Here is a 116,827-nt window from a genome sequence, read left to right on the forward strand (position 1 = left end):
AGTGCAAAATCATATTTACTCTGTATCACCAGCACAGTATTGAAACAAGACTCTGAAAAGCTGAACAGCAAAGTTGAGTTATAACATGCAAAGTAATTTTCATTTGCATGTTATTTATTTTGTACTTTTCCCATTATTATCATCCTTTACTTTGCTGTAATAATATTTTAGATAAACTAAAATTAGTGACATGTTAATTGCTATTGTCCATTTTGATGGACATTAATGCTTTAAGGTTCAAACCCTAACTTAATTTAGCCCAGTAGCAGCTCTTTCCAGCTAAACTAAGCCAACAAGGCTGCCATGTAGATTTAATAGCAGGTACTATATACCAGTGAAGTAAGGCAAAGCATCACTTGAAGTCTATCAAAATTGTCTGTCTATGTGATCTCTAATCTACAAAACATCCAATGTACCAAGCAGCTGTAAAAGCACTGGGACTGCTTTAGTTTTTGAATTAGAGTAGTGAAATATTAAAGCTATATCAGATGTCCTCATTGCTACTGAAAGGCCACTTGACCAGAGGCAGCAGCCAGCAAGCCTTTGTTACCTGCAGAGGAGATAGTGCCATGTTAGCTACTGAAATGAGAGCTCTTTGCATAAATGCAAAAATTCTGTCCATATGTAGTTTTGACCACTCAAAGTATCATCCACAAAGCCACTTATGACAGTTATGTAAAGTAGCTGGAGATGTGTTTGTTGCTCATCCTATAAAGAACCAAGGCTTTGGCTACTTTTGCCCCTGCTGGACTCTGTCAGAGAATCTAATTTACATCTAACATGGTTTGAGACTCTTCCACAGAACAGCAAAAATGCTAAAATCAGATGTAACATATGTTTGCCAAAATGTTGAAGGTAATTAAAACTACAGTAATTTCTTAGAATACAAAATTCTTCCAGAATACACACAGCCATGTACGTGCAGCATGAGGATGTTACCTCAGCATTGTCTCTAATACTCTGGACATTTGGTAAAGAGTGAAAAATTAGGGCATGAGTGGGTTGATGTGCAGTAATCTTTGTATGGGCAGGCCCTTTTAGCTCCTCCCTTTTTGTTTCCAGTTCAGTTTACCTTTGCTCTGTGATAGCGGAGTTTTCTCTCATCTGCTCTCTGAAGAGTTCTTGTGACATAACTGCATTAAATGGTGGAGGAACTCCCTGAACTTCTTTTGGACTGAGGTCTGAATGACTCCTGTATCTGGTACCCAACAGGAGGGATAGAAGCAAATTACTGTAATAAACCACTTAGTGAACAATGAAAATAGACAATACAGCCTAAATTCCTATTCTAAATAATTTGTAAAACAGACGTTTCTGGAGCTCTTCCTCAGGGCTGGAGCATGAGAGAAAAATCTCACTATAGAAGAGTCTTCAACAAAAAGTATCTCCCAGTGAAACTCATGTTGGCTTGCAGGCCTCAGAAAAGAGATGATATTGGGGCAGCAGAGGGATGGGTGATGAGCCCTCTCTGGTGACCAGTGACAGCACACAAGGAAATGGAGTGAAGCGCTGCCAGGGGAGGTTTAGACTGGGCATCAGGAAAATGTTCCTCACTAGAGGTTCACCACAGGTGGTTTTCTACTGGAATGCCCAGCTCCCCAGGGGAGAGGTGAAGCCTGTCAGAGTTCAAGAAGTGTCTGGACAACACTCTTAGCCATATAGCCAAGTTCTAGGTAATCTTGTGAGAGGCAGGGAATTGGATTTGATTATCTTTATGCATCCCTTCCAACTTCAGAATAACATCAAATATCTTGATATTCTATGATTCTATAGGATGTGTTTTTGCCTTACCAGGTTCCTAAGTAGATTCAGTACATGTTTTGTTAAATATATTGTCATCTTATATTTTGGAATTAAACTATTTGCCTTATTTTTATGTACATGTGAAATACATTATCATAGCTGATTATTTTACTATTAAACAATGTAAAGTTAATATGACAAGAAGCATTGTGTTTGTAGTGATATTTTTGTTGAGGTGACTAAGGTTAATAAATTTGGTTTAAATTTAGGCATCATAATTCTCTGCTAAAAAGTATTCTGATAGTGCAGAGAAGCTGTAATGAGAATTTTGAACTAGCATTTTGCGAACAGAGAAGTTTACGGTTTGACTGTAAATTACAAACTAAAAAATCTACTCTGTAATTTCCTGGGAGTAAGCCAGCTGCAATGTAATGTAACAGGACTAATATAACTGGAGTGACTGCATTTAACTTATTGTCAAAATCGATTTTAGAAATGAGATGAGAGTCCTGTGACCTCTCTTCTTAAAAAAAAAATAGAAAAAAAAGAGAAAAATATTGCATATTTTTGTTAAAGTCACAGAAAGAACCAAGAAAGAGTTTACTCTGAGCACCATCTGTATATGTCTATTCTTTCAGCCTTACAATCTTGCTTTAGATTTCACTTCCCTGTCTTTCTTTCTTGTTTAGTGAGCAGAAAGATGCCTGTACTTCTCAGTGCAATTCCTCCATCTTGCTTTGGGGTACAATGAGTTGCATTTCAGGTGTCTATCCCTTGTCACTGACACAGGAAGTAGCCCAAAGGACTATCTTAGAATGGATAATGCTAGCTAAAAGCAATCCTGCCTGTACTTTACAACAGTGTAAGTGGGAGGAGAATTGATGGTCACTGATTATAATAGAACTATATGTTTCTAGAGTATTATATCAGATATTTTTATATTTTGTATGCATAATCTTGGTGACATACCTCAAATTATATCTAGTTTATACCCCTGTAAATCAATCTAACTGATTTACTCCCAATCAAATTTCTCAGACAAGAAGTAAATACAACTGCATATTTCAAATGGGATTTCAGCTGTTTATCCTCAAAAAAGATGGTCACAATTTGAGAAACTCATAAAAGTAATGACATATTTTTACCTATGACATATTGTACATTAGTAAGATATTAACAAACATCATTAATATCAGAATCAGAACTATTTCAATATAAATGTGACAGGTTGTAAAACAAGATTTACCTTTTGGCTCTGCTTTTAAATTGTTGTATGTTACCTTCAAAGCCAGTTTTGATTTTCTCAGCTTCTCTTGAGGCTATGGTAATAAATAATAGTATCAAAGAGAAAAGCAAATTATCAAGCAACTGAAAAGAATTTAAAATGCCATCAGTAGATGAAAGGGTTGATGGTATGGGTGATAAAGGCTAAAAACTAAAAACCACTTTTGTCTTTGATGGATTATGGTGAAAGATAGAGTCTCTCTGGAAAGAAGTAGCAGCAGGAATCACACTCTTCAGGTGGTGGAAGAAAGATGAGTATTTGGAGTTTTGAAATGCACGTGTATACAGAGCCAGAAGTGCACACAATTACTAGGGGCCATTTGTGTGAGGGGCAGGGAAGCTGTAGAGGAAGGGCTCTGAACTTTGTGATAAAGCAAGAGTCCTTCCACCAGAGCATGGCTATCACAGCTTTCTATCACAGAGAAGCAGTCAGTCAAGCTTATAGCAAAGGTTCCATAAATGGTTTCTTCTATACTGTCTGCAAATACAGCAGTAATTTGAAATTGATACAGATGGGAAGATTCATAGCAGCAGTTTCCCAGGCTCTAATTTTCTTCAAAGGAATATGAATAAGGTGGAAAGGATATTGGAGGTCTGATTTTTCAAAGATACTGATAACTGGCATGTTGATTGTGATTTTTCAAAAAATTAGCATGTTGAAATGATGTGTCATAGAGACAAATCTGTGACCTGGTTGAAAGGGGATGCAAAACTATGGCTCTGAAGAAAGCATTAAATTATGGGCCCATGTCCTGTGTTTAGTGGTGTTAATACTCTTGTACTGAAAGCAGAAAAGACAACAGGTGCAAATGCTGTTGGTTGCAACAATTTATTGTGCTTGCAGCCAGCATGACACAAATCAACAGAAGACCTAGTGCTGGAACAAGCTGAAGCACACATTGTCCTAGATCGTGTTCCTAGTAGATCGTTTTCCTTCCTGTCTGAGCTCATTAATTTTAGATCACTAACATTGTTGGCGTCCCAACCCCAAACTTTACGGGTGCAATATACATTATTAGGATATCTGAAATAGTATGCGATTCTCCCTTGAGGATTCAACAAGTTCCTGAAATTGTAGTACGTGGGGTTGGGCAAAACAGAAGAGCTGCAAAAACCTCCCTTTATAAAAGGGCATGCTGGAGAAGCTCAGCACAATTTTTACACCTCTCTGTAAACAGAGCTGTGGACAGTTGCCTGGTTCATTAAGATAAGTAAGTAGCCTGATGTTATTTTGGGCTGGGATTTATTTAAAATATTAAAGGACAGACCTAACAATTTGTCTTTATTCCCTTTCCTCCTCCCCCATCCTGGCCATTATACCTGGCATTGTGCTTTGACCCACCTGCCCTTGACCTTTCTATTCCACTGCTAATGCCCCTCCCAACAGCCTGTAGCCAGGACAATCCATGGCAAAAGATCAACTGGTCCTAACATTTTTTTGGTTTAAAGTAGGTTTGTTCCTTTTTCCTTATGAAGCATTTTTGTATGAAAGGATACCATATGGCTCTAGGTTAACAAATCCTTTATAGAAATACTGCTTCCTTTCCTGCTTAAATGAGTAAAGGTTCCCTATCAACATTCACAAAGGATTTCCCTATATACTGAGCAATGTATAAAAAGCTAAAGTGATTTTGGCCACCTTCCAGGCATTAGGAGAAATTTAATACTTGGTAGCTTCTAAATGGAAAGAATTAAAATTAGCATCCCACTTCCTTCTCATATATTGGGAGATTTTTCTTATGCACTGATTATTGGCTAAAGGTTACTGTTCTCATCTCTATGTAGTAAAGTTTCCTTCTACTGCAGCCACCCACCCTAACTAAAGGGCATGAGACTTTTTTATTTTTGAGATCAAATGGATTTAATTCTTTTTCTCATTTTGACAAATCACTTTCATTTTGGTTCTAAGTTTTCTGCAATGACCTAGCTTTGCATAACTTAGGAAAAAGTTGCAACATTCTCGTTTACACTCAAAATTCAAAATGGTCTTGCTGCTGAAAGTGCCTACTGAACATCTCCATCATTTCAAATGATTGTGAAGCACTTGTGTTGCATTGTCCATTGAAGGGTTAATTTGCAAATTTGAATACTGATATTTGAATGCTGATAATCTATTTCTATGGTATTAAGACAATTCTGCCCTCAATATAGAGGTTAGTATAACAATGACGATACATTTCAATTTCCAGTGTAATACCATGTTGATTTTTACCACTCTTAGCATTTCTTTGTTGTTTAGGTGGATTTTTAAATTACATCTTGACCAGTTTGCAAATCTAATATTTGTAGGTGAACAGTTTTATAATTTATAATTCAGCACTGTAATAAATCTTTAGATGGTATTATTAGCTAACCTTATAAAGAATGTTCCTGTTATTGAAAAGGCCTCTTAAATGCAAGCATTTTCTTCTTGGCTTTCAGTTGAGAATTGAATTTAATTTGAAAATGATAGAGAGCTTATGGAAGCTGCTATTTTCTAGTATATGGAGGATGGTATTTTTTAGTATATGGAATATACATTTTTTTCCATCTGAATTGCTGACATACCCATTACTGTATGCCAAATGTTTTTAATTTCTACAGGTCTGTAATGGATATCTGAATATCTGTGTGATGTATGCTTCCAAAGTCTAATGAGGATCTGTCTGGTGGGCATACTCCACCTGGCATTTCCAAAGCTACTTTGCAAGTCAGAGAACAACATGCATCTAGAATATTTTATGAAGTGATTATTTTGAATTGATAATTTAAAGAAATAACACAAAGAGCCAAAGAGAATTCATTATTGTTGATGAGTTTAGAGATGTAGGATGAAATCTGATCAGACTGGTTTGGGCTGTAAAGCAAGAGACTCCCTGGATAGAAACACTGGGTCTGGCCTGGGGGAAGCAGAACAACCTTTCTTCTCTAATAATGGAAGACATAACCTGGAAAGCAAGCTTCTGGGCCTGTGTTTTTCTGGAGGACTAAAAACTAGCGTGGTTAGCATTTTGTGAGTAAGGCTATATGTATAAGGTTATATGAGGCTGAATTTCTGAGCTTAATTAAGTTGAAATGAAAACATTATTGCTTGCTTTAACAAGAACAGGATTCAGTATAATATTAAAAATAATTAACTATGCAAAATGTAATTAACAACGAATTCTAATTAGTTACCTGTGGAAATTGTGCCTTTATTGTCACAGTTTTTCTTTTTTTCCCCACTCCTCTGTACTCTGAATTGCTTTTCCAACACCACCTCTGCAACTGGGCTGTGTCAGCTGTGCAATATACTGTGATTCACACAACACTTTTCACAAAGAAAATTTGTCACAGGAGAAGAACTTGTTAAAATTTTGACGGTAAGCAATATTTGTCATTTTAAACTGGAATAATAAAAGATGGGGAGGGGTTAACCTAATTCTATTTAATGGAGAAACAACACAGCTTCCACACTAGAACTTACATGACTGCCCAGTAAAAGTAGGAGTGAAATCACCTTGGAAGTGCTGAAGAATGTAAAGGATATAGGTTGGGAGGGAGATCCATTAGAGGAATGGATGAGAAGTAGCAGGGCTGTTACTGCTGAAAATGAGAAAGGAGGAGAAAGCCATGCACACAGATGGAAGATCTTGTTTCATTGTTCTGAGGAGGTGTGAGGAAAGACAAGATACCAATTGCAAGAGGCTTGGGTTTCTGAACGTGGAATCTGCTTCCTTTGGCTATTCTTTTCCTTAAGTAAATAATATTTATTCAGTAATGAAAATGGTTAGTGGAAAGTGCTATTGTGACTGTTTAGAAATACTAGTGAATATGGAAAGGGGGAGAATCCTCTTGTGTCCTTACTGTCCTGTTTTTCCCCTGCAGAAAGCACTGGTATGGCATAATAATATGTATTGACCAATTTGAACTGATGGCATTCTTTGCAAATAACACAGTAGAGGAATAATGGGCCTTACCATGAGCTTTTACTTGTATAAAACGGAAATTTAGGCTAACTGCTCAGTTCAGAGAGTATTAAAATAATAAAGGCTAATTGTAGAAATTTCTCACTTTCTTTGGAAAAGCCTCCATCTTTCAGAAATAAGTCAGGGAATTCTTTGAGACTTGTTTTAAGCCCAAAGTGGACTGGATTTTGTGTTTTGTGTATAATAATACACAAAGGCTTCCAAACTCAGTGGGACAGCTCAATACAAATGGCTCTTGACAAAAAAAATTAGAAACAAAACAGGCATTGTCTTGCAGTGAGCAGCTAGGCACTGCTCACAGAGATGGTTTTGTGTCCCATTCACATGCATAACACTTCTTGATATTCACTAATGAGACACAAAAATGCCCCACATTCTCTTGCTCTTATAAGTAGAATGGATTCCCTAGAGCGTACACATTAAAAATAATTATTAATTAGCAAAGATTTCATGCTGACACTGAGAGGACCTGCAGGTAGGAACAGATACTGTTTTTATGTAAACATATACGTGCTTATTTTTGTCCCTTTTACATTAAAAAAAAAGCTCTCACCATTTGTTCATTGGCTCTTACAGTTTTAGTACTGTAAGAGCCAATTAGTATTAGCATTTAGTTACTTGAGACTGCAATTGCCTCAATTTTTGAGACTGATCTTATCAATACTTATGAACTCATTTTCACAAATGAAATAGAAAGAAACATGGCGCTGTCCAGATTGTCCAAAGATACTTCTCTTTCTTCTGCCTATTCTCCTTCAGATTCTTGCAATATATTTACTTTATTCAATTAATGTCCCTCCCTACCTCCCTAGGCTGGCCTGACAGTGTTACAAATTGGAGGTGAGTGTACTAACTGCATGGAGGTGACAGTACCTTCATGCTACCAACTCTACCTTCTTCAGCCTTACGTGGTTTTCACAGCATCACCATCCAATTTTTCCTCTACATCCTGCATATCTACAGCACCTTGCCTCTTGTAAAAGATGGTGTGGCTCTTCTACCACATTCACAACAAAAGAGAGGCCTCCTGCCCACAGCCTAAAATTTTTAAAATACTCTGTATTGTTTGTAGGTGTTCCAAGAGGGGGACCAGAAAATGTGACCCCTTGGTTTTAGTGTGCCTTTCATTTTGATGTATTTAATTTTTGCTTTGATCTATAATAAGTATAGAATCTAGAATATACCTAAAAGTGGATACAAATAAATGAGTGACTGTGTATGAGCATGGAAACTAGATTTTTCCATGTCCAACAATTTCTCTGGAGCAAGTAAGAAAGATGGGCACAGATTTTGACAGACTTGTAGTGAATGTGGAGAGCTGACGTTCCTCCCATCTCACTAGCTCTCTGCCCTGCAGCTCCAGAGGATGTTGGTGTCTCTAAGGCAAGGCCATCGCAGAATCACGGAATGGTTTGGGCTGGAACAGATCTTAAAGATCATCTCACTCTAAACCCCTTGCCATGGACAGGGACACCTTCCACTAGACCAGGTTGCTCTGAACCCCATCCAACCTAGCCTTGAACACTTCCAGTGATGGGGCATCCACAGCTTTTCTGGGCAACATGTGCTAGTGCCTCAATACCTTCACAGGGAAAAATTTCTTCCTAATATCTAACTGGGGTGTGCATTTGAAAATCCATCAGATCCACTTAATGATTATCTCGAGTGTAAAGCAGGTTGCTTGAGCAAGCTGCAGCCCTAAGAATGATGCCTGGAGAGCTGATTTGCAGGATCATATAACCCTGCTTTAAGATGGAAATATGCATCAGGAGAATGAAGCACAAGGTTGGGAGTGGTAACATTTCAACAGTTTCTCTTGAACTTCCCTTCTGAAATGTGTCAGACCTTCATTACCTTGGTCAGTCTGAAGTGATACAGCTCGCCATTGTTACGTAAATAACATCAGAATAACAGCTATTGGTGGACTTAATACTGCAAAGCTCTGTAAAAAGACAAATTTCAGGTTCCTGAAACTTCAAGATTTCTGATAATTTGAAAAATAAAATTATTTTTAAAAACGTTATCAAATAAATTATTCATGTAGTTGTACCAGACATACTTTCTCTCTGGAAAATGTGGTGGGTGTATTTTTTTTTATAATTGAGAATGCCATTTGATATTGCCCCATGCTATTACAGTGCATTTCAAATGGAAAAAAAATGTTCATCAGAAGTGAAATCTAAATCTGGAAATACAAAGTAATCCATAAATTCTTCATAAGTATCTCTAGCTTTGAATTTCCATGGTTACTGCACCCAAATACGATTTTTGTTGAAGTGAATATGTACCTGCTAATCAGACCAGTGATTCAAATCTAACAACTTGGATGGTTGAGTACTTTTCAAGTTCTTTACACCAGGAGTTTCAGCAAAGGTTATTGCCATTTTTCATTTAATAGAAGTAAGAAAACTTCTGGACATCAATGTAGACTGTCTAAAGATGATCATCTTGAAAAGCCAAACCAGAACTAGCAGTGAATGTTTGCATATGCAAATTATCTTATTTAGATATGACTTGCAAATCATTTAAACAAGCAGTAGGCACAATCAGTGGGCACTGTGGTTTCAAGCAAGTTTTCATAATTCCTTTTAGATTGGACACCATACATAAAATATAGGATCATAAAATATTCTGAGTGGGAAGGCACCCACATGCATCGAGTCCAACTCCTGGCCCTGCACAGGACACCCCCAAAGGTCACACCCTGTGCCTGACAGTGCTGTCCAAATGCTTCTTGAGCTCTGTCAGGCTTGGTGCTGTGACCACTGCCCTGGAGAGCCTGTTCCAGTGCCCAACCACCCTCTGGGTGAAAATCACTTTCTTAATACCCAACATAAACCTGCCCTGGCAACTTCAGGCCATTTCCTTGTGTCTTGTTGCTAGCCAACACAAAGAACTGTGTTCTCTCCCTCCTCTTCCCTCATGAGGAAGGTGCAGACTGCGATGAGATCTCCCCTCAGTCTCCTCCTGGCAAGAAGAGATGGAGTGACTTCAGGGCCTACTCATACATCTTCCCCTCAAGGCCCCTCACCACCACTGTGTCCCTCTGGACACTCTCTAAGAGCTTTATATCTTTTCTATATTGCAGTGCCCACAACCGCACACAATATTCAAGGTGAGGCTGTCCCAGCTCAGAGCAGGGCAGGACAATCCCGTCCCTTGCCCAGCTGGTGATGCTGTGCCTGATGCACCCCAGGACAAGGTTGGCCCTCCTGCTGCCAGGGCACTGCTGGTTCATGTTCAAGTTGCCATCCACCAAGACCCCCAGATCTGCTGCTCTCCAGCATCTTGTTCCCCAGTTGGGATGCACATCCAGGGATGCCCCATCTCAGGTGTAGAATCTGGCCCTCACCCTTGTTGAAATTCATTGCCCAGCCCTCCGATTTGTCAAGATCTCTCTGCAAAGTGTCTCTGTCTTTGAGGGAGTCAACAACTCCTTCCAATTTAGTATCACTGGCAAACTTACTTAGTATCCAAAGTCATGTATGAAGATATTGAAGAGCACTGGCCCTAAAATGGAGCCCTGCCAAACTCCACCAGTGACAGATCACCAGCACGATGTAACCCCACTTACTATAACCCTTTGTGTGTGACCCATGAGCCAGTTGCTCATCCATTGCATGTGTTTATCCAGCTGAATGATGCACAGGCACGGCAATGACAGTGATGGGCCTGTAGTTACCAGGGCCATCCCTCTCGCCCTTCTTGAAAATCGGGACAACACTGATGGATGCCAACACCTTCAAAAGCATTTTCACAGGGGATCTTGCTAACTAGTTCCCTGAGCACTCTGAAGTCTGCTCTCCTCATATCCAGAGGTAAAGTTTAGATAGCACTTCTCCTCCTGCAAACAGACAATTTAAACTGGGTTGTTTTGGGATTGCTGTGGCCAAGACAGCCACCAATCACCATATCAGTCATGACACCACCCAATTAACATGATACCCACCCAATTAATAAAAAGTCAAGGAGGGCCCCTTTCCTAGTCAGCTGCCTTAATATTTGTATCAAGAAGTTATTGTCTGGGGGTTTTAGGAAGCTTCTGGACCTGTTTGTACCAGCTGTGTGGTATTATCTGTTACGATCTGGCAGGCTGAAGTCCCCCATAAAGACAAGGATGGTTGATTTAGAGGTATCCCTTAGTTCCTTAAAGAATAATTCATCAGTGTTGCCATCCTGGGTGGGTGACGTATATTAGACTCCCATGACAACATCCGCTTTGTTTGTCCCTCAGTCTTTACATTTCAAAGCAGTTTTTATCCCTATCTAATTATTTTTATCCCTATCCTAATTATGTCAATATGACTATTTTCTTACATTTTGAGTCTGACAGGTAAGACAAGAGTAAAGCATCCTGGTGCACTAACACCAGGCATTTAGGAAGGTTTTTCAAAGGAAACTACTTTTGGTTTTGAAAGCTCATATTTTAAAATTTCTGTTAGTAACTTGAGGAAATTGAGTATTTCTATATAAATTTTGAGGCATTTCAGAAATTTTGTAGAGTATTTTACTTCAAGTGCCTACTATATCTTGATCCAGGATAGGTCTGAGATAAATGGCAGTCTAATCAGTTAGGTCATGGTTGCATTTTTTACTTTGAAAATGAAACCCGGAGAATCAAAGTCCCTGTTTTATTACAATGCTTCTTACATAATAACAACTAAATGTTGTGTACCTTTGCCTAAATGCCAGCAAATGGTCTCAGTTCTGTTAGCATTTCATTGACATTCAGTCTGTGGCTTCATGTTGGCCAAAGCCAATAATAGTCCCATCTGCCAAGTCTTGCTCTACATTCCTAATTCCTTAGCTGCCAGGGAACAGGAGTCTGAGTATTGTGAGAAACTTGACTTTTGGTTAATTTGAATTTCAAACTACTAATATACATCCCCAACAAACTTATGCTGAAGGATGATTATTTGCCTCAGAGCACTTTCTCCCTTGAGCGATCAGTCAACATTTGCCTCCAGACTCCTGTCATTGCCTGCCATTAGCAAGCTCACACGTTATTCCCCAGCATCCTTATTTCTTCATGTGTAGTGGCATCACTTTACTGTTCCCAGCCTCTGTTGCTTCCCTGGTTACAGAATATGCAGAGGAGGCAGAGTTACTGATGTCTGCTTTGCACTGGTCTTTACTTACAAGACCAGCAATGGGCAGAAACTGATGCACAGGAGGGTCCACCTGAATATGAGGTTCTTTACTGTGTGGATGACCTTGCACTGGAACAGATTGTGCAGAGGGGTTGTGGAGTCCCACTCATTGGAGATATCCTGGAAGCATCAGGACACAGAATCAGAGTCACAGGGTTGGCAAAGGCTTTGGAGGTCATCCAGTCCAACACCTCTGCCAAGCAGGGTCACCTAGCGCAGGTTACACAGCAACGCAGCAAGGTGAGTTCTGAATGTCTCCAGAGACACACGATCCTGTGCGGCGTGCTCAGGCTTGAGCAGGGAAGCTGGACCAGACGCCCCAGTGTGGTCCCTTCCAACCTTACCCACTCTGCCATTCTGTTTGCCTCCGAGCTACTCATTACTAACCTTGCTCGTCTGAAACATTTAAAAGCTACTGTTTTTTAGCAATCAACAATACAGTTTGCGGATGGCCCCTCAATGCCCTAAAGAACATTTTTTTTTATTTTTTTTTAATCTCCGCATGCCGGCTGTGAGGATGCTGCGCTCCCCGTTAGCGGCTCCGCCCGCCGCGGCCCGCGCCGCTCCCCGCCCGCTGCGGGACAGGATGTCCCGCCTCCCGCCCTCTCCCGATTGGCAGGGAGCTCCCATGGCGTGCGGGGGCCGAGCTTTCCCCGGCCCCAGTAGCGGAGGAGCGAGGGAGGGATCGGCGAGCGGCTCCGCCGGCGGAGGGGTGGGGGGTGGGCGGGCGAGGGAAGGAGGGGCGAGGATTACCCGGGGCCGAGCGGGCGGCGGTGGAGCGAGGGCAGGAGCCGCCGCCGTCGCTGCCGCGGCTGCCCGGTGAGTGTGCGAGCCCCGGCAGCGCCGTGGGCTCGGGGGCAGCGGGGAGGCGGGGGCGGGAGCGCCGTGGAGCGGCGGTGGGCGGGCAGGCGGCGGGGGGAGCGCGGCCTCCGCTGCGCATCCCGGGAGCCCCGCGGGAGGGGAGGCAGGGCAGGGGCGGCCCCCGCGCCCTGTGCGGAGCCCCCTGCCCGGGCGGGGCTCTGCCTCCGCCCCGCGCCCCCCGCGCCGGGTGAGAGCCGCGGCTGGCGGCCTCAGGGGCGGTGACGGCGGGACGTGAGCGCGGGGGTGGGATGCTCCCGGGAGAGGGGGAGCCCCGGGCTGGGCCGCCGCCGGGAGGAGGGGGTGCGAGTGACCCTGATAATCGCTTTATGTTGGCCTGCGGCTTGCGTAATCTGCGATCAATTATTTATTTCATGCACCACTTACGGGGCTGAGGGGCAGCGTTAAGGCCTTTGGTGTGGCTCGGTGCAGCAGAAGGGAGGCTTCCTTCCCGCGGGTGTGATAGGGAAGGGATGTGGGGGCTTTTTTATAGGTTTAGGTAGTATTCCTAATGCGTGTTCCTCTCCCCGTGCGAATTCAGGGGATGTGAACCAGCGAGCTTCTTCTTCATGATACATTTTTAAAGATCAAGTGGAAGCCGTCCTAGTCTGAACAAAAATAACCTTCTGTGGTTTACTTCATGTGCTAGATTGTCTTTTTAATATTTTTTTTTCCACCGCTCATTCTGTGGCAGGTTGGGCTGCTCAGCCAGCCTGGAGAGAAGGCTGAAGAAGGAAACATGTCTTCTGATTCTTTTTGTCTGTCTGCTCAAGCAAGGTTTGACTCCAAATGGTTGAAGACAGACTTGCAGGTAAGGAGTTTGATGGTCATATTGCATTGTAACCTTTCAGGTGCCCATCAAGGATGCTTTTAGTCCGAAAAGCTGGCAAGTAGAAGACTGCAGCTCTTGAGATAGTGTATAGGTTTTCCCAAGTATGCTGATTTATAAGTGGTGTAGAAACACTAAGTTATTTTGAGCTGCAAATAGATCTGCATTTTCAGTCCAGTCCCTTCTGCTTAGAAAAAAGCTGGGCTACATATGTATGTTATCTTTGCTGAGTGCCAAAGCCCATAACAGAGTATGTGGCATTTCTGCTAGAACTATAAATTCTTATTTAAGCTGTTGCTAAATGTCTTGCCTGCATATGAGCTAGCATTTTCAATGCACAGGAGAACTGAAGTGGAAGGCGATGGCAATGTAATTTATATTTTGAAGAATACAAATTAGATTTTGCTGTAGTTGTTTGCATTATGAGTTGATGGTTCCTTTAAATTTTGTCCTTTTTGAAGGGAGTTAATTTTTTGTCAAAGGTACAACGTTGAAATGGAAGTGATCTTCATTGAAATATGTCAGTATTTGGTGAAAGTTTTCTTCTAGCTTAGATTTCTTCATTTAGCAAAGTTGTGTGATACAGAGAGGATATTAACGTGTTTTCCCAATTCAGGTTTTACAGTTAAATGGAAAATATAGAGAAATAGAGTAGTTTGGGTCAGTAATATTTGTTTTAGATGAAATGAGTAACTAGATTAAGTCCTTGTCTCTTCACCCTTCTTTAACCAGATGTTGCATATAGATCCCTTACTTTGAATAACCTTTCCAAGTTTCAATACAAAACTGAAATTCTTTTTGGGATGGGCCAGCCAGTGTAATTCTTTTGTTACTGTTAATGATAGTGCTGCTGAAAAACTCTTAAAAATTCCTTCTTTGTTACTTTATCCCAGATTATCTGCTGATGGTCTACATGCTTGAGTTGAGTTGTTCTTATGGTTAGACACGGATTTTTCCCCATGCAGTTGTGATTCAAAAACAGCCTTTCTCCAGTATTTTACATCAAACAAGATAAATTGGAATCAGAAGTGACAGATATAGCCTAAGAGGTTCCATTATTCAGTAGATCTTGAATGTAAATGCTGTGGATTGACAGGGCTTGCTCTTGATTTGGCTAGATTAATTCTGTTTTCATCTTTTGTTCCTACCAAAGTAAAAGTTTTAATTTAAAGCCAGATGTTTTCTCTAATGTAGTAAGTAAAGGTGCTACACAGCATTTTGGAGAAAAGCATGTTAATAAATATAGAAATTTTTTTTGTTTTCAGAAGGGTGGCTTTTAGATTACAAGTATATTGCTTCAATGGTTGTTGAATACAGGAAAATTTATCTGAAAAAGTGGCAACCTTTGTTTATTACACCTGCTGACTATGCATTTTTTTCTTCTGTATTACGTGAGATGAAAAATGTGACTGTGCATGTGATTTATCAGATTTTTCCTTTTTTGTACTGCCTTTTTTCTACATTCCTTTTTCTTCCTATTTATTTAAACTTTTGGTAGGATGGTTTCAGTTGTCATCCAAAGTTTTAAGGGTTGTTTTCAGTTGTGTGTGTAAATGCAACAAAATATTTGGGATTTATGAGACTGTAGTTTAGTTAATGTGTTACAGAATTCCTTTTAATAATAACAGTCTTCATTTGCAGCATGTTTCTATGAATAAATGCTCTTACACAAATTCTTTATGAGTAATAACAAGTTAGACTCTAGTAGCCAGAGTACTCCTTTTTCTTCTCTTCCAATCAAGCTGTAGTCAAAATAATGAGAATAAAGAAATAAGAGAACAGTAATGATTTGTGATGTGCTGGAGGCAAACATCACTTCTCTGGAATCTGAAGACAAGCCAGGTCTCCTGGGTATAATATCATTTTCTTATTAGGTTACCTGTTTTTGGTATTACACAGGTCCTCATCACAGAACTCTTAATTGGATGTGTGTGTTCAGTATTTTGAAAAATTGAGCAGGTGAATCTTGAGTAGCATCTTTTAGTGTATTAAATGACAGATGTCTTCTGTAAAAGAAAGGGTGTTTTGGCTCTGGAGAATTTTTCTACTACATGAAGGATTATTTTGACCACTGGTTGACAAGCATGATCTAGCTGTGTGTGGTTATTTTTTTAATAGGTATAATTCTGTGTGTTAATCCTTTAAGTTCTATGTGTACTGAATATGTAGATTTCTTACTGTGCATGTTTTTACTGGCTCAGCTGTAGAAGAGCCCTGTTGGTGTTCAAGAGACTGTCGGCAGGAATTGGAAAGGTGAACACAGCACTATGAGAGGGTGAAGAAGACACACTGAATTTATGTAAAGGGATTAGGATGACTACAAATTGTTTGGAATTGGACCCTGGAACTCTTCACTTTGCAGCTACATTTTTAACTTCTCAGTGTACAGTATTTCAAGAATGAGTAGGTGACAGTCCTTGAAGAAACGGAATTATTCTGGGGAATTACCTTAGGAGAAATACAGAGCCAGATTAGTTTTTAAAATAAATTGTGCTGCTGCAAAATTTGGGATGTGTAGCTAGGATTGGAATTAAAATGGTTTCATTTGGTGGCCTAGTAGTCTCTAAAGTACTTTTTATTTACTTTTTTCCTTTTGTCAGAGAGTTTGTTCTTTAGACTTGATAACTGGCAGTTACTGTAGATTAAGCCAATGAAATCTCTCTGAAAATGATCGTGTTCTTTTTTGTTTTAGCTCAAGAAGATGTTACATGAATAATATAATACACAATGTTCTAGTACTATTGGCATTAATAAGTATTATATTTTGGTATTAATACAATAAGAAAAGAATGACACGTGGATTGGAGCCTGGCTTGTGTTTAATCACCTGTGCATGTCACCGTTACAGCTGGTGTCCAGGCCAAATTTAAATGTCCTTACTCAGTTTGGGGATGTCACTGCTGTGAGACAAAAGCAGTGTGATGTAGCATGTTAGTACTGCTCTTAAGTGAATAGCAAAGGCATAAGTCCTTTTGTAGTGGCAGTGAGCCTCTGGCCTGCAAGCTTACCTGACGTGGTGTGAAATGTTAATGGAACTGTATCTTCACGATATTTTTTGCTTACATTAATTTTTCTGAAACTGAACAGTACTATTTTAGGAAGCTAAAGTGCTCTACAAAGATGCAAATGCAACCTGTAACTGCTCCATGTCTTTTTACAAGCATTGTAGTTATTTGTATGATTTACGGCTGCTAGCGTAATTTTGAAATGCTCAGAAACATTTATTTTACTTAAAAAAAATCTAAATTTCCTGGTGGAGCAAATAAGATACTCTGCTATCTGAAAAAACAAACTGTTACAACAGCTGAAAAATCGAGGTAGTTCAGCTGAATATGAGAATATCAGTATACAGTATGTAGTATGTTCTCCTATGACGTGTCAGTAGGTTGTGTGTAACACAACCATTAATAAAATAGTCCTATGAAGCTATAAAATAGGTGGATTTTAGTGCAGGCCACTTTTTCATGTGTTATTCTTAATACAGTTACTTGAAAAGTTAGTGGATTATTTCAGTTTCTAAGCTATTTATTTAGATTTGAATTAATACATTGAAAACACCTACCTACTGATAACTATTACTTGTAGAAACCATCACATTTATAGCAAACACTGTGTGTAATGGGAGATTGTGTTTCAGTGACTCTTCCTAAGGAAGACATCATTTTTTATAGAAAGGGAAGATTAAAATTGTTTACTTAAACCTAGGTACCTAGTTTGTGGAATCAAACTGTGCTTAAAATAAGTCTGATTAAATAGATGTACTGTACAACTAAATTAGAATCTTATGCAGAGACCTTTAATTAGTGATGGATGAATAACTAAAAACTAGAATTGCTGTGAGCTAATGGGATGCATGTGTGTGTTCAAATGGAGTTTAATTAGGCTGCTTATTCTGGATCCTGTGGAGAGCTGTTGTGCTTAATAGCAGGAATTAGAGGGAACAACTTTCATTTTCCTGTAGTATAGATAAAAACTTTAGGCAACAGTCAAGGTGCAGGAACTTTCTGCAAGAGGAATATGAGGCATTCCCATCAGTTTTCATTGAGTTCATGGTTGGCAGACTATTTCTGTCATTATCTTTTGCTACAGAGATGAAAATGAGGGTTTTTTTTAAAATGAAATAGCCACCTTTAAGAGTTGCATTGGTTAGAAATCTTTTTACCCTTACTTCAAAGTTACATTTGTAATTTTGATTTTCTTGAAAATCCCACTCTTCCAACATTTAGATCAGTGTCTTCACTTGTGAGAACATTATGTGAAGAAATGAAGTCTTGGCTATTAAAAGCAAGAAGTTGGTGAAAGTTCCCTTCTCTGTCTTTTGGTTTCCTGTTAATCTTTTTCTTTGTTTTGGTTTTCTGATCAAAAAAATGAAGGGCTTTTTTGGAAGTTCTTGCTTTGTGAACTGCAAATGAGAACTCCTTTGTATTTTAAGGAAGCGAACTTTGTGATAGCAATTTTTAGAAGTTATTTAAAAAATGAAGTAATGCTGTCTCTCTAAAATAAGTGATTTCCAGATGGAGGAACAGACACTATATGTGGTGTGATAGGTTAGAGAAATTATATTTAACACACAGCTTCAAATATTTGGGTTCAGACAGAGCTATTCTTCAGATGCATAGTTTCTAGGTTTGAAGGAATTGCATAATTTTTCTTTGTGTGTGACTATGAACTGGTAACATTTTCAGCAAGTGGAAGACCAGCACCCTGCTATTATGAGGACATTTCTAGTTTAACCTCAAATATTTTGAAGTAATGTGAAGCTGGTGAACTTTTCTGACTTTGCTCTCTGAGCTTTTGAGCCCTGTGTTTAGGTCTAGTGATGTTGCACTGTGCTCTGCATAGGTGTGATAAGCAGCTGTGCTTTCAGGGCATGCTTCGTTCAGCAGGGAAGGAAGGAAGCTAGGACAAAATACTAAGACAACAATTGAAAAGGAAACACAAATTGAATGGATTCAAAAAAGCAAAAAACAAAAGAGAGACTTAGGAAAGGACTTATTGTTCTGTGATTTTTTTCGCTACTACTGGGCTGAAAATGTTTTTCGCTTCAGTATTTTTTCTAACAAGAAAAGTTTTTTCATGTAGTCTTTAAAATACAGGCAGTGGCTAATGTAAAAATAACTGAATAGAAGAACAGATTCTCCGCTACCCTTGGCAATTCTGAGGTGAAGATTATTTAAGTAGCTTATATTTTAAATCCATATTGATGTTCTGTGGTTATGAAGTCAGTTTCTTAAATTTCCAGTGCAGTTATATAATCAGGAATTCTACCTGAGTCAGTGCTCATCTTTTTGTGTCATTTTATTTTCCTGACTTCCTTTTCCTTGAGTTGAAGTTAACTTTTATGAAGGCTTCTATGCTTTCTGCAGGGAAGTTTATGAAACCGCATTGAGAACATAATCTAATATACTACATAGAGTTTGTCTAATTAAAATAGCTGATTTCAAAACAAAATCAGAGCTGCTGATTATTCTTAAAATAACTTAGTGAAAGCAAAATTGTAGCAGTGCTTTGAGAATTCTCAGGAGCTTACCCAGTTATGGTTGCAAGATTTAATTTTTCTGGAATGGAAGGAAATGTTAACACCAGTGTCTTATTGTCTTGAGTTGATGGGAATGGACAGGAATTTCACAGCCAGCCCTGTTGGAGGTTGGCAGCAGCATATGTCAGCAACCAAACTAGATACCCCTTGAACTTAATCAGATGTTCTACCAGACAGAATAAATTACAGTTCTACTGCAGAGATAAGATTAACAAAAGATTAGAGTAGAGGCAACCTAGTTTACAGAAGAAATTCACTTTGAAGTCTCCTTAGGCCCTTGTGTTTTGAGTTTGGGATAAGTGAGCAAGGCTGAGCCTTGGGTCTGCGTGGGAAGTGTGGATTTGTTGAGATAGATGGCTTTCAAGTGCAGGGATCAAGACATGGTCTGGAGATGAGAAAGTGTGACAAATGATGGAAGAGGCTTGGGGTTTCTGAAGGTGACATGCGTAGGAGATGGGGGTTGAGAAGAGGTCAGTAGATGTCATGGGAAAGGACAAGGGGGATTTTTAGCACAGGGAGTGAGTAGGAGGATTAAGAACATGGGCCAAAGTTCAAGGCTGTGGATAGTAGTAATGGAGTATAGAGCTGCTGTTGTCCTGGTCTTTGGAAGGAAGCATGTAAGTGGTAGGGCAAGCAGGGCCTGGAGGGGGAGATTTACAGAGGATACAGTGCTGGTACGGTTGTCAGTTGCAAAAGTTCAGTGAAAACTTCATTATTCCTAATTTGTTAACTTATTAAGTTCATCCCTTTAAGCATTTACAAATGAAGTTACTAAATTATTAGAGGGAAAGATGCTCATATGAGTCAAACAGTGTAGTGAGAGAGATTTTACAAAGTGCAAGTAGCTGCTCTTGTGTTTGGAACTCCAGTACATCAGGAACAATGAAGACACCAAGTGTGTTTTTCTTCTCTTGCACTGTACCACCAATTGCCTTGTGAATATTCTTGACATAATTTAGAGGAAGAAATACTTTTTTTCTTTTCTTTGCTTCCCTTCCCCTTCCCCTTCCCCTTCCCCTTCCCCTTCCCCTTCCCCTTCCCCTTCCCCTTCCCCTTCCCCTTCCCCTTCCCCTTCCCCTTCCCCTTCCCCTTCCCCTTCCCCTTCCCCTTCCCCTTCCCCTTCCCCTTCCCCTTCCCCTTCCCCTTCCCCTTCCCCTTCCCCTTCCCCTTCCCCTTCCCCTTCCCCTTCCCCTTCCCCTTCCCCTTCCCCTTCCCCTTCCCCTTCCCCTTCCCCTTCCCCTTCCCCTTCCCCTTCCCCTTCCCCTTCCCCTTCCCCTTCCCCTTCCCCTTCCCCTTCCCCTTCCCCTTCCCCTTCCCCTTCCCCTTCCCCTTCCCCTTCCCCTTCCCCTTCCCCTTCCCTTTTTTGAAAGCAGAAGCCAGAGAAATCTTTTCAGATTTGTTCTGAACAAAGTTTCAGTTCTCTAGTTTGAACACTGAGATGTGTTGATAGAGTCTTTATGAATGACTGAATGTGAGAGGTATCTGTGGGAGCAAAGGAAGAAAGTCATAAAGTACTGTAGGAAGAAAAAATACAGGATTGGGCAGTTAAAGCAGACACTTGACTTTTCTACTACACAGTTGAGTGTTATCTTCAGCTGCAAGTTTCACAGGGTCACAAATGTTTGAGGTTGGAAGGGACGACCTCTGGACGTCATCTGGCCCAACTCCTCTGTTCAGGCAGGGCCACCTAGAGTCCAGTGTCCAGGTCCACGTTTAGATGTCTTCTGAATATCTCCAAGAATCAGGAATCTACAGCCTCCCTGGGCACCTTGTGCCAGTGCTTGGTCACTCTCTCACAGAGAAAATGTGTTTCAATTTATAGTCACTCCCGCTGATCCTGTCACTGGGTACCACTGAGCAAAGCCTGGATCCATCTTTTTTACACCTTCCATTCAAATTTCATATATATACATATATATACATATATATATCTTTTGTGTCAGCCACTCCTCCCCATTTCTGTTGGCTAAAAGAAATATTTCTCTTAAGAGAGCTGTGAGTTTTCTATTATGATTATGTAATTTTGAGATCATGAAAATAAAACTGCTTAAATAATTTATCACTTAAAAACTCAGACTTTTCTTTCACTTTTGGTTAATATATATAGAAAATAGGAGATAAGTGCTGAATATTGAGTGGATTAGTAGTCATTTTGTTACAGCTGAAGTTAGGTTGCCCTCCGTGAATTGGTTGTAAATACTGTTTCTTCATGATCTGTTCTGTTTGTTTCTTTGATTATTGCTGTAAAGTCAGTCCAGTGGTTTTTTACTTTCAAACTTGTCTCCTTTTTCCCTTCCCCCAACACAGTTACTGCTGACAAAATGTTAATTACAACATAAGTAGTAGGCAAAATTGTTTATCTGAAGGCTGCTTATGGTATTTGGAGAAGGAGGTAGAACTCTGTGACCTGTAGTCTTGGTGGTTCCTCTATCTTTTTGCAACATACCAAGAAAGTTACTTTGATAAGACTTTGAACCAAACCCAAGGCCAAAGAAATTTTGTTTACTTTTTCAGTTTTTAGTTGCATGAAAGGGTTCAGTGAACTTTGTGCCATGTAAAAGGATTAGAGATTTAAGTGGAGAAAACAATTCCTGATTCTGCTTTATATGAATGCTTTCAAAAGTAATAAGTAAGTTTTCTGAAATAGAAAACAGTGCTACATTATGAAGAATCTGGCATTCAAAGCCTGGAGAATTTTAGATTCTATGGGCTGTGAGAATAATTTTCCATACCAAGGTGATCTGAGAATGTAAAGTAAAATGTGTGAAAATGAAAGTTTATTAGAGAAAGATCTTTAATTTGAGAAAACTGTAATTTATCATGCAACCCACCTGGAGGGTTGCCTCACTTGCACCTTTTTGAGCTTGTATTTTACCATAGGTTAGCTTTAACAGGTGAAAATTTAAAAAAAATCGTCTATCACCACTCCAAGAACCAAAATCAGTGAAACAGCTGTTTTGCTATTTTACACAAGAAAAAAACTATGAAAAGTAAATTCCCTAGGTGCCCCACTGAAGTATATGAACACATCTAAAGAAGGAAAAAGTGAACATCATTTATTGTTGAAATATTCCATAGACTAGGAACAATCAAGAAAATCAGTTAATGGCAAATGATTTTTTTATTGTTGAAATGCAACTTCAGTTATTTCAAATTTTTAAAAAATTAAGCCAAATGTAAAGCTCTTAGCAAGCCATAAATATTTGCAAAAGCTCTTTGTGCTGTTTAACACTGAAGAACAGGGACTGTACCTTTCAGTAAAGCATGGTCAGAGTTTGATTCTGATGCTGTACAGTTGATAAATCACAGATAAGGTGAATAATGTCTAGCCCACACTGCATGATTCTGCCTCTGATCAGGCAATAGTAAGTGACAGACATGCACAGTGTGTCAACTCATATTTTGTGCTAGAAGAAGAATTACTGAAATCATTAATACGTGTTGGAGTGGATTTCTGAAGTATGCAATATGAAGTCAATAAATTACTGTGGCCATTTAGTGTGTTACAGTGATGTGAAAGCATAGGACTTGTCTTTTAATTTGTGTTGACTGAGATGAGCTGGAGAAGTGAATGTCTTCCCTGCTGGTGGGTGTGTCTCTTAAAACCTGTAATCCTTAATCCTTACGATGTATTTTATTTGGAGCTGTTTCCTCGGGACAAGTGGACTTCTGTGTAGTGGTAAACATTTTATGGCAGTTGTTGTAAGCCACATCTTTGTATTACTTCCCAGCTAAAACACTTTGGATTTGAATGCTAGTTACATAACACAAAGATGCTTCTGAATAAGCTTTCAGTGGGTATTTTGTTTTTGATTGGTTTTGTTTTGTTTGTTTTTGTGGTGTTGGTTGGTTTTTTTTCTTTTTTCTTTTTTTTTTTTTCAATATGGTCCACTGCACCACTTTGGTATGCAGAAAGTATTCTGTTTTTCAGTTTCATGTCGTGCCCTCCTCCCTTGTGCTATGCAATTGTGAATTAAAGCCTGGTTATTATGGAGTTCACTTGGGATGTAGATACCTGTTTTGCAGCATTTTATAAAGCAAAGAACAACATCCATGGGAGAAAAGTTATCCTGGTCATTAGGATTCTCCAAGGGAGATCCAAATTCCTAAATCATTAAGAGACTTGTGTTACAGCCAGTACTTTTGTGAGTGGTTCCAGCTAGCAGAGTCTATGTTCTGTTGCCAGTATTTGTCCTCTTGAACACAAAGTGTGTTGGGAACTGACCTGGGCTGAGGCAGCCCTTTGCTCTTCCTCTGGGTGCAGCAGGTTTTAGGCTTGATCCATTTCACAGTCTGCTTCTTCATGGGAGAGGAGGCATTGTAGCAGTTGGAAAGAGGAGGGAGGGTTGTGAGAGATGCTTTGCACAGCAGGACCAGATTGAACTGGCTGAATTAATTTACAAATCTGTGCCTTGATGTCATCCTGGTTAAGATGCCCAGTTGCTGGTTGGCGAGGGGACTGTGTGCTTCTGTGTCTTGAGACTTTATGCAGCTTGACTTTGAATAGCTTTTGCTGAAGAGAAAAAGGACACCTCACGCCCTCTCCCTCCCTCCCAGCCCCCAAGTGATGTCATCTTGAATGGGTGGATAGTTCTGAGGTGACCAAATCCATGGTTTTGATGAGAATTTTTCACCAAAAAAAAATTTATTTTGATGGACTTGAACCTATCTAAAATTTACCATTTTGCACTTTTAGCCTGAAAGTAGCATATCTAGACTATCAGAGATTCTGAAGATTATTAAATCCTTACCATATACACACAGTCTCATTTCCAATGAGATGGTAGATGTATTTTCTTTCTTCTGCTTATAAAAATGATGTATAAAATCAGATGTGTTTTAAGTGTTAGCTGAAGTTGCCTTGAGAGGAAAGTGTGTGTAACTGTGTATAATGTATTATTTTTAACAGCTTGCTTTTACACGAGATGGACTTTGTGGCTTGTGGAATGAAATGGTAAAAGATGGAGAGATTGTATATCCTGGAACAGAATTAATACAGAGTGGTGAACTACCTCCAAGAAAAGGTATGAATCTGAAAATGTCTTTTAATTTTTTCTTTTTTTTTTTCTTTCATTGTGATGATGAAAATGGACTTCAGCTTCCATACTGTCACAGAACTTTAGTTTATCATCACCTGTCTATAGAATTTGCAGGTGTTAATGCTTTGAATTAAATACAATTGAAAGTGATTTCTTAAAAGTGTACAGAAAGCTAATGAAGGCTTAAATCTGTTCCAGCCTTGTGAAATTTAACTTCATAACTAGGCATGTTATTATGAGAGAGGCTTGGCAGTGTCTTTTTGTTTGGTATGCTTGGTGTGTTTACAGTTGAAGCCTTTGTTTAAAGGAAGTGGACTGAGGAATGGAATAAAGCTGATACTGCTATTTCTCATTTTGTTTACAATCTTCAGAAAGTAACTGAAAGGTCAGCTTAAAAACTGTCCACAATCTGCCTGAGAATGTAGTGCATGGGGTTTTTTTGTTTTGTTTTCTGTTTGTTTAAAAGTTTTCCAGTGTACTTGAGAGCAGTTCTAACACTGCAAATACTGCAAATGGCTGAGTAATACATCTGTTTAGAGAGATTACTTGAGTAGGGGTAGATTTTGGTTTATGATGGGCAATGCTGGAATAGGGTGATTCTGCTCTTGCCTTTTTTTCATCTTGACCACAAAAGTGGTGCTCTTTGGACTCCTTACTGAACAGAAAATTAATCTGGTCAAAAAGGAAAATATTTGTTTCCTGATCTGGCTGAAATGGACTCACCAAATGGCCACATTGGTTTTGTTAGTCATTTGTAAGATTCCCAGATAAATGAGGAGCTGGGTAGGATTACTGCCTTTGGTAACAGTGAACTGTTATTTTAGCATCTATTACTTCCTGAACTGTACTGTGTGATAGAGATGATACTTCAAACCAATAATGCTCAATTACTCAAGACAATTTTTTCATACCTATAGTATGCCTCCTTTAAAAATAGGAGGAATGGATGTGTTTTTGACTAGAGGAGGTAATGTCTACAGAAAGTAAGATACAATAAAATATTTATGAGAAAAGAATGAATTATACATTTACTTATCAAGAGTATAAGCTTTATAGGTTATTAGTTGGTGGCATGCTGTAGCAAAAATCAGGTTATGCTCCTGACTGTTTCAGAGTTAGAAAACTTTGTCATCCCTATGCTGCTGGCCCTTTGGAATATTATTGTTGACACTGGCTGAAAATACAGCTGATCTTATCAGAAAGGCTACTACAAAGCTGCTCGTAAAATGAGGGGAGGTAGTGTAATGTTTTGTTCTTTGGATTGGCTAGTTCCATGTTTATTAATAAAAGGCATTGTAAACTTGATGCAATAAAGGGAAGGATTGCCTCCTAAAGGAATTGTAGGAAGCACTTTCCTGTTCACTGACAGCTCATGGTAGAGGTGTTGTGGTGGTTATGGTATAGCCATTCAACACACTGTGTTTTTGTGTAGAAGAAGGATAACAAACATCTGTAATACTGCAGGGTATAATGAGGTAAATGCCTGCTTTGCAAATGAAATTGATTAGTTGATCTTTTTGTGCCAATACACACACATCGTTTTTAGAGCCGTACCTGTACTAGTCTTTGACAGAAAAGTGTTCTTCCAATATCTTTATAGCTAAGTAGCTGCAGAGAATAGAGATTTTTAGTATTTATGGTGCTGTATTGCTTTTAGTAATTCTGAGAAAGCTTATAGAAAGATGTCATAGCATAATTGTTTTTAGTTTTCAGGGTAATCCTTGAAATATCAGCTAGAAAAATGCAATCTGTCACTTCTGATGCAAAATACAGACAGCAATATAAAGTAAAAATCCAGAAGCGCTAAGTCGATCATCTATGACTTCATGTTTGTCCCCACTTGGGACACTTATTCTGAATAATGATGAGAATATTTTATTTTTTAATGCCAGGTGTATGTATGTACATGTCATAGAAGGTTCAAAAAGTGAAGGTTTAAAGTGTTAAAGATTGTAGAACACTTATTTAAAAATACAGAGTTTCTGACACTTTGCCATATAAATAAGGCTTTTATGTTACTCTAAAATGTCCAAGCTGTGATGAGGCTTTTGAAAATTTTCTCATGTGCATGATGTGATGATGGTGAAGGCAGAGCCACTTGTTCTTTCCAGTACTGTATTGTGATGGGTTGACCTTAGCCAGGTGCCTATCCTTCCAGCTCCTTGCTTGCTGCCCCTCCTTGATAGAACAGAGGGGAAAAAATAAAATGGAAAAGCTTAGGGGTTGAGAGAAAGCGAGGGAGATCACTTATCAGTTACTGTCACAAGCAAAATAGTCTTGGGGAAAAATAATTTGGTTTATTTTAGTGCCAATTAAGATAGAATTGGATGGTGAGTAACAAAGGTAAAAACTAAAATGCCACCTTCCACTTGTCTTTGCTTCTGGAGGAGTTAAGTGTAGGTATTGCATAGCACAGGTCATACCTGTTCCTCTCCACAGCTGGAAGGTGTATGTTCTTCTACATATTTCTTGGAACACTGAGTAGTTTAGAAATTGAAATAGCAGCTTTTTCAGGCTCTTAACTCTTAGGATTAATGTATGAACTGTGTTTCAGTGAAGTTAGCCTTCATAAATGCTATTTTGTTGGCCTACAGGATTTTAAAATACAGTTATCTTGCTTACCAGGCTTGAGTTTTGAGGAAAAAAAAGGCTAATCAAGGCTATTTTTGGTCACTGTCAAATCAGGTTTTATGTTTGATTCTGTTAGGCAGTGGTGAATCGTGGAACCAGAAATGGTTGATGGTCAGTTTGCACCTCTGAATTTGCAGCTCAAGTTGAGTTTCATGAAATTAAAATCTAAAGTATGTACATCCATTTAGTTGGTACTTACTTTTTTGCATAAATGATCTAAAAATATAATTCAAGAGGAGAGGGAAAAGTACATACAAGTAAAGAAATTTATATAAACCCCAGTGGTTTTATATGGAAAGCAATATAGATTAATGTCAATATTCAGAATTTGCTGCTAAATTGACTAACCTGGAGATGAACAAGAGAGGTTGCTGTATGTAGTTCCTTTTATTCAGTCTTTTTAAAGAAGTTTTGATTTAAGCCCATCCACTATAAGTCTATTTCTTCCCTGGTGCTGTAGCTCTCTGTTGATGCTGACTGCACTGTTCAGAAGAGGCACTTCATTCTGTCAGTGGATATTAGGAGTGGCAGTAGACTGGAAGAACATGCTCTTGATAGTAAAAAACATTCCTTTTCTCTCTAGGAAGAATATAGAAGTAGTGCATTTTTCTTCTCCTATTAGCAAGAAGGTTTGGTTAGGAATAAGGTCTTTGTTGTGAATACGTGGCACTTTAAGAAAAACATGTTTGATTAATGTGTTAAACAGAATGTGTTTGTGTGTTTCCAAGTATCATCTGAGGACACAGCTATGACAGTAGTGATGTCCAAATACAGGTGCACTTGTAGCATGGCATGTATTTCAAAGACAATCAGGCTGCCCTCAGGAAATTTGGATTAGATTAATACCTTGTGTATGGGAAGCTATGTTCTGAAAATAATAAAAAGTATTAAATAATAGTATTTACTAAATAGTACTTACTAAATTTTTAAGTTAGAGAACTGTTACTTCCTCTTGTGTTTCCCCCTTTCCTGAAAGTTGGACCTTTCTCACCCTGGTGCCTCTGAATATACAAACCTCATTTAGTGTTGCACCTGCAGGCAGGTTAACTGAAGTCCAAATGCCACAAGGAATTCCAGAGAGGCTGGCAGAAACAAAATATTTATGACAAGAATAACAGTATGTAGGAATTGGTTATGGTGGCTGCTTTTCAGACCATGTTATAAATCAAACTGTAGTAGTGTGTAGGGATGTAGGCTGGCTCCTACTTTGAGCCTCGTTTTTGTGCAAGGGAGAACTTTTAAAAAGAAGTGCCACTTTTCTCTTCTGCTTCCCCTGACCTAGCTGTACCCAGGGGCTCAAGAATTCAGTGCTCAGCTGTGGATTATCATACTCTCTGCACGATAGGGAAGTCTGTAGTCACTCTGTTGGACAGTTTGACTTCAGAAGGGGATAATGCCCTCCTGTAAACCCCAAAAAATAATTTAATACATTAAAAAAAAAATACTATACCAGGGAAGAAAACAAGCATTATTTCTGATTAGGGTTAGGAGATCAGAATCTTGTCATCTAACCTAGAAGGCTGTATAAATACGGTTCACAAATGGTAAGGCATGTATCTTTGCCTCACAAATAACTATCGATTTTGTGTATGTAGGTATATATATATCTGTGTGTGTGTAAAAAATGAAGGATTTTTGACAGAAAATATATTGGAGCTGAAGTATTTTCTGGATCTGGGACTACCAAATACTGATTTAGGGTGGTTATAAGATACAGCCCCTGTCTATAGCACACTGTGTGACTTTTTGCCCTGTGAATGGCAACATCTGTAGGGAAACTGTTGCAGGCTTTCCCTTTCTATGGAGGGAGGGATTCCCAACTACATGAGTTTATTGGCATTTCAGAGCAGCACAAGACCATACTGTAACAGGTGCTGGAGGCGACTATGCAGTGTCAGTTTTTTTTCTTCATTGATTATGAAATCAAAGTTCCATTTTTAGTGCTTCCTTTTTATCCTCTGTTTATACCAAATTAGGCTTTGCCTGTGCAAGATAGTGCACCCATGCTGAGCTGCTGTGCTTTGATTTGGGAGCTAATTCCTAGCTGAAAATGGTTACTTCAGTTGCTTGGTTTTGACTGCTGGCTGTGCCTACCTGCCTCAGTGTAGAGGTATAAGGCTGTAAACTGAAACATAATAAAAAGAAAGGTCTTTCAGGGAGATGTTATGCATTTGTTTCCCCCACTGCAATATTCACAAAATTAAGTTAAATCATGCTGACACACTGCATTGTATTTTTGCATACACTGTTTTGAAAATTGTCTTACTACTTGTTAATTTGGCCTGTTCTGGCTTCGCTCGAGATATTTCTTCTCCCTGCCCCTCTTTGTGGAAAATCTTTGGGTCTTCCTGTTTAAAAATCTTTCATGAAGCATAACAGAACTTCCATAATTATGTCTGTGTTGCTGCTTTCAATCTAGGCTGATACCAGCTTTGTCTGTTATGTGGCAAGTTTTTTTGCAAGTTCAGTGAACTTTGTGGAACAGTTTGACATGGTCTTTCAATGTGATTTTTAGCTCATTTCCTTCCCACTTTTTCTCTCATTGCTCCTCTTCTTGGTTCATACAGACAAATTAAAAAAACCCAAACTGTAGATTCACATGCCAGGGTTGTTTTTATTCCATACAGAGCTTGAGTTCCCACCTGGATTGGGATCCTCTCTATTTGCAGTGAAGAGTTTGATAAAATGACAAAGTTTGTAGCCCTTGGTTGTCATCCTTTGCCAAGGACCTGCTAAAAAGCGTAACAAGTTCTCCCACAGCTGCCTGCAAAACAGTGTCTTGGCACAGCACCCTTCTACCCACTAATATTTCAGACCCTGCAAAGTGTGTCTCTAGACATGTGGAGAGACAGTGAGATTATGGTGTTACTGTGGAAATATTCTGCATCACTGGGGCTGAACAGGGTCCTTGGTCTGTAATGGGTTCTGTACTTCTAAAGTTATTTGCTTGTGCCTTTGAAAAGAAGCAGCTGGATTGAATTGCATTTTGGAATTGTTATCAAGCTGGTGACTCACAGGCTGTTCCTCAGTGTTTGAGGGACACAGGTTCTCTGTTCGCCACTTGTAAGAGGAACAGCCAAATTGTGTTTTCTTGTTCTAAAGTGACTTTGCTATCACTTCCCTGGCCCACAGTCTCAGCTCCATCAGGGATACTGCAGTTATGCCTTCTTTCCCTTTTTTCCTGCCCTTCAGTCTTCATCTTTCACCTCCTGAGCACTAGAGTCAGTTATAGGTTAGGAAACAGGGATTAAACTTAAAATTTGTGTAATTAAGGCTTCCCAAAAAAGCTTTATTTTGGGAAGTGTTACAAGTTTAAAAAAAAACTTAACAGAGAGGTGATCACAGATCCAGTTCCAACAAGGTTAAGCATTAATTTTCTGTAAGGCAGGATGGAAAGAATAGATGAATGATTTTACATTGTGATAGGTGTGTTTTGTACATTCTGAGGTCATGAGAGCCTTTGATCTCACTCTGTGAGAGAGCCAGGCTGCAGATGTTCTGTCTGGCTACTGATGTAAACCTCTTGCTTATTAGTTTCTTCTGATTTATGCTGGTACAAATGCTTTTTAAATTTTTTTTGGTGGGGTATATGGGGTGAGAGAGGAAAAAAGATAAAGTACTAGTGCCTATCTAGTCGTGTTGTGGCTGGGACGTTTAGGGAGGGGAGTCTCTGGACTAGATTAGCAGATAGGAATGAAGGATTGGTCAGTTCCAGGAGCCAGATAAAAAAGGCTGGAACTGAGCTCTTCATGGACAAATTTCAAATGCTGGACTAGAGAAATTTTGAGTGGTGTGGTTTGAAAAGAAGGTCAGGGTGAGGGAAGTGGTTGGCCATGTGTCCCTCAATTGCAAGGCAATCTTATGCATTTAACTGACTGGAGGTATGGATATGGAAATCCATAGTCCCAATGTAAATAAGGAGAAACTTCCAGCCGTCTAGTTCTAATATGATTAGAAAACTGAGACTTTCAGGCAGCCTTTAATTGCAGAGATAAGTGACTAATGTCTCTGTTCTGACTTTGTGAAAGTCTCAAATGGATTGTGCATGCTGTTTTGTTGCTTGGGCGGAAAACGGTGGTGTTATTTTCATTACTTGCTAGTAATTAGTAAGATGCTAGATGTTGTACAAATGTTGACATACTGCTGCATAAAATCAGTGTAAATGCCAATATATAGCTCTCCTTGATTTTGAAATTAAGGCTATTGCTGTCTTTCTTTTATTCTGTTGGAAATGGAACACAAAACCAAGTAAATACTACAGCAATATGGATAGCTGGGAGCACAGTCTGACTTCAGGTGCCTCCTTTGCAGTACTGTGTATTGCAAATCCTTTGCAGTTGTTACATGATGGTATCTATATTGAATGTTCATCATCCTGAGGAGGTTACAGAGGTTCCTGGATTGTAAGGTCACTGTCTTACGAAATGTAACATGAGATCCAGCACCTGTGGCAGTTAACGTGGTAAAATACTACTTTCCTCCCATGGTGTTCTCTTAATGATAGAAATTATTTCTGTAATCTTGTGGGTTGGGGATTTCACCTTTACATTTCTAATCTCGACCTGAATTCCAGCCTGAATTGAATGTAGCTTAACTGGTCTTTTTTTTTCCCTCCCTTTTGTTTTCTTTAGATGATAGCACTGATTGCCAAACTGCATCAAAGAAAGAAGAGCAAAACGACAAAGAAAAGAAAGATGAAGAAGAGACTCCACTGCCCACTTACAGAGCCAAATCGATTGTTGAGAGTTGGGTGTGGGGTAAACAACCAGGTATTGCAGCCGTTTTGGTCATTGTCACTGACATTGTGTTCTATAATGATCTCTACTTTTGTAGCATCATGAAGTATTTGTATCAACTGTACTTGCTGACCTCTGCATGTGTTAAGTTAGTGAAATAAGTTGGATAAGTGGTTAACTGTGAATGAAATTAAACATTTGCTGTAATTAGTTTCAGGTTTAATTAGACTCTAGACTTGAAGAGTCAATTTGCCCCTTTCAGGCTGCTTGAAGGAATGATGGACTGACATGGAGTAAATGAAGTTACCACTGAAAAGTTCCAATGTCTTCAGAATATTTCTTTTCAGTTGCAGACGTTATAAAGAAATTCCTTAGTTTCTGAAGCCTGAATTTTCTGCAGGCAGTAATGTTTTAATAGGTGATTTTTCTCTTTGGTTTCATGGTCTGGTGGATAGGTTTGTGTGAATCACAGGGGGGAACATTGAAATGGTCCGTTCAGGTAACAGTTTGTCCTGACCTTTGCTGACAGTAATTGCACCTGTGGTGGCAGTGGAAAAGCAGTTTGTGTGTTCACATCTTCGTGTAGTGGTCTATAAAATACTTCTTTTTATATTGAAGCCAGTTGAAGTTTGTGGCTGGTTGTTACTGTAGAGCAGCAGTTCATTGTCTAAAATTGTCCATGTTTAAAAATAGCACATCAGAAGAAGCCTCAGTTCAGTAGTTTATTTTACAGTTCCTGGTACATGATGTTGCCTGATTCAGAAGTTGGCATGTACAAACTTCAGAGACATCTGTTGTGCCACTTGTCCTTTCCCCTCACCCAGAAGCACTTGAAGATCCCTGGGAAAAGTATTATCTCTTCAGTGCCAGAATCTGCATCTGTGTAGCTGTGTTTGCTAGGGGAGATACTTGTTTCTGTTGAGCCACAGGTCAGCTGCCAGTCTGCTGTCCTCTGCTCTGTGCCAGCCTGCTTGCTCCCTTTCCTTAAGGACAGGAGGACAGATGGATTTGCTGTCACTCTGCTAGTGGGACAGAATCTTGCAGTATATCAGGAATGATAAGAATTGCCACTACAGTGGAAGAGGGAGTGAGAATTGAATGTGTTGGAGAGATGCGAGCTGAAGGTCACATATTTGTCTTATATTCTTATTTAATGTTTGTTGCTGAGAAGTAAAATAAAAAATATTTTACAGCATGGTAGTCTAACTGTCAAAAATCTTACCTAATTTATTCCAGCTGACCAAACTGTTTAGGACAAGACTTGACCTTTAAGCTCACTTTCTAAGTATTTTTTAAAAAATGGAAAAACAGTTTTTCAGAATAAAAAGGATGTATGTGTGTTAGGAGTTTTCAGGAAGAAATACCTTTCTGTCTTGTAGTTACTTTTAGTGCTTATATGTAGTATGGTTTATTGCTGCATGTACAGATTCTTATTCTAGAAGTAATGTGTGAAGTCTTTATAATTTGTCAGAAATAAATTGTTTTCCTTGGTCTCTGTTAGCATTTGTGCTTGAAGTTTGTATCATCTAGCTGTGACAAAAATCCTTAAACAGTGCTATGAACACACTTGTGCTTTATTTATACAATACATACATTTATTGTATAAATAAACTGCGTGCGTGGCTTTTGTTCATGATTGTAGCTTACCTTGTTAATTTTTGTTTTGCATTTGCCAGAAATATAGCTTAAGAGCTGCCTTTTGAGCCATCCTAGTTTTTGTGGTTTGGTAATTAAATTTGCAAAAACTATATAGAATCACTTCAGTTTTGATACTTTCTGTTTATGTTTCATAAAATCAGAACTGTTTTATGCATTTCTTCTGTTATCCTTTAAAAAATACTTTTAAACATTTCCTTGTCAAAACCAGGAGGGAACTTTTAAAAAGGAGAATTGCTTCTTAAATATATCATAGCTGATCAAGTAAGAATTAAAGATTTACTATGTCTTCATTTATAGTTTATATTCCTTTACAAGTAAGGTGTAATTTGGAGATGGAGATTTAAAGTTATATTAGAGAAAGAACTGAAGAGGCATTTAAAGCCAGTGTTTCAGGTCAATACACTGAAGTATTTCTACTGAGTTTAATGATTTACAGCCTTACATTATGAAAATAGTAACTAGTTATTAGACACTGTATGCTTTAGAAGTGCTGTAATACAATCTTATTTTGCCAAGTGTGGAAGATCTTGGTGTTGAACTTCAACTAATCTAGGTCAGTGGGCCTTGTGACACCCCTCCCCCATGAGGGCTAAGAGATTGAGAGCACAGAGAAAAACCTGCTCATTAAATGTGTTGAGAAACAGTACTTCATGTGCCCCTCAACTCCATGCTTCTGTCATCTTGGCACAAGTTCAGAGAGGCAGAATGCTTTCTCTAGGTCTCATATCACTGTGCTGTCAGAACAGGGCAAAGACATCATAGGATTTTTTTTTTTTTTTTTTTTTTGTAAGTCTTACTATCCCAAGTACTGTAAGAATACATAAGATAATAATAAATACATGCGTGTAATAATTATTTGACTTTAAGGTGGTTTTCTTCTTTCTCTTGCATCTTAGTGTTCTTCCATTTCATACTCAGCTCTTTTGTGACACCACTGTTAAACTATTCATTTTTTATGTGAAGGTTCTCTTAAAATATCTTCTGCATATTGTATTCATGCTGGATTGAGTACATTCATAAAGCAGTTCCTCTGATTCTTCCTAAAAGAAAAAGAGGTGTACTACATTAATAATTTTGCTTTTCTGAAGATATTTAGGTTTTAAGATCTTACATGATCTGAGGTCTAGGTGTTCAGCCCTAGATAATGGGGAAAAAAACCCCTAAACTCTTTGAAGTGGTTGTTCAAAGCCTACAGAAAATAGAGCAGGATTTCATCTGCATGGGCTTCTTTTTCTTAGTCATATTCTGCTTAAGGTTGGCTATATTGAATCAAACTTCACAGACAGCGGTGCATCTTATTTTTCTGATATTGTTAGTACAATATCACCAAGGTTGCACCAAGAAATGCTTTATAGGCACTACTGAAGAGGCAAGGTTAGAATTAACCATGTGACTTCAGTGAGCTTGTTGAGATAACTTGTTATTACCAAGTGCACTTGTATTCCTGCATTTGTGTTCTGAGCGGAGACAGGCAGAACTTCCATCCTCTAAAGGACTTTTAGTTACATGTTGAAATCTAAATTTACACTATGTACAGAAGTAATTAAAAAGTAGTCATGGCATTGAAAAAACTTTTCTTGTAGCCTTCCTTACTGAGATGTTTTCAGCTTTTATCAAATTTCTTGATTCATACTTTCAAGTTCAGATTTAGAAATGCTGAGTCAAAGGATGAAATTTGACCTTCCTGTTTTATATTTCTCAGACCTCCTTCATCCCTGTATTTTCTTTTACTTTTTTTGCCTTTGCATCATCATTCCATCCTGTTCCCTCTACCTCAGCTTGAGACACTTGTCCAGCTCCAAATATCTGTTTGGTTGCTGTTGACACCTTTAAGCAGTGTATGTGTTAGCATGTGGTTTTACACACAGACAGGAGTTTAAATTCTTGCTATTTTGTTCTGTGCATGAGTGTTAGAACATCAATTTAAACAAGTTTTGCTGATGATCTAAAACTTTGAATTACAGAACCGTAGAGTATGCTGAGTTGGAAGGGACCTGTGAGGACTATAGAGTCCAATTCTTGGCCCTGCTCAGGACAGCTCCAAGAGTCACAACCTGTGGCTGAGAGCATTTTTCAAATGCTTCTTCAACTCTGTCAGATTGGGTGCTGTGACCACTTCTCTGGGGAGCTGTTCCAGTGCCCAACCACCCTCAGGGTGAGGAACATTTTCCTGATATCCAGCCTAAACCTGCCCTGTCTCAGCTTTTTGCCATATCCTTGAGTCCTGTCACTGGTCACAGGCGTGAAGGACGGGTATTTGCCCCTCCACTTCCCCTCACAAAGATGTTGAAGACCACAATGAGGTGTTCCCTCAGTCTTCTCAAGGCTGGACAAACCAAGTGTTCTCAGCTGCTTCTCATAAGGCTTCCCCTCCAGACCCTTCACTGCCCTGCACCCAGCCACAAAATGAGAGGCATTCTGAATGCACATGCAGCTGATCAATATTTCTCCTGCTGAATACTAATAAGGTGAAGTCTGATGTTCATCTTTCCAACAGGGGAGCAGAAAGCTAAAAGCTAAATGCCCTTTAGGCATTATATTCATTGTTGGTATAAAATAACATTGAAAGCCTATTTTGGTTTGTTTCTGAAGGAAATTATGTGTATATGATGGCATTTTTGTCCTTCACTCTGACTTTTCAGTCTGCTCATTCTAGGTTTGAAGGGTCATTAGAAGCCTGTTAAGCCAAGCCAAATGCATCCTTTACCTCTTTTTTGTCCAGTGGGAATAATGTGTAGTGGAAGGGGAAAGAGAAGACGAAACATAAAATTCTCTAGGAAATTAGAGCACATTAGTTCTGCTGGTGACAGGAATGTGTACTCATTATAACAGTAAATTCATGCCAAATTCTGCTTGAAATGTGTTTCCAAGTCTGAAATCTCTCCACAACTGTAACTTCTATGTTTGCTGTTACCAAAGTTTGTGAGTCAACCTTGTTTCAGTCTGACATTGGCATTTTGAAGGTGCCTAATTAACCTGTCAGAAGCATATGGTGTTCCCTAGAAGAGCTAATGAGATGAGTGTTAAGGAACCACAAAGCATGTTAATTTATTTCTTTGTGCTGCTAAAACAGGAACAAATTGCCTTTGGACATGCTACCTATCTTAGGCTGGTGTCAGGTTAGTGTTCTGGCTGTGGATGAGATGGTTTTAAAAGCTGCTGTCTTCACCTGTTTGTTTTGTCCCATTCTGCTCAAGTATTTGAACAACACCACTTCTTAGTGCTGTTCTGTCAAATAGGCTGGGTTAAACAATTCTAGTGGTTTTCCTTCTAATGCAGGGAACTTTGGCCAGGATGAATTAAGAAGTGAAGATGTGTAGTTGTGCTCTTTGCTAAGAGGAGGGAGAAATGTGATAAATTTTGACAAAAGAGGGTAAACCCCTTACCTGGCTCTACTGCAGGCAGCAACATACCTGACTGTAGCTGCCAGTTAACAAGTATTCTGCTAATGGTGGTTTGAGAATTTAAACTGGTGTGTTATCACTCCAACTCCAGCTCTTATGGTGCAGATTAGGTAAATAAAGTGTCTACACGCTTCACAGAATAAGTGGCAAAAGTGTAGCTTTGCAAAGGATGGTTAGCATCAAGGACTGGTGTAGAGACATGAACAGTTTTGTTTAAAGAGTTCCCTGTAACCTTCTCAGATGACATTTGAATCGTTGCTATTAATAAGCTATTCTCTCATTAGACTGTTCAGTTCATCAGTAACAAGTGTTGCTCAGATTTGAAGGTTTATTGAAATGAGTTTCACTGCCTTGATTCCCAGATGTATTTAAATCTTTGGAAAGATTAACTAAATTTTCTGTAAAGATGAATTTACTTGTGGAATAAGAGAGGATTTAAAGTGAGGAAGTGTATAGATATATCTCACTTAAAAATAATGTTACTTTTAATAAAACAAGACAGTCCTTGGTTCAGTTTTTAGATGTCTGAGTTGTAAGGATATTATTACCTGTTCCAGCCTTTACTACACTTTGTATATGAACTTTGTTTTGCATTCTTGAAATACCAAGGAAGTTTGTATAAAATATTTATGAGCAGAATTATTTACTTTTGGTATTAAGCCTTCCTAAAATTGCGGCCATTTTTAACTGTGAAGACACATCCTTCTGTCCCAGCTTTAACCTCCCCCTAGGCCTGAGATCATTGAAACTTGTCAAGTCCGAAAACTTAACAAGGCAATTCTGCTAACAAGAAATGTATCTTTCTTAATTTGTGTAACACACGGGTGTCATTGTGTCTGATCGGAAGTAGTTTGAAAGGTATGCAGTTGCAGACTTTCAGGGAAAGTTCCTTGCGAAGGAATTGCTAGAGGATTGGTGACTAGGTGGTCTCTGCTTGTCCTAAATGTTTCTTTCTAGTAGTCCCTGTGATGGATTTTTTGTAAGCATGTTGTTTTGAAACAAAGGGCTTTTTCACTGTGTCTTCAACGCTCAGAAACAATTTTCGAGGGTTTTTAGGTAACTTGCCAGGCAGGAATGAAGGATGAATGCTGTAGCTCTGTATTACCTGATGGACTCCGCTGAATCTATCACCCTGTGCTTGTTTCCTATAGCACCAAATTTAGAGTCTCTTCCCCAAACATAAGTGTTGAAGTGCCTTCTTTTTTCACCGTTGACTACTTTACTTTTCCTATAGATATGAGACCATAATCTGGGAGATGAATTTGCAGGATGAAATTGTTTGTCAAAACAAACAGTGATAAACAAAGTCTCTTTGTGAAGAACAGAGCATGGTCGTTTTGTACCTTGGTGTTGTAGCCTGGTGGTTATTTAGAGTTTGATAGGATTTTAGTGTTAGGGAAGGGGGGAAAAAAGGAATGATTTTTATGTCTTTGGATTGTTTGCTTAAAGGGATCATGGAACTGGGATGTCAGTATCAACTATATTCTGTTGTGCTACTCTGTTTTTTGTTTGTGCTGCAGAGTTCTTTGGGAGATTTTGTAGAGCTAAAATTAGGGATGGTGTGGCTTTTTGTCCAATTTCTTGTTGGTTTTGTCATATTTCTTGTTGCTTGAGTCAGCATGTATAGTTGTCTCCATCACTTTCATCTGAGAGGTCTAGACTGCAAGTCATGTTTTTTAATCTCTTCTCTCTTATTGAAAAAATATGTCCCTCATAGTCAGGTGGAAAGGTGTGAATTGCCTAGGGAAAGGAGTCTAACACATGAAATGGTGAAATGTGAGTAGCAAGGTTGGAAACAGGCTGGGGTGATGCTGACAGCAAACCGTAAATGACTGTGCAATGTGATCCGGTGGCAGAAAGGGCTGCTTGAATTCTTTCCTGGGTACACAAAAATGGGGGACAAAACTTTGAAATACTTTTTACAGCTACAGTTGCAAAAGAAGTTCTGTGCCTCCTTGGATAAAACCTTTAACCACAGAGACTACCATAAATTTATCTACATTTCTGTAGTTTGGAGGCACTTGTTCCAAAAATATATTGATTTTGTATGGTTTGGGGGTTGTTTTTTTGTAATTATTTTGAAGTGTGTCCATCTTCTCGCAAGCCGTTGTTACATATACGCAGACATATGGGGTTTTTTCATACCCCTTAGTCAGGTGTCATTTGAAACAAAGATACTTCTGTGTAGCTGCCAAGCAACAAATGTGGTTGGCTTAGGGACAAGTAGAGTAATGCAGTGCAAAGAGGAGTGGGGTGGCTCAGTGATCAGACTGTTAATGAAGGGACAGAAAGGAACCCCTTTAGGAATTGTATGCTTTGTTGGTATTTGTCCTAGGAATTAAAGCTACAGAGTATATAAAAATACGGTTTCTAAGTTTTTGTTTTGTAGTGGTTTTCTGTTGTTGCTTTTGACAATGTACTTGCTACCATCTGTTATTAGATTACTAGGACTTTAGGCTGTTGTGTACTTACTCTGGTGAAGAGAAAAAAGAATTAATATTCTGGTATTGGTACATAAGTCAGATCTTTTATTTACTAATAGTGCTTAAAAGCACCTTAGATTTCTGACATTATTTGTTTCAGAAGCCTAACAGCTCTTGGCAGTGATCCTAGAACTTCTGAGAGTAGTTTTATAACTTCTGAGAAACTTAAGATAATGGGTATGAGATGGAAAATGAAAACATATTCGTGTGGGGACTTGCAAGGGTCTTGCCTGCACTTAAGAGAAGTCTGACTCTAAGGTTGGATGATGATAAGAATTTGTTGTCTAACTTGTTTTTTTGAAATGCATAAATATTTTCTGTGATGTTTTAATTTCAGACATAAAATGAAGGTTTAGATATGTTTAGACAAAACAAGTTTTGATTATAAACTTTGTCTAAACACCTGTTAAGTAGATTATATTTATGTCATACCATGTGCATTAAGTATGAAAACAGGGAGTTTACTGGATTCAGACTTCTGGTCAATTTACAGTTTTCAATTTGTCTTGATTTTCTTATTATTTTTCTTGATACTGTGTGTAATAAAGATGAATGTCCATAAAGTGAGACCTCTCTCTGATTCTCAGACGTGAATGAATTGAAGGAGTGCCTTCATGTCCTAGTGAAGGAACAGCAAGCTCTGGCCACACAAACTGCAACGACAGCTCTCTCAGCTATGAGGCTAAAGCAGAGGCTGGTTATCCTGGAACGATATTTCATTGCTTTGAACAGAGCAGTTCTTCAGGAGAACGTCAAAGTAAAGTGGAAAAGTAGTAGTGTTCCTCTGCCTGCTGTGGATAAGAAAAGGTAATAACACATGCATGAGCAAGTTAATCCATTAGAAAAGCCATAGAAAGGTTATCAACCTTTCTGTGAGAGCTTAATCTGATTTATTCCTCCTTGTGAAACATTAATTGTAAAAAACCTTCTTATTTCTTAAGATGGCTTTACCCTATTAAGTGGTGTTACCTGCCATCAGTCCTTCTTGCCTGGCGCTTTCTTAAAGTATTTCTGTTTGTACTAGTAGGTTTTTATTGTAATTGTTGTAGATATTAAACTTTGAGCTATAGGTATACATTTATTGAAGTACTTCTTTTGTTCTGCTCAGCTAGAAAGTATGAAGAAGCCTGTTTCAGAAATGGTGCTAATGGAAATCACATCATTTGAATAACAATATATTTTTGTCAATAGTTGCTCAGTTAAATAGTAGCTCAGCTCACATAAATTTAAAAATGCAAATACATAAAAGCAGAACATAGAACTTTAGCATGGGTGAGAAATGATGTAATTGCGCATTTTATATGCAACTGTTTCAAGAGAAGTAACTGAGTAAGGAATTGTCTGATTACTTTTCATGTCTGGATAACTATCTAGACCTAAAAATAGAAAAATCTATCAGGTAAGGCATTAAATAAAGTGTTCAGTAGCTGTCTGACAGAACGAGCAATTTGGCTAGGGAAATTTTTGTTAGATTGTCTTCAGCTTCAGATATGAAAGGAGAATGTAAGTAGATATCACAACTAGTTATTATGGAATTTGAGTTCTGACAAGGATGTCTTTCTCTGAATAGACTGTTCTCTTGAAATTTTTTTTTCAGCTCTGAGTAAATAGAGCACTGATACATCTAAGTTATCCGTTTTCAGAAATGCAAGTATATTTTCTTGAAAAAGTCCTAAGCTGTTCACTTTCTTTGTAGTCTCACAACCAAATAGACTTGGTGATTCAGTGTTGGAAGTGGTAGGGAGTCTCTTGTTGCTGACTACAAAGGGGAGCTTACCTAAATGAATTTGATTGTCTGTGTGAGAAGTTAACAGAAATGAATGTGAGTCCAGTGGATATTACCAAAAGTTGAAGGTCTCTCCCTTCCTTACACACACAAGTACAGGAACTACAAAGAGAGATTTTTAGCACTGACACTTGAATAGAAAGATAAGTAATGACAAAACGAGTAGAATTAACTATCAATAATGAAAGATTAATTTTAAAAGGTCCGCAAGCTTAGTTTATGCAGTCGAAACAAATGAAAAATGTAGACTTCCTGAGTAAATAATTAGTACATGAAGTACCTTATGGTTGTGTATTTTGAATAAAGCATCATAATTTCACTTTGTGTAACTATGGGCGTTTTCGTGGTGGCAGTACATTCTGCTTGTCTGATTTATATTTTTCTCTGTTAAGCTTTTTGGTATTGGACATGGAATTGTTTCTTTGAGGTGGTTGAAGCTGAATTTTGGTTGCTGACATTTTGATGCTGTTCACCTTGTTTGTCAGGGCAAGGTGATTCTTTACAAATAAAAATGATGTAATTGTATATGCATGCATAGGGCTAAATTATAAATTGAATATATGTTATACAAAATAACCATAACATAAATATATATTGTAATACAAATTTATTGAAACTATTCATACATAATTTTATTTAGCTCAAGACCTGTAGGCAAAGGTGTGGAAGGACTTGCACGTGTTGGATCCCGAGCAGCACTTTCATTTGCATTTGCTTTCCTTCGTAGAGCCTGGAGATCAGGTAGGTCTACTCTTGAGCATATTGCATATTTATTTCATTTGAAGCCACGTGACTCATTAAAGTGTGTATGTTAAATATTGGCATAGAACTATAAATTTATGAATAATAGGTTTGCATAATTGCGCTTATGTGATACTATGCCCAACAGTGTTGTTGCTGATCAAAGCCACCTAAGTCAGTATCAATGTTGGGTTTTTCTGGGATATTTTATGCTGAGGAAGGTAAGTTGGGATTCCATGAAAAGCATGGAATTTTAATGCTAGATTTCAGAAAAGTTAGATTTGTTCTTCAGACAAGGTCAAGCCACTATGTTATCACATAATGGTAGCAGCTTAGAGAAAGCTTTGAGTATGAAGCTTGTGTTTAGTTTGTGTACTTGTCAGCTGTTGTCAAATTGCAGAGGTTGGCAGAATTGTCACCTGTGCTGCTAAACCTGCCTGTCTCAGTCTGGTCCATTTGGTCAGATGGCAGGTGTGGGCTTACTCCAGCCAGCCCTAGTTCTCTTTTCTCAGTGGCTGCATAGTTTGGGTTTTCAGCTTTCTGACTTTTTTTGTGAAGATTCCTTCAGAAACTTGCAGTCAAATGTTCACGTGGAAATTAGAACTTTGTCTGTACGAAGTAACTTGTATCTCGTGTTGGAGAAAAGCTCCACAAAATATTGTGTACAACAGTTTCTCTAACTTCTGTATCAGTGGGACTGTAACTGCTGTTGCTGTGTTCCTTAGGTGAAGATGCAGACTTGTGCAGTGAGTTGTTACAGGAATCACTTGATGCACTGCGAGCTCTACCAGAGGCATCCCTTTTTGATGAAGGGACTGTGTCTTCTGTGTGGCTGGAAGTGGTAGAAAGAGCTACTAAATTCCTAAGGTCTGTTGTGACTGGGTAAGTTTCTTTTTTTGAGCTGTTAAATGGCAAGCTTGCATCTCACAGAAGCTGGTAGTATAAACATAGTGACTTACAAAAATTTGTAAGATTTCCTTCCTCTTCTAATGCTATACAAGCGAGCAAAAAATTAATGAACTATTGAAATTATGCTCTTTAAATTTGATTTAATGATTTTAGCTGCTTAAGAAAAATCTGAATTGGAATATTCTGAATAACTGCATGAAGAGTTAACAAAAGAATTGTGTTTTACTAATGTAAACATATCCACAGAAGAATGCTTTGGTACATATGTGCACTCTTAATTGTGCCCTTCAAATATAGTAAAATAATACAGATTTTTCTGCATGAGGGAAAATACACTCATGTTGGACTTAGAACAGTCCACTGCTTTTCCCTGTTAATTAGGCTTCAAGTTGTTATCTTTACAGTAGTTACTAGCAGTTATTAGAAATGTCTTTTCAATACCAGAACTACATCCTTAAGGTGAATATCATAAAACATATTTGAATTTCACCTGTGAAAAATGTTTTTCATCTTCATAGCATGCTTAATAGAACTGTAGATAGATAGTGAAGCTTGGGGCATTTTTGAAGCCTAGCTGTCCCTCTAGAACTTGATCTAGCTCAGAATCTGTGGACTTTTCTTCTCAATTGCTTTCATTACACCTTTGATATTTTTCTGTAAGTTCAGTGGTTCTTGGGGTGCTGTAGATGCTTTTGGTAAGCTATTATGTATTGTTTCTTATTAGTTAATGTATCTTATTTGGCTTTAAAACAGAGATGTGCATGGAGCTCCCAGTACCAAAGGACCAGGAAACATTCCTTTGCAAGACCAGCACTTAGCACTTGCCATATTGCTTGAACTGGCAGTGCAGAGGGGTACACTAAGGTGAGAAGCACAAGCACTCTGATTTTTAACCATCACTGTTGGAATGGGCTGACAGTCTTCAGTTTTCATGGATTTGGGTTTAATGTAATAATTGTGGTTCAAAGCATACACACCCGTTCACTCAGGCAGTGGTGATTGAGACCTAATACTATCTAGATTGCAAAATCCATTTTTGATATTATGATCATCTGTTTAAAACAGAAAGCCCTGACGTCCAGGTTTGCTAAACTTCAAAGTGCAGAGATCAAACTGTATGGGTAACCTAACCCAATAGTTTTAGGAGTGCTTATTAATAGAAAGTGTTGATTCCCTCTTTCAGCCAAATGTTGTCTGCAGTTATGTTGCTGCTTCAACTTTGGGATAATGGAACGAGAGAAACGGATAATGAGCGATCTGCACAGGGAACAAGTGCACCCCTTCTACCTTTGCTACAAAGATTTCAGAGTATAATATGTAATAAAGACATGCCCAATACTGAGGAAGAGATTCAGGTACTTATTCATGGATTATTTGAAAGGGGCATTATGTTGGAGTCAAACTTCATTTGCCTAGCTAAAATAATAATAAAATTATCCAAACAAAATTGGTGGTGGTGTTTTCCATGTAAGATGTTGTTCAGTTTTCAAGTGAACATTTGAGTTTCTTGAGGTAGGTGGGAGAATGTCACAGCATTAGAGGTGAGCATTGTGTTTTGTAGTTAATGCTGATGTGATCATGAACTTAGATGTGGCTAAGTAACTTTTCTGCATATTTGAATTGTTTTTGTGTTTAAAATTAATTGAACTATGACTTTTAGTGAATATTACTGAGGATGATAAGATGTAATAAATCAATTTTATTATGCTTTTAACTTTCTATTATATACAGTCTGACTATTTTGTCAATGTTCATGTTTCAAATTTTTCCGTAATGTAAAAAAAGGGATGTGCAGAGTTAATTAATTTTCTCTTACACTTGTGTAGTCATCTCGTCTAAACTTTATTGTATATCTGTGTGTGTAGTCTCATAGATATACCTGGAATGTTTTTCTAACTGCTCTCTTCTGTTTTTCCAGCTCCTGACTTACCCTCTTAGTCCAAATGAAAGTTTTCTGAGGTATCTGACTTTGCCACAGGACAATGAGCTGGCGATTGATCTGAGACAAACAGCTGTGGTGATCATGGCCCATTTAGACCGCCTTGCCACCCCGTGTATGCCTCCACAGTGTAGCTCTCCTACATCTCATAAGGTAATTGTTTGCAGTATCAAGTACAGTAGAATGTTTTCCCTAAAAGCATAACTGAATCTCAGAATGCAAGGAAAACAGCTCCTAAGATTCTTCAAATTCCTTTCTGATATTCACAATGTAACTCTGAGTTCTGAAATTTGTCTTATCTGGGTAACTTTTATTACATCAGACCTTTTTCAATGAGCCTTGGAGTGCAATTTTATGGTTTATGAACCATTCTTTCTTACCACACTATGGCTAATTCTGCTGTATTTTGAGCTGTTCCTTGTGTTTCTCTGAGTAAATTCTCAAGACCAGACTTTATAAATGTTGGGGGTCTGACGTACTAAAACAATAAAAGAAAGAAAAAAATAAGTGCCAAACTTTCAAATCAGAAAAATCTTGGCAGCTCTTACCATAGGTACTTACTGCTCATTTAGTACTAGTCTGAACTGAATGTGATGCGTGCGAATCTTTATTTTTGGTATCTTCTAATTAGTTAGATTTATTGACTGTTGGAAAGAATGATAATCTCAGAGGTTTAAATTATAATTTGCTCTGTGGATTTTCTTAAGCTGTGTGTTTCAAAATTTAGTACTTACAGAATTTCTTATTTCCTAGGGATCATTGCAAGAAGTCATTGCTTGGGGATTAATAGGTTGGAAGTACTATGCTAATGTGAGTGGTCCAATTCAGTGTGAAGGACTGGCCAACCTTGGTGTTGTACAGGTTGCTTGTGCAGAGAAACGTTTCCTGATACTATCTAGAAATGGAAGAGTTTATACACAAGCTTATAACAGCGATACTCTGGTGAGAGTTTTTTACATGTTTTTAAAAATTTGTTCTGTATTACTTTACAAGTTTCCTCTTCTAAATATTTATAATTCCTTAAGAGAGTAGATGGAGACATGCTAATTTTTGTGAGCTTTCTGTACTGTTATATTTGAACTTTCAGAAATAATGGAGTTTGTCTCTTGGGTTGATTGGATGAAAAGCTTATGGATTCTGTAATTTCTACCAGGCTAGAGGTTATGGATACAATGATAATTGCTTTTATTGATATGCTGCCCTTGGTAACTTCAGAAGTTGGCAGATATGAATGTATTTTACTTTAGTGATATATAATTGTGTCCAAGCTGTGTAGCTTCTCAAACAAAAATATACTGTAAATAGAAGTCTTTGGCACTAAGGTAACCTGTACTGTTAAGGTAAACACTATTTTCATATGTACTGAAGACCTATAAGAGTGGGAACAAATAACTTCAAAGTATTGCTTTTGTCATATTTGACCATTTTTTTCTTCATGCCTTCACCTCATTAGTTTGAGAGCAAAGTTTTGACCGGAAATAAGCAAACTATACCAAGCTATGTGATGGAAAATGTCAGCAGATTTTGAAAGTGTATTGCTTCTGCTTGGTTTGCAGGGACCACAGCTGGTGCAGAGTCTAGCTTCCAGAAACATTGTGAAGATAGCAGCACATTCAGATGGGCATCACTATCTGGCTTTGTCAGCAAATGGTGAAGTTTTCTCTTGGGGCTGTGGAGATGGTGGAAGACTAGGTCATGGGGATACAGTGTATGTATTAAAAATAGTCATAACATTTATTTTCAAGTGTTCTGAATTTATAGTAAAAATTACTTTGTTGTGTATATAAGCAATGTTCAGCACTTGACATTTGGCTCTATTACTAAACAGGACTTGAATTTTCCTTATTTTCTCTGTCTAGGATATTCCCAGTTCTCTGTTAATGCTGCTTTCTGAAATACTTGTAGGTAGAGGGTGTAGTAGTGAGCAGCGTTATTAGGCCTTTTATTAAAGGTTTTATGAATCTAGAGCGCATTTCCTCTGAAATGTTGACTCACGTGTTGGAGCAGGGTCATTATTTTTTATGCACTCATGTTGTACATTATTCCATTTTTCCTGGACATAACTCTCCTGCTTTTGTGTAGTCTACAACAGGATTGTGTAGAGGGTGTACATCAATACATTTTAGAGATTTTAAGTGTCTTCCTCCAGTGCAGAATTCCCTCAAAAGCAACAGAGAGTCTACACAGAGGTTATCAGTGTCATTGAATTAATTGTTCAGATACAGTAATTAAAGGTAGTATTTTTAACAGTAGACAAATATTTTATAAAAATGTTGCATGAACTCAGTTGGAAACAGAAGTTGCAGTTGTTAGACATTCCTTCAGTGGTTTGTATGTTGTTGAACAGTTTGAACTTTTGGCTCTTTATGTTTTGTTCCTTCAGACTAATAATAAGGTTTGCAGGTAGAATTGCAGCAATTCAGATGAGTATGTCACACCTTTTATCAACTACTCATCAAATCACCTTTTGTGAAATATGTCACCTTCTCTTTAAACAGGCCTCTGGAGGAACCTAAGATGATATCTGCTTTATCTGGGAAGCAAGCTGGGAAACATGTTGTTCACATTGCGTGTGGAAGCACCTACAGTGCAGCCATTACTGCTGAGGGAGAGCTGTACACATGGGGACGAGGAAACTACGGCAGGCTTGGGCATGGTGAGTTAGCTGAGATCTTCAAAGGAGTTGTTGAAGAATTTAGTGCCTGTTGCAAGTTATCTTTCATCCCACCTAAAGCTGATTTGAGAACCTTATGTGGCTTCATGTGAATTGAAATAATTATAGGAGAGATTGTCTCAAACCCCTTAAATTCTCTGAGTAATGTGGAAATAAGCAGTTGAATGGAGAAGAAAAATCTGTGATGTTATCTGTTCTTTTGCTTGTGAAGCTAAGACTATTTCATGGGTTAAATCCTTGTTGGATGTCACAGAAATCGTAAGGGAGTTTACTCCTGATACTGAAATTTAAAAACAAAACTAAAAGACACTGAGCTACACCCACATAACAAAACATCCAAAAGCAAACAAGCAAAAAAACCAAAGAACCTGTCAGGCCGTCTGGGTTTTGCTTCTCACAGAATTATTTTGTTTTGAAGGTTCCAGTGAAGATCAGACCATCCCAATGCTGGTCACGGGGCTGAAAGGACTCAAAGTTATTGATGTGTCATGTGGGAGTGGAGATGCTCAGACTCTTGCAGTTACTGAGAATGGTTAGTAGCAAAAAAAACTCTAAGTAAGGTTATCTGTCCTTCCTTTTACTCTGAAGATATTTATACTGCAGATATGCTTATTTCTAGCAGCTGGAATTTTGTAAGAATTTGAAGCTGAAATTCCTTCTGGGGAAATAAATATGTACATTTATACATTTTGCATATAAAGTTGCAGAGATATGCAGTATGTTCGTTATGAATATGCAAATATATTGGGTTATGGTGTATATATTTCATGTAAATGTATAATGGAAGCACAAAATAATACATATCCGTGCATGTGTCTAAATTTTATTCGTTACTATATAAGTACAAGTATCTCATATTGTCACAAGAGCCAGAATTCAAAGGAGGAGAGCTGTCTCTGTTAGCCCTTTGGAAGTGTCAAAGAGAAGCTGCATGGAAGTTCATCTTTCCAACATCTCTGACCAAGGTGCCTAAGTTGAGGCAGATTTGAAACGTGCTTTTCGTTATTGTGTGAGGTTAAGCCCCAAAGTCATCTGTTAGGAAGCAGATAATTCTTGGAAGCTAGTTTTTCCATTGAAATATAGCTGGTTAATATGATGTGAATTATTTAAAAACTGAAATGTTTACTCATACAGGAAATGGAAACCCAGATTTTATCAATTTTTTTTTTCCTCTCTGATCTCTGCCTTGCATGCTTCCATTTTTTATCAGAATACCTTAGGGACTCTGCTTATTCAAGTAGGTAACACAAATACATCAGAATGTAAAGCAGGACTTTCATTTTGGACATGCATGGGTTTACCATTCTTGAACCATAATTTTAGTTACTGCAGATGCAGAATGACTTGACTGTTTCTAAGTTCTTACATCAGAATTAAGAGTTAGTAGTGTATTTCAAAAGAACACGATAAATGTGGTGATTTCATTGCATTTTGAGAAATGCTTGAATGATATAAACTGAAAATAAAAACAGGTTTAACAGACAATTTGGCTATTTGATGGGAAATGTTCTGTAAATTCTTATAAATAATAAAGCAGTTTTTAACTTGTTTGATTTACAGTAAATCCTATACTTTATATATTTTTAAGAAGGACTTTCCATACACTGATGGATTTTCAGTGCAGGTTATATGTTGCACTTTTTATGTTTCGTTTTTTTCACCATGAACGCTTTTCACATATTATTCTTTCTTATTGTCACAAACAATTAGAAATTAATTTGGAACTGCTTTTCTTAAAATATAATTTAAAATTTGTACTTGTTACAGAATCTTGGATTTTTTAAGTACTTGTTAAAACAGATGACTTAATTACATGAAAAAGGAGTACAATTTTTTTTTGTTTTCTTTCTCTTGATTTAAAGGCCAGGTGTGGTCTTGGGGTGATGGAGACTATGGAAAACTGGGAAGAGGAGGTAGTGATGGTTGCAAAACTCCCAAGTTGATAGAAAAGCTTCAAGATCTGGACATTGTGAAAGTACGCTGTGGGAGTCAGTTCTCTATTGCTTTAACCAAAGATGGCCAGGTCTACACCTGGGGCAAAGGTGACAATCAGAGACTTGGGCATGGGACAGAGGAGCACGTTCGATATCCCAAACTTCTGGAAGGCTTGAAAGGTAATTATCAGAGTTGGAAACATTCCACAGCTCCTTCTGTTGTTGGAGCTTTTTACCAGACACAAGTGAACTTTACTTTGAGTGATGATACCGTGTGCTCTGTCATATTTTATGCTGGTAGTGTTGAAAAAGCTAACAATATGCATTTCCCATCACTTCTGCATTTACACCTACAAGATTTTAGCAGACTTAGAGACACCATGTTATGACTGCTTTATATGCTACATGCCTTGTGTTCTCTTTATTCTTTTTGCTTTTCTTTTATTAGGTTCACAGAAATGCTTATTTAACGAAAGTATGTTTGCATTGTCATGCAAATAAATATATATATAATAGATGCTTAGATTGAGGCAGGTGAACGGAATAAATGAAAATAATAGACAACAAATAATGTCATTAAATTTGTATTTGACTTTTGACTAGTGTGTAATGGAGTGAAAATGGTTTCCTTAATTTGTGAGAAACCTGAGGTACTGTAGGGGAAGATGAGGAAGAAACCTTTTTTATTGCTCTGTCTTTCCTTTAAATTGTTCTTCATATATGTTGAATAATCTGAGTAAGAATAACGTTATAGTCTCTCATCATAGATGGGGAGATCTTTAAATAACTCTTTCCCAAAAAAGTTTCTTAAGTAGAAGGGACACAAAGTAGAAGATTTGTTTTTAAACTTGTAAACTTCTGTACTTATCTGTCTCTTGGTTTATGCTTTGCTGTACTGTTCCAATCCACTACTGAAGCAGAAATGAGACTCATGACATCCATAGTATGTTCTGTGGTTGTAATTAGCATAGTTTTCCTTACCTCTGCTATTTTTCTGACAATGATTGTAATATTTATGTTTTTAATGTCTAACTTTCCTATCAGGAAAGAAAGTGATAGATGTGGCAGCTGGATCTACCCATTGTTTAGCACTGACTGAAGACAGTGAAGTGCACAGCTGGGGAAGCAATGATCAGTGTCAGCATTTCGATACTTTGCGTATCACCAAGCCAGAGCCCACAGCTCTCCCGGGATTAGACACAAAGCATATCGTTGGAATTGCTTGTGGACCTGCTCAGGTAGGTTTAATTTTTGAATTATTTGGTTTTACCTCCCACTGAGGTTAGTTCTTATTCTGAATAAATTAAGGCTTTGGGAAAAAAAAAATCTTGTGCAGTTGTGTTACCAAAAAGGGTTAATTAGCTTTCCCTCTTGGGTGTTCTGAGTAGTAGCTATTTATGTGTTTTGTCTTTGTCTGGTACAGCAATTGAGGAGTTGTCTGCAGAATGTTTCCTGTGGCAAAAATATTGAGGTGTCTGGAGTGGGTATGACAACATGGGAAAATGTTATAAGGCAGTTCTAGATCAGTAGGATTTTATTTATGTTTACAACGATGAAAGTAGAGCGTTCTCTTCAGCCGTTGTGCTGGTATTATTTCCACATCGTCTGTTACTGGTTGAATGCAGATTTAGCTTTACACTCTTATCTGTAACCAGTGTCATATTTAGAAAATAACTAACTGTGGAACTTTGTATCTTGTTTCCATTTATAGAGTTTTGCTTGGTCATCGTGTTCAGAATGGTCCATAGGCTTGCGGGTACCTTTTGTGGTGGATATTTGCCCTATGACATTTGAGCAGCTGGATCTGTTACTGAGACAAGTGACTGAGGGAATGGATGGATCCTCTGACTGGCCCCCTCCTCAGGAAAAGGAGTGTATGGCTGTGGCAACATTGAATCTTCTAAGACTTCAGGTGCCTTCAATTTCTTACACTTTGAGCAGTCATTGAGCTGAATCTTTTCACTAAATTGCTTGGATGGAAACTATGACCTTTAATGTGCCTTAAAACACTTCTATTGATTTTAAAAAGTGAAATAACTATCATTTTATACTCTGAAATTTAGCATCTTGTGGTTATTTTTTGTTCTTTTTGACAGCTTCTAGATTTCATTACAATGAACTATAAAAACAGTATTTAAATGGATTAAGCTTTGTATACTCAGAGACTTTGAGCATTTTTATGAATTTTAAGTAGCATTTTTAAAAGTGAATGAAAAATGATCTTTTTAATTGGTGTCTGAATGTCATGGAAAATGTGCTGTTTTTTCTAGCATAATGTCGTGACACAGAAACAGTTTAGATTATTCTTTAGGTTTACTTCAGAACATTGGGGCTTATAGCTACCATTCATAGTCTTTGTGTATTGATTTAAATTCAGGATGCAGGCAAGCCAGCACTTCCCTTTAATTTTACAGATTTGCAGGTGAAAATTTGTATCTTGGTCATGTAACTTACTAGCTCGCTCCAGAAGTGACTTTCCCCCATCCCCACCAAGTTATACCACTTAATTAAAATTTGCCTTTTTTCTCCTCCCCCACCTTTTTTTTTTTTTTCCCAGCTTCATGCTGCCATTAGTCACCAGGTGGATCCCGAGTGCCTTGGCTTGGGTTTGGGCAGTGTCCTGCTGAACAGCCTGAAGCAGACAGTGGTGACCCTGGCCAGCAACGCGGGCGTGCTGAACACGGTGCAGTCGGCGGCTCAGGCGGTGCTGCAGAGCGGCTGGTCTGTGCTGCTGCCCACGGCCGAGGAGCGCGCCAGGGCGCTCTCCGCGCTCCTGCCCAGCGCAGGTCGGTCCTCAGAGTGAAGCCTCCTTCTTTGGCCCTTGCATTTTGACTTCATTAATAGCTCCTTCCGTTCTTAGTTTCAGGAAATGAAATGAACGTAAGCCCAGGACGTAGATTTATGATTGACCTCTTGGTGGGCAGCCTGATGGCTGATGGAGGCTTAGAGTCTGCACTGAATGCTGCTATTACCGCAGAAATTCAGGTATGGTTTAGCTTTGCAGTTCAGGTTCTTCTGCAGAAGAAGAAATTGGTTACTTTCCTAAATATAAAGTAAATTTCCTTTCAGTTGTGAACTGTGTAGCAGCTTACTGGCGTGTGTCACCATGGTTTTGTGGACCTTTGCCTTTCTTCTTGCATTATAATTGTTTTTTAAAAAGTGTGCCCATGTGGTTGTTACAGAATATACAATACACATTTTGTTTGGTAGGAATCGTTTCATTTTTGCTGTAGGTAAAAGTAACTTGGTTTAATTACCATGAATACTTGTTAGCAAAATGTTTCATAATCATAGTGGAAGTTTGTGTGTTTTCTTTATCTTGGTTTCCTTTTTTAGGATATTGAAGCAAAAAAAGAAGCACAGAAGGAAAAAGAAATTGATGAACAAGAAGCAAATGCATCAACACTTCATAGGAGCAGAACTCCGTTGGACAAAGACCTTATTAACACTGGAATCTATGAATCTGCAGGAAAACAAAGTTTACCATTAGTTCAGTTAATTCAACAGTTACTAAGGTAATTGCTTTCAGTTTGTCTTTTATTTTTGTACAGAAGATGTATTTAGACATTCTAGGAACTAGTCAGCTAAACAATAGTTAATTTTGGTTTGCAAATCAAGTCTCTTGCTAGCATTTTTAGCTCCTCAGAATACAAAACATTGAACATTCTTGTAGCGTATCTGTAGTTCTGCTCTGTTATGTTTGCTAAGGAGCAATCTTCTATGCTAAATTACCCAATTTTAGAAAGACTGCCTTGCTTTTATGGATTTTGATACTTCTTCTCTGAAAGAAGTATCTGAATGTTTTTGTACCAAATATACGACAAAAGTTTAAAAGACTGTCCTTACAAAGTGTGAGAATCACTGCAAATTTGTTTAGAACTGAGCACTTTGTCCTATTTATTTAGAAATGCCTCAGGGAGACTGTAAGTGGGGAAGAAATCTCAATTTTAGATTCTTGCTGAGAGTTGTGAATGCATGACCAATTAGGGTGCTAAGAACAAAGCTGCTTTACATCAGCCAGAGGAGCTACAGGAGTACTTAGCATATAGAATGTATAGCAGGAAATAATTCACTTTACCAAGAAATTTACTGTACTTTGTCACTTAATTGTGATGGCAACTGTGTAATTTAATCAATACTGAAACTCTTTTGAGCTATATAGTGTCATGGCTTTCACTGCAGCCTCTCAGTGAGGATTGTCAGATTGTGTTTTGTAGCGAGTGATGACAAAAAGCACAAACTTGAGGTATTTTACAAATCCTTTTAACTAAAATGTATCCACAAAACCATTGACTTTTTGAGCACTACAATGCAAAGGAGTGAAAGTTCTATGTAGAAACTTTGCAGAGGTTTCTTACACATTTATGCAAAATTGTAGCAAAAGCTTAACCCGTGGACTGTGGGCTATCTTCACTCTGGGCTCCCCTGAAGTGACTCTTTTACACCACTTAGGAACATCGCTTCACAGACGATAGCCAAGCTGAAAGATGTTGCTCGTCGCATTTCTTCCTGCATGGACCAAGAACTTTACAGCAAGGAGAGATCTGCTTCTCTGGACCTGCTGCTCCGTTTTCAGCGTCTGCTTGTTAGCAAACTTTACCCAGCAGATTGTGTTGGCCAGGTCCCTAATACATACAGTAAGTTGTGATTTAAAAAATAAAAGCAAACAATCTCTGACTCTTCTCCAAATATTTCTGTATTGGCTTTTACAGGATAGCAGTTGCCTTTTTTTAGTTTATCTTCTTGTCTCATTTATCAGCCTAGTTGCTGTCTCAACAGTGTTTGAAAGTAGTTTATTTACATTTTCTCTAAGTGAATTTTTTCTGGTTAGGTAATGGGATCTAGATAATAAACATTTCATAAATTTCTAAAAAGGTGTGATGTCCTGAATTAGTGCTAATATTGAGTGGCATAATTTCAGAAGAGTTTGTCAGCTTTTGGAGTCTGGTTCTTAAATATGACTGTGTGATGGTTTTCTGTGCTCTTCCTTTATTTTTATACAGGTCCTGACCTCTTGGGTGTTGGTTCCTTACTGAAGAAGTACACTGCTCTTCTGTGCACGCACATTGGTGATATACTTCCTGTGGCAACCAGCATTGCTTGTACTAGTCATAGGCATTTTGCAGAAGTGTCTTGTGTTGTGGATGGAGATTTAACAGGTATGATTTCACTTGTTCTCTTTTTTCCTCTTCCATGAAATTTTAAGACTTTCAAGAAAGTTCTGAGTGACTAAGAAGGAGTCAGGTTAATTTTTTGGTTAATGGGAGAGAAGGGGGGAAAATTCAGTGAGGAAAGCAAGAGCTTTGTACTCAACACTAGTTGAAGGCAGAATATATTAATGGTGATTTATTTCTGCAATGCAATGAGCATAGAACTTGAACTAAATGTGCATATCTTCTGTGTTTGTTTTTTGTTTTAGGCATTCTTCTTCCAGAACTGGTGGTTTCTATAGTGCTACTCCTCAGTAAAAACGCTGGATTGATGCAGGAAGCTGGTGCTATCCCTCTGTTGGCTGGCTTGCTGGAACATCTAGACAGATTTAACCACTTAGCCCCTGGAAAGGAAAGGGATGACAATGAGGATTTAGCATGGCCAGGAATAATGGGTATGAACTTAGCAGCATCTGGACTGCATTCATAAAGTAGCTGTATAAAAATGGTGGCTGTTCATGAACTACTCTCAGGAAGGGAATTCTACTTCACAGTAGAAAGTTTTATTAACCAAATTATATGGCAGTCATAAGACAGTATTTACTTCTGTCAGTTCATTCTTAAGGAAGTTACCTATAGAGGCAGCATTAAGCAGAGTACAGATGCAGCTCTTTCAAGAAGTAGTTCACATCATTTTGCATCTTGAGTGAGAAAAGTTGCTGTGAAAACCTGAGTAGTACATCTAGGCGTTTTGTTACTAAATTCTATCTGTAATACAAAGGATGAGTAATGTGAAAGCTCTGAAATAAGTTTTTATTTTCTCAGGGCACTTTGTAATATGAGCTGTGCCTATGGTCAAAAGAGAGGCTTCTTTTATATTAAAATAATGTGAATTTAAGCTGAAATGAAACATACAGCAAATTTCTTGCATGCAAGTGAGTAATAAAACCAAAGTAATTTTGAGGAATTAGAGCCATGATTTACCAGAAAACTGATTGTTCTGTTCCACCTCCACACAAAACAGCCATATAGCTGGGTAGTTCTAGGTGACATTAAAAATTAGTGCATAGAAGAACACAGTATTCAGACAATTTAATTGCACAATATGTAGACAGGAACTTTTTAATAGCCACTTTTACTTTTGAGCATATTAAAAAAATGCAGCTTTTGAACAGATGTGAAGAACTGGATTAGGCAACTACTAAAAGAATGTTCATAAAAAACCCCTTACTTTCTTATCCTTTGTTGATAAATTCTTTTTTCTGTTTTATATGGATAGGTTCATTTTTTACTGGCCAGAGCTGCAGAAATAATGAGGAGGTGACACTTATACGTAAGGCTGATCTAGAGAACCACAACAAAGACGGAGGATTTTGGACAGTGATCGATGGGAAGGTGTATGATATAAAGGACTTCCAAACCCAGTCTTTAACTGGCAGTAGCATACTTGGTGAGAATTTTCATCTGACTTAAAGACACAAATTACTTTTGTTTCAAAACCAGGTGGAATTAACAGATTTTTAGATCCTGTATTGACTACTTCATTCTTTCATTAGCTCAGTTTGCTGGTGAGGACCCAGTTGTTGCTTTGGAAGCTGCTTTGCAATTTGAGGACACACGAGAATCAATGCACGCCTTCTGTGTTGGCCAATATATAGAGGTAAAAATGTTACTAGTGGGTAAATACTTACTGAAGTCAAGCATTGCTTTTCTGTCAGATTTCTTGTTGGAGCTGAGTTCTAGCTTACAACTGCTATTTCTTTTGTGCAGCCTGACCAGGAGGTGATTACAACACCAGATATCAGCACTTTGTCATCGCCTCTGATAGACACAGAACGGAATTTGGGTCTTCTGCTTGGACTGCATGCTTCCTACCTGGCAATGAGCACACCACTTTCTCCTCTGGAAATTGAATGTGCCAGTAAGCAGGATGTCATTTTGAGCTTTAATAAGTGATAAATACTTGCCAAAGCATGCAAGGGAAAGACAAAGGACAAATAAGTTAACCGAAAATTCAGCACTTCTTTGGTCTTGAGATCTTCTGTAGGAGTTCTTTATTCTTGACATTAACTACCACACTCATCAAGATCCCAGTAATTTAGCAAGATTTAAATGGGGATTAGATAAGTTTTGAGCAGTTGAATTTAGTATTTCATAGTATGCAACATAAAATAGGAAACACTGCTACAGTCTCCTATCTCACCAATTTGTTGTCAGTTAAGAGTGCCTGGATCATGTGGTATTGGATGTTTTCTTATTGGGTGTCTTGGTTTGGTGAATAGAAGATAAAATTCAATATTAATAGCAGAAAAAAGGCCCTATATCTCTAAACAGATGATGGCTGTCCTGTTAGTCAGTTGTTTCTCGGTTGCAGAACCCTTTATTTTCCTGTGAAAAAGTTTCAGCAAATGAGAAACTTGCTAAATGTTGAAGCCTGTGAATGCATTTTTTAGAGGAAATTAAGTCTAAGTTTGAGATAGCTTAGTCTTTGATCAGAATATTCACTCGTGTTTTCTTTATTTTAGAATGGTTGAAGTCATCGATCTTTTCTGGAGGCTTGCAAACTAGTCAGATTCATTACAGTTACAATGAAGAAAAAGATGAAGACCATTGCAGTTCACCTGGTAACACTACCCCAAATAAATCAAAACTATATACACATCGATTATCTTTGAGTGACCATTCACAACCCTTTCTCCAAGCTATTGCAGATAATAATATTCAGGATCACACTGTGAAGGTAAGCCCTCAGTAGTTCTGTGCACAGACACTGTTTCTGAAGGGTGCTGGTGGTGAAAATTCTCCAAAGGTTATAGCAAAACAACTGAAAAAGTTATTTCAGAAATACCTTTTGTGAAAGGAATGGTAGAGTACTACTAACGGATAAAATATGTATATTACACTTAATAACACAATAGTATGTTATTTCTTCAGAATTTTTCAGTGGGAGAACTAAAAAGTTTGAATATTCTTACAAAAAAATGAGTAATGCATTGCTTCTCAAATCAGGTTTCAGTAGCATTGAGAGATCCTGCTCACCTCCAGTTGAACTTGGAGGTTTTTTCCCAAGATGCAAATGTGTTTTATGTTTCAGATTCACATATGCCTTTGTCTTAAAATCCCTTTGGGCCTTGAGGTTCAGGTTAGGATTGTGGATATTAAGAAACACACTGTGATTTACATTAATTACTATCTTCTGTAATATGTTCAGTTTTTCTAACCCTCTGAGTTCAGCTCCTTTATGAAAAAAAACTCAAACAGGTCTTTGGAAATACTGATAATGATGAATCATGACTTGTCAGAAGACAATTGAAAATTGTTTTAGATGACCTGACTATTTTATGAAGAGACCAAAGCTGTAGTAGCTTTATTCCTTGAGTCATGTTGCTCTTAGCACAGGAGGAAGGATGTAGGATATTTATAGTATTGGATTGTAGTTGCTGTGTGTTAAATTGCACTCTGGAATGTTAGTTCAGATTGTGGAGATTATTCAGTGTTATTTAAATATTGCCTGTGATATTTTGAATACTTTCATTGTATTTTAAATCTGAAGTTAAACAGAGGCTGTTGTGTGTTTCCTTAGGACTTCTTGTGTCAAATAGAGAGGTACTGTAAACAGTGTCACTTAACAACACCGATCACATTCCCTCCTGAGCATCCTGTGGAAGAGGTGGGACGTCTGTTACTGTGTTGTCTTCTAAAGCATGAAGATTTGGGTAGGTAGGCTTGTGGTGTGTTTGATTTGACCAATATAAACTCTGCTATGGATGGTTTTGGAAATGGATATTCAAACATTATCTTTTCCCATTAAGGTCATGTAGCACTGTCTCTCGTTCATCCTGGTACCCTTGGAGTTGACCAGGTAAAGCACAAAACCTTACCAAAATCTGTAGTGGATGTGTGTCGTGTTGTCTACCAAGCAAAATGCTCACTGATTAAGGTAAGCCTCTTAGCTGCTGATGTTAAGATTAATTTTCATTTGAAATGTTTGATTAAGAAGTTATATATTGTTCATTTTGTTGTGTATTATATAGTAATTTAATCTTTCTGTGTCTTTTGAAGACACATCAAGAACAGGGGCGTTCTTACAAGGAAGTTTGTGCTCCTGTCATTGAGCGTTTGAGATTCTTATTCAACGAGCTACGTCCTGCAGTTTGCAATGATCTCTCTATAATGTCCAAGTTTAAACTTCTTAGTTCCTTGCCCCGATGGCGAAGGGTAGCTCAGAAAATCATTAGAGAAAAAAGGAAAAAAAGAGGTAAGGCATAATTAATGTTGTATTCTCTTTGAAACAATGAAAATCCATCTTATTTCAAGGTTTGCTGCTATATGAGACTCTCCTTAGATAAAGCATCAAACCATTTGCTTTCTGGTGCTTTTTCATAAAGTTTCCTAAACCAGTGGTTGCATGTCAGATCCTACAGCAAGAACTGGCAAACAAAAGTGTTGAGTTGAGGAGTGTTTCTTCATGTTCCAATGTATTAAAAAATGATCCTTCAATAGCAGACCCTCTGAACTGACTTTAGTAACATTCCACTGGAAGTGACATCTTTTTAGAAATCACGTTTTATTAAAGTTTAGTCAAACAGTGATTTAATGGAATCAAACATTAAATTAATGTTTGATTGGAAGTCAAACAGTAAATTAATGTGGTGAACAGACACCAAAGGACTTTTAAAGTTTGTCTTTAAAGATAAAAGCATATTGCAGGTAAGACCAGAATTAATTTGGTAATAGTTGGCCATAAAGTTCACCAAAAATACATTTCCATTTTGTTACAGACATTCTGTAATAATGTGTACAGATACTCCATTTTATTAAAGCATTCTGTGTGCTTAGGTTATCATGCAAACCTAAAAATATGACACTGTAAAATCTGATCAGATTGCATGAAAAAATACTTTTTTTTTTTGTAGTGCCAAAAAAATCTGAATCTGCTGATGTAGAAGAATCTAAAATAGGAAATGAAGAGAGTGATTTAGAAGAATCTTGTGTGGTACCCCACAGTCCTGTACCTATAGATAAAAAGCCCATACCAATCAAATCACCTAAGGTAGGATATCAGATTTTGAATCAACCTTGTCAATAAAAATAACAAGAGAAAAAAAAAAGAGTTAAAGCATGATTGCTGTAACTTGACTTTTAATGTTCTGATACTGGTGTTTGGGATGTATAATTAAGTGTGACATGGTTTCAGTGAAGCCTGGAATGAATTTTGCAAATAAGGTTGTACTGTGTATTTAGCATATATAGATACCTTCTCTAATTTTAAATTACTGGTGATCTTAGATAAAGCTTTATTTCAAAATAAAATGTGTTGTGATGGGTTACTTTCTCTTTTTTTGAACATTAACACATTTGAAATTTTATGTAGCAGTAGTAAAAAAGATAACAAGTTAAAATAATACTAAACTCTTTCCTGATTTTGATTAAGTTTTCCTTTTCCTCCCAGGCCCCCCCACTATTTTAAATTTGGAAACTGTTTTGTGTGAAATAACTCATATTTTCAGTAATTTAAATAGTTTAAAAAGTTTAAACATGCTGCCTTCTTGTTTTGCAGGATAAGTGGCAGCCGATTTTGAGTACAGTTACAGGTGTCCACAAATACAAATGGCTGAAGCAAAATGTTCAAGGCTTGTATCCACAGTCTGCCCTCCTTAACACCATTGTTGAATTTGCACTTAAAGAAGAGCCAGTGGATGTAGAAAAAATGAGAAAATGTTTATTAAAACAGGTAACGTGAACAAAAATGTGCCACTTACATAATGATGACTTGGTTTACATAAGTATGACAATTTGTTTTTTTCTCTTTGACAGTTGGAAAGAGCAGAAGTTCGTCTGGAGGGAATAGACACTATTCTGAAATTGTCAGCTAAAAATTTTTTGCTCCCATCTGTGCAGTATGCTGTGTTTTGTGGATGGCAGAGGCTTATTCCAGAAGGAGCCAATATAGGGTAAAATGTCTTGGTGCTTTTGCTTCCACAATTCCTTAATAAGAAAACAATACTTACTTTTGTTGTTGTTTTTCTTTGAAGGGAGCCTCTTACTGACTGCTTGAAGGATGTCGATCTGATCCCACCATTTAACAGAATGCTGCTGGAAGTAACTTTTGGAAAGTTGTACGCTTGGGCTATTCAGAATGTCCGGAACATCTTGCTAGATGCTAATGCAAAGTTCAAAGAACTAGGTGAATCTCATCTTGTTGCTGTTTTCTGTGGAGAAAACTGTTTTACCTTAATATTACTGCTTTTTTTTTTTTCAAGTTACATATAATTACAATGTTGAAATAATTCCCTTGATTTGTGTTGAAAATTACTTTGTTTCAGTAGTGTTGTTCCAACCTTCCCACCTTGACTCCCTGTAAACTCACTTTTCAATGTTTGAGTATATTGCTGGTTTCCCAGCAACAGGTGATTGATCAGTCATTAGTAACATTTTAGCATTAAAATACAAGTTATAATTTCTTGGAACTTCTGCTTGTAAGTTCTCAAAGCCAAGCAGGGAATCAAGTATTTTGAATCATCAATCAAACAAATTATCACCTATTCTATTGTAGCTCCCAAATGCCAGCTGACTTTGTTTTTTATATCACATTTGAACTAGGTCTTCAGCCTGTGCCTCTTCAAACAATTACTAATGAGAATCCAGCAGGACCAAGCCTTGGAACTATTCCACAAGCACGTTTTCTGCTGGTCATGCTGAACATGTTGACGCTGCAGCACGGGGCGAATACCTTGAGCCTGCTCCTCAATTCTGGCATGCTGGCCTTGACACAAACCACACTGCGGCTGATAGGTACAGTTCTTCTTTCTTACTTGGAAGAAAGCATTTGCTTTACAAATCTCCTGTGTTTTTTTATCTGTTGGTGTACCTAAATTACAGAATCACTTTGCTGCTTGAAGATAGTGCTTAATGCTATTTACCTTTACCTTGATAGAAAAACCAGATCTGCAAGCGTTATTGAGAAGGAGGTTAATGTAATTGCAACCTTTCTTCAGTCATTATTTTTTATTAAGTGTTTGCTCTGGCCATCCTTCACTAAAATTTCAGTTAATGTGCAGTTTTGATAGAACTGTTGCAAATAAATTAAAAATGGAGAATTTAAAATTAAAGTAGTAATAACGGCCAACTCTCTACTCTCCATTTCCTTTCTTCTACATATGAAAAATGTTCCCAGTCTGCCTATTTAAGCTTGAAGCTTTTTTTTGTTCTGTTATAGAAGTTCTCTGGTCTGTTTTGTTATGATTCAAATTGTCATGGTTTTTTTCTTTGTTTTCTTAGATAATAGCAAACATTTGTTCCTGTAATGTGTGTTTTACTGGAGTGTGCACCAAAAATTTTAAAAAAATTCTGTTTGTAGAACCATTGAGCCATTTGAGTCATCATGATTAATGTCTCTCATTTGTTGCTTGTTTTTTCATTCAAAATGAAGTATTTCAATTACTGTGTGTTCAAAACCATTACACCCCAGTTTTCTGAAAGGTCATTTGACTTACCACCTGCTAGTCAGCTTTCCTGTTTATTACTGCTTTTATATTACAAAGTTTGTGTCTAAGTTTACATGTGACAAAGGTACGTATATGTGTAGCTGGATTTAATCTCTTTCGTGTTTTTTCCTTGTTAGGACCCAGTTCTGATAACATTGAAGAAGATATGATTGCCTCTTCTCATGGGGCTTCTGCCACAGTCCTAGAGGAGTCAAGAAAAGAAACGACACCTGTTCAGCTCCCTGTTTCTGGACCAGAGCTGGCAGCCATGATGAAAATTGGTACCAGAGTGGTGAGAGGGGTAGACTGGAAGTGGGGTGATCAGGTACAACTCTTTTCATACAGATTTTGGGTGTGTTATTATCTAAATATATTATTATCTAAATCTGTTCGGTGGACTGTCTGTGAAGTTTTGGGTCAATCAAACTTAAGGGCATTTTACATTCCAAAAACGTTGAATTAAGGATATAGGAATTTAACAGAAAATAAACCTTGCATTCCAGCTGGTCCTCAGAGATCAGAGGGGCTGGTTGCAGCTGGGCTTAATTTCTGATTGCAGCCCAGTTTAGTCTGGCTGAGCTCAGAGGAGAACTTCCATGAACACAGAAACACAAATAGTGCAATTTACCAGTGCAGTTCTGTAGGTCTGATGCATTCAGTAAGGGCTGGCACGATCCTGATTCACAAATGGTGTGGTTAATTGAAGCACCAGAAGAGTAGGGTCAGGATTGCTGGTGATGAGTGCACTAACTACAGACACACAAATTTATCTGTGTGTATGTAAATTAATATTCCTAGGTGTGCTCCAGTGCTGTTGGAGGTGCAAAGCTCACATAAAGACTTCTCTTTGGGAAAAGAAGAGAGATGTAGTCTGTGAACAGATCTTGAGCAGGCAGAATTTTCCCCCTCTAGCTCTTCTTACCCCTGAAGCCACTCTTATGCTGTAAATTTTGGCCTGTCCCAATGACATGGAACACTCATGTTATAGGTGGGATTGGTGACTTTGGCCATACATGCATTATTACATATTCCATGTTGTCCTTCATCTGCATCCTGAGGGGTGCCTAAGTTAATAACAGGGCTTAATGAGGGTCTTGGTTACCTTTTGTCAGAATTTACAGTTGACAGAAGAGGTAAAATAAACACTTTGGTCCTCCTCCATGTACTGAGGCAGCAGTAGGGGCTCTCTGACCTTCAGCAGTGGGTCTTTGTGTGCACCCTTACGTCCTGAATGAACTGGATTTACAGCAAGGCTTGTTTTTCAGGATGGAGGGAGTGTGGCTGTTGGTTGGGCCCAGGTGCCCTTCTGTGCCTCACTGAAGCAGCATCGGTGCATGAGAGCTCCGTGTCACTCCAGACATCACTCAGTTTTTAGGTCTTGCTGGAGCCAGGTGCAAGATAAGCATGAGGCCCAGGTTGTGTTTTCACAACCACCTTTATCAATCCTTCACCATCTTACAGCAAGGCTGTGCAATCCTGACCATTTGCCACAAAAGCCTTGGAGAAGTAACATAAAATATGTTAGTTATTTGTCCAGCTTCATTTTTGGAGATGTTTGAAATTCTTTTTCAGTGAGACACTACTAATTTACCATTTAACAGGAATCTGAATAACTTATTTGCTATAATAGTATACATTTCCAACTATGTAGGACATAACTTCTACGTATGTAAGACATAGTAAAAAAAGATCTAATCATGAGTGTCCAAATGTGCAGCTTACTTTAATTTTGAAAATAGTGAAATGTTTTCTAACTTCATGCTCGATTTTTGAAACCCCATCGAATGTTTACTGCCTAATCATTAGGTTAGTGGCAAAAAGGAGCACTTGCATTATTATTTTATGAGCTTTGGGTATTAATTAGTGTTAATGATTGTTAACTTGAACCTTTCTCTTGTCAGGATGGACCCACACCAGGTTTGGGTCGTGTGATTGGAGAATTGGGAGAAGATGGCTGGATTAGAGTACAGTGGGACACTGGAAGTACAAATTCTTACAGAATGGGAAAGGAGGGAAAATATGATCTCAAACTAGCTGAGCCACCACCTGCAACACAGCCCACAACAGAGGATTCAGACACCGAGGATGATTCTGGTAAAAAAAAAAAATTATAAAAGTTGCGGCACAGTTTTAGTTGAGTTTTAAAATCGGTATCTTGTAATATATAAAGTTGAAAATAGTTTTTTCACAGGAGCAAGTGCTTCATCAAAGATTCATTCAATAGGTGTACTCTTCTGACCACAGTCTTAATATAACTTCACTGTGAGAAAGGAAGATAGACAAAATGGTGTCACATTTGCTGCTCATTCATGGGTCAGAGAAAATAGTGTTTTCCTGTTGAAATAATTTCAGTTACAAAGACTGGGAGGTAAACATTTTAACATAGGTTAATAACATTGTGAAGTGGGATTTTTATATGGCCTAATTATACATTTAGTCAGAGTGTTTCCCTCTTCTTGGCAATCCTGTGGAATTCCTTTCAGCTGGGTACTGCTAGAAAAAAACTTGAAAATACATATGCAAAGTAGCTGGTTTATATTTTGCTCTTGGAGCTGGCAATCAGGAATCTTCATGTCAGATGATCTCAGAGAAAATATTTTATGACAAATCATTCACATAATGTTTGTTTGAGAACCATTGTGAAATAAAAGAACTCAGTATTAATGTATTCCTTTGCCTTTTGTGTCTCCCTTCAGAAGCAGAACAAGTTGAAAGGAATCTTCACCCTACTTCCATGATGCTGACAAGTACTGTGAACCTGCTGCAGACCCTGTGTCTCTCTGCTGGTGTCCATGCTGAAGTCATGCAAAGTGATGCTACTCGGACCCTGTGTGGTCTGCTCCGAATGCTTGTGGAGAGTGGAACAATAGATAAATCAGGTATATTACACAGCAGCAGTCTGCTTGAGCTGTGTGCTTCTGTTTTGTGCTTTGTTGTCTTGTAAGTTTGTAAACATTTTCTTATTAGTTTTTAATCCTTTTAAGGCCAAAGGCTGGAAAATGTATTTTCAGAGCTTTTAAAATCCTTATTTTTAAAGGTAATATAAGTGATCCTGTGCATTCTTAGAATATAAACGGTAAAAGCAGAAGAAATGCATGAGATGCGAATTGTTGACTTAGACAACTAATTTATTAGCAGCCTTTTTGTGTTTGGCAACAACAGTATGACTGGGTGTGTCATACTCCTTTTTGTAGCTTTTTTGTAATTTCAGAAGTAATGCTGTTAACTACTTTGAAATGAGGAAACAGTGTGATGATAACTGTTTTAAAGGCATGTTTAATAAAATTAATTACAGGCTCTAAAATTGAAATTAATAGTTCATGTAAAGACAATGAAATAGCTTGGTGTTCTTATTTATCCAAAAAAGCCCCATGTAGCATATAGAGAACTACATAGCTGGTGGAAAGTCAACTGTTACATGTATATATCTTTTTGTTTTTAGCTTCCTTGCCAAATAAATTAGTTTATAAAGAACAACATAGGAGTTGGTGCACGTTGGGATTCATTCGAAGCATAGCACTCATGCCTCAGATGTGCAGCACTCTTAGTACATCTCAGTGGATAACTTTGCTAATGAAAATTGTTGAGGGGCATGAATCTTTCACTGCTGCTTCACTACAGAGACAGGTAATGTGTGTATTTCCAAATTATTTCAATAGGTAATAAAATTAGTAGACGTTAGTTGTCTTAGAAAGAAAGGTGTATTTTACAAAACAACTGGGAGATGCCCATCAATCAGTTTTTAGTTAGTTGGGAAAAGGATAATATTTTCTTTATATTTAGGAATTACCATTTTAGATTTACATCTCTTGAATTTTGAGCCTTCAGGATGTTATGGACTCCTTTGTTCTATTGAAAGAAATGTCAAAATAGTGTTCCAGAATTGTACTTCAGAAACTCCCATGTAATATTTCCTATAAGTTGAATACATGAAAGAATAACAAGTATATGGTTAGGAAAAAGTTACATTTCATTTAAAGTTACCAGGTTATGTATTGTCTACTGTCCCTCTTTCCATAGGAAACTGTTAATATTATTTAAATTACAATCTCTCTTGAGAAGCGACATCTTTACATCTTGTTTTGGTGTTGTTTCATCTTTCCCCTTTTCTCATTTCTTCTTTTCTTATTAAATTTTTTCTTTTTTTTTTTTTTTTTTCTATTTTGCTATTCCTCAGCATCTTGTCAGTGCTTTTTACATGAGACTGAAAAGAAAATTTATTATGGAATAAGTCTGCCAAATTTTAAGGCTTGGGGATCAAAAGATCGTCTTATTCTTTTCCTTGATACGCCATCAGCATTTGTTAAGTAAAGTCTTGTGTCATAAAGGCCTGTTCATTTTCGTATGACCTTCCACTAAATTCTTGCCAGTATTTTTAATATGCTGAGACTTCTATTGTCATCCAGGAGTTAGTGCAGTAGAGTCAGCTGTGCTGTTTAGGGAATACTCAATCAGAGAAATGATCATTCCTCATGTACCAGCACCTAACTTAAGGACAACAAAAAGATGAGACTTCAAAGTTCTATAAAGACATGGTATTGACAGAAGTTTGCAAGAGGAGAGTTCTCTTCACTGTTAGTCACTTGCATTGGTCTTCTGGGTAGAAGATGAGGAAGCTCAAAACCTGAAATGCTCCTACTCAAACTATGCAACTCCTGCTCTTTGATACTGCAGTGTTGCACCTTCCCCTGTCCCTTGCCAGTCCTGCACTGAGTGTCTGGGTTCAGAGATGGCAGCCTGTTCCTTCTGTACTGTGTTGGAGGCCCTGGTTTCACTGTGGCTACTTTTGAGTGTCACTGCAGCTGCTGTTGCCTGCCTTCCACCATTCAGCCTTCTATCTTATGAACTTTAACTATTATAGCTTCTTTGCAGAACACTTGGAAACTTTCATTCTGAAATACATCTTAATACTAATTTCTGGTTCTGCAATCTGAACAAGCTTCCCCATTCTGTATTCCTATTTTTCCTATTTGTTTTTGTTTCTCAGTGTGTGTGTGTGTCTCGTGTCCTAAGTATTGAAGAGATTGGTTCACTAATAATATGTGCCAGTAGAATTCTTAGTGACTATGAACTCTGTCCACTTCTTTTAAAATATCCCTTAGCAAACTCAAGATCAGTAGCTTTGTAATTTCCACAGCTGGAAGGAAATCAGCATTGTAGAAAGAGCGACAAAGGAAAGCGAACTTTAAGAATGTTGTTCTTCTGTACTTAAGTATGTTTGAGAGTTTCTTTAGTATTTGGTGACATAGACTAGAATAATACTAATTTTATTCTATTTTTAGATCCTTGCTGTACATTTATTGAAAGCAGTACTTCCATCCTGGGATAAAAATGAAAGGTCAAGAGACATGAAATTTCTTGTGGAAAAACTGTTTGGATTTTTAGGGAGCCTGCTAAGTACTTGTTCTTCAGATATCCCACTACTCAGAGGTAGAGGAATTTTCCTTCAGTGGCTTGTTTTTATGTGTAGGAAATGTGTGCATTAAACTCACAACTGTTGGGGCACCACTTTGTCTTTGCAGAATCTACTCTGAGGAGGAGAAAGGCCAGGCCCCAAGCATCTCTAACTGCCACTCATAGTAGTACTTTAGCAGAAGAGATAGTGGCACTGCTGAGGACGCTGCATTCGCTCAGCCAGTGGAATGGACTCATAAACAAGTACATCAACTCTCAGCTAACCTCCATCACCCACATCTTTGCAGGAAAACAGTCAGAAGGGGTAGTTTCCACGTTTTAAAATAAGCTCATTTTTATAGCAATATTTATTTTGAAATTATAAATACTAAATCTTTGTAAACAATATTAAGCTTAATATTGAAACCATTTTTCTATTTTTATATATATTTGTGTTGTAATTTTTAATTTGAAATATGTGTGATTAACTTTGTATTTTAAAGCAGATAGAAGGGTGTGTTTTCTCCCTACAGTTAAATTCTACTGTTCTTTGTTAGGCTGTGTTGGATGACTACTTCCCTGACACTGAGAATCCAGAGGTGGGAGCTCTGATGGCAGTCTTGGCTGTGATTGGTGGCATAGACAGTCGCTTGAGGCTGGGTGGACAAGTGGTTCATGATGAATTTGGGGAAGGCACGGTGACACGCATCACCCCGAAAGGCAAAATCACCGTGCAGTTCTATGACATGAGAACATGCAGAGTGTGCCCTCTGAACCAACTGAAGCCAGTAAGTTTGTTTTATTAAGGCTTTAATACTGGGAAGGTTTAAAACTTTAATATGGTCCAAAGAAAACATTTGTTCTTCATTGGCTAAATACACTGACCTTCAACACACACAGTGCTCTGAGTGCTCATCTAAGATGGTCCTCATGCAAACCTCTGTAGGACCTTTAAATCGCATCCTCATTTGCTGGGGAGGTGGAAGGAAGAGGGATTTAAGCTGGAGTTGTTTGACTTGAGGTAAAATCCCAAGTTATTGTAATGCCTTTTATAGCTCTTAGATGAGAGGAACTTTGTTTGACTTGATTTGCTAACTCATGTAGAAAGTCTTGGGTATTTGCAATTGAATCGTGATTTAGTTGATACAACTTTAGTGAAAGCACAGGCCAAGTGCTTGGTGTCCTTCAGAGTCTGGAGTTCTTTCTTGTTCTGACTGTTCTGCTTTTTCACCAAGAAGACCTGCCATTGTGTGGTACAAATGCAGGCTTAGGAGCTATGTAGGGAGTAGAAATCCTCTCTAGTTGTTCCTGGTCAAGACAATGCTACTTTACCTCTTCTGCAGTTAATAATCATTGAAACTTCTTAATGACTTTGTGAGATTTTAGGAAAATGCTTACCTGGATTTTTTTTGTAATTTTTTTGTCTGGTTCTTCCCCCACTGTCTAGCTTCCAGTTGTGGCTTTTAATGTGAACAACTTGCCTTTCACTGAACCTATGCTATCCATTTGGGCTCAACTAGTAAATCTGGCTGGAAGTAAAATAGAAAAACAAAGAATGAAGTCTCCCAATCAAGGTCTTTCAGGTACAGTGGGGTATTTTTGCTGTTTGTTTTCTTTGGAAGTAGATGAATATGCTCTGAGAAAAGCACTAGTATCAGCAAACATAGATAAGGAAGAGGGTCTCCTGGAACCTTACCCATTCTCTTATTCAGTGTAATAGGCACTTAAGAGACAAGTTTAGCTAGACAGTGAATTGCTCTGCACTGTAAGTGAAGTACCTTTGATGGAAAAATGTAAATAAAGTTTGGGGCTGATCTTACTCTACTGAGTTGTTTATAATACTGGATCCAAGTAACATCTCAGCTGCACTTACTGTGTTATAAATCAGCTGTGAAAAGTAAGAGGGCAGTATTTTTAATACCATGAGTCATACAATGTGTGCAGACTTTTGATCCATGTGCTGTTTAAACTGACTCGTGTGAGCAGTACACAGTGAGTTAAGATGTCAACTGATGTTTGGGCTGAGGTTGTATGAGTGATAATCTTTCTTCTCTAATACAACAGGTTTCTAGCACTAATGGCTGCTTAATATTTCTGATAGGTCAAGTTGATCTGGATCTGCTGCGGTGCCAGCAGTTAAAGCTGTACATACTAAAAGCAGGACGAGCTCTGCTTTCCCACCAGGATACACTAAGGCAGATCTTATCTCAGCCAGCTGTTCAGGAGTCTCCTTTAAATCCTGCAGGTATTCTGAAACGCTACCTGACTGTGCTGATCTTTGTTTAGGTGGTAGATAGGGTATGTGACCATAAACCTGGCTGGTGGCAGTTGTATGGTAGAAATTGTTTGTTCTCTAAAGATTAAAAATTCAAATTCATGCATGTTTTAAGCTTCTATGTTAAAAAGATTTTTGACTTCTTAAGTTTTGAAAACTAAGAATGTCAAGTGTTTGAAGCTTGAAATACAGGAGCTAGCTAAATTTGTAGGTCTTCTGTAGTTAGTGAGCTTTGTAAGTAATTTTAAAATACTTAATACTTTTGGCAGTGGTTTTCTTTTTTCAAAAGTTAAAATAGTCTACTGATTTTACTTCAAATGTCCTGCAGTTTCTAGTTAAACAAGTATAGAAATACAATTGCTTAAGCATAATATTAAAGGAGTTGAAGGAGTTATAGTTATAATAAGTTGAATAATTTCTTCTACCTGCATTTTACATATAAAAATAAATACAATAACTGTGCCAGCTTTCTGGATAGCCATCAATGCCTTTGGAGTATATATTAATTCCTTGGGTATTTGTGAAGCATGTAATATCTTTAAATATAATAATATATTTGTCTTATATGGATATTTTTGTGGGATATTTTGTCAATTGCCAGATTTCAAGGCAACAGAATCTACAGGGTTTTTTTTAGCAATGGCGCATGGTTTCACTCTCACTATCATTTTTTAAAGAGGGGAAAAAAAAGTAACACTTTTTTTTAACTAGAACAGTGTATGTTGAGGACTATTAATTGTTTTATTGTTGTTAAATGAAGAGAGAACGTTTTTGTGTGATAGTTGCAGTAAAGATTTAGGAAACACAAATGCTTATGGCAACAGGAATACAAAATTAAATATGAAAGGTGCAAAATTGTGGGCAAGTTGTTTCAGTAAAGGTATCCTGTTTTGAAGGGACAATGAATACCTAAAGGGAGCTCTTCCCAAGAAGAGCATTGGAAAATAACTCCTTTAATTAATGCATTATATTTTGAAGGAAATCCAGAAAGCATGCACCATGGTTTTGGGATCACTAAAATTCTTGCTTGTCGCTATCAAGTGGTTTATCCTGGAAGTACATCCTAGTAATAGACTTATTGCAAAAAAGGTGGACTCAAAAGACACAAGGTGCAAATTCACTGTCCACTGAGTAGTTTCTGCTAGACATGTCTTACGTGTATTTAAAAAAACATATTGTTTATCTACCAATTTTGTACTTGCTTGTTTTGGATGGAGATTGTTGTACATATGGCTTAATCTTAAATGCATTGTATCTCTGGAGAAGAATTATGTGAAAAATAGAAATAAGACCTAGAATAAGTCTCCTGCTTGGCCATGTTACATGGTTTTGGTTAAAATAATGTTTTTGTTTAAGAGGATGGAGCAGCTGCCTCTCCAGACATAGGAGATATGTCTCCTGAAGGACCTCAGCCTCCCATGATCCTTTTGCAGCAACTTTTGTCAGCTGCTACACAACCATCACCTGTGAAAGCCATATTTGACAAACAGGAGCTTGAGGTAGAGTCCGTGTTTTCTGCTAAGTAACCTAAGAAATAACTCTTTATAATTCACATTCCTAGTTGAAGCCTGTTAAACTATAGGTTTAAAAAAGAAGTGACACAGAACCCTTTTGGGCAAATAATGTTTAATTTAAGGCATGCATGTTCACACACAAAAGCGTACTAAATATTCTTGTTTTGTTTGGACTGATTCATTTGTTCTCCTCTAGGCTGCTGCTTTGGCAGTGTGCCAGTATCTGGCTGTAGAGTCTACACATCCTTCCACTCCACTGTTTGAAGACTGCAGCTCTAGTGAAGCTACAACACCCATCACAGTGCAACATATCCGACCCACAAAAGTGAAGAAACGCAAGCAGTCTCCAATTCCACCCCTTCCCATTGTAGTTCAACTTATGGAAATGGGATTTCCCAGGAAGAACATAGAATTTGCACTAAAATCTCTGTCAGGAACCTCTGGAAGTGCTTCTGGATTACCAGGTATTTTGTTTAGTAAAATTAATATTAGAAGGAAAAGAAGAGTTGCAAGCTGATTAAAACAGTACTTCTGAGGCAGCAGTTGTTATCCTCTTTTTGGATACAAGCTTAAGAATGTCAGAGAATCCCTTGGAGGCAAACTGAGTTTGTTTTCTGTGTTAGGGGTGGAAGCCTTAGTTGGCTGGTTGTTGGATCACCCTGATGTTCAAATTACGGATCTCTCTGATGCTGATACTATCTCCGATGAATATTCAGATGAAGAAATAGCAGAAGAAGTGGAAGAAGCTGAAGCTGCTTGTCCTGTTGTGAGTATGAACTTAGTAAGCTTAAGTTATGCTAGGCTAGCTGCAAATTTTGTAATTCTTCCCTTTTTGGGAAAACGGTGACAGTCCAAGGACAACCTGCTGTCCTAAGCTTTCAAAACAGTAACAAGGACCATGTTTGCCTTGTGTTTCTAAGACATGACATAAAACAACTGAGAATAATCCATAAATACTTTGTGACTTAGCACAGGAGAGAGTAGAATGCTGGTAGATGTTTCATGGGTGGTAGCTCCAAGTATCCCTGATAGATGCTCTTAGTTTCTTCAAAAATAGTTGATGTTTTAGTGTAATACTGGTAAATACACTCCCTTCTCCTTTCACTTGGTCTTACCTATAAGGAAGGACTTAAGAACTAGTGAATAAATGGCAAAAAAGTCTATTAAATACCTTAGCCTTTTCCTTATAAGAGCTTTTTCCACTTACTGATGATAAAATTACTGTTACAGTGCCTATTGAGTGTGATAGCTTTAATGTGAATTTATATTAGTCTTTTGTTGACTTTCAAGAACTGTTTCAAAAAAAGACTTGTCAATAAAATTAAATGGGTTTTATATTTCTGTTTATCCTTGAAGGACTTATGTTTTCTTACACACATGGGATTTTATAATTGAAATTACTGCATTATATTTTGAAGGAAATTAACTTGACAGCTTTTGATATCTTTATCAGTATTGCAGTGGAAAACCACTGTATATTGCCTTTAATGAAAAAAATCCCATTTAATATTCAGAACAGAACAAAGTTTTCTGAAAATGCTCCTTACAGCTGGAGTGCAGTAGTTCTCTTAAAAAAATTAATCTAATTTTGAAAAGAATAATTTTAATAACTACTATTTTATTTTTTAGCTTGTTTTTCTAAAGGAAAAACTGTGTACCATCTAAAGAAAAGTTAGTAAGCTTTAGGTTAGAGATTACCTTTCACCACTTTTTTTTTTTTCTCTCCCATCAAATGTCCTAAGAAGTGAAATGTGAATGTGTATCTTCAAGGCTAATTAGAGTACTGATAAATCCTCTCTGTTCTGATTTTCCTTGGCAGTCAGGTGTCTCAGAAGCAACTTGCACTTTCTTTCAAACATTGTGAAAATTTGCATCTATGTGCCTTGATCAGTAATTTTGGAAAGAAAATTTTAATATAAAGTCAAGTAGATGATGAATGTTATCGTTATAATGGGTTGAACCTGTTGAAGGTTTTTCCCACTTTGACATGCAGCTGGGATATTGTATGGGTTTATTTTTGTTATCTTCGTTCTTTGCCAACTATCTTTATTTATCTGACTTGAAAATGAATTTTGTAGTTGTTTCATATTTATTTGTTTGTTTTTTTCCAGTCAAGTGGTGCTGTTGTAACAGAGAGCCAGACCTATAAGAAACGAGCTGATTTCCTAAGCAATGATGACTATGCTGTGTATGTGAGGGAAAATATTCAGGTAAGTCTGATGATCAAAAGCAACATAGACACTGCTTTCCTGTTGGTACTAAAGCCTTTACAGAGCTATTGCATTCTGTTGTCCTTTTTTCCCTAGGTGGGGATGATGGTTAGGTGCTGCAGAACCTATGAGGAGGTCTGTGAAGGAGATGTAGGCAAAGTTATTAAATTGGATCGAGATGGATTGCATGACCTGAACGTGCAGTGTGACTGGCAACAAAAGGGTGGTACTTACTGGGTCAGATATATCCATGTTGAGCTTCTAGGTGAGTTCTCTTCTGGCTGCTTTTTCACTAAAAAATTGAATGGTAGACTAAGGGAGATGTACTTTTGGAGGGGGAGACCCCACTCATTATACATTTATTCTTGCATGTGCTAGGATTCCCGCCCCAGAGTTCTGCCTCTCATATCAAGATCGGTGACAAAGTGCGTGTGAAGAGCTCTGTCACCACACCCAAGTACAAGTGGGGATCAGTCACTCACCGAAGCGTGGGCATCGTCAAAGGTAAGCTGTATTCAGAGTGGGGCATGGGGAGGTAGTAAGCTCGAAACCATGCAGACTAGCTCCTAGACACACTTAAAAATCAGTGTTTTGTGGAGTATTGTATGATGATAGAGAATATAGAATGCATTTGGATTCTGTGATAAATTCATAGATGTACTCTGTGGCAGCCCATTTTGTTAGTGTATCCATCTGCTTTTGAGACACTTCGTTTGCACACAGTAAAAGTCTTTAAGCATCTGTGCAGCTTCTTGTTGCAGTTCTTCTTTACCCTTTGGATGAACCACAAATGGTTTTCCTTTAGGAAGTAATGGTAACTTGAAGGCTTCATAAGGAAGTGAGGAGAAAGTGGGATGCATTAAGGGCTATAAAGGATGTTATTGAGGCAATCTTTGGCACACAGGTTCTTCGAAGAGGTTTGGTCATCTTGTATTTGTGCTTAGAAGTATGTGCTTGCTTGGGAACTGCTTCTAAATAAAACTAAGAAAAATCGGAGTAGAGGAATTCAAATGGAATACTACTCTAAGGACTTTGCACTTAATTCTATAGAGATTTACTACACCTTGTATTTTCTCTGTGTTTTTGTCACAGCATTCAGTGCCAATGGAAAAGATGTTATTGTAGACTTTCCTCAACAGTCACATTGGACTGGCTTATTGTCAGAAATGGAGTTGGTCCCCAGCATTCATCCTGGAGTTACGTAAGTGATGGTTTACTGTTATCCTCTCTCTCATTGTCTTGATTCTTTTATCTTCTCATGTTAATGATTAACTTGTACCATATATATATTGACTTGTTTTCTTGTCAAATCAGGTGTGATGGCTGTCAGATGTTTCCTATCAATGGGCCTAGATTTAAATGCAGAAACTGTGATGATTTTGACTTCTGTGAAACGTGTTTTAAAACCAGGAAGCATAACACCCGACATACTTTTGGCAGAATAAATGAACCAGGTGAGTTCTGCAGTCTAAGTGTTTCTTAGAGTAATTTAAAATGCATTTACGTTGTTTTGAAAGAAACAAATTTAAATTTCAGCTCCTTAATATGATGAAATTAGTGTTCAGATTGACCCCCTAGACAACAAAACATTTAAAGCACTGCTGCAACTGCATGTGATGGACTACAATGAAACATTAACCCCTAAGCCCTTTTTGTAGTGTTAAAAAGTTCAAAAAATGTCTGTGACAGTAACTACATGTCAGAATGGCATTTTTACCTACACCAAGAGTAAAATGTGTAATTTTCTAATCCTCCTGCCTTTTGCTGTCAGCCTGATCTACCTCATATGTAGATGAGTGGAGTCCTCATGGTGCCAGGGGCAGCTGGAAACACCGAAGATGCTTTCTTATGCCTCAGTTGCTCTTCATCTATTTTGCCTGTCAGTGTGTGATGGCTGTTGCCTCATTTCCTCTGTGATGTGGAGGCTCCAGAGGAGTGTGGTGGGAAAGGGAAGCCTTTTAAAAGACTCATAATCAGACTTTTTTTTTTTCCTAGGGCAAGAACAGGTACAGCCATTTTGGCTCCAAAAATTTTGGGCTTTGCATTGTTATGCAAAACTTACCTGACATTTCCTTTTGTTTATTTTCTGTCCACCTGTCTAACAGTTACTCTTGTCCTTAGTATTTGCAGGATGATGCTGACTTCTGGACTAAGTTTCTTTGTATTTACACTTTACTGGTGTAACTGTTTTGGAAAATGAGTAAACCTGATTTCCCCTAGGGATTGTGGGCATGGATTGCACGAGCATAATGGTTTGTCTAATGAGCAAGAAAGACATTCCCTTAATAAGTCAGTTGACATGGTTGTGCAGCTAGAATGGTGTGAACCTGTAATCCTTCTCCTTGCCCTCTGTAGGGCAGAGGAGTTACAATATTCTTTTTGTCAAGATTTCTAGATGCTACAAAATCAGTGAAGGGAAGTGAAGTATGGTTTTTGCAGGGTGGAAATCTGCATCTCACTAAACCACCTTCTTCTGGAACAGGATTTGAATTTCCTAGTGTTCCAGCTTTTCTATTTCTGTTCCTTAGTAGAGGATTTTTGTTGAGGTTTAGTTGCGTGTTTTTCATATGCTGTAGTGGTGTAAAAAATTTGTGTGCTCTGGGCCTGTTATTTTGAATTACATATCATTGTAAATTTTAATATGTATTTTAAAGGGAAGGAGCTTCTCAAGTAGGTGTCTAGTCAAAAACTTGCGAAGTTGAAACTGCTTTAGAAAAAGGAGCTATGCCCTATAAGTATGAGTGTTGTGTACTATGTGGTATCACCATGCTGATGTGACATGTTGTAAATGTAGCCCACATACCCAAAATACTGGATTTGTTATATTTCCTTTCCCCCTGCTGATGGGTTTCAAAGAAGCAATTTCTTTGAGAGGTGGAAGCTTAATGTGTCACTGAACCCTGCAGGTCAGTCTCCCGTGTTCAGTGGGCGTTCTGGCAAGCAGCTGAAGAGGCGGCACAGCAGCCAGCGGGGAATGCTGCTGGACGATTGGTCAAGGATAGTCAAGAATCTGAATGTCTCGTCCTCTGTGAATCAGGCTTCTCGCCTTATTGATGGTAGTGAGCAGTGCTGGCAGTCTTCTGGCTCACAAGGAAAGGTAACTTTAGGCCCTAAATGCTTTATTTTGGTATATTTCGTGCTTAAAAGGATCTCCCTAGAGCCTTCCCTTCTCCAGGCTGAACAAGCCCCAACTCTCTCAGCCTCTCTTTGTAGGAGAGGTGACTATGGCCCTCTTCTGACGCACCCTACCAGGCCCATGAGAGTTTTTTGTGCTGAGGACCCCAGAGCTGGTTTCAGCACTCTGGGTAGGGTCTCACAGGAGCAGAGGAGAGGGGGAGAATTCCCTCCCTTGACCTGCTGGTCACTGCTCTCTTGATGCAACCCAGGATGCAGTTGGCTTTCTGTACTGTGAGTGCACGCAGGTGACCTGTGTGCAGCTGTTCAGCCACTAGAACCCCCAGCTCTCTTTCTGTGGGGCTGCTCTCCAGCCTCTCATCCCCCAGTTTGTAAGTATAAGCAGGATTACCCCATCCCAGATGCAGAATGCCACACTTGCCCTGGTTAGATGTGGGTGATTACTCAGCCCTCTAGTCTGTCAAAGCCTCTCTGCCCTTGAGGGGAGTCAATAGCTTTTCCTGGTTTAGTGTCATTGGCAAAGTTGCTTAATCTACATTTGACTCCTGCAGCCAGGTAATTTATAAAATATATTAAAAAGGCATTGTTTCTCAGTTTATGGTTTACCAGTTTCATTGGCCTGAAGCAGTGCTTTGTGACCAGCCTAGGCTCCAGGATTTGCAGCTGAGCATCTGTCCAATGTGTTTTGATGCTCTGTTGGTGGCCATGCTGAGAATATCCCCAAGTGCCCTTACTCCAGGTTTTCTACAGACTGTAATCTAATGCTTACATTGTGTCCCATTACTTAACCTCCAGTGGTACTGTGCTTTCTGTGTGCTCAATGGTGTTGGTCTTGGCTGAAATAAATTGTTTGCTACAACTGTTTCTTTTGTAACTGAACATAGGACAAGCAAGAAGTTCACAAGGTCATTTCCCTTTGGCCAGTTGCCATATATTGCAGCTGTTCTGTACCATTCAGAGATATTTTCCATTCTTTTTTCAAAAACATGCCTTATATATTCTTGTTAATGATATGGTGGTCTTAACAATCCTATCTAAAAATGAAATTCTCTGTTTCCACTAGCACTGGATTCGCTTGGAGATTTTTCCAGATGTTCTTGTTCACAGACTAAAGATGATAGTGGACCCTGCAGACAGCAGCTACATGCCCTCCTTAGTTGTAGTTTCAGGTATGTGTATGTTCTTCAAGAAGTCAAAAAAAAATTTTTTGCATCCAACAGCAGGTATTTATCTGTATTTTGTTAACATAGTCATGTGTTTAACATGCCCAGTGCCTGTTTGTGAAACAAACCCCATATTCTAAGATGTTTCTCATTCTGTGTTTTGTTTTCTAGGGGGTAATTCCTTAAATAACCTTATAGAGCTAAAGACAATCAATATAAATCCTACAGACACCACAGTGCCTCTACTCAGTGATTGTACTGAAGTAAGTGAAGTTTATGTGAGAGTTACTCTTGTGTGTAACAGAAAAATATTGTGCTGCAAGAGATGGATGAAAATCATTGTTGTGATCATTAAAGCCTGGTATTTTATTTTTCCTCTTAACTTAGCAGTATTTATGTCAAGTTAGTAAAGTTAATTACCAGTATTTCTGGCAAGTTAGTAATGTTAATAATTTACCATAATCACAAAGTAACACTATAATAGACTTAGATATTTTAGAGGTTTTATGTAAATCCGCATACCTGTGAACCAGTAAGACATTCCAATAAACTTAAATTTTGGGCATAATTTTGGATAGTAATTTTGATCTTTTCTGGCAACAGCAAGGAGAAATGCATAATGAATTCTTTGAGATTGAGAGTGAAATTTCTCATACAAATGAGGCCATATGCTAATGATAAAGCATGAATTATTTAGAGTTGAAATGACAAGCATTTAAAGTGACAGAGTCATTTTCATAAAGTGACAAAGTCAAGCGAAAGTTATAATTCCTTCCTATGTTTTATGAAGTTACATAGAACCCAAAAGATATCAACAGAGTATTTTTCTTCTTAGTACCACAGATATATTGAGATTGCAATCAAGCAGTGCAGGAGCTCTGGCATTGATTGCAAAATACATGGCCTCAGCATCCTGGGACGTATACGTGCTGAGGATGAAGATTTGGCTGCAGTCCCTTTCCTGGCTTCTGACAATGAGGAAGAGGATGATGATAAAGCTAACACTGGGAGGTAGGTAACTGCAGTAGTGAAGGCAGGGGGAAATGGTAAAGAACCTTAGTGTCTTTATATTCCTATAACTCTGGAGAGATGATTGGAGAAAGAACACATTAATGAGGTTGAATGGTAATAAAGAGAAATCTGTATCTTAGTTTATTGGAATTGTAAGTAGAACCTTTGTGAATACATATATTCTGAGATGATCACACTAGTGAGGTGTAACATTTTGTATGGCTCATGCCCTTTTGCAGTATACTTGGGGTTGGAAACTGAGGTAAAAGCTTGATGTGCTTACATTTGATACATGTGACATGTGGTTTGATTTTCTTTTTTATTTTTGGGTTTGTTTGGTTGTTGTTGTTTTTTTAAGTTACACTACTTTGTGGTAGTGTAGTTTGAGTCCTGAAACTGTTCCAAACTGTAAAAATCAATAAACACAGTAAAAAGGTGCCTATGCTACAGCATGCTGTTTGATAAACTGACCATGTTTTCTTTTCCCAATGTGTTCAGTCTTGTTAGAAAGAAGGCAGCTGGGCTTGAATCAGCAGCTACAATAAGAACCAAAGTTTTTGTTTGGGGGCTGAATGACAAAGACCAATTGGGAGGGCTAAAAGGTTCCAAGGTATGTTTTTTTCACGAGAAACAGTCAAAAATAAAATGTACAAGTTACACAATTTAAAATTAATTCAGACTTAATCAGAATTTTACATTTTATTACTGAAAGCTACAAAGAGTAGGTTTTGGTGGCTTTTTAGTGTTAAGACATGTAGATGTCTGCTGGGTGGAAAATTGAAGAACGTTTGCATTTTGGTTGTTGGTCTGAAATCTGGCTTGATTTTTAGCAGCCACTCAATCATTTGCTTTAGATGAGAATGAACTAATTGTTTAAAAAATATGTAACACTGCATATTCTGTTCCTGTTGAGTTTGCATGCATAAAATAAAACTTTTGGTGAACTTTCTTATGTATTGTACCTGGCAATTGTACTATAGGAATTTCAGTCCAGTGTGCAGCCATTTAGATATTATTTTAATATAATACAAGATGAGATACATTGCAAATGCTCAATCAATTTAAAACATCATTCATTAATCTGAAAATTATGTTGAGAGCATTTCTTCAGTTGATGTTGTGAAAGTAGAGTGTTGTATCCGTAGAGTACCTTTGAAGAATCAGAAAGTTAACCATTTCTGTATTCTTCAGTTTTCTCAAGAAGATTTCACTAAAAGAAAATCCTTGTTTATACCGCCTTTCATTTTTTCTCAGGTTTTATATTTATCGTAGTTTCAGTATTAATTTTTTTTGATTGTTTTTTGTCTTTTGCCTGATGTAGTATTAATTGGCATGTGTGAAGCCTTTGAAAGTACCTGTTAGATTAACTTGTTTGTAACTTAAAAGCTCTTCTTTTTAGTGTAAAACGTTAAAGTAAATTGTAATGAATTTTATTTCCTGTCTGTTCCAGATAAAAGTTCCTTCCTTCTCTGAAACCCTGTCTGCCTTGAACGTTGTGCAAGTAGCTGGAGGATCCAAAAGCCTTTTTGCAGGTAATACAAGTTTAAAATAAATATAATTGTTTAAGGGCAGACAACAAATTGTTTAACTGCAAAACACTAATGGTGTTCCAAACTTTTCTCTTAATTTTAGTGACAGTAGAGGGTAAAGTGTATGCCTGTGGAGAAGCCACAAATGGAAGGCTGGGTTTGGGAATATCTAGTGGAACTGTGCCTATTCCCCGCCAGATTACAGCTCTCAGCAACTACGTGGTAAAGAAGGTGGCTGTTCACTCAGGTACTGACTATTGCTATCTTTATATATGTATAAACATAACCTATTAAGCCTGAAAATAGTTACTTTGCAGTTTTCTTGGGTGCTGTGATGCCCTAGCATATCAGATTTTTTTTTAAATAAATACAAGTTATTGAATTCTGTCTGTTGTATTCAACGTCAGATTAAATCTAATGATTCTGTTATTAAAATCAGTGAATTTAGACCATACAAGTTTTCTTATCTGCTGGAAGGTAACTTTGGTGTTTCCATTTGATTAAAAGGAAGTGCTTTCATTTTTAATATTTCCAAATGGTAGATTTGTTTTTCTCATTATTTTTTCTTGCAGCTCTGGAAATAGAAAATTGAGTGATTATTGGTTTGGTGGATTTTTTTTTAAATGTGACAGGAGACCTACTGTCACAAAAGCTTTTTATTTTAAATTAAATCACATAAAAGCTCCAAAGAAAATAAGTAATGTCTTTGGAGCCAAAAAGCTCATGCAGTTGCATTGTACAAGAACAGCAATGTCAAATTGTTGCTAAGACCTGCTGTGTTCTTGAAAGCTCAAAAATGTAAATTTATGTTTACAATTTTAGGTGGCCGTCACGCTATGGCATTAACTGTTGATGGAAAGGTGTTTTCATGGGGTGAAGGAGATGATGGAAAACTTGGTCACTTCAGTCGAATGTAAGGATACCAAATTTGTCTATATTTCAGTGAAAGATTTGTGTTGAGTGTTACAGCACAGCTGACCACCACTATTGACAACAACACTATTTTTAATACAGTAAAAAAAGTGTTGTAAGAAGACTTTTTTCCACAGTATATGCCAGTTCATGATGCAGCATTTGTAGCAGGCTTCAGCCATTTAGAAAGGAGTCATTCAATTAATATAATACTTAGAAAGATGGATAAAGTATTGACTGGTATTTTCAAATTTCACTGATGAAATTCTGTACATTTGGACATGCAGTTTTTGGTTATCTTTATTAGGTATGTTTTTTAGAGGTGCCTTGAGGAGTAAAACCATAGCAATTTTATATTCCTGAGTTGTAACAGCTGTAACAGTTCATAATTTAAGCTGTCATTTTATAGTCTGTTTCTTCAGACTTCAGTTCAGACATGTTAGCCAGAAATAAACTTCTTCCACTTTTTAGTAACATGTAATTTAATCTTCTACTGGACAGCTTTGAGAAAAATTCAAATTTTCTCAGATTTTACTTTGTGTGTACCCACACAACAGTATTTTGAAAGAAAAGAAACCCTCATAAACAAAGCCTGTGGATAAATATTTTTGTCATTCTGATATATGTTGAAGACCTGCCCATAATACATACAAAATCAAATCAGATGGTTAATATGTTACAGCAAATAAATATTATATAATTTTACTGAAAGTGAGATTTGGAACTCCTGGGCATTTCATAGTAGCAATATTTCCAGAGCCATTTTCATAATGTTATGGAATCTTGTTAGTGGCTCTGGTACAGCCAATTTTAGAAAATCTTGAGTTGAATATCTTTTTGGAATTAAGAGAACACTGTAACCACATGAAGAATAAATGTTAGCAGTACTCACATATAAGTCTAACAGTAAATTCTAGTTTTCATTTTCTATTGTGAAGAGCAAAGTTAGGATAGGAGTATCATCTCTTAATCTTACTGTGTGTCCACTGCTAATAAATCCCTCAACTTTGGGCAGTGACAGGAAATTGGTTTTCACTTTCTGTTTTGCATTGTTTAATTGATTCATTGCATTGACATTTTGAACTTCTCATCTAAGTTTGGCAGCATATACATAAAATATTCTTTAAATAAACTCGGAAGTACATTAAACTAATGTAAACTTTGGATTTATGGTGCTGCTAAAGAGTACATCTTGGAATCAGAGTTTATGATTCAATACTTTATGTTGAGATTTCTTTCAGTTATTGCACAATTTGTATTGCAGTTGGAGTATATTGTGTGGCTGTTTTATGATGAACACAATGGATTTGTTGTATGTTTTCTCCAGGAACTGTGACAAACCCAGGCTGATAGAAGCGTTGAAAACCAAACGCATCCGTGATATTGCCTGTGGCAGTTCCCACAGTGCTGCTATTACCTCTAGTGGTGAGCTGTATACCTGGGGCCTTGGAGAGTATGGAAGGCTGGGACATGGGGATAATACCACACAGCTAAAGCCTAAGACGGTAAAATCAGTGTTTCTTGTTTCTGATGAAATGCAAACGTGTTTCACAAATGACAGCAGCATGAAGCTAAAGTAACAAAAAACACGAAGGCAGTATGAAGACATGGTTTTGGAGTGATCTAAATTAGGTTTTGGTACCCATACTGCTAGTGAAAGTACAGCTATTTCAGAAAGGCCAGAAAGATTAAGTCTCTTTCTTGGGAAGTGATGTAAAATGGCAAGTGCTGCTTTCAGCTTTCATGTCCTGCATGTCTTTTGATACATAGCTGGAAGCTACCATGTAGCAATGTTGGAATCTGAACATGGCTGGATTGTTCTTTGCTCGGAATGGGCACAATGACCAAGATGAGTCGTAAGACCTTGGAAATGTTTGTAAGGTTTTTAAACATAATGTCTTTGAAAACTTCCTTCTTATTCCTTCTGTTTTGTAGGTTAAAGTGCTCCTTGGCCACCGAGTCATTCAGGTTGCCTGTGGAAGCAGAGATGCTCAGACTCTTGCTTTGACAGATGAAGGTAGGAGTATCTTGTCTCAGAAGCTTTCTAGCACATGGGAGTACTGTGATCATTGTTTGACCTGCAATTTGATGTTCATTAGGTTTGGTGTTTTCTTGGGGTGATGGTGATTTTGGAAAACTGGGCCGAGGAGGAAGTGAAGGATGCAACATTCCTCAGAACATTGAAAGACTGAACGGCCAAGGCGTCTGTCAGATTGAGTGTGGTGCACAGTTCTCACTGGCACTGACCAAGTCAGGAGTGGTATGGACATGGTATGTTACATTTGCCAGGAAGTATTAACAAAGCATTTGCTAACTATGTGCTGTATGTGTGCTGTATTTAATGCTCTTCCACTCCATTTCTGCCTTATCTGTGCTCTTTGTCTTTTAAACTGGCAGCTCTTCCAGGTGCTATGGAGTGACTCCACTGAATGGAGCTGCCTCCATTCAGTCACTCTGACACTGTCTCTAGTATGCTTTCTTGTTTGCTGTACTCTGTTAGAATGCCTGGCTACTATTGAATTAGTGGCAGAAAGGGAAGATCATTTCTTCTCTTGGTCACCCTGAGACCAAGAAATGCAAAGGAATGTTAAGAGTGGGGAGGAAAAAAGAAAACTTGAGAACCATAGCTTGGACTATGAAGCCTACAGCTAAAACAGAGACTTGAGAGAGTAAGGATGCAGGAGAGTAAGGAAGTAAGCTGAAATTCAGAGCAGATGGGAAGAACTTTCTTGGGAACACAGCTTGTTGCTGCTCAGAAGGCCACTGAATTGTCAGTAATGATGCCTTGGAGCAAGAATTGGTATCTGAGAGCTACTCAGATACAGTTTTGTTTTTTTCCTATTTGCCTGCTTGCTTCTGCTTTGTTTTGAACACAAATCTGGCTTTTTGAATTTATAAACCTTTTTGTAAAATCTGAGAGCTTGCTGCATGGCAGGTCAGCTTCAGAGCACTAACTGGATCAAAGTCTTACCCCATCCTTGTGTAATAAGACTGTGACCTATTTGATGTATATCAAAACTAAGTAGACTTAAACCAATCATTTTTGTTGTGTTGTCAGCCATTGCTGAATAAAACAAAGAGAAATCCTCGAAACTTTCATTTTTATAAGTTACTACTATTGTTAAAGGGGAGAGAAGTTTTTAACAGAGATGATGTTTTTCAGAATGGCCATTGGAAACTCTTTCTTTCTTGCTCTCCCTCCATTTTTTTTTGTAATGACAAAAGGAGCAAGAGGAAAGATAATTTGACAGATTTTTTTTAAGAACTCATGCTAAAATTCTCTTTTGTTCCTTCCTTGCCCTAGTTTTTCTTAGCACTGTTACGTCTAGTCAAAAATCTACAGCTATTTCATGACATTACAGGTCTACAAGTAGATTTTTGGGCCTCTTTCAGCTGGAGATGGCTGAATTGCTTTACAACTCTTGTTCTTCTTGAGTTTGTAATGGTTTGAGGAAAATCATTATCACTTCTGGGTTAGAACTTTACATAGATAACAGTACTCTGTATCATGTTTCTCTCCAGCATAATATAACCTTTCTTCAGAAAAAAGTGCTAGTGAGCAAAAGACCTGAGTGAGTGGTTACTAAAAACATAGTGGAAGAAATAGCAGGGTTTTTTTCCTCTTTATGACATTCTTGGTAGAGGCATTTTAAGCTGTTTACATTACTTTTGTGTATGCTATTTTTTTAGTGCAGTTTGTGTATAACAATTCTGGAAGAATTTAAATTATGGAGACTTGAGAATCTATATTGAGGCTTCCAACAGTGTGAAAAATCTCAATTCTGAAAACATTTTTAGTTCCCTATGTATTTTTTCTGTGGAAGTAGTTCCCTATGTATTTTTTCCGTGGAAGTAGATTTAGGTTAAAGGTTCTGTTGTTGTTAGATTTATCCTCAATAGTTAAATATACCCAAGTCTTATCAAACCACGTGAATTTTGTGTTTATAATTTCAGTGTTTTTGCAGCAGAGGAAATTAAATGTAGTGCCAGTTGCTTTGCATGTAAAAAATAGTCATAGTAATGCTCTTCTGTATTGAGGTGAGAAGCTACAGTGCAATAGAACTACAGTTATTCTTATGCCTTTGGGCATAAGTTTTAAAGCAGTTGCTAGCTGGTGTGTGTGTTTCAGACAGTGATAAATGACTTACCCTCAGTTGGGAAGCTGCCTTGAAGAGGAATGTATCAGCAGTCCAGTTGTTCTGAATGTCACATTTACTGTCTGTTGCAGGGGTAAGGGTGACTACTTCAGGCTAGGCCATGGCACAGACGTGCATGTACGCAAGCCACAGGTTGTGGAAGGACTGAGGGGTAAAAAGATCGTGCACGTGGCTGTGGGAGCTCTCCACTGCCTGGCTGTGACTGACACTGGACAGGTATGTTGGGCATCACCCTCCTTCTCCCTCTTTCCTTGATGCAGAAAGTAATAAACTGTTTAGTATAAAAGTGAAAGTATAACAGTGTTGGTGCTGATAAGCAGTTAATTCTTCCAACTTACTGCAAACATTGAGTGATTTATGAATCAACTGATCAGTTAGGATTCGGCACTAATTTATGAATCATCTGATAAAGTACTGTCTTGATTGTTTTTTTTTTCTTTCAATGTATTATAATGCCTGCATTATTTAATGGAGGGGGGGAATGTCACAACAACAGATTGTCTAAAGTAACCTAGGTTACTAGCACAAATCACAAACATTCTTTTTAGGAATTTTTAAGACGGCATTTAAATGAGATAAGCAGTGAGGCTAAGTAATATGTGGAAATTCTTCCTGGCAGGTTTATGCTTGGGGTGACAATGACCACGGGCAGCAAGGCAATGGAACTACTACAGTCAATAGAAAACCCACTCTTGTCCAGGGCTTGGAAGGCCAGAAAATCACTCGGGTTGCTTGTGGGTCTTCCCACAGTGTAGCATGGACAACAGTGGATGTAGCTACACCATCTGTCCATGAACCAGTCCTTTTCCAGACAGCGAGGGACCCTTTAGGTGCTTCTTATCTTGGTTGGTATTTGTTGCCTTACATTGTTTTTCCTTTACTGCCGTTGGAGTGTTTGTTTTGTGTATGGTTTAGTAGGTGATAGAAGAGTGCAAAAGAAAATGGTTTAAAAAAAATCACAAAGCAACAAAATATACTTCTGGTAAAAAAAAGACCAATAAAACTCTTCATGAAGTTGGAACTTTTAAATTTAAATGCAACATGCTTTCTCAAACACCCGAAGAAGTTTCTCTTTATGGAAGTAATGATAGATGAATCATCCTAGTATTAATCTCCTTACACATTACCTCTTTTTTCTAAGATAGAGTGAGTTAAGCATTAGGGAATCAAGACAGCAATGTTTTGTGTTAAATATTATAGCATCAAACATCTTGCTAGTTAAGTTTTTTCATGACCAAGACAATTTGTATGTAATAAATATTGTTATTTCAGAATGTTTGTGTAAGTAAAACTTGTTTTAGGTGCTGATCACTAAAATATATCTGTCTGTATTACCTTAATCCTCGTGAGTAGCAAGATCAAATACTATTTTTGAAAGCCCGTGTTGGAAAGCCTCAGTATTAGCTCTATATTGTAACTTTATATTGTAGGCACTGCAGTTTACTCCTGTAGAGTTAGTTTCAGTCACCTCTTCTGGTGTAAGAAGAAATTGGATAAACTGTTTCCTTTTATGTATTATGCCATCAAAAAATGCTTAACTTCTCTTTCCCCCTGCCTTATTAGGTGTTCCTTCAGATGCAGATTCTTCTGCTGCCAGTAACAAAATCAGTGGGGCCAACAGTTCCAAGCCAAATCGCCCTTCCCTTGCTAAGATTCTCCTGTCACTTGATGGGAATGTTGCCAAACAGCAGGCATTGTCTCACATACTGATTGCATTGCAAATCATGTATGCCAGGTAGGCATGGAAACTTTCTTTCTATTGCAGAGCAAAAGATGACATAGCTTACCACTTATTAGGGACTTCTGAGTCAGGTGTAAAATTGTTCAAACAAGTATGAACTCCTCAAGATGGGCCTAAGCTTCATTTAAATTTTCTTTTTTTGATGCTGATGTTAGCTTTATGTTATGTTTACAAAATTTTCCATTGCTTGAGGGAAAAATCATTCATTCATAAATGCTCAATAAATAATGTAGAAGCTGTGTAAGTAAATCATGATGATGATATGGAGGAAGCAGTAGAGGGCAGAGTGAAAATAACAATAAAACTTTGCAGTGCTGTCATTGTTAGTAGAGAACAGAGTATTTGTGCTAAAATTTATAAGGAGAAACTCATGTTAGATATTCAAGTGTCAGGCCCAAAGGAAAAGAACAATGAACTACCCTCTAAATTCTAGAGCTCGGAAACCTTACCTTGTTTTATTAAGACAAGCTAATGAAATTTTTCAAGTTCAGCAAGGGAATATAATTACGTATATGTTAATCCATCCTAAATGATTTCAGGGATGCAGTTGTTGGAGCATTGATGCCTGCAAGTATGATTGCACCAGTAGAATGTCCCTCTTCATCACCAGCCCCACCATCAGATGTTACTTCAGCAGGAAGCCCTGCAAATGGAGATGAGTGTGTGCTTGTAGGAGACATTGAGGAGAGGCTGAGCCCAAACCCGTGGCAGGACAGGAGAGGGGAGGTAAAGTGTCACATTATTTTTTTCCATTAGTTTTTAAATGTAAAGCTGACAAATATCTCAATTAATCTGACAGTAGCAAAGAATAAAAAATTCCTTCATGCTCTAATTTCAGGACCAGGTTCTCTGCACATGTCAGATTTGACAAAACTAAAATTTCAGTGTAAGATCAGTTTTGAACTTTGAGAAAGCTTTATGTCATTTAAATGCAACCGTGATGATTTCTAGCAATATTTTATAGATACTGAATTCGTCTTACAGGAGTGATCTCAGAAACATGTCAAGAATAGCAGAATATTTGACCATTATTTAATGAAATATAGCTGTAAACGTAGATCAGCTGATGTAGACATGAGGCCCTGAATGAAATCTAATATGTTGATTCTCAACTGCTAACAAAAGCAGAAAAAAGAAAAAGCTTGCTACTGAAGAGGTCTTTTGCATTTATAAACTGTGAACTTGATATGAATTATCAGGGCATAATACATACCTTCTGCTTTGTAGACTTTTCTGCAGGCAGATGTTTTATTGTATGTTTTTGTAGCAGCTGGTATTGAGGGGAGTGTTTGTTGTTTTACCCACACTAGGAACATAAAATAGAAGCTAAAAATACAGGCAGTAAATCTGTTGGTTTTGAACTTATGGCTGTTTTTAAATTGCTGCTGTCTTTGAGCACTAGCCCTTCTAAAAAATAGTGAAACTCTTAGAGGTTTTTCAGTGTCTTGCTGAAGATTTCATTAGTTATTATTTGTTCTGGCTAGGTTGTTCCCTCAGAAGATGCTGTGACACCATCTGCAGTAACTCCCTCAGCTGCTGCTGCCTCTTCCCGTCCTTTCATTCCAGTCACAGATGATCCTGGAGCTGCCAGTATTATTGCAGAAACCATGACAAAAACCAAAGAAGTAATGTTGTCAATACTCTTCTCAAAACTTAAATCCTTACCATGCTTTTATCGAGCAGTTTTTCTGGTTTTTTGTGCTTTAAAAGTATTCTGTAAATGACTGCATTTTTCAAAACCTATCCAAAGACAGAGGGATGTTGTTGTTTGTTCTGTAGGATGTGGAAAGTCAGAGCAAGGTGTCTGGCCCGGAACCGCAGTACTTGGATGAGTTTACAAGTCTCCTGGTACCGGATGACACGCGAGTCATGGTTGACCTGCTGAAGCTTGCGGTGTCCAACCGGGCGGGCGAGAAGGGAAGAGATGTTCTCTCAGCTGTGCTGTCTGGCATGGGCACAGCTTACCCACAGGTCAGGCTTTGTTTCTGTTCCATTTGAACCGTGTCCTTTTTGTTACTGGCTTGCTGGAACACTTTCTTGTATTGGAAGTGCAGTTCAGCATCCTGAGGAACTTCTTACACATGAAAGTTTGAGTTGGATGTAAATGGACGTGAGCTTTAACCATTTTAATGGAAATATTACAGGAATACATGCATGTGCTGCAGATGTCAGTAACAGACTGATTTCTCCATTTTTCGTGCTGCAGTTAGACATGAAGATAGAATGTATTGGTGTATTGACCAAGTGTTGGTGGGTATTGGAAAGAAGCTGAATTAACCAAGCTCTGTTTACTTGATCTGTTTAAAAACTTCCATGATCTGTTTAAAAACTTCTTTTGCATCTGAGTTTATTTTTCAAATTGATGCAGTCATTATTGCTTGCTAAAAATGCTGTTAGTAAAATATGTTGTTAAAAATACAATAATTCTTCTGAACTGTTAAGATTTACATTTCATGCATTGCAGCTTCTAACTTTTTAGAAAGTATCCATGAGTGTGGGGTTTTTTTTAGCATAGCTGGCAGAATGTTAAAAATTATTTATTTTGTCATAAATTATTATCGAATAAATTATTTATGGACTGTGTGTGTACACTAATGAGTTGAAAGCTGTTTAATATTTCTTGTAGCTTTATTTTTCAACTGGTAGTTTTCCTAATGAGTAACAATACTTTTTTTTTAAGATTTCTAAAATTGTTACTCTCCCTGCCCAATTTGTGGTGGTTAGCTATGTATATTTATATTGGGCCTGGGTTTTCCCAGTCAAATTATGTACACACTATATGTGTATTTATCTATTAATTCTGGGATTTGTAATCAATACTAGCGAATAACTGAACAGTTTTGGGTTGGTGTGGGGTTTTTGTGTTTTGGAGCCAGGATTTTTGTTAGAAACTCTTTTTAAATTAGTACTTTTGGCATTTCCTCCCTGAACAGTGTTTTGCAATATTAAGTACTAGTTAAATAATTACACCTCTCTGTGCTGGTGTATGCTCTATAGCTTAGATTTAATAGTTTGCTTTTTCTGTAAGGGAAAACAACTACTTGTGTGGTCACTCACTGAAAACTGCAGATTTTTGGCTTTTAGTTTTAGGAGTTTTTCTAGCTCTAGCACTACCAAAAAGAGTATTTTTGAGGTAATATGATGGGTTATGAATCAGATTTCCAAAACCAAGTTTTTTATTTTAAATTTGGAAAGAATTGTAATTTACTTAAATTTCTTGGGTTAATCAAACATACAGTTTGTAAAGTGTGTATTTTTCTTTTCTCAGGTTGCTGATATGTTGTTGGAGCTTTGTGTTACAGAGTTGGAAGATGTAGCAACTGATTCACAAAGTGGGCGCCTCTCTTCACAGCCAGTTGTGGTAGAGAGCAGCCATCCATACACTGATGATACATCTTCTAGTGGCACAGTTAAAATACCAGGTACAGAATTCTTAGAGTTGTGTTGCTAAGATTCAATTATTTTTAAGCCTGCCTGCGTTAAATTGTTCCTTAGCTTAAAAAAAATGTATTGAACTTTTAAAGCCATGTTGTATGTCCTGTTGTTATAAAAAAGTATTTCTTGAAGCTGATTTCTTACACACTGATGAAAATCACAATTCTATACAGTGTGCATTTCTACATTCACTGGGTATGATTCCAGTTGTATATCATTGCTGTTCTCCATTGATGAAACTGAGAAGGACTGAGTCTATTTCAAATTTAGTAATTGAAAACTCATCTTCTAGTCTTGAACAAAGGAAGTACTTTTTTGTTTTAATGCTGTCTTTCCATTTAGTGCTTCCTTCAGTAATTTACCTAGTACTTACCAAAAGTTACAGATAACAAAGAGCTATCTGCCTTAACTGTAAATAGGCATTCTTTGTCTTTTGAAACTTTAGTTTTGAATGTTCTGGTATGGTCTTTTGTCTGCTAGTCCCTACTCGAGATTGCTGTGATTTAAGCCTTGCAATGAGAGGAAATTACAGGCAAATAATGTCATTAAATCAAAAAAAGTTATTTTTATTAATGGGCGCTATGGCTTCCGAACAACTGTGTTTGATTTCATGTGAATTTCTAAAATACTGTGTTTGTCTGTGATGTTGACTGCTCTGTGGAATGTGTGAACTCCTTGTTGCTCTCAGGTGCAGAGGGGCTGAGGGTGGAGTTTGACCGGCAGTGTTCCACGGAGCGGCGCCACGATCCGCTCACCATAATGGACGGCGTCAACAGGATCGTGTCGGTGCGCTCAGGTGCGGGGAGCGAGCGCTGCTCTGCGCTGCCGGGGGTTCGCTCCTGAATGCCGAGTGAAACGGGCCACTGCCCCTGGCTGACCTCCTGTTAGCAGCATGCCAGTAAAAGAGAGGGAGACCTGCGTGAATTGATGCTGACTTTTAAGCTGAAAAGTTTGTAGGACCTAGACACAAAGATTGATCTTGTGTCTTTGGATATCAGGAATCTCTGGGAAGTGCATGTTGGGTTGTCCAGTTCTTCCAAAGAGCGGATAGAGTGTAAAACTCAGTGTTTAGCACCCCTGCCAATATGCGAATTTCTATATAATTGAGGTGTATTTTAACAAATTGGAAAAGGATGCTTACTTTGCTAGCTCTTTTCTTTTTCAGATAGTACTTAGAGAAATTTCAGCCTTCATATGGTCAAGACAAATGTTCTTACAGCTGTCAAATGTCCAAAATAGTAGCTTGGTGCTCTTTCTTTCTGTTTCCTGCTCTGGCCTTTGTATGTGACTCTACATGAATTCTTCACATCTTTAATCTTGATATCTCTGATTTAATTTTTAGGCACTATTAATTTGTAGTAAGTTTTGGAGGAGTATTTTTAATCTCAAATTTTATATTGAATGTACCCATGCACTACATTGTGTGCAAGGGTCTCAGTAGTTACTGCCTGTGCAGTCATAATGTGGACTTTTCATGTTGACCCATTTTTCCCCAAAGGTGTTTCATTACTGAGATATTTCTGCTTGGTGCCTGGCTGGAAGCTGTAAAGCTTAATTTAATGTATAGGTTATTATCTATTTTTGTAATGTGGAAGATAATTTGAAAATAGGTCAAGGGATTTTAGTAAGCTCTTGTAGTTGCCTCTTGATTGTGGTACTAGGCTATCTGCTAGTAGTGCTAATTGAACTTTTTAAGACTTGGTTTTCAACTTTTTAAGACTTACTGTAACATCTTCACATTTATGTTCATGTACTTTACATGGGTTTTTTCTTGAATGCCTTTGTGTGATGTTTATGATATTTAACCCATTGCTGTTGCTGTCTGAGCTAGCATATTGGCTCAGACAGCATAGCTGAGTATGTTTCTTGCCTCCTGTAACAGGTCGTGAGTGGTCAGATTGGTCCAGTGAACTGCGAATTCCAGGGGATGAGTTAAAGTGGAAGTTCATCAGTGATGGCTCTGTGAACGGATGGGGATGGCGATTCACAGTTTATCCCATCATGCCAGCTGCAGGTAAGGTATCACTTGGAACATTTACAGGAGGCTAGGAGTAGATTTTATTGTTTGCTTTTTACACTGCACTTATTGCATGGTATTTACATGCCAAAGTTCAATAGTTCATTTACATTTATACTCAGAAGACATTTTCATTCATACTTGGGAAGCATTTTCAGCTAAGTCCTGAGAGGTGCACTTGTACATAGAAAAGAGAGAAAAATATTTTGTAGTCACTTTATTTTGCCTCTTCTTCAGTGAAGAGAGGATACCTCTGGGACACAAGTCATCTGAAATGCCCTTATTTTTTAAAATCCGTCTGTTTTAAAATGACATAAATTAAGTCACAAAAGTGCATCTTTCTTCCTATCTCTTCAAAGGGAAGTAAAATAGATAACTCGTGCTGACTAGCACTCTAGAGTGCTGTGTTTGGTCAACTAAATCCTGCTTATGTTCTGTTCTTAGTTCAGTCTGAAGACAAACCTTCCCCAGCTTTTGTTTTGTTGTTCCTTTTTGTTTCCTGCAGGCCCTAAAGACCTTCTCTCAGATCGTTGCATTCTTTCATGTCCCTCAATGGATTTGGTTACGTGTTTGTTGGATTTTCGCCTAAATTTTGCTTCCAACAGGAGCATAGTTCCTCGCTTGGCAGCTTCTCTTGCAGCTTGTGCTCAGCTGAGTGCCTTAGGTGAGTATAGTCTTAAAACTAGGTCTGGTTTTTTGAAGTTAGAATGATTGTTCTAAATAATTATGTTCTTTGTGTGCTTGTTTTTCCTTAGCTGCTGGGCACAGAATGTGGGCCTTGCAGAGACTGCGGAAGCTGCTCACCACGGAGTTTGGCCAGTCCATTAACATCAACCGGATCCTAGGGGATAATGAGGGAGAAACACGAGCTTTGGTAAGAGGGCAGCGGTGCTCTCCTCTTCACGTTTTCCACATTAAGATTAAAGTGCTAGCCCTGATGTACACTGATTTTGTGTTAATGGCAAAACAAGAAATGAAAAATCTTCTTGCACAGTCTGCAAGTCTTTAAAGGTACTGCAGTTTAGAAAAGAAAAAATGGCCAATTCCAGGACTTAACAGGTGTGCTTTTTGAATTGCTCAAAAGGGGTACAAATAATTTTGTTTGAACAAATGGATGGAAATAGTACTTCACACAGATACCTGTAGTTTGGGAAGTTATTTGTGTTTTGTCACAGTCATCTAAATAACACACTTCCTGTAGTGCATGCACTATGACTAACTTTCTAGTTGTGTGGTGTCTCTAGAGTTTCACAGGGAGTGCTTTAGCTGCGTTGGTTAAAGGTCTCCCAGAAGCTTTGCAACGACAGTTTGACTATGAAGACCCCATTGTGAGAGGTGGCAAACAATTGCTCCACAGCCCTTTCTTTAAGGTAATGCAGTACAATCAGTAAAGAACACATTGAAATAGCTCTGGGATTTTTTTGATATGTGCTAAGCTCACTTAGTCCTATAACAGTAACGTTTACTGACAAAATCAGAATACTGCTTCTAAAAGGAGCATCAAATAAACAAAACCAGAATCCTACTTCTAAAAGGAGAATCAAATACACAAATCAAAAATGGGGAGTACCTAGCTAGGCAGAGAAACTCAGGAGAACGTCTTGTAAGCACACTTTTTGATAAGTGATTTTGAGTTTTCCTAAAAGGAGTGTTGCATATTTCTATTTAGTTAGTTTAGTACTCTGAAGGTTTTATTTACATCCAGTTGGAAAATATGACAATGTCTTAAATGGACCCTGTACTTCAAAATAAAAATATACAAGCTGAGGAAGTCTAGAGAAGAGCGAGAAGAATAAAAGGGAAAAAGTCTCCTTTGTGGTATAAAAGTGAAACTAAGAGGGTTTAAGAGAAAGAAAATCTTAAAAGTTTATAGAAGGAGCAGGTAATACGTTGTTCACAATATTAATGTGAAATGTTGATTTGAAATTGAATCAAACTTTGAAAATCAATTGAAAATCCTTCTAATTGTAGAAAGGAGGCAGTTTAGAAATGGAAGGTAAAATGTTAAGCACGTGGGATTTGATATGGAAAAGGTAAATAATCTGGGAATGTTTTCCCAGGGAGGTTATGAAAATTTCTGGATTGAAAGAGGAAATTAGATACCTAACCATGTGAAATAGTGGTGTTACACTTGATGTTACCCCATCCATGAGACTCTTAGTGACTTTACATGTCTTTAGGACTGTTCAGACCCTACTGGCCTATATGCTATTCATCTCTATCAAATGCAAACTGATTTTTATTGAATATTTTTGATCTCTCTCTAAAATGTTTTTTCCTTGTCTGAAGGTGCTTGTGGCTCTTGCTTGTGATCTGGAGTTGGACACTCTCCCTTGCTGTGCAGAGACACACAAATGGGCCTGGTTCAGGAGATACTGCATGGCATCCAGAGTTGCTGTAGCTCTTGATAAAAGAACACCCTTACCTCGCCTTTTCCTCGATGAGGTACTGCAGGAGTACTTCAAATGATTAATGGAACATGTGAAAGTGTCTCATGGGAAAAGATACACTGAGTTTGAATTATTTTATGCCGACTGTGATAGGAGTAATCGATAATTTGAATGTTATTTATTGCAAAATATTTCACAGGTTGCAAAGAAAATCCGAGAATTAATGGCAGATAATGAAAATATGGATGTTCTTCATGAGTGCCATGATGTCTTTAAGAGAGAACAGGATGAGCAGCTTGTCCAGTGGATGAATAGGTAATTTCTTTCAACTGTTACTAGTTTGCTCTTGCAATGCTTTGTTGTTGTATAATGGTGAACTGCATTTTTTGTGACTTTTAAAAAGGTCTTTTGAGATTTTGTTTGTTTTGCATTTCCTGCAGACGACCTGATGACTGGACACTTTCAGCTGGAGGCAGTGGAACTATTTATGGTTGGGGTCATAATCACAGAGGACAGCTTGGTGGCATTGAAGGAGCAAAGGTCAAAGTCCCAACTCCGTGTGAAGCTCTTGCCACCCTTAGACCAGTGCAGTTAATTGGTGGTGAACAGACTCTGTTTGCAGTGACTGCTGATGGGAAAGTAAGGATACAACAAATGATTGCTTGTTTGACTCTCTTGAAGTATTTCAGCCTCAGTCATAATGGGTTTAGCTAAATGAAAAATAGTGTGCATAGCACAAGTTCATTATTATTGGTAGTAGTAACTTTGGGGTTTTTTCTTTCAAAGAATTTGAAGTGTACCAACTCCACCAGTACTTTCTAGGACTGCAGTTACTTATGCATTAAATGGCTGAAACAAGAAACATACTTGAGTTCTCAGTTCAAAAATGTGATGAGATTTTGCCAAAGTTGGGTACAAGCAGCATGCTAATAGAGTTTCCTAAAACAGGGGTGATTATTTCTCTCTAACAGGGAGGAGGTGTAGTATGAGAATGTTTACAGTTGGCTAAATATAAATTAAATATTGCAGGATCTAATTTCCAGGTGCTGAAAGCCTGAGTGAAAGGGACTCTCAGTGCAGAAGTTTAGTATAAGGTATACAAGAAAAAAATTAGTTCATGAATTTGAAAAGTTCTTCTTTTTATACAGATGGAGCTGTTAAGGATGTGATGGAGAATTTTAGCTAGAGCTTTGTATAACAGTTATATTTGTCTAGTGAGGTACTGTAATGATTCCTTGGGGTCAGTATCATCCTTGTTAATTATTCACATAAGGATAAAGGGCAGATTAGTAGCGTTTCTTGCCATCATTCTTTTGAAAGAAATTATTTTCAGAGAGACAACAAGAGTAAAAAGCAGTAATGAAAACTACTTATGGGATGGAAGGGAGAGAAGCAACTGTTTTTAGGCATGTGTATTCTACAGAAGAAAGAAAACTATAATACTTCTTGGAAGGAGAGCTACAGGCAATAGATTATTTTGTAATGTTATCAAGCAAAGCTATGGTCTCTTGATAGTTTTACAAAATAAGCTTTAGTATTTCACACAAAATCCACTAAGTCAGGGAGAATTCTTATTGACTTGAATGTAGCCACATATTCCCAAAGTTTTTTCATGAAATATTTCAAAATATTTCCTTGTTTTCCAAAAGAGAGAAAATAAGAAGCCTGTAAGTAACTGGCTTTTTTAGGCTTCCCTTGAACAGAATATGTGCATTCTGACATATATACATTAAGAATTCTTCTCTAGAATTCATTTCTAGGGAATGTTGTGCTTGAGGCGAACAAAACTAAATTCTATTCTTTACTTTAAAGCTGTATGCCACTGGATATGGAGCAGGTGGTAGGCTTGGAATTGGAGGAACAGAATCAGTTTCTACTCCAACTTTACTGGAATCCATTCAACACGTGTTCATAAAGAAAGTTGCAGTGAACTCAGGAGGAAAGCACTGTTTGGCCTTGTCTTTTGAGGGAGAAGTTTATTCTTGGGGTGAAGCAGAAGATGGCAAACTTGGTCATGGAAACCGAAGGCAAGTAACACTTGAAAATGCTATTTAAAACAAACTGTTAATGGATACTTATCATAGTTCCTGTATATTAATGAACTTTTCTAGTCAAAAATAAATCCTCAGGATATTAAACTGTAGCAAAGTGAATACTCGGCAGTTTTAGGTGTCCTCATTCTCATTTTAAAAGAGGACTCTCCCTACACTGGTGAATGTGAATGGTCTGTCCCAGAAGTTTTGTCCAGACAGCTGTTTTCTTTTCAGCCCCTGTGACCGGCCTCGAGTGATTGAGTCTCTGCGAGGTATAGAAGTGGTTGACATTGCTGCTGGGGGAGCACACAGCGCCTGCATCACAGCTGCAGGAGACCTTTTCACCTGGGGCAAGGGGCGGTACGGGCGCCTTGGCCATGGAGATAGTGAGGACCAGCTGAAACCTAAACTGGTAAGAAGCCTGTGGAGCACTCAACAGTCTTAGTCCAGTTAATATCTTCTGATTTGTAACTTTTTGTGTTTCTGCGTACAAAGAATGAAAGGGCAGAACAGTGGCATGTATTCGCAAGAAATTAACAAGCTGCTGTGATTGAAAGGATAAAATGAAAGAGGAGCTGCAAAACTTTGCTAGTGGTCACCAAACAGCTCACAAGAAATTTATTTTAGAGATTTAAGGAAAATTTAAAGAAATAAATGAAGTTTCGTGCTGCTTTGAATGATGGATTGTGCCACCTGGAATCTATTTCAAGTAGTGGCAAGGATAGGAGGGGTGGGACATATGAGGTTCACCAACCTTTTGCTTTGTGATTCCAATCCCATACTTCATCACTAGGTGGCATCATTCCAAAAGATGTAGACTAAATTCGGATTATGATGCAAGTGCTCAAAAATTGTAAACTAGTAAAAGACCATTTGAAAACAAGACTTTTTTTTCCCCCTTTACTGTGTTCAGTACATGCCCAGAGTGCCTGAAATTATTTCATCAGAATATAATCTTTGATAACCTTAGATATTTTACATTGCTTTCCCTGACATTGAGGTCAAAAATTTCAACTAGTTCACCAATTAAAAGAAAATAAATCCTGTATTTAAAATACATTGTTTTCATTTTAGTGTTTGAAAAGAGCAAAGGTCTTTATTTCCTCGTGCCTGTGCTATTGCAGACTTGTAGTTCCAGTCATCACCTCTCCAAGCTGAGTTTGTCAACTTTTGTGAAACTAAATGACTGGGTCTTTTATGGTGAACAAAAAAGGGTGATTCATTGCAGGTGGAAGCTCTCCAGGGTTACCGTGTCATTGATATAGCCTGTGGCAGTGGAGATGCACAGACACTGTGCCTCACTGATGATGATACAGTCTGGTCCTGGGGTGATGGAGACTATGGAAAACTTGGGAGAGGAGGCAGTGATGGCTGTAAAGTACCAATGAAGGTAATTTCTGTGTAATTTTTTCATCTATTTAGAAACTATGATGTTGGTGGAAAATGCTGAAGAGAGATTTCTCTCAATATGTGCGAACTTCCATCCATCCTGGAACATCAGGATTCTTCTGGTGGTTGTTAAGAATGAACTTTATAGGCTACAATAACAAGACTTTAAGCTTTGTGCTGACTGTTAAAGTTGTGCTTGAATGTTTTTCTTTGGAAAACATTGCTGGGTTAGATAATATTTCCATTTTAAATTTAGTTCCTGTCAAAACATTAGGTTTTGCCAAGAAATCTTCATGTTTCCTTGTGGTAATAAATTTACAGTAGTCATAAGGTCAGTCCAGAAAGGGATATCAATTCATTGAAAAGTAATCTTACTTTATATTAAAAAGTTTATTTTTATATTAAAAATATTACAATATTAAAATATTTATTATAAAAGTTCACTTTATGTGAATGCATAGTTGACTTGGAATTTCTTTACATGTTATGGATGAAATCCATATAGCCATTAGCATTTGTTATGAAGGTGAATGTTGCTTGTGTTTGAGAAATGTCTGTGACTGTGTTTACCTATGCACAGTGGATTTTAGATCCTAAATCCAAATTCACACTTAGTTACTTGGATACAGGTATCCCCATTCTGTTTCCAGATGTTTCCAGCGTGATGTAACATGATGCAAAAATAGATTGTTGATGTTTCATCTATCAGTCCCACAGGACTGATGGTAAAGCAGCATAAGGTCCTGCACAGAATAAATAGGAAGGGTCTGCTGAACATAGAAATATTTTTATTATGTCATCAGAATCACATCCATGTCATACAAGCTAAGGATGATTATGAGTTAGTAGACAAAGCCTTGCTGTTTCTACTCTGGGCAGTTGCAGAATAACTATGGGCAAAACATACTAGAAGTGATCTTCAACAGTTTGTGAAATTTGAGCCTCTTTTTAGTACGTAAGCAGTAAATGGTAGACAGATAGGAGGAGTAGAATTCTTCTACATCATCTACATAAACATTTTAATTTATAAATATACATATAGAGATACAGTAGAGTGTTATATTTTACTTAAGACAGTTCAGTCTACAGGCTCCTTAATTAACTCAGTTTTCATTTGATATTATTTTTCTAGATTGATTCTCTCACAGGTCTTGGAGTGGTTAAAGTAGAATGTGGATCACAATTTTCTGTGGCCCTTACCAAATCTGGAGCTGTGTATACATGGTGAGTATTCTGTATTTGTTATTTCTACAGTGTTAGATGTCACCTTGTCTGTAACAAATATCAGTGTTACACTTCCTTCACTGCTTTGATCTTCTCTTGGAAAAATTTTTTGAGTTCCTGAGTCTTGATTAGTAATAAAATCTCCTACTTTGGGGAACATTTTCTAGTGCCATGAATGAAAAATCCAAGTGTTTTATCTTGGAAACCTAAGCACAGGGTTGTCATTCCAGACACTGACCGCTGCAAGATGCAGAACTTCCAGGGAGGTCCAGTAGCATTATAAGCATGAAGTGTCATGCACTGCATAACATACAACATCCTCATGTATTATCAAAATTGTGTCTAGCTTGTGGCTGTTGTCTGAGAATTTGATTTTAGAAATCACTGTTTTAATTTTCCTTACACCATTCCAAATTTTGTGGTTTAAACTGCTAGACTGAAATGTTTAAAAAGACTCAGCAAAATACCTTCCCAACTTCCCTCAGCTACCTTGTTTATATGACACTTAGGTGAATGGTCATATGAAGTTCCAGTCTCTGAGATCAGTAAATACACTGTTTTTGCACATGAATGCTTCTAATACTTGACTTGAAAATACTTTAAGAGTTAAAAATAAAGACTACCCTCTAGAAAAGTGATAAAAGAAATTACCCAGATTAAGTAGGAGTATTGTGTAGGGGGTGTGAGAATCTGTACTGAGTCAGCAGAATCACATCCATACAAAGTAGCAATGCTTCATGTTGAATGTCTGGAGAATATTTTGGTATTGGACTTTATAGGTACATCTACAGGTCAAATGTCAGACATAGCCTGTCATTACAGTTTTTCCACAGTTAAAACACAGTTTTTAAGTGTTGACTTCTCTGTGCAGGGGCAAGGGAGATTATCATCGCTTAGGCCATGGATCTGATGACCATGTTAGAAGACCACGACAAGTGCAGGGGCTGCAAGGAAAGAAAGTTATTGCAATTGCTACGGGATCTTTGCACTGTGTTTGCTGCACTGAAGATGGTATAAAAATCAAATTATTTACCTAGTTCTTAGCACTGAACTTGAAAAAATTGAAACTTTATCTTTTAGTCAACTGTTGGTAGGTTGTCCTTGCTAAAAATGCTGGTTCTCTCTGTGCAGGGATGTATTTTGTATTTGCAGATGTTGCATATTTCTTGAGCAGCAAGCATGGCATTGATTTAAAGTGATCACATAAAACTAAATTAATGAAAATAAAAGAATTCAAGTTGCATAAGCACTGATGATCAAAGAAAAACAGAGCTCTGAAGGTGATTACAGAATGGTCAAGCAGTAGCATTGAATGGACTTACCTTTTTTTTTTTTGGTAGGGTCTTGTGAGTTTTTTGAAGTATTTAACTTGCTAAATGAAACACTGTACAAACAATATTGCTTCTTATGTAGCAGATTGAGATAGTGAATGTTCTTTGTAGCAGATTCATTCCTACAATTAATAAGTCTGCACAAATGAGTCTTTTATAGGTGCTAGTGAAATGTGGATGCCAAAAATGAATGTGAGTAATGAATATAGCTGCAGAAAACAAATGCTCAGGAATGAGGTTGTTACTTTAAAAGTATTTCCCAATTATCTTGCAACAGCAAGCATCTATTTTATTATCTTGTCTAGTAATATGGCTTATTATAGCATTTTTGTCCTATACAAAATATTAAGCCTTTAAAATTTTTTTTCATATTGGCTTTGCTTTTGCTATGAAACTGTCAAATACAGGCTTTCCCGATGTTCTGCTACAGAGTGTGGTGCTCTACCATCTCCTTCTATTCTGGAGCAGAACCTTTCAGTTATACAGACTGAGGAAAGAAATGCATCTTATGCTAGCTGCTCTATAGAGACTGTGGACCTGACTGTGTCAATCAAGATTTATCTGCACTAGATAGTGGATTTCAGGATGGCCATCAGTCACAGAAATCTTTTTTACAGTCCAAGGCCTTATCTGGTTAAATAAATGATAATTTTATAAAAAGGCAAAAAAGGTATATTGTATATTAGCCTCAGGATAATAAATTATTTTTGTTGATTTAGGGGAAGTGTACACATGGGGAGATAATGATGAGGGGCAGCTTGGAGATGGAACAACTAATGCCATCCAAAGACCACGCCTGGTTGCAGCACTTCAGGGCAAAAAGATCAACAGAGTAGCCTGTGGCTCAGCACATACTTTAGCTTGGTCAACCAGCAAACCTGCTAATGCTGGCAAGCTGCCTACACAGGTAATGTTTTTGACTTACTAAATTCAGATTTTAAACATACTTAGTGTGCTTATTGCTGACCTTTCAGTAGATGTATTTCCTTTCCAAATCCCTGCATAAGCTCAGTGTGCTTTGGTTTGACTTCAAGTTTGAGCCAGTTACTTTGTTTTACTTCAGTATTTCCAAAGGTTTCCATTTTTCTGAGCTGAAAAAGCCTCTTCATTTAGTTTTTAATCCAAATGTGGAACAGTAACTCAGTTTGAAAATTGGCAGGAATTTAATTCTGCCTTGCAGCTATGAAAATGTTATTCCTTCCAAGGGAGTTCTTAGTAGCTTGCTTTATATTGAGAAGACTTGTTTTTTAGATATTCTGTATTTCAGCTATGCCTAGAAGTACTGATGACAGGATCTAAAATGTATTTGTTTATGGATAAATTGTAAAATATGGTACAGCACTTGTATTCTGCCCATCATATAAAACTTGGTTCAGTTTAGATGGATACTATTAATATCTTTTATAGACAACTGAACTCTGTGTATGAAGTTTTGACAGTGTGAATAAGCAAATATCTGAATTTCTAATACAAGTTGACCTACAAATCTAAAGATTGTTGTTCTGTTGAATACAATAAAGTGTATAATAATTCTAATTTACATTTGCTTTATCATAGGTTCCTATGGAGTACAATCATCTGCAGGAAATTCCCATCATTTCATTAAGAAACAGGCTTCTGCTCCTGCATCACATTTCAGAACTCTTCTGTCCTTGCATTCCAATGTTTGATCTTGAAGGAAGACTTGATGAAACTGGCCAAGGACCCTCAGTTGGGTTTGACACATTACGAGGAATACTGATATCACAGGGAAAGGTATTTTATCAAAATATTTCTAAGGGAGACATTTGTAACCATAACAGAGAAGTGCTGTTTGTTTCTGAAGAAAAAAGAGCTGTATATGTCAATTTGTTCTGTAAGTTGTGTATCAGATATTTGCAATCTGATGATGCAGACTTCTTTCTTTGTGCTCTTTGTACAGTGTTTTTCTCAGTTCTTCATAGTGCTTTTGTGCGTTGATCTTGAAAATAACCTTATGCTGTGAATCTTCAGTTTGTAGTATAGCTGAATTCTTCTAGAGTATTAAGTGGATGATACCCTGGAAAAAATGTAAGATAGCAGACAATGACCAATTCATACCTGTTTGTATTTCAGTTATCAAGGTCAGGTGATATTCTAGTTAATGCAAAGCTCTGTGCAGGTACAAACTTGTTTTAGACTGAGCTAAAAGTGAAAATAGAATACCTAGGAGTTCAGTCTCAAGTGGTAGTGGAAGGGGGTTTTTGTAGTTAAGTCAGTCATGAGAAAATGTAGATAACTGTAATGCTTCAAAGCACTTATTCAAAACTTCAGATATGATATGCCATAAAAACATGATTTGTCTTCAGTAAAATCATCAGGTTTGGGTCTGTGTTTTATCACTGTCACAGTAATTTGTCTAACCGAAAAAGAAAACATTACGCAAACAGACAGAACCTGCTGGGAGATAACCAATTCTCTTTTCAAGGATAAGTTCCCCCTGCAGTGCTGTTCTGTGTCCTTAAATAAGACACATGGCCTGTAACTAGACTTCTCAGTATCTGCTGTCTCAGGGTCTCTTTCTCTACATTCCAGTAAAATTGTGTAGTAGCTGTTTACATACTTCATAGACCAAGGGAAGTCATCAAAACCCAAACTAGAAAGGAAATCTTTGCTGTTCCATTCATGAGACTTCTATTTGTTAATGGTGTTAATTCTGAGTTCTTACGTACGTAATGTGTCATATAAGAATGTGTGTGCAGGAGGCACATTCAACCTAATTTACTTGAGTCTGCAGAATAGTTACAGAAAGGCTTCAGACATAAGATAAAACAGCGATATCAGGCATAAATACATCAGAAGCATTCACAAGGCTTCAGAGGTTGTGATACCATATTCATATCTAGGCGTTTAAGTCAAGCTTACCTTCAGAGATTCTGAAGACCTCAAAATCTTCTTAATCTTGCTTGAAATTAACTGTAAAATGATGTCCAAATACTTAGTGAGGGAACCTCAGATACTTGAATTTGCTTTTTTTTAAAATTTTTGGTTTTTATTTATTGCTTTCCATAGCAAAATGATCTCATCTTTGGCTTTTTGATTGTCATTCTCAGATATTAATTATTCTCTATATACTTGCATTTTTTTGATATAAACTAATTTATACTTGAACTCAGCAATACATTGGTTGGTTAATAATTGTATCTGGTTACAGTGCAACCTTTCAAGCCATGGTGTTAAGTGATAAAGATGGGACTTTCTTCTTTACTGTTTTAGTATCCCCACTGTTCCAGAAATGAAACATATTAGCACAAATAACATGATTGTTGACTTACATCTCGCAGTTTCATATTCAGGTGCTCTTTTATTTCCTGGGTTGAATTATGTGCTTATCTACAAAATATGTGCAGGATTGTTCCTTGATTTCAGTTTTGCCATTATGTGTTTGCGTTTTTTTTTTTAGGAGGCAGCTTTCAGAAAAGTTGTGCAAGCTACTATGGTGAGAGATCGTCAGCATGGGCCAGTCGTGGAGCTCAACAGGATCCAGGTATCTTCAGCTGAAGTTCTCATTCACTCTCTCTATGTTGAGACCACAGTGCTGCGTTGGTCAGAGCTCTTTCTTTGTTTCAAGTTTGGTATCTGAATGCTAAAGGGTTGAATTTTTATCAGAGAATCAAACAATAAAGAATTAACGGCAGTATCAGGGCTGCTTATAATTTCAGTATGTTTTTGTCCGTACTGCAGTTGTTTGGGGAGAGAGTGACACTTGTTGAAATGTTAAATGAATGATTTAGACTCTTAAGGAGCAAACGATGTCCTGCTTGATAAAGGACTGCCTTTTCAGAACTCACTACAATAGACAGTGTAAGAGAGTAGTGATTCTGATGATTTTCTTACCTTTCCAAATGCTCAGCAAATGAGTGAAGAGTAAAAAAAGAAAAAAAATGAAAGGTAAGAAAAAAAAGAAAGGCAAGAAAAGAAAGCCCTTGAATATAATTAAAATCCAGAATGATGAACTCTTGTCCTTTGTTGGTCATCACATGTAGTCATATTGATTGCAGAAGTCTTTGATACAAAAAGGCTTTTTTCTTTATCATTGATGTTAGAAAATGTAATGTTGTGCCCTAGGCCAGATATGCCTTTTTTCCATAGATACTTCTGTAACACAGAATAGTAAAACACTGTTTTCATTTAAATGGACTGCAGCCTGATCTTAGATTCCTCATGCACTTCTTTCCTGTTGTGGTGGGTTCTTTTCTTTTTTTCTTTTTTTTTTTTTCCCTTAATATTGCAAAACCATTACCATTTGTGAGATTAGAGTGGAGATATTGTGGAAAATTTAAACTTGATATTTTCTGTTAGTGAACAGAAATGCATCCTGTTACGACTGGACCCTGTTTCTACTTCTTTGCAATTTTCTGTGGACATTTAAAGAAGTGCTAATGTTCTGTGACTGTGTTGTTCTAATTTATTAGAATCATAGAATTACTAAGTTTTTACTTATTGAGTCCAACTGTATTATTTGGGAAGCTGAAGAGAGTACCGGAGATTTTTTAATTACTTTTTAAGTGTGTGGATTCAGAAAGTCCAATAAATATTGTTGGTATTTTAAGCAGGAAACTAGTGATGAGTAGGTTTTGTGATAGTTTTCTGGTGTCCTCCTTCATTAATTGAGATAGGCTTTCTCATGTATTTCAGTTTGTAACTTAAATCTGTCTTGAACCCTAGAAAATATTTGGCAGCTTCCCTTCTTCATAGCTTCTGGGGAAAATAAAATACCGCTGTAACTAACTCTGTCAATTTGGCCAAGTGAATACTAAAAAAGATCATGTTCCTAGTGTGGCCTGATGACACAGTACCAGATATGGCTTACAGGATCGTGAGTTAGCTTTTGCTCATAGTGAAAATGTGGATTCTGAAACTGTTTGATCCTTCATAATATTTAATGGAAGATTCAAGGCTGCTTTACGTAGTCTCAAAAAAGCTAAATGTCAGTGTTAAAAAAATTCATCTTATTTGCAGTTAAAGTGCAGCTGGGCTTTAAGACCCCTTGACTTTCCGAAGACTCTTCTTGCAATTTATAGATTGTATGGTGCAATCAGTTCACTTCATCTTCCTTGGTGTAAAAAAACCAGATGAGTTTTAAACTTAGACTTGTTTTCCAGGTATTGACTTGTCTTTTACAATACTTCCTCAGCCAGCCTTGCTGTTTGTTTAGTGGTTTCTTTGGAAGTACCAGAACTGAACATAACAGCAGTACAAACCCAAGCAAAGCAACACTCCCTTATCCTGGATTCTGGTGTCACAGGGGGCAGATTCCTTCAGAGTACATCACATTCACCTTACATACTTCTTGGCCCAGGGTCTTTTCTGTTGGGAGCCTTGTAATGGTGGGACATGGTAGTTTCCTGTAGTTCCTCTGCTCAGGGTATGTCAAAAACAATGTGGTGGCTGTACTGTAACTCAACTAAGTGCCAGCCTGGTGTTTCTGTAGCATAAAATGGAGTGTAGATATTTTATGCTTTGAGCTGTAGCATAGAGGCAAGCTTGGATGCACAGAAACAGTATGGGATGCTGTTGGAGGACTGCACAGGGCAGAAGAAACTAAATTTCATGCAGGTTTATCCATACTATTTTTCGGGAATAATCATTAAGTAAAATATTCCCAAACAGCACCTGGGCCCTTTTCTGGAAAGGTGTAATATAAATGGTCAAAAAATAAGCCAGAAGTGAACTAATGTTAAATGCCTAGACAGGGTTCCAGTGCTCAGGTTTACTTACTGACCCTCTTACTTGCAGATCAGATTTTCCTGGTGTTTAAGTTGTGGTGTAGTTCATGCAGTATCCAATGGACAGTGTGTTCTGACCTATAAGCAGATACTTTCATAATGCTGTTAAAACACATCTTTGCACAGCAGTGGAAAGGAATTTCTTCCTTTTCAAAATGAAGCGAGTTTCAGTTAAATAAAGAGAATGTTTACTTTCATGAATGTGATGGGGCAAAGAATCTCCTGGTTTAATGTTCTTTACTCACAAGGGAGGAATGTGATACGTTAGGATATATGAGGTACCACTTTAAGATCAGTTTCTTCCTCCTTACAAGGACTCCTTATGAAATGTGGGTTATAGGAATCTCACTAACATAAGTAAAAATCATCTGATCTTCAAGTAGGCACAGCATATGAATGAATTAATGATTTGTTCTTTTCGAGTGTCATTTCAAATTAAGTAACATCCCTCCTTCCTGGTTATTGTCTTCTCCCTTATCAAATGTACTTTTAAAGAACACTCATTTCATGATAGCCTTCATTTTCCTACACTGATCAGTCTTAGGTTTTTTTTGTCTGCTCGTGTAGAATAGTCGTTTCTCTACTCTTCATCTTGTTATACTTTTTATTTATTCTGTAGTGTTTAAGTTTGAGCATAGAAAATGGAAACTCAGGGTACAAGTTAGAACTGTGTCTGTGCTTTTAGAATTATTACAGTGATACTTCTCTACCTCTTCTGGTGATTTTGTGACCTATCTTTGAATTGTGTTTGTGTTCTTCATAGATCTGTCTTAACTGTATATATTTCTATTTCTTAGCTGATTCCAACTTAGAAGCTGTCATCTTTTTGTAAACCTTTTTTGTTAGTGTCTGAGTGCATGGCGTTATGGATTAGCTTTCTCCCAGCTTCTGGGAGAGAATTCTTCTGGGTTGAAGAGAGTCTCATGGAATGGCCAGTGTTTTTCAAGCTGCTTAAGACTAATACAAAATTTCTCAATTTAAAACTTCTTGGGCATATAAATTTCTCAGAAATCCATTGAATTAAAACCAGCTTGTGTTGACAGAGAACATCTTACACATGAGGGGGATCTGGGTGTGTCAGCCTTTCACTAAAACCTGAAAGAAATCTGGAGGTTGTTTTATCCAGAGCCATCAGAAATATGCAGCATGAGAGCAACTGGATTTTGAGATGCCCTGTAGCTTGTAGTGTGACTAAATATAGTGGGATAAGTTTTGGCTATTTCTGCATGGACAGTCTCATGGATATTGGTGATCTATGTGCATGTAGATCCTTTTGCAGTCAGGACAGGTTGAGAAGATAAATTGCAGAACACCACGTGGGAAAAAAATTCCTTGGGTTTCTTCAGCTCTCTGTTCACATTCCATTTCTTTCCTCTCTATACTGGTGAAATACTTTTTGTATTCTTACCCTCTTTGTGTCCATCTCTTGCAGCAAAATCCATGGTAATTTACTTGCATGTCAATCCTGGGGATCTCCATGAAATAATAAAATACACCTTTTCTGTAGGTGCCTAAGAACACACTACCTGTGCATCTCTCTCTATATATATGTATTTTGATTGTATTTACTCATTTTTAGAGGCTCCTAGTAAGTATCATAGATGCATATTTTGTCATTACTATTAACTTACAAAAGAATAACACATACTCAGTTTTCTGGCCAACAGCACAGTGTTTAATCTGTTGCATGTGTGAAAAACCCAGATTTGTCAATTGAATCTATGAGTAGAGATGGGATGAATTAACTAAATGGACTGAAATCAGAAAAACTGAATTAGCCAAGTCATCAGCTACTTCTTTAGAAACAAGAGAAGAAATCTTTATCATCAGACTTCATCTTTGCGATCCCTCTGTCTTTCCTTTTTCCTTTAAGTGTGAACAGATTAGTACTTAGTGCTGATTAGTAACAGATGAACAAAGAATGCTTGGAAATTAAAGATAAAGTTTTGGTGGTTGGGGGACTGAAAATTCTTTATTTATCTGCACAGTGACGCCAGCTGAAATAAGTTCTTACAGTGACTTTTATAATGTGCTCAATAGGTAAAACGTTCCAGGAGTAAAGGAGGACTGGCTGGACCCGATGGTACAAAGTCAGTGTTTGGACAGATGTGTGCTAAAATGAGTTCCTTTAGCCCTGATAGCCTTCTGCTTCCTCATCGTGTTTGGAAAGTCAAGTTTGTTGGTAAGAAAATTATCAACACTCCACCCCTTCCTACCTTGCACTTAACTTTGTAGTTTTCTTGGGATTTACTCTTTTGGAGAACCTGAAGGAAGGAGGAAAGGGATCCAGGAAAACAATGTATGTGTGTGGGCAGAGGAAGGTACTTAAAATGTTGGGAAGTAGAAAACCTTTCAAAAGGATTTTATAAAACCCCTCAAGATTAATGGAAGCGTGTCTGTAATTCTCTTCAGGTTCTGAGGCAGCTCTTCTGCTTACAACAAACATTCTGCAAAACCGAAACCTAATGTTTCAGCTGTCTGAAATTGCAAATAATCCTGGCTAGCTAGTTTTAGTGGTAGAGTTGTTTTTACAATTCACCTATGACTCTGAGCTTTTTAATGAAAAATATTTTAGATTGAAGAGCCATTCTCTCTATTGTATATGGGCTGAATAAAACATTGCTACTTTAAAATGTCACTCATGAAAAAGGAACACTATTCCTTTTCTATTTCTGTTGTATTTTATTGTGATTGGCATACAGCACAAAATATTTTTCACACTGTTAAAATAGTGGTTTTGTCATTGTGATATGTCATATAATCCGAATAATGTTTTACTATGAACTGGAAGCATCCAAATACAGAGTCAGACTTCTAGAGTTTTAATATGGGGGAATGCAACACTGCAGCTTTTAGTACACTTCTATTTACTCTATTATCCCCAGAGAGGAATACAGTCTGTTTCAATACTTCAGTTATTTTTGAAAGAATATTTAATTTTGAGCCTTTTTTCTTCTCCAAGGTGAATCTGTGGATGATTGTGGTGGAGGTTATAGTGAATCAATAGCAGAAATGTGTGAAGAGCTTCAGAATGGGCTGACCCCTCTGTTAATTGTGACACCAAATGGAAGAGATGAGTCTGGAGCAAACAGAGATTGTTTCCTATTAAATCCTGCTGCTAAGTCACTCCTGCATATGAACATGTTTCGCTTTCTGGGTAATTTCTTAGCAACTTTGTGACATTCTCTGTGCTTTATGTGTAGTCAGAATATTAGGAATCTGATAAAACCAATAACCAATGTTTAAACTTCCAGGTGTACTTTTGGGCATTGCTATCCGGACTGGCAGCCCTCTGAGCCTCAACCTGGCTGAGCCAGTGTGGAAACAGCTTGCAGGAATGAACCTAACAATTGCTGATCTCAGTGAGGTGAGAACAAAGTTTCTGGGTAGTTTGTAGCTTGCAGAAGACAAGCAAACTTCTAGCATAAACTTCCCAAGTGATTGGTCTCCTGGTTTTTATGTGCTTGTATTTTGACTTTTCTATTTTGAATCACTATACAAGGATGATTTATACCGACTGTTTAAAACTGTAAATTTAAGTTGTTCAAGAGTAGTTAAATACTCTATTTGAATTCTAGAGCATTCTCAGATCTTCTCATGGATTTGACTAGGCAATCTTTGGGGTTCAATTCCTACATCCCAATAGACCTTTCTGTAGCTGTTACTGTCTGTTGCACCAAGATGTGATAGCTGATTTGATGGCATGTGCCTGCACTGTTTTGAACTAAAGGAAAGTAAGTTCAAACTGTTTGTGCTCACATACTGAATTTCACAAGTTTTCAGTTTCTGTTTACTGAGCTTAGTGAATGTGGAATAATACTTAGGTCTTCATTATGAAGAAAAGTTCCTTCTCAAATAGTGTCATGTGGAAATGTACTTCCTATAAAAGCATTGGGTCATTTACTTGTCAGTGAGGGGATTCCTTTTGTACCAAACCCAGTGCTGGTAGGGATGATGATGCTTTTAAGCTTTAAATCCATTTTGATGGATACATTGTATCATACATTTTCTTGGCAAATGCCCTCCAAAAGGATTGAAATCTAGAATATGTGCACTCTCCCACATCCAACATAATGAAATTTTATGTAAAGTCTAAGCCATTTTATTAATTTGAATTCAAGTTAGATGAATTGTGGTCAGACATTGGTCAAAGCTTTTTATGGGTGACACATGATGCACTGCTTTTGGTATGCAGGAGATGCTGTTGTATGGTGCGTGTAAACGGACTTTAATTTGGGTTTCTTACTTTCAAAGGTTGATAAAGATTTTATTCCTGGGCTTATGTACATTCGAGACAATGAAGCTACTTCAGAGGAATTTGAAGCTATGAGCCTCCCATTCACTGTGCCTAATGCAAGTGGTCAAGATATTCAGCTGAGTTCCAAGTACACCCATATTACACTGGATAACAGAGCAGAATATGTGAGGCTGGCAATAAACTACAGGTTTGTTGACTAAATCATCAGAATTACTGACAAGCATTTTATTTTTAAAAATATAAATCAGCTTTTAAACAATATGCTACTTTAGCCTGTCATATACAAATATTTTAATATTTTCATGTGATTACAGTGTTGATTTTCTGAATTCAGTTATTGTACCCAAGGAAAAAATGTCCTTAATTTTTAGGAAGCAAAATAAACCAGCAGGTGTGCCTCTAGATTTGTCCTGACTAAGCAGTTTTGGCAGTTTTACAGATGGAGAAAGGTCCCATGCATCTAATTCTTCCTAAAGTTATAGGCTTGATTAGTAAGCTTTCTGTGAAGAGAGCTTAAATGTAGTACTGCTGCACTCATACCTTTTCATATCATCAGCTGCAGTCAAGGGCAGCATCAGCTGAATTCTTACTCCAAATTGGAATGTACAAACCAAAATGTTCATTCCTTTGGTAGGACACTGATGTACACCCATGGGTGCCACAAGCTGAACACTGCAGAGGTATCAGTGGGAAATAACTGCTTGGTGTTTGAGAAGACTGGCCTTATGTGGCCAGGTAGCTAATCTAGATGAGTGCATCTCAGAAACAATCGTAAGCATCTTGTATCTGAGGCAGTGGGCCTAGTGCCTACTGAAATACGTAGATTTAGATAATTTGGATAAGAAACTGGTTCAGGCTTGTTTTATTCAATCCACCATATTTCTCTTCTTTAGACAGTGCAAGACTCTATCTTCAGTCTTACATACTTGCTTATTAGTTCATAGTTAAAGTGTCTGCCAACGACTATGAACTACAGCCTTAGTTTTTCTTTTTGTTCCCCCACTGTATGTGGTTATGAACCAATACTTAGTTCTGTTTCTGACAGTAAAGAGAGAGGTCTCATTTGGAGCTGATGTTCCTTTGAAGAAATGTCTTTGCTCTCTTGCCAGTTCTGGCTGTCCTCAGAGGACTTGAGCATTTCTAAAGCATTTTACAGTTAAAAGGCCTTGTGGGGAAACATTTAAAGATTAAGTATTCAGTTTTTTAACTATATGAAGCTCTTGAGAGGGAAAACTAACACCTGAATTGAATCCATGTAGAAAAGTGGATGCAAAAGACCAAGCTTGTCCCAACATCTTTGTTTATTTTGGTGATGACTAGCTTGAGGACAGTTCTAGTAAGAGATGTGTCTCTGCTCTGGAGGGCTCTGTAAAGCATCTCAGAAATTATTTGACAGGGAAAAAAAATAAGCCAAACACAAATCATGAGTGGCATCAAAAGCAGCAAAATGTTACTTATCTGTACCTGTCTTGAAATAAAAAAAACCTACTGTCCCCTCAGACATCCTATTTTAGTTCAGATCCCTTTTTTTTCTACTATAACGTCTGTCTAGTGCTGAGAATGTTTGAAGTTAGAGTTTCAAGATACAGCCACTTTTTTTCCAACAGCATATCATTTCCAAATGGGATATTGGTTTGGTTTTGCCAGGCATAGCACATGAATAATACTGGAAATAAAATATCAAAAACATTGTGAGATATCTCCTCCATATTGAGTTTGCTGTCCAATAGGAATTAGTGTAGAAAGTCAAGTATCTTGTAATAAATGTTTGTTAGTGTTCTGTGGTACATAGCTGGACATTTGAGGAGAATGGTTAAAGTTGGTTTGATAGCACAGTAATTGCTATAAATTATTGCTGGAAATGACATTCACGGAAACTCTGAAAATGTTTCTTTACAGGCTTCATGAATTTGATGAACAGGTTGCAGCAGTTCGTGAGGGGATGGCCCGTGTTGTTCCAGTTCCTCTGCTGTCACTCTTTACAGGCTATGAACTGGAAACGATGGTATCAATTTCTGCTTTGTTACTTCTGTCAGATTATCTTGGAGTGAGATGATTCACTCATTTGTTTTACTAATAACAAACCTCACATTAAATGCTGTTTACAATGATTGCTGTGTGGTTGAAAACATCAGTTCAAGGAAAGACCAGAAAATTTTATTTAAAAGTTTAATTGCCCTTTTGGTGTTGGGAAAATTATTTTCACATAGCTGACCAGTGATGTAATGAATTATTTCAGGAAGAAACAAACAAGCAAAACCAAGACCACATACCAGTGATCTCATGCCAGTGATCTAGAATGTAAATTGGAGATACTTGTCCTAAATTCTGGAGTATGAAAGAAGTTCATTACTGTCCCCTGATGGGAAGATGTATATTTAGTGTTATTGCACTAGGAGACTGTGCATGGCATTTCAAAGATCTGAATGCTCAGTATGTCAGCATAAAAGCTGATTAAATATTTTAAAGGAAGGGAGGAACAAATCTCATGTAATTGACTTGGTCGGACTTGTGTAGCCTATCACTGTATTTTATTTTTCAGGTATGTGGAAGCCCAGATATTCCACTTCATCTCCTGAAATCTGTAGCTACTTACAAAGGCATTGAGCCAACTGCTTCCTTGATCCAGTGGTTCTGGGAAGTGATGGAGTCCTTCTCCAACACAGAGCGATCTCTCTTCCTGCGTTTTGTGTGGGGCAGAACAAGGCTGCCCAGGACTATTGCAGACTTTAGGGGGAGGGACTTTGTTATTCAGGTAAGGTGTGTGGGATGGGGAAAGTTTGGGGGCATTTAAAAAGCTGGTGAAGTAGCGGTGTGAAATAACAAAAGTCTGATTTTAATTAACTGTTCTGTAGCTTTACATTGTAGATTCAACAGTGCAACTGTTGAATAATGTCTGTGACAGTTATATAATGTATAGAACTATTCTCCGCTCTTTACCTGGACAAGTGGATGTTCATTTAATTTCCCAGCCATTTGTTTCTGTGAATAGTGGTAGTTTTCCACTGTCAGGCAATTGATTTTGCTGGCATTTATTTAGCATTTCATTCATTTAAGTTAATAATTTCAGTTAGATTAAAACCACACAAACTTCAAATCATCTTTTGATATCTTCTGAAGTAATAGCATCTTTCTTAGATTGCTCCCAACCACATATTCTTAACCAAAGCAGCTCATACATGCCTGGTTTTATTTAGTGATTTAGCAGAGGGAAAATGGTTTTGGCCTCTTTGTTGTTCTTTTAAGAAACTTCAGCATGAGAATCAAAACTGTAACTAGCTGCTAAAGAAAAAAATTCCCAGTTATTATTTCGATTCTTATTTGTGTTTTGGACATTAACTCAAAAATCAAAAAATGTAATGCTTGCTTTCTTTCTTTCTTTGTTAACAGGTGTTGGATAAATACAATCCTCCAGACCACTTCCTTCCTGAGTCGTACACATGCTTCTTTCTGCTGAAGCTGCCCAGGTATTCCTGTAAGCAGGTCCTAGAGGAAAAGCTGAAGTATGCCATCCACTTCTGCAAGTCCATAGACACTGATGACTATGCCCGCATCGCGCTGACGGGAGAGCCGGCGGCCGATGACAGCAGCGACGAGACAGATAATGAAGATGCAGATTCTTTTGCTTCAGATTCTACACAGGACTACTTAACAGGCCATTGAAAAGTAGTACGAGGAATAGTTGTTAAAAGCACTGAGGCAAAATGCCAAAATGACAATGAAGCCAAGGACAGTTTAGATTTCAGAGGAGAGACTGTATAGTCAGAGGGATGGTAATCTTCTGAACATGGGGGCAGTGTGTTTGCTACTCACAGTAGGACTTAAGGATTACAGCTTAATCCATCAGCTTAAAATAAATGGCACAGTATATGGGCATTTAACATTTATTTTAAGAGCTGAAAATGGCCCCCCATAATGCTGCACTACATTTAGAACCTTTGTGTTTACTGAAGTGTTGTAAATGTTTATATAAATATGGTAGTGCAGCATCCAAAAGGCAGTGAAACCTTTAAATTGTGGGTGCGATAGGTTTTTTTCATATTAAGTGTTGTGTTCTGTGCATCTTCTTGATTGTATATTGGAAATACTGTGCAACTACGGAATAGTATTATAAATATTTCAATTAACTTTACTAGAAGTTTGTTAAAAGTTTTTGAACATTGAATAAACATTATTCCTTGAAATTCTTCTATAGATAATTAAAAATGGCCAATAGTTTCACCTCCACCCCTGGTTTGTATATTTTAGCTTATGCATTATTTATCTCAAATTTGATACCTTTCTGTGAACAGCATCATAATTCTTATCATGGAAAGTGTACTGTATATAATTGGTGCCATGTAAATGCAAAAGTTATAATTTCCCTCTAAATAAAAGTTCTGCCACGTTAAGAACCAGGACGTGTTTTTTCATGGTAATGCAGCTTGGACATGGGATGAATACTGAAACAGCTCTGCGAAGAAATGTTTCTGCAATGTACAGCTTTTGACCAAACTGCTCCACCAATAGTAGGTGCATTGCCAGAGAGATTTTGTGAGCTACAGGAAACTTGAGCAAGTCCAGGTAACGTCTTAATTGCAGTGATCAGGTACACTGTTTATGCACAGTTCTTCAGGCTGTCAGTAATGGTGAATTTATTCTTGGACACTTGGGGAAAAAATGTTGAGGAAGTGTAAGGGAGAGGTGTCATGAAGTACCTGAACACCAGGAGAGGAGTCTGATGCCACTTATGTAACACTGTATCACTGAGAAAATTTAGTCACCTTACAAGGCCTGGTCATGACACATTGGCAAAGGACATGCTGATCATGACCCACTCCTGACCACACAGTTTACGCACTAGTTTTTCAAAATAGGAGAAAAGAGTAATTCTGCCAAAGCACTAATATTTTACTTTAAACTCTATTAGTAGGTGATATCATACCATTGTTTCTGTAATTATTAACCATTGTTTCTGTAATTATTAGGACAGGTATATGTGAGTATTCAACATTTTACAGTTTAACATTTCACAGTTATGAGTGGATTAGTTCTTTTTTAGTGTGTGCATTTGACTTCTGTTCCAACTAGATTAAATATTAACTGTGATCATGAACCAAGTTTTCCTGAGACAAACTTGGTATTTCAGGATAGTGGTGAAACTATTTGTAGTTAGATGCCAGTGGTTTGAAATGTTACATTTAGAGTCCTCGGTTTAGTGCTCAAGATCTCTTGCATCCCCTTTCCTGATCTTCTGTCTATTGGAGGTTCCAGAAGTCAGGCCCGTGCTCAGTCCTCCAAATTTTCTGTCTGCTGGTGAAAAACACTGTCATTTTGAGTCTTCACGATGCAAAACTCAAAAACCTTTAACAAACCTCTTTTATCTTTGCTGCTATATGGAATTTCTCCTGAGGGTAAGGATTGAAGGACTAGTACAGAAGTGCTCATGTGCTCGTCTGCAGCCCTTCTTCATGCTAACACCGGAGCCCTGTAGGCATCCAGCTCAATCAAAGAGATTCTGTAGTCAGCTTTTCAGGAGAGGGGATGAATGAGTCATGCCCAAATCTCAGTCCAAGGTCTTGGACCAAGTTCAATTGCCATTCTTGAATTTCAAGCCCCGTTTCAGAAGCATATGGACTACTGTAACATGGAGTTTATAACTTGTTTATAGAAAAGAAAAACAATGTCAGGGTTTTTCATCCAAGAAAAGCAAAAAAGAAGTATGTTTAATGTAAGGAATCTGTATGCATTGTTGAGTTGAACATAGCATTGTTTCATACAGTTGCATTGAACTGTAAAAGAAGTTTATTAGGCCTCCTTCATCGCTTTCCCAACTGGCAGTAGAGCGGCCGGCACCTTTTTACAATGTGATGCTTGTCACCTGTGGCCTGACTTACAGCATTTCATAGATTATCAGGCTGGAAGGGGCCTCAAGGGTCATCTGTTCCAATCTTTATTGGCAGAAGCACAATTTAGACAAGGCAGTTCAGCATTCTGTCCAGCGGAATCTTAAAAGTGTCCGTGTTGGGGAACCAGTCAGCTTCCTGCTGAGATTATTCCG

At 37.7% G+C, this 116,827-nt stretch overlaps 1 protein-coding gene across 2 annotated transcripts; it reads left to right on the forward strand.

The window, feature by feature from the left end:
* Positions 1-12,842: 12,842 nt before the first annotated feature.
* HERC2 (HECT and RLD domain containing E3 ubiquitin protein ligase 2) lies at positions 12,843-115,181 on the forward strand. 2 transcript variants are annotated; one of them, XM_063392512.1, is made up of 93 exons: positions 12,843-12,943; positions 13,677-13,793; positions 24,260-24,374; positions 31,652-31,789; positions 39,890-40,109; positions 41,729-41,829; positions 42,555-42,711; positions 43,492-43,602; positions 43,922-44,093; positions 44,657-44,830; positions 45,431-45,619; positions 46,234-46,385; positions 47,176-47,333; positions 47,770-47,883; positions 49,214-49,465; positions 50,330-50,523; positions 50,997-51,197; positions 51,843-52,071; positions 52,146-52,270; positions 52,622-52,800; positions 53,738-53,922; positions 54,289-54,444; positions 54,705-54,890; positions 55,715-55,885; positions 55,992-56,095; positions 56,206-56,356; positions 56,961-57,175; positions 58,019-58,151; positions 58,248-58,375; positions 58,498-58,693; positions 59,352-59,488; positions 59,996-60,169; positions 60,253-60,389; positions 60,471-60,622; positions 61,039-61,230; positions 62,060-62,247; positions 63,824-64,016; positions 64,619-64,801; positions 65,365-65,549; positions 67,205-67,352; positions 67,445-67,641; positions 67,874-68,104; positions 68,764-68,899; positions 69,418-69,561; positions 70,948-71,090; positions 71,302-71,569; positions 71,729-71,871; positions 73,217-73,315; positions 73,412-73,580; positions 73,694-73,819; positions 74,408-74,516; positions 74,630-74,769; positions 76,222-76,412; positions 77,514-77,619; positions 77,785-77,876; positions 78,449-78,624; positions 79,123-79,234; positions 80,075-80,156; positions 80,257-80,400; positions 80,976-81,066; positions 82,393-82,570; positions 83,001-83,082; positions 83,165-83,336; positions 85,294-85,438; positions 85,842-86,067; positions 86,786-86,957; positions 87,503-87,689; positions 88,448-88,588; positions 88,743-88,934; positions 90,232-90,385; positions 91,087-91,194; positions 92,281-92,412; positions 92,921-93,079; positions 93,171-93,289; positions 93,660-93,785; positions 94,705-94,860; positions 95,005-95,120; positions 95,246-95,444; positions 96,618-96,832; positions 97,073-97,250; positions 98,067-98,228; positions 99,360-99,451; positions 100,323-100,462; positions 101,502-101,689; positions 102,340-102,537; positions 104,204-104,287; positions 108,570-108,711; positions 109,492-109,686; positions 109,784-109,896; positions 110,784-110,974; positions 112,687-112,792; positions 113,330-113,542; positions 114,178-115,181. In XM_063392512.1, the coding sequence occupies exons 2-93, from the start codon at positions 13,722-13,724 to the stop codon at positions 114,448-114,450; spliced, it is 14,520 nt and encodes a 4,839-aa protein (XP_063248582.1). In that variant the 5' UTR covers positions 12,843-12,943; positions 13,677-13,721; the 3' UTR covers positions 114,451-115,181. The 2 variants fall into 2 exon arrangements, with proteins under 2 accessions (XP_063248582.1, XP_063248583.1); XM_063392513.1 differs by having other exon boundaries at positions 42,555-42,696.
* Positions 115,182-116,827: the final 1,646 nt, after the last annotated feature.

This window comes from Prinia subflava, chromosome 3 (assembly GCF_021018805.1).
Source record: "Prinia subflava isolate CZ2003 ecotype Zambia chromosome 3, Cam_Psub_1.2, whole genome shotgun sequence".
Lineage (NCBI taxonomy): Eukaryota > Metazoa > Chordata > Aves > Passeriformes > Cisticolidae > Prinia > Prinia subflava.

Coding starts and splice junctions, on each gene's coding strand:
- HERC2 (XM_063392512.1), top strand. CDS start 13,722: ATGTCTTCTGATTCTTTTTGTCTGTCTGCTCAAGCAAGGTTTGACTCC. Junction 44,094..44,656: donor ATACTGAGGAAGAGATTCAG/GTACTTATTCAT, acceptor CTGTTTTTCCAG/CTCCTGACTTACCCTCTTAG. Junction 98,229..99,359: donor GCTGTAAAGTACCAATGAAG/GTAATTTCTGTG, acceptor TTATTTTTCTAG/ATTGATTCTCTCACAGGTCT.